Here is a 115,466-nt window from a genome sequence, read left to right as displayed (position 1 = left end):
TTAATTTTCATATTTTCTGAAATTTTGTAATTTTTCTCGTTTTTCATCAAATTTTAAGTATATATTAGATTGATAAGTATATGCGCAACCAAGAGACAACTTTATATTTGGTGAGATTATGTCAATAGTTAAAATGAAGCTTCTGTTATTTTGTCTTTTCTTGGCTGCATACGATGTTTCCACAATGGAAATAAAGATAGAAAACTGCATATATTCTGTATTTTTCATCGTTTTTGTAAAAACATTACTTATTTTGACATAAGTGTGACGTCATCAGATAAAAATCTTTATGTTTTTCAATAATATTTCGTGACCCTATGCATTTCTAAGCATTATGTGGTCAAAACCAGGCCTTAATTACATTCTGAAGCGTAATCTTAAAATGTCTGATGTTAAAAGTTTGACACCAGAATAGGACATATAATGTCATACAGCTGGCATGTGCGAAAGACTAGATCAATCAATCGCAGAATTTGTTATTTAACATAATGAGTTTTGACCATAGGAGAAATTAGTTAAACAACTTGTCAGAATTGGATATCGCGTCTGGCGTCCTAAATTATAATCCTGGTACCTTTGATAACTATTTACAACACTGGGTCGATGCCACTGATGGTGGAGGTTTCGTCCCCGAGGGTATCTGTATCTGTATGTTATCTTCACCTCCTTTATAGGAGATCAGTGATTTCTCACTAAGGTACATATATCCATCAACCACAGTGTTAAAAATAGTCCATCACCAGTTATATTACATCATGTACAATTGGCTAAAACACATTTTCTATATACAGTCAATAAAAGTGTCTCTCTATTTAATAATATTTCGTTGTTATTTTAAAACTCATTTTTGTGAAATTTAATTATAAAAACTGTAATAAAAGCTAAAATTCTAAATTTATTTATATATAGCCTATTTAAAATTATTCAGATCTAGTTCACTTGGATAATATTAAAATAATTTTCAATATTAAAATTTAAAATAGGGTATAGTTAACTCTTAGCTTTATCAAGTATTCAAATAGATGAGTATTAAATTTATATATATGTATATACATATATTTTAATGGGTTATGCATACTTGAGATGTCCCTATTTTTTCCTGTTTTTTATATCAGACAGCATCCTATATCTTGCTCTATGAATGTTAAAAACATATCTGCGACACTGAAATTCCAATGCAGATAACATTTTGATGTTTATATTTTTGTTGCTAAGTCCAACTTTTTCCGTAAGGAGATAAGAGCAGTCCAGTATAATTTTGATTTTATCAGTTTCAGTAAAGTATTCCATTTCTCTATCTGTCAGATTATGATATTCCTTCTGAAGATCTTCTAAAGACGCTTTTCTGGTTGTTTCTAATAATGTACATTTCAATAAAAAGTGTGGTAAACCTTCAGTTTCTTGTCCACACAGAAGGCAGGTGGCTTCAACATTATTCTGATTAAATCTAGATCTATTTTCTTGAAGAATGTATGTACCAGAAACAAGTTTTAACTTAACAGGCAGACGGTTTATGTCTCTTGAAGATGATGTTTTGATATAGATGAGCGGGTGTTGTTTTCCAGGGTGGTATTCATCAACATTTAAATAGCTTATATTTCTGTATAGCTTCGAGATATCTGTATAGTACTCTTTCCAATATTTATTTATATAACTGTACATTAAATTTTTCCATTGAATTTTTGTATACGGAGTGTCTAAAAGAAGGTAAATTTCTGGAAGAGCATATTTCCAAATATTTTTTTTTACTTCAATGAACCAACTGTGACTATCTTGGTCTTTGACTGCTAATTGTCTTCTAGCAATTTGTTTTTCAGTTGATTCCTCTGATAGTAAACATATACTGTAAAAGTAGCTCAGTATTTTTATATGTATTTGTCCTTCAATAGGAATCATTCCAGATATAATGTATGGTACTACATCAGGAGCATTTTGAGGTAGAGACAAAATCTGTTTGAGCATTTTTTTGAAAAACATTTCCAATTTATCAATATTTAATTTAGTTGGTATCAGTATCTCCAGACCATAAAGTAATGTTGGTAAGACATAGGTTTTCATTATATGAATACAGGTGCTTGGATCTAAACCATTGTTTCCATGAAAACCTGCAGCCATGAGACTATATGCTGTTCTCCTTGCTTTTTTAATGTTCTCGTTGATGGTGTTATTTAACGTTTCCTTTCTAGATTTTGATCTTTGTATTCCCAGATGTGTTGCTTTTTCTACTACTGGTAGCTTCTTGTCTTTCAATCTCAGATCTATACAGCTATGTCTTTTTTTCCTTTTGTTCTCCATCTCAATAACAACACTTTTTTGTGGTTGTAATTTGTAGTGTTCATTACAACTGAATTCATAAGCCATGTTTAGTAATATTTGTGCTTCGATTGGATCTGTAGTATTTAAAGTAATGTCATCCGCACAAGCTGTTGCACAACATGGTATATGGCCAATTTTACTTCCTAACTTAGATTGTTGTAAATGGTGCAGTAGTGGGTCTATATATATCTTGTAAAGATCCGCACTGAGAATACCACCCTGACGCACTCCTTGTGAAATGATAAATTCATTTGACGTTTTTCCATTAAGTTTTATTACAGATGAAGCATGTTTATGGAGATTGTTGATGAGATTCCAGTGTCTGTCTTGTATTCCAAGATGATATAAATTACGCATTAGATTTTGATGAACCACAACGTCAAAGGCTGACTTAGCGTCTAATAATACTATTATCAGGAGTTTTCCCAAATCTAATGATTCTCTATTTACCTCTTCTAAAATGAATGACGCATTTAATTGAGCTGAGTTCTGTGTGAAACCTCTTTGCAAAGTGCATTGTCTTGGTAAACTTGTTGGCCGGATTCTTAATTTCAGAATAGATTCGATGATTTTACAGAAAACTGGGAGAACTGTTATTCCACGATAATTCTTTATTTCTAAAATTGATCCCTTGTTTTTAAATACTGGAGAAAGGAGTCCTTTTTTAAGAAGATCTGGAATTAATCCTTTTTTGAAAATATCAACTAGAATTTGATGTATAGAATCTATAAGATCATCTCCTGCGTATATAAAATTTTCAACAGTTAAGTCAAATGAATCAGAAGCTTTCCCTTTCTTCATTGAATTTAGAGCTTTGTATATTTCACATTTTGTTGGTTCTTTAATTTCGAGTTCTTTGTTAATTCGGCTATAATGTCAATTTCATATTTTATTGAATTTTCGTTTTCAAAGTTAAAGTCTTCATCTCTTGAAGGAACTGCAAGGTTTGCAAAATGTTGTCTAAAGCCTTCCATAATATTGTCTTCTCCAGTTAAAATTTCATCATCTACATGCAGATCTTGAATATAACCACGTAATGATTTTCTCTGTTTGTTTATGAGCATGTGGAATATTTTGGTGTCTTTAGTTCTAGTGCTCATTATTTTTTCCTTAAGTTGTGAATTTTTCATTGCTAATTCTGTTCTATATACCCTGCGAAAATTTTGCTTATTCTCTTTTTTTTTAGTTAAAGTATTATGATTGGATGGTGATTTTCCAGCTTCATACCATTGTAAATTTGTGGTTTTCATTTCTTTATATGCCGTGGATATCTCTTGGTTCCAAATTTGTAAATTTCCCATCTTTCTTTTTTTCTGCTTCGTTGGTTGACATTTACGTGCACAATAATCTAGGATGTTACTAATTGTGGTAATTGATGTTTCTAGTTCCTTGTTGTTATTCGGTGAATTTATTGTCTGCATATTCATGTTTACAAGCTTCTGATCAACTAAGTTCTTATATTCTTCTTTGTCTATCTTGTCCCATTTGATTTTTGGTTTAGTTGTACTGATGTTCTGATTTTGTCTTTTTTGTAAATTTGTTTTACACGATACAACTATTGGGTAATGGTCAGAAACATTTGAGTGTAGGGTTTTAATGATGGTCTTATCAGAAAAGTTTCTATCTGTTCCATAACTGTACATAAAATAATCGATTTCACTGCATTCTTGTCCCTTAGGATTTATATATGTGGATCCATTAAAACAGACTTGTAAATTAAAGTCTTTTATAAATTGAAGAAGGTATTCAGTTCTTTGATTTTTGTTGTTTTTAGTTAAGTCTTCATTTAAGTCACCTCCAATCAGAATATCATGACTTCTTGTGTATTTTTGCATAATTTCGAAAAGCTGATCAATACACTCTTTAAATTCATCCAAATCATGGCAACCTTGTGTCGGCATATATATTGAAACAATTAGTAATGGTTTTGACATGTTGTCTAAAAATTCTACACATTGTATACGCTCGCCTCCGTCGTCAGTAGATTTAACGAGATGATCAATTTCTTTTTTCCAAATAACTGCAACTCCCCCATATCCCCTGGGTACTTGGGCTGGATGAATGTTATTATACTTATCAACTGCTTTACCTTCAAAATTCAGATTAGTGCCTATTTCATTAATTAAATGTATTTGAAATTGAAACAACCAATGTTCTTGAATGAGGATTATGTCATTCTTCTCCAATAATTTATTAACAGCAGCAGTACTGGTTTTGATGTTCTTGCAGTTAAATGCTACTACTTTTAGAGTAGTAGCGTTATCTATGTTGGGTTTAGTTGGATGCCTCCCGGGTATAAAAAATGGTCCGAACTATTTTGTTGTTCTATATGTTGTGTTCTACTTGACATATTTCCTTCTATATTACTACTATCATTCCAGTTTGGATTTTGATTAATTGGTGGAGTGAATGTTCTTTCGTAGTTAGAGTTTGTTCTTTGAGATATTGTTGGTGGCATATTTGAGCGATAGTATCCTGCGTTTCTATTGTTTATAGGAATATGCACTATATTTTGACCTGATAAATGGTAGGGCAGAGTCTGTTGTGGAACAGCAATGTATTGTTTCTCAGGTATTGTACAACTGGGTCTTGATGTTTGATCTCTGATGTTTTGAGGAACATTTGGTCTTGTTGAGCTGTTAATATCACAATGAGATTTTGCTCTATCAGTGTTAACATTGGTTTTATTACTGTCATAAGTTACAGTGTTATTATCCTCCATTGCACATGATGAGGTTGTCATTGGGTTGAATTGGTTGGACTGTTCATATTGGTTAAATCTATTTTTGTTGTCATTCGGCTCATGTTGATCATGCTCGATTTTTTGAAACTGTTTGTCAACTTGGCGCAAAATATAATTTGTGACTTTCTTGTGGATGTTGTCAAGCAATTCAGTGTTCTCTTGGTCATTGGTTGATCTGCCTTTGTCTTGCACATTATTATTTCTAATGGGATAAGAGTGTGTTTCATCCATATATGAGATCTTTCTTTTCAGTGTTCTGATTGTGTTTTCATTTTCTTCCTTCTCACTTTCTAATCTTTTTATATATGTTTCTAGTCGAATGTATCTTTCATTACTATCGAGCAAGCTTTTTTCTTTTATTTTTAAATCTTCTTCCCATTTTCTCATCTTAATTTCCTTCTGACGAAGTTCACCCATTTTGATGTTGGTCGTTGGTATAGACTCTGTGGGGGTTGTATGTTGCTTCTTTTCAGTCTGTATTGTAACAGTTTTTGTTACAACATCCTTGTTTGGATTGGATTGCTGTATACTCTGAGTATTAGTATCTGCAATAGTTACTGGAGTAGGAATGATTTCTTTAACTAATCCCCTCTGTGAAGCTTGTCTAATTACAGGTTGTTCTGGTGGTTGTATAACTGTACTTGTAGTACTTGCTACTTTGATTTGTTGACTTTGTTCTTTTTCCTGATCTTCAATACCAATACAGCCAAAACAAGTTGGTACCTCATTTTTATATTCCAAATTTTGCTGTTCAATAACTATATCACACAAACTGCAGGCATCTAGATCCTCTCCACGATTGGTGGTGGCTATCTCTTCGTCTAGTAATGCTCTAGCTAAGTTGGTATTGTCAATTGGTATATAATCTATAATAGTGTCTTGTTTTTTCAAGCAGATTTTGCACTGGTAATCGGTGCTCGTGTCATTTTCAATCCTTTCAATTTCTGCTGCATGGTCTATTGCATTGTATGCAGTCGATATCTTCTATACTTGGCTTCCCACCTTTTGATTCATTTGTATCAGATTCACTTCTCAGTTTTGCTAGTAAGTTTTCTATTTGTACTGATAGCAGTTCATTCAAGGTTTTAATGTTACTATTCTTGTGATTGTCTAATGCTTCATTGATTGATTTATGAATGATAATTAGGTCTTCATTGATGAATTTCTGAATGTCCTTGCCATTTACAAGCATTCTAGATGTTGTATGGTAAAAGTTTATAGTATAAGACTTCTTCCCTGACTGCTCGCAAACACGGATGGTATTTTGTACGATGGATTTGCCAGAGTTATCTGTAACATCAGTTATATGGGCTGTTTCGTTTAATTTTGAATAGCTTTTATAGTATTGAATTGCAGCTATTTTTAGAAGTTCATATGTTGCTGCATCAGCTTCTGCAACAATACCACCACCTGTATATTCATATTTCAGGTTTTTTACTCTTTTTGCAGCGATGAGTTTTTTTTCTAATGATTTCTCAATGTTTAGTTCATAACATCTTTTATCTTTAGTTTGTATTTGCTTGGAGTTATTTGGGTTTGGCTGTTTCCCATCTCGACTTTCTCCATTACGCTGTGATAGTTTGGTATTTTGTTGTACTAATGCCATGTTGTTTGGGATTTGTTGTTTTTCGGAAGTGAACAGGGCTTCCCTTATTCACTGATACAATTTAACAATTTCTTGATGCACAATGTGGTCTCTGTGATGTTAATTATATGGATATATTTATAATATTGGATATTTGCTTAATCCTGCTAAAGGGATTACGTATACAATGTGAGAATTAATATGATATTTGTTTTTCTATACTTCTTGTGAACAGGGCTTCCCTTATTCACCACCTTTCTCTTGATGGATTATGATAACTTCCTTATTCTTTGAAGTGGTATAACGTGTAATTATATGAAATTATAATATTGCTAATGCGTGTATTGATGAAAAATTATTGATGTTGATGATGGTTGTAAACTATTTCTTTAATAGAAATGCTGAAATATTTATGTGAACAGGGCTTCCCTTATTCACCACTATTCTGTTGATAGATTATGATCTATGAGAATTCTGTGATGCGTTATAATGAGTATATATATGATATCTGTTGTTAAGATGATGAAAATAAATTACTGATGATGTTGATGTTGACTGTAGACTCTTTCTTTAAAGAATAAAGATGTTGGTGTATTCAGATCGTATGTGAAATATACGTGTATGTGAACAGGGCTTCCCTTATTCACCACTATCTATTGATTATAGATTATGAATTATTACTTTTCAACTCTTTAATGCAATTTAATGTATATATATATGATATCTATTGCTAAGATGATGTTAATAAATTGACGATGATGATGTTGACTATAATTAATTCCTTTAATGAAGAAGCTGGAGTATATATATGTGCTATATGAAAATTGTTATGTGAATAGGGCTTCCCTTATTCACAGCTATATCAATATATTTTGGTAGAATAGATAATGGATACCTTACTGATGATATTATATGGTGAGTATTAATTCACAGTATCTGTATTATTCCAGTATAGAATTTATAAGTCCAATTGTTGAAATTAAATACTTTGTATCAATATTGCAGAGAACAAATCACACTTGTGCGAACAGGGCTTCCCTTATTCACAATACTTCTGATGATACACTTGACTTGGGTATTCTATCCAACCATACAAAGTTTTTGCTATCCTTTATTCATACAATGTCAATATGTTTATATTGAAGTTATTCTAACTTATTTCTGGACTATAGTTTGCTGATACTGATATTACAGGAAACCAAGGGAAATATTATTGATCTTATTAAAAAGTAATACTTTAAAAAAATATAAAATGACTTATGGAATAATGCAACTTTTATAAAAAAAAAAATTAACAAAAAAAAATATTAAATATAATAAAATGACTTAAAGAATAATGCTACTTTTGTAGTTTATAATATATAATATTCTTTTAAGTTATACTGTGTATTTATAGTGGATGTACAGAAGATTAAAATGTTTATGCACTATTTATAAAACAGATTTGTATTTACTTTTTAATTATTTTTTTAGAAGATAAAATGTTAATTTAAAATTTAAACACACGTGATGAGTAAATGTTCATACAATGCAGCTCACTGGTATGTAGACTGAGACTGAGACAGAAGTGAACAGGGCTTCCCTTATTCACTCACTGATCAACAGTCTTGCGTATTTCATAAGACGATGTAACCATAGACGAGAAATTGGACGTTAAGGATGAATTCCGTCGTACAGTAGATTGAAGTTTGCTTTATATTTGGTATTCTTTTGCCTCTTTTTCTTGGAGGATATAATCTGATCTTGTGATATATGAGGCACTCTATTGTCTCTATTGATATAATGTAGTTGTTGATTAAAGTAATCAACGGATAGCTTTAATTGACTGTCAATCTCTCTGTATCTTGAACTTTCGCATGTAGTATATTGCTTGCCTTGGAACAGATTCCAGCGAAATATAGAAAAATATGGGCACTCAAGAAATACAATGGAGGCGGTATTATTTTCTTGTAATATCTGGTTTTTAATAACCCTGTAATCAGCAAGTATTTGTTCTGTTACTTGGTAAGGATGTTCAATAATATTGGAGAATCTACCAGATTTCTTGGACAGTTCACATGTACCGAACCAAATAAACACTATAGGTTTTTGTACTTGTTTTATATTTCTTATTGCAGACTGTACTATATTTGAATGAATGTTAGCACCCTTTTGATAGAATATATGTACACAGGGTACGAGTCTTCCTGGAATTATAGGCTTTAAATATCTTCCTTTGCTGTCTGTTATGATATATATGTCTGGATTCCGTGAATCAGGTTTCAATTTTGCCTCATCATTCAATAAATTACTAATCTGTGTTTTTATTTTGACTAATGACATGAATGGAGTTAATATGTATAGTTTAGGATAAGTCAGATGAACTTCAACCTATCAACTTAAAGTTTAAATTTTATATATTTAATATAAAAGTATACATGTATATATTTAATCAATTTTATTTATTTATAAATTTATATGTAGATGAACTTATGTAGAAACTGTCACTTTGTAAATAGAATTTAAGTTTAATCAGAAAACATTATTTTTTTTCCAATATGGCGGACTATGGCGCCATGCCGAAGAGTCCAGAAAATGTGAAAAATTGTGTTTTCAGCCAGATGTTGATAACTTGATGAGTTGAAACTTGAGGATAATATCCAGTTATATGTTGGACAAATATGGACACACTAAAATGTATATATGTAACACTTATAACACTAGAATATAAAATTTTCTGTCTCTGTACAAATTCACACTTCCACCACCATTAACCACAACCGGAAGTCACCTGCCCAGTAGTCAACACTTCGGTGTTGACATGAATATCAAGTATGGTCATTTTTATAAATTTCCTGTTTTCAAAACCTTGAATTTTTTAAAAATTTGTAAGGGTTCCGCGGAACCCAGTGTCTCGCCTATTTTTGCTGTAAATCGCAGCCTCAACAACAATGAGGAAAAAAATCAATAAAAATATTCCTCTTGTTACTATTTTATGATTGTAAGAAAATCTAAGTCCATTTTAAAGTAAATTACAGAAAAAAACGAAGTAATCTTTTAACAAACTTTAAATCTGGATACAATCTTATGATCATAAATAAGCTTCTGTCCAAGTTTGGTACAAACCCAGGATAGTTTAAGAAAGTTATTAAAATTTTAAAAACTTCAACCACAGAGTGAATGTAATGGTTCCCCGCAGAAAAACTAAGTCCATTTAAAAGTAAAATATGAAAAAAAGAATTTATTTATTTACAAAATTTACTTCTGGATATTATCTTATGATCATAAACAAGCTTCTGTCCAAGTTTGGTACAAACCCAGGATAGTTGGAGAAAGTTATTAAAATTCTAAAAACTTTAACCACAGAGTGAATGTTTTGTTTCCCCGCAGAAAAAACTAAGTCCATTTATAGTAAAATACAGAAAAAATGGAATTTTATTTTTACAAAATTTACTTCTGGATACTATCTTATGATCATAAACAAGCTTCTGTCAAAGTTTGGTAGAAATCCAGTATGGTTTAAGAAAGTTATTAAAATTTCAAAAACTTTAACCACAGAGTGAATATTTGTTGACGCCGCCGACGACGCCGACGCCGACGGAATGTAGGATCGCTTAGTCTCGCTTTTTGGACTAAAGTCGAAGGCTCGACAAAAAAACTAAGGATTTACTTATCCCAGGCATAGATTACCTTAGCCGTATTTGGCACAACTTTTGGGAATTTCGGATCCTCAATGCTCTTCAACTTTGTACTTGTTTGGCTTTATAAATATTTCGATATGAGCGTCACTGACGAGTCTTTTGTATACTGAACGCGCATCTGGCGTACTAAATTATAATCCTGGTACCTTTGATAACTATTGATATCAACTTGAAGTCTCATTTATTATTATTTTGTAACATACTGTGAAAATGAGAATGGAAATGGGGAATGTGTCAGAGACAACAACCAGACTAAAAGTGCAGAAAACAGCCTGAGGCCACCAATGGATTTTCGTATAATCACTTAATCACATATTAAACAAATGCTTAAAAATGAGGAAAGATCTTACCACAATTAATTTTCCCCCCACTGAAATCATTTATTTATTATAACATTTCCCAACAGTTCAAAACTATAGTCCTAAAATATAAAAGTGTCAATATAGATTTTTTCTTAAAATCATTTTTTTTTTATCCTACCGTCATTTTAGTAGGCTCTGTTGAAACAAGCAACATGTTCAACTGTTATTGTTGATTGGAATGCTCCAGTCTGACATCACTAATAACAGAGCACAATAAGCAATTTTTTGGCACTTTAATAGCAGATATATAACGGTTGGCAAGTCTGCAACTATTGCATATAGGCAATACCCTGTTTTTGTAACAAATATGTTAATCTTTCCTACTCAATGTCATTTTCTTCTTCATTTATTTATAAGTTCAAACCTATTTTTAGGATAAACATATAGCAATTAACCATTATTGCTAGCCATGTTTTGGTTACACCCCTTTGAAGAGTGAACAGGGTTATACCCTTGGCTAGCGTAAAATGTAGGAAAACATAGGGGTAGGTATTTTATATCCACAACTCCATCTAAACAAATAACTAGATTTACATGAATCAGACTCATCATTGAATCAGTCTTGAACAAAAATGCACAAGTTGTTGTGCTAGGCATACACCAACATGTAATTCATAGTATCAGAAAACAGGAACTATGTGTCCGACAGATCTTGCTCACACTTTATAATCATCACTGTTGAGCTTCTGACCAAATATGAAGTCTTTCTCCTAAGCAGTATTGGAGTTATTTCATTTTAAAAATGCCTTCATTAACAAACTCCTCATAGTTGTATTAAATATTGATTGATTGTTGCTTGCTTAACATCCAGTAGCATATATTTCATGCATATGAAGACAAGAATTTTACAATTAAAACAAGAGGCAGGTTTAATGGGATGAAAAAATGGAAATTTATGACTGATGTACACAGAAAATGTAGAAATGTTAGATGGGGGCAAAAATTTTGCATGGAATGGATCCCAAAGAGAGATGTTTTTAAGAGTTTTTTTCATATCCAAAGAGAAATGCTTTCACTGTTCGTGAGGCATCAGATTGAAGGTTTCCTAATTCAATGTGTATTTATAATTTTTCACAGCTTTAAAGATGCTCCACTTATGCAAACGTTTACTGCAGGGAGGTAGAGATTATATTATTTCTATATTCCAATCAACACTTTGGGTCATTAAATAATGTAGGTGAATTGTTTTTGGACTATGGCAAATAACAATCTTAACATTTTTAGCAACAATTTATTATTACAGCATATTTTGCATAAAACTTTATGAAAATATTTTTTTTCAATGTGAAGAACAAATTAACATTTAAAACAAGTAAAGCTATCATTACAAAACTAGCACTGTAACAAATATACAAACTAGAAAGACTGTTCTACAATGTGGTACTGTTTGCCCTATTCTGAAGACAAAAAGGAATGATATACTGTTTTCTGGTACAAAATATTGTTGATAACAAATACAAAACCTATATGTAAAGCCATAAGTCTTAACAAGTCTATGAATCCAAAACATACATAAAATGAAGAGTATCCAAGAAGCTTTCAAGACTTATCTAACTTAAAACAAAAATCCCAATGTATTTTGCAAATGATCAGAAAGAAGTTTGCTGAAAATTTTATTCTATCTGACAACTTGTATGTCCCAAGAATTAAAATAACAAAAGTGGATTCTTTCTCCTCTAGACAACAATCTCTGGTTGACGCTGTTCCTAACATAATCGTTGTGAGAAAAACACATTGTGCTATTTAGTGTTTAAATAAAAATCATCAACTTTGAAAACCGCATTCAACAACAGTTTCATGATAAAAATTGAATACAAAATATATGCTTTAACATATGTTGCTCATATGCCCTAATTTTATAAATAAATAAAACAAAAAACTAAATATATACAAATATGTATCATATATATTTGATATCAACAATAATAAAAATAGTTCATGACAACTGATGACTGACTACATACCAACAAACTCTGAATGATAATGAACTAGTGCAATAACTTTAATGGGGTTTAGCCTTTAAAATGAAATAATAAAATGAATAACCTTTCTACCTATGAACCAAGGCATTACTACCCTTCTCTCATTTAATAATAAGTTACCCTTTGTATTAGTCTACTATAACTCAATGTTTCTTTTTCTTCATCTAATCAAAATAATTCAATACATGACATACAATCTACATGAGTTTACAAATACTCCATGGCTACTAAGCAGGTAATTTGTGAACATACCAACTACTCCTTTCTTTCTCTACTTTACATCTAATCCAAGATAATCAGAGAAATTTGAAACCATGAATATTGAACATTTCTTTTTTAACATTACATTTATTGAATTGAAAAAAGAACACTGATATGACAAATTCATTGGATTAATTAAGTGAAAAGTTTTCCTGTTTGACAATGATCTGTTGAGCACTTAAATTTACAATATATGATAATTTTTCATATTATTAAATGGCATGCTGTTACATCAAAACCAATAAAGCCATGGTAAAATATTCCATGATGACCACCACAAACAATGACCTCACACATTAAAATACTGTGCATTGCAATGTGAAAGCGGATTAATTTTGCATGTAACTAAAAAATTTATGGAAACCTGTTCTTTGATTTTCGTTTCACAACAGAACAGGTCTTTGAGAAGCAATTTCATATCTTAATCTCTTATGCTAAGTTTATGGTAAAATTTGTTTAACACATGTATGAAAAATTTCCATGAAGAATGCATCACACATGGATTATGTTTGTCAAATAAAACCTGATTTAAATACCCTGCTTTTTGCCTCAACCATCTGGATGATTTTCTGATTTATGAAAATTGTTGTATGGGAAAAAAAGCTTGGACTTGTCAAAAAGCACTATTGATGAAAAGAAAATAATGAAATAAAAAATCTTTTCAAAATGTTAAACATTTATTAGGTGAAAAGTTTTTTTTTCTTCAAATAATAAAGAATGAATGGTTTTCAAAACATAGTGAACACACAGTAAGGAAATTAAAAACATAGCAAGAATATGGACGGATGTGAAATAAAATACTGAAATACAAAATACACTTTATCTTTTAAAACCTTTTCTGAAATTGTTTACCTCATCAGTTTTGGAATGAAACGTATATGCTTTAAATAGAAATGGTCTACACACATGATTTTTACATGAAAATGACAAATAAGATATATATATACCTGCATTCATTCTTTGTTCCTCTATTCCCAATATTACTTGATCCCTTGATCCCTTATAACAGAAATCTTATAAACATTTTCACAGCAGTATTGGACATCAAACCAACTATTATACAGTTTTATCACACTTTATTTGCTAGAATTTATTTTTAAATTCATGGTTTTCTTACACCATCACTAAATAATACCAACCAAAGTTTAAAAAAATAATATGGGACACTCAACTGCTGTAAAAATATCATAAGATTTCATTGTTGTGTGGTTCATGGCACAATACACTAAAGACAATTAAAATGGCACTTCTTCTTACATTTTCGATGTCAAGTTTGCATTATGATGTTTTGCTATTATTATTTTTTTTCTTGTGTACAAGTAATAATTTCAAATGGAATTCAATTTAATTTTAATTGTATATGCATTTCAGAAAATGACCGTAGGTCAAGTCATACTATTTATTAAATAAATATTTAAAAACTGTCAGTTGTTTGAAAGGTTATAAACCTTTTTGTTGCGACATAAACAAATATTTGACTAACAGTTTATAAATCCTCCCATCATATTCAGATAACTCTCTTTCTCTTGATCTGAAATCCCATCTCACACATTCAAATTCATTTACAAAAGAAAATAACATCAAAACAAATAAAACAACCTTACAAGTTACAGAGACACAGAATTCTGTTGTCTTCACTAATATTTGTTCCCTTTAGTTGTGCAATGTAAGAAGTGCTTTCATGTCGGTACCCAATTAGAACATTCTCAGTCTGTGCCAAAAACCTCCATATGTACCAGCCTGAGATCTGTTTTCAAGAAATCACTTTTATATTGTAAGTTTTCGAAAAAATTTCTTTCCATTAGCTCAAGCAAATATTCAGAGTCCATAGGCTATGGGCTAGTTTTTTGGCACAAACTGCATCTTTGTTTGGCTATAATACATGAATATTAAAGCTTATATAAACTGTAAACTACAAACTAAAATCTTACTCTTATATGTAGTTGACAGTTGATTAAATACAGATTATACACAGTTCTTAGCTGCCTACAACAAAACAATCACAGCCTTCATGTAACAAATTCATATCACACAGTTATATTTGTGCCCAATCACATTTGTCTTCAAATAACCAATCAAAAACAGCATCTCTTAATCATCATCTTTTTAAATAGTATCAAGGACTTGAAAAAAGGTTTTTTTTTAAGGGAGAACACCCAATCAATTATTATTATTTTTTTTTTTTAAATTTTGAAGTTCATCAGTCAAGAAAATTTGCATCTATAAGGATACAACAATTTTTTTTAGTGGTTGATTATTAATACAGATGAAAGATATTCTCATTAAATAATTTTCCCTGGTTTACTTATTTTTGGCCAAATGGAACAAATAAAAAAATTCCCTACTATGGTCTTAATTCCTAACATATAACCTTATTAAAATAAAATTTTGTAGATGTACTAGGTATGATAAAGTGGGTGTGTGGTACATATTCATCTGTCAGACATAAAGCACCATTACATTTTTCATATTACATAAACACACATTAACAACCTTACATAAAGATTCTTTCAATCTCAGATAAATTCACCAACATTCTTGATTCCATCAAATACAGGCTACATAATTTACTGAAACATTTTTTTCTCAGAGTTTTTATTTAATGTTTGAAATGAAAGTAAAACGACATAGTAAACAATCACTGCAGATATACAGACTTTCGCAAAGTTAAAATAAAACAAAACTCCATAAAAATAGCCACATTTCAAAAATATTTTTGGCATAAAAATACAAGAATCTATTTTCTCCAATTCCTTAATTGTGCTACAAATCTAATGATAAAAATATACCATTTTACATATGAATAAAAATGTTAACATAGATATGGATTCAAAGATTAGATATTGCCTGAACAAATTACTATGCCTACAAGTTTATTTCTTTTAACTATTACAATATCACAGCTCAGTGTAAAACAATTTGCTGACTCATACAAATATCTCGTTAAAATAAACTTCCTCCTCTATCTTTCAAAGCAATGCTGAATATTCTGATGTCTGTCAATATCTTTGATATCAAAATAAGCACTATTCCAAGAGATCTGATATTAATGTGTCACTAGCATTTACAAATGTTTCCAAAGATGATCCGTACTAATATTTCTAGTGTCACTAGCATTTACAAATGTTTCCAACGTTGATCTGATCTAATACTTCTAACACTGAGTTAACAAGACGAGTACACGTTTTACAAACGACTTTGGTCAATGAGAATCTCGTTATCAAAGTTTCCAATATATGATTTGTATCCTTTGTGTTAAATCGTCCATAACAGATTTGTGTCACCTGTACCCGGAACATTAATGCCATTAAGCCTACAACATTGAGTGTTGAAGGTAATGCTATAAATCTGATGAGGGTTGGTATTTTGATATGAGTGCATCCAGCAGTTTTAATTTGGCTTTGATTTGCTGAAGAAAAAAAAATCAAATACACATGTTATTATTTTTATAATGTATCAAGTGAATGATGTAATGTCAATATGAAAATATTCCTAATTTAACCTCCAAAATCTACGTATTACTACAAAAAATGAAAAAAAAGTCTGTTTCTCAGTGAAAACATGGGAAACAGAGTATATATATATATATTTTGCTTTGGCAACTATTTCTTCATCATGATGTAGCCTTTGTCAAAGTATTGAAAAATTCATGAAGGCTCGAGTTATTCATTTATATAAAACCTTTTACCATAGACTGTCCCTAAAAGTTGCTAAAGTCAGTGAATTATGAAGAAATCTGACATGTTTTCTGACAATAATCACAGGCAAACATAAATTTAACTGGACTTAACAAAATATGCATCTTTTGCAAAAATACTTGTCCATCAAGAAGTATTTCTAAATTGTAATGATTCTTATTTAAAAGATATATGTACTTTATCTTAATAACCGATGTAGTTGACAACTTACTTTATATTCATGATATTCTGTTTGTAGAGGTTCTCTATCATCTCTCTGTACTTTTCTACAACAGAAAAGACCTCAGTCAAATCAAAATCTTTTCATGAAATTTCATTAGTGTAATAATATTTTTTTAATGTGTTTGAAGGGACATTCTGGGTTTACTTTAGAGGGGTAATACAAAGAGATAAATATACAAGGAACTATTCAATCAAATTTGATCCATTACATTTTACCAAATAAACCAGCTAAAACTGAATATAAATGTACGTTCTAAATAAACTAGGTAAAAGATGCAATCCTCTTCTAACATTCCACAAGCAGTTATACAGAACAAGTGCTAGTTTCTATTAACTTTGCCCATTGCTTATAATATAATAATTTGAGAGAATCAAAATTTCCTTCAATCTTCTCCTATTTTGTAAGATGAAATTCTATTTAAAAACAAATCATAACAAAAAGATCTAGGACATGTAAAATTGAAAGAAATTCAAAGTATAACATACCTCCCCGTCCTCAGTATAAAATCTTCCTCAAAATTTCTAAGAAGTCTTCTTAATCTCTTCTTTTCTGATTTAGAGTTGAATAATTCATCTTGCAGTTGTGACCTTCAAAACATATGAAATATTAATTATTAAGGAGTTGTAATAAGCATTGTGTATAACTTTCAAAACATTTGGTTGAGACCAACTTAAGTTAGGAACGGAAATGAAAATTTCAGCGATTTTTTTCCATTTGTAAACAGGCATAACTCACTGTGTCTAAACCACACCGGCAGAATTTGATCAGACTCGATGGTATCTAACGTCCGGCACAATGACGGAACATCAATAGACAGAAGAAAGATAGGTTTCTCCTTATATTCTTAATTTTTTAATGATATCGAAGAATATATATACATATACAACTATTTTCTATTGTGAGATGCAATATTTTCTGCAACCGTTCTATATTAACGGAGAAATAAGTCAAAATGCATGTCAAAATGACGAATTGAGTGAGCCTTGCCTCGCAATTGTTTAATTTCTCTTTAAATTGTTCACATTGTACGGAAAGAAAGGTACGGGAAGATAGATACTGACACAGAGATTGCAAAACTAGTCATTATGAGCATCCTAATACTTGTATTTGTGTGTATGGAACGAATGAAATGGGTCATGTCAAATAAAAATACACCAGTTTCGTCATTGTTGTTTACTACACAACACCCGGTTTCGTCTATATATATCACCCGGTTTTTTATATTTTTTTAAAACCAACAATTTATGAAAAGCAACGTTAACACGGATCTGAACATTGTCTTTCGAAAGAATTTAAATATATATGTATTATAAAGTAAACTTGGCGTGTTTACATTTATTTACATAGGTAATTATAGTACTACACATTTTCCTAATGAAAGTCGTATCCGTTATTTCACTGATCTTCAAACTAATTTTAAATGGAATATAAGTACTCAATAGCAAAAACTGATATCTAATTATTTTTTTAACATTAACATTATGATATTTTTTTTATATAGGTTTTGAGATACATCGCAGTATGTGACCCCCCCTTTTTTTTTTTACAAAGAAAACCTAATTAACGCTTAAAAAACAAAATTTAAAACATCACCTTAAAGTATGCAGAAGTTAAGATTTATATTACTAAGAAGTGTGTAAAGTTTGATGCAATAATGATTAATCATTTTGAGATATGGCGCGACATGTTAAAAAAAAACACACTCCTGTTTTACTTACAAAGTTCTGTAACTCAAAAAGATTTAATTTGATTTTCGCTAAAAGGTTTACAAATCGTTTGACCATTTCAAGAAATAACTTTGTTAAGTTTCATGAAAACTAGATAAGCTGTTCTCAAGTTACGGTGCGACATGTTTACGCTGGACAGAAAGATAGACGGATAGCTAGACGGACAGACGGACGGACCGAATGACTGATAGATGGAGGAACGGACGGATGGAAGGACGGACAAACAGACGGGTGTATACAATAATACGTCCTGTCAAAATTGGGATGGGCGTGTAAAAACGCAAAGAAATGAAAAAAAAATCGAATTAAAGGTCAATAAGTTTTATTAGGATATCGGCCAAGTCGATTTATTTGTATATTTGTCTGCCTTATCATTTTCCTATATAACTTTTATATATATTTGAGAAAAATGTATAGAAATCGATAAAAAGAACTTGATATTCGGCATTTATTATAATAAACATAATCCAACTCACATAATCCGATTTCCCGGGTGTCCCTGTTTTCTCATTTCTTACAATATTTTAATTCGGTATACACTTTATAAGATGAGTGGCGAATCTAGATGACGTATAGGTTGTACGCCCCGACCCCACCTTCGGTTGCCAAAACTGTATTGATTCCTGTATTTAACGATTTTGTAAAGCAAAAAATAATCAAAATATTGTTCGACTCGCAACGCTCGGCGGTATGTACAAGTTGTTCGAAATACGCCCACTTTGAAATAAACTGAATCCGTCTATCCGTATATATTGTCAAAATATATTGACCAACGTCAGTGTACGATCATCATAACACAATGGCGACAGTACAGACTCGGTTTTTTTAATAATGTTAACAAAATAATTATTATTGAATTTTATCGATGACCTGAGACTATTATACTAATTTGTACATAGCAGTATAGTTACAATTAGTGATAAATAAATTTTATTTTAATTCATGGTAGTTGTAATCCTACATTCTATGTCGATTATGCATGCATATACATTTGTCTTATCATCAACGTTTATCCTTAAGAAGATTTATTGTTAACGATGGTAGAAAAGATTACATACATGGAATGATTAGATTACTTATAAAGATGTCCATTCTTTTGTGCGAGAAAATCACATATCAATTGTGTGTTTCGATTTTTAAGACCGTAAACTTTAATTTCAAGTTTAAACATGTTCAACATATTTTCCCATATTAAACTCATATAGAAAACGCATATTTAAAGAGCTTTAATCTCAATATGCTGTTAAAAAAGTTCGGAATGCAAAGTAAAATTAAAATATTTCAGTTCTATAAGAGTAGGAATTTGCTTATTATTTATTTGAATCTGAGACTCATATAAATAATAAGCCGCTGTCCGGTGAACGAACTTGTTTTCGAACGACCCACAAAACTCCTTTTGAACGCTGAAGTTAAATAATCAATTATAATGTAATGCATTTTGAAATCTATGACGAAACCGGGTTGTATACATTGACAAAACCGGCCAGTTCCATTTTGACATGACCCATTTCTTTCGTTCCATACACAGAGTTACAATTATCGAGATGCTCATAATAACTAAATTTGCAATCTCCGTGTCAATATCTATCTTCCTGTACCTTTCTTTCCGTACAATGTGAACAATTTAAAGAGAAATTAAACAATTTCGAGGCAAGGTTCACTCAATTCGTCATTTTGACATGCATTTTGACTTATTTCTCCGTTAATATAGAACGGTTGTAGAAAATTTTGCATCTCACATTAGAAAATAGTTGTATATGTATATATATTCTTCGATATCATTAAAAAAAAAAAGAAAATAAGGAGAAACCTATCTTTCTTCTGTCTATTGATGTTCCGTCATTGTGCCGGACGTTAGATACCATCGAGTCCGATCAAATTCTGCCGGTGTGGTTTAGACACAGTGTAACTGTAGAAGGGTTACAGTGATGCCTCCAAAATTCAAACTTGATCTGTGTTTTGTGGTACTGTAGATTCAATTTTTTTCTTGGTTGCCAATTTTTCGTGGATTAAGGTGGTACCCAACACTTTCACTAAAATTAATTTGGCTCGTTTAATTTTCATAAAATTTTGTCAAAGTATTTACTTTGACCCTTTAACAAAAATATAAAAAATTCAAAAATTTTGAACCAACCGTTTTGTCAGAAAAATTACACTGGTTACATAGCAGTTTGACAAACACCAATTTTGATCATTGAGAAGCTTAATATTCCCCTTACAACACAACATAATTAAAACGTTTAGCTGACTTTACAGAGTTATCTCCCTGTAGTGTTAGGTACCACCTTAAGGAAAACTTACATGTTATGTGGATATTTAATTTCATGGTTTTGCTAAATCTGTATACAAGACTATAGAAAATTTCGTGATTAACCTGTTCCCACAAAATCCACGAAAATTGATATCCAACAAATAACAATAAATCCACAGTAATAAGCATTGTGTATAAATTTCATAAGATTTGGTTGATGCAAACAAAGTTAAGAACCGAAACCAATTTTGGGACAAACTGACGTACGTACCTATGGACAATGGTAAAACCCACTCCACTACAGTCATAAAATTCATAAATATGAAGTTCTTTGCCAATAAAAACATTACAAAAAAAAACAAAAACAAATCATAAATCAAGATTTAAAATAAATTTAAAATGGAAACCATTATTCAAGCTTACAAATTCATTTCATGAAGATTAGCCTCTGTTGTTTCCTCTGATTCTTCGTCAATAATCAATTTCCGTTTCACTTTAGGAGAATGTCCATTTTTATGATCTAAAATATTAGTCCTTCCATTATCACGTAACACAGAAAAGTCTCTTGTCACAGCAAAGTCCATTGTTCCTAAAATGTCATCAATTTGTTCCTCTTCCTCCATGTCTACACGAGGCAAGATAATTGGATTTCTTGACTGAAATAGAAAACATTGGGATGATAAAAACAATTTTCTTAATTAAAAGAGAAATGATGGCATTAGGCTATCTTGAGTGCTTTAACCCAGCCAAATTCTGTATGTGCCTGTCCAAAGTCAGCAGCATCCATTTAATGGAGTGGTTGTGGTTTGCTGCTATATTTCATATTTGTTTTTCATTTATTGTTTTGTTCATAAATCAGGCCTTTGGTTTTCTGATTTGAACGATTTTACATTTTGTTATTACCAAGCATTTTTGCCTTTTATAACTTGCTTTATTATACCTTGGGTATCATTTTCTATATGGAATAAGTACACAATATTTTCAAGATTTATCAAATTGCAAGTGTTGAACTATTGGACTGGTCAATAATTTTCAACTTTTGGACCTGGATGAAACTATTTTACCATAAATGTCATTATCTTTCGCGGTATTTCAAATTGCAGCTATGGGATTAGAGGATTTAAAAATCCCCCCAGATTTACAATGTCATGTTTTGCCTATTGTATCTAGGGGTTGTCCATTGTCAGTGCAGGACGTAGCATAAGCATTTCATCTCGGAATATTTATGATGAGGTAAACATTAAACAGTATAGTTGCATTTCTGCTTTTGTATTATGGTAGTTGATCTATCCCTGCCATTTACTGTCTGTTGTCTTTTCGAATTAATAAAACACTTACTGACTTTATATTTGTGGAATAGTAAGTTTATTGTCCCTCGGATTGCCCTCTGCTATGCCTATTGACCTGGGCTATGCCTCAGGGCAATAGTTGCTCCTTGGGGACAATAATGGATTACTTAGTTGTGGAGGTCAAATAGATTGAACAATCTTTTTTCAAATATACTTGAAAATTGGTCTATAATTTTATTTCATGCTTTGGTATACACTCCTAATTAAAGAAAAACACAAAAGACAAACATACTTTATAACAGGATACAAAAAGTACTTTAAACATTTCACACCTAAATACCATGTTCAGATGACTTACAACAAATTTTGAGCCTACAGGATCTATGAGATCAATTGGACCATCTTCTGGTACTGTCTGTAATTCCATCTTCTCTCTAGGCTGGAATATAAGGAAAATATAATTACAAATAATAATAAAATTTCCTTCTTTAGCTTCCCAGGCAAGGCATATGTTACTTGTAAGTAGAGAGTACAGCATAGAAGTAGGTTAATCTGTTGATGTTAGAGCTTTCTAATGACATCTAACTTTTATTACCAAGAGATATGTTAAGGAGCCTCTGGCCTTTGTTAGTCTTGTATTATTTAAATTTTAGTTTCTTGTGTACAATTTGGAAATTATTATGGCGTTCATTATCACTGAACTAGTATATATTTGTTAAGCGGCCAGCTGAAGGACGCCTCCGGGTGCGGGAATTTCTCGCTACATTGAAGACCTGTTGGTGACCTTCTGCTGTAGTTTTTTTATTTGGTTGGGTTGTTGTCTCCTTGACACATTCCCCATTTCCATTCTCAATTTTATTACAAGGAATATTTTTTCCCCTATTTTGAATCACAAGCAAAGATGTCTAATTCTGTTTAATAGTTAGCTACACCAAGATCTAATTTTTATGTAAATAATTCATGTTTGATGTATTTCTGCGTTCTTCTATTATGTGGAGGCAATGTAAAAACATTTTTTAAATGCTGCTTCTGACTCATAATCAATTAGAAACATGAAATATATTGGTGAAGACTTACAGACATTGGTTTGGTAATGAGACGTTTAATCTGTCTATATCTATCATACAGAGGCCTCATCAAATCTTTATCTTCCTTAGATTTCTGAAAAATAATGTAACATATTTATTAACAATAAACATATTTGATTTAAAAAAAACTTTACTGTTTATCTTAATTTTATCAAAGCATTTCCTTAAGTTTTGACAGATGTGTACCCTTTCGACTTCAAGGCTGTGCATGTATTGTTTTACTGAGCTTCTGAACACATGTGTATGGCGTTTTCTTTTTAATAAACATAAGAAATAAATTCTTTTTTTTTTTTAAATAGACATACATTTTATTTTTTCTTTACACACAGTGTTTACTCATTTTCATCATAACTGTAAAATATAAACTACAGTGGAAAATTGTATTATCTGTTCTCTTTATCTATAATTACTCATTAGAACTTACAGGTCTACCATGTATACTCTCAAAATGTAGCAATGCCTTCTGAACCGCCAGCTTCTCTTCCTGGACCTGATCTCTGTTCATTAACTGCAAATGATTATACATACACAAAATAAACTTCTAGGTTAGTTAAAGGAGGAAAAAATTTCTGAAATGATTCATATTCATAAAAATCCATTCTTTACCTGAAAAATGTGAATATTATCAAGGAGTTTGTTTTCTATAAATCTTTTGAAATTATTATTATTTCTCATGGGTTTACCCAGTTGTTTATGTTTTTTATTTCAAGTAAAAGCTAGCACTTATATTTAACTTCAATAACTTAGCTAACCACATATCCTTGTAGTGAAAAGATTTCTTACTTCAATATCCTCTGGTCTCTGATTTTCCCTCCTCTTTTCCTTTAACTTTCTGAGTATTAGTATTAGAGTCTGTTCCATAGATGGGGGTAGGTCAGGAGGATCCATCCTTTCTCCACTGGATGAAGCACCACTACCATGACGACTTCTACTTCCCATCTCGGCTTCCTCTTTCAGTTCTGAAAGTTAATGTCAATTCTTAGTCTCCTTCAATTCTATTTATTACATAGCTTTATTTTTTGTTCACATTTCAAACAAATTAACAAATTATAATATGAACTACCTTTTTCTTCTAAATCTTTGAGGATTAGGGATTGATCCTTTGTAATTAAAAAAAAAAAAATTAACGGTACCATTTTTCTTGCACCAGATGCGCATTACGACAATACATGTCTCTTCAGTGATGCTCATAACCAAAATATTTCAAATCCAAAGCTTATATAAAAGATGAAGAGCTATAATCCAAAAGGTCCAAAAAGTATAGCCAAATCCCTGAAAGGAATTGTAAATAATGCATATATTTTTTGGGCACTATGACTACTGTGGGTTCATTTACTTTCATGAATAAGGATATGTACCCAGTAGCATCATACACATTAATAAAAACCTCACAATAATTTCTGAAGGCCAGAAGTATTGCATAGTGTAATGCAACTTTTGAGTCTTGAAAGAAAACTTCATATCTGAATTATCTATATGACTATGATATCAAAATCCCCTAAATTATACTGTAGATAAAACTTACTTCTGAGATCTTTCTTGGCCTTGGTTAAATCAGCCAACCATTTCTTTACTTCCACTCTACTAATCTTGTCTGCATGAGATGGCTGAAAATATAACAAATGTTTTGCTTTATACCTTTTCCTTTCAAATGATTTAGAAGCCATTTAAGGAGTGTGTGCTAAACTTCTCTCTTATCTAATTGGTTCTGTATTATATTTTAAAAAAAAACACCTTTTTCTGAAATTAAAGATTTGTTGCCTGGTTGCTGTCTCATTGACATATTTTCTGTGTGCATTAAAATAACCTTCATCGGGTTCATTTCAAATCCAAAAGCCATCATTATAATAACAAACCTACCTTAAATCCTTGCTCTTGTTCAAAACTTTCTTCAAAATGTTTTATCTTCTTTTTAATGGCTGAAAATAAAATATGAAAAGTTTGTTTGATAAATACATAGTCATGAATGATTAAACTTTAATTCAAAGAGTTAAAGCTGTTCTTGAATCTTCTAATTAAAATGTACAACCTTTCATGAAAGATCTGTGTTTATGACATTTGTGAAATTATCTGAAAATAGATTATAAAAGGATGACATTTCTGGTGGTAAGTGATTGGTAAATATTCATGATATCAGTATTCATTTTAAAAATTAACATCACTATTATAGCAGCATTATAGTATAGGAGTATGAGGAAAAAATAGTTACCTTGTATTTTCTTGATAATCTGTTTATGTTTGACTGAAAAATCATCATCAATACTTCCTGTACTGTAAAAATAAAAGGTATTACATAAGTAAAATATAAAATTAAACTATCAAAGTATGGAATCCCGTGGATTTAACAGGTTGATACTGATTTAAAACTCCTGTTATCTCAAAAAAATAATTTTCATAAAGAATACATTACAGAGAAGTTCAGTCTTAAAGAAAAGTTTGCAGGTAAATATGCATTCAACCATTTATTTAGTTACATTTTTGGTATCTGTTCATTTGCCTTTTTTGTACAACTTACTTTCCATGTGATGAACTGAACAGGATGTAATTTTAATAGTTGCTGGGTAAATTTTAGATTTGGGCATAGGACAAGCAGCTCTAAATGCAAATCTATTTTTTTCTTCAGTATTCTTTACTAGCAAAACAAACAAAAAAACAATTTTGGTTACGGTAGGTCTTTTCACCACCGAACACCACCGCACACCGCCGAACACCACGGAACACCCCAAAAGTTTATTATTTTGACTTTAATCGTTATAAATGGTACTTAGATATAATATTCAAGTTATTAATTCAACAAATTAGAAGACTAAGAGTCCAAAATCTACAGATAACAGAAAAGAAGAGTCTATAACACCCGACTTTTTGAAATCTGCAGACCCTCATGGACACCTCAAATATATGTTTTTCCATTTTTTTTTTAAATAGTTGTGCCAATAATAAGAAAGAGACAAATATCAAAATATAACCCATGAACAGAGAACGAGGATACTTGAATTGTTTACTAATTATGAAAATACTTGAATTTTATAACACACATGTATGTATAATGTAATCTGGAAAGTGATAAATCCGGAGACGTTTTTCCTTATATTGATTATCGATTTTAACATAAAAATGATGCCCATAAAAATCTAAAAATTGATTAAATTATATGTAATTTAATTTATTTTATCGTTTTATTGTATAATATCACAGTTTTTCTTAGTGGTTGTTGGTTTTTGGGGTGTTCGGTGGTGGTCGGTGGTGTGCGGTAGTGTTCGGTGGTGAAAAGACCCACCCTTTTGGTTATGGCAAATACATTGATAAAACAAACATAATGAAAACTTGTGATCTTCTTCTTTGTTTACATGTTGTATTTTAATGGTACAAATAATTTAGATTAAAATCACCAAATTATCAAGTGAATTTTGAATTTATCAATTCTTCTTGAATAAGGAAGTAGAATAGATAAAACAAACCTGTGTTTTCTATACATGTCTTGGTCAACAGGTGGAGACGGAGGGAAATCTGTATTGTTATGTACACTGAAATCAAAAGAACACATCTAAAGTCCAATAACACATTGTATAATATTCTTAAACTATTTATAAAATATTATTTATTCAAGCAAAACTATCCTATTGCTTACTTTGTTATGTTTAAATTTTTCAACCGCCATGACAGAATACCAGCATGACATTTGAGATCAAAAATACTTTTTGATGTCATATCTATGGATATATAGCTAACATTATCTACAAATCTACGAGCCCTAACACATGGCAAACATATATTTACTTCATGTTAAATGAAACAGTTACACATGAACACCTATACTACAATCAAGTGACATTTTACTACAATCACATGACACATAGTGCAATCACATGATACTTGGATACAGTCACATGACACATTACTACAAACACATGACATTTTAATACAACCACATGACACTTTCATACAATCCCATGACAGAGATTCAGTCTACACAATTAAAAGCCCTTTTCCTGACAGAGAAATAAATGGTACAATTGTACCAACATATGTAATAATAAATAAAATGAATTCATGCAAACCATGCCAAGGTAAAACTATGTATAACATAACATAGGATCAATAATACTAGACAGCTGTACATGTCAAATAAAAATAACAATCTTCGATGTAAATTCATTTCAACCGACTACTTATTTGAATTCTTATATCATAACATAGTTTTTCTTATTTTTCAATCATGCTTGCTATACAATGCATATGAAATAAACATAAAAACAGGCTTCGACAACCTACATCATTCCAATTAAGAGGGGGGATAGGACCTTTATCGGGACACTGGGATCGGGTGTTTTTTAGCTCGGGATTTCGGGATTGACACTTTCGGGATCAGGCAATCCTTTTTTTTGGATTTCGGGACGTCAGGATTTACTGTATTTGAATTCGGGACTTCAGGATTTCGTTTTTTTAAGTCTGGGATTTCGGGATCAGGACCCCTCCTATCCCCCCTCAATTAAAGATAGAATAAACTTCATTTTGTATCAAAATAATAAATTTGATAAAAGACCTAAATGTATGAAAGTTGGCCAAAAAACGATATAAAATTGTTAAAATAATGACTTAATAAGTTTATGTGTATTGGCTTTGCTCATTGTTAAAGGCAGTAAAATGACCAAAAGTTGTAAATTTCTGTGTCATTTGGTCTTTTGTGGAGACTTGTCTCATTTGCAATCATACCAAATCTTCTTATTTCTATAATAAAATGTAATCATGACATTTTTCATTGAATGTAATCAAAGATTCAATCAAAGAAATTTCCCTGTCAAATCAAATTTTAAGAGTGAGAGTTCAGACTGACTGGCTTAGAGTCGGAATAATATGTCAGCGTAGGCTTAATGGCTTAATGTAGATCTTGGTAAATAGCATAAAATACTAACCACTGGCCATTAAATAGCGAGCCATACATGAACAGCCATCATTAGTAGATTTGGACAAGTTTTGGTTTTAATTTTATATAAAGTTTCCAGTTGTCCAAGTATGATATGATTATATATGCAAACTCATGACTCATAATGGTCAGGCAAATAAAAGTTGATCTATACTACTATATTACATATTGTAACTAAGATAGTTATCTGTTAAGCAAAGTGTTTATATATGTTTGTTAAATTAAGTGAATAAAAAGTGTACGGTGATAGTTTAACATAACATTATATTTTACACATATAATATCTTATTATTACACATACAAAGTTGATACACAAAGATTAAACATGAGCAGCGTAGGTTGGAAATCTACCTTATGCAAATGCATGTCAATACTTATGATTACAAATGTATTTACTTCGGGTTCAAAAATGCAAAGAATACAACATCTATGCAGAGTCAGTAGTCTAAATGTTTGAAAATTGATTTGATATACAAAAGTTTCTCAACAGACCACAATTTATCTTTTTAGTAAATGATTGCGGCCCAATGATTGTTCCTAAATCAATCAATGTGATATGCATGTAAATGTATACAAGCACTTGCATAAGGTCGATTGCTATTTGACGCGGCTCACATATATATCACTGCTCTATTAACTTTTTCAAAAAATATTTATTTCAATTCAGAGCAGAAAGCTCTTGATAAACCTATTTTGAAACAGACACATGTTATGATAGTTAGGTGCTATTTATCTACTAACTGGCTTGTATTAAAAGAAAATCAGTGAAACACTCAAATATCACATAAATTAAGTTTAAGGTGTCTTAATATGTCTCCCTTTTTATGTTCCTATTCTATCACATAATCCTTATATGCTGATAATATCTTAAACATGTACTAATATTGCAACATTTGATTTTTTTCCCCCTTTGAAATGTGGATAACGGCAACAATTGCTAAATATTGGAAAAACATTATTAACTTAGCTCCTGTACATGTAGTTATTGAAATATTGGTAAAGAAATGTAGAAAATGAAAAGAAAAAAAAACATTTTTGGAGCATTAACTCTAAAATCGCTGGACAGATTTTCCCTAAATTTTCAGGGTAGATAAAACTTGCTGATCATTTCTACCAAACATAGTTTATGGACAATAAACAACAGTAGGCTAAACATATTTAGTTCTTTCTTAGTTACAAAACATATATTCCTTTTACCCAAACTGATTAAGGTCATTAATTCAAAATAACTTATGAATAAAACATTCATTCTAACTAATAGAGCAATGTTGTGTGATTATAAGCATGAAAATAAATATTGTTCATTTTGTATTACTTTCCATTTTGAGCAAGAATTTCTAGAATTTTATTTTTTTCTAAAATACAGGATTAATCTTTACCTTCAAAAATTGAACTATTGACGGTACGTTTAATCTTTAAAAAAGAATGCACTTCCTTCCATTCTTTTTAATTTGAAAATACTATTGTCATTATCACACCTGAATTTTCCTCTTTCAAGGTACTTTTTTTATAACAAAATATACAAAATATAAATTGTATTGCTTTATAACTTCATGACATTCATAAAATTGTGTTTCTTTTAGTTGCCTCATATAAAGATGAGGAGTAATACAAAATGTACAATACAGGTAGTTCTATAAAACCAGAGGGTGTAAATGTGAAATTCACCTGTTTGGGAGGCAAGCACTTGGTGAAAGTGGTCCCTCCTCATCATATTCAAATTCTGTCCAGCTGAGTAATCAGAAATTTATAAATTTTACAAATTCTGTTGTCAGTGTTGCATATCAAGATAAAAGATTTACCTAATTAATTGTTGGTTCACTAATTCATTATTTTGGCTGTGAAACCTTGATGAAAGCAAATGTTACATATTTTTGCATAATTTGGCAGTGCCAGCCCTTGCAAACAAATAATTTTGCTGAAATATTCTTTAAAGATATATTCTTTACTCCAACCAAAATTTCTATGGTCTTGGGCTGACACTTAATATGAAATCATGAAAAAAGATTGAAAAATAAGACAAATTAAAAATGATACATACACAAAATATTTACCAAAACAATGAAAGGGTTGTTTATAGGGGTTACTGGCTCAAATCCTTTGACATTGACAAATAGTGCACTCAGCCATCACAATATTTGTATACACTTTTTTTTTTAATAGATTAAAAGCTTTTCAAAATGGAAAAAGATAGTACACTTCATAGTTCAGCAATTCAAGGTTCAAAGTTATACATGTTATATTTCATAAGAATTCTATCAACTAATGGATATTTAAATAACTTAAAGCTCTGGCTAATATATAGGTTATTTCTGTAAAATATATCACTACAGGATAAACAATTCTAAACTTATAACATTCTTATATGATTGGCATATCTACAATTACTTTAATATGGTTTGGACGTCTGATTCCCCCTGATTTACACCTCAATAGGGTGCTTTTGTACAGTATAAAAACTCTTTCACTGTGATATATGCATGATACTCATGAATAGAATCCTTGGGTTCTATGAAAGTTAAAATTGAAAAAAAAAGAAATGTTTTGGTTTAGAATTATCATCTTTAAAACATGTTTTCAAGAGGTAATTTATGTTTAAATCTCGGCCACTGACTCACAAACATGACATTAAAAGACCTTTGTATTCATTCAGTCTGTGAGTAAATCCACCCAAATTTAAATATCAATAAAAACTTTTAATAGAAAAAAAAAGTGTTTTATCATTTACTAAATAGTGTGTCTTGAAGATGAAGATGACTTCCATCATGACTGAAATACTATACCTTTAACTAGACTCAATTTATAATATTATATTATATGCATTTTCAACATTTATAAAATTACCAGAACTGCTAATATCTTTGTATTTTTTTTTCTTTTGAAATAAGTCTAGCTTAATGTTTCATACCTAGTTTTGTTTTTCTTTAATTTATGGGTTCTTGGTGATACCATGACATCATCACCATTCACCTGGTTTTTGGCACGAAGATATGAGACAGAATGTCCTTTAGTGGCTAAAATTGGATCTGAAATAACCATAAACATCATGTAATTAGAATTTTCAAATGGAGGTGGAGTCTACTTTCCAAAATGCTCCTTTTGAGCATTCCAGGAACTCTATAAGGTATGTGTTTAAATCATATTTTTTAGGTATTCGATAGATAGCTGTCTCACTGTTAATCATACCAAATCTCATTATCCTTATTCTATATATGACTTCAGTACTTTTAAAAGTATATATATGTCTACCAGTCAACAGTTTTTATTTTCCCACTTTCAGTGTTTTAGAATTTTTAATTCCAATTTTTATGTAAAATTGATGTTTTCATACCTGTACTATCCACATGTTGATGGAGTGTAGACAAATCCAATGGAGGAATGAATGGTTTACGACTGTTACTTGGCGATCTACTAGGAGACATATCAGGAGAACCTCGTTTCTCTATCTCTTCTCTGTTATTGGTTAGTTCTAAGAAAGCAACTCTTGGTTTGGGATGGTTGTGATTCATATCACCATCAGCCTCATTTTCCTGGTTATTATTGGATGGTGTCTCCATGATAAGGTCCAAATCTTCTGACATTTTGTTGTGTTTCACTGGGACTGGAACATCTTCACTTGGCGTTTCTTCTTCTTCATCTCCAGTGCTCCCTCTTGACTTCCTCCTTGATGGGGATCTCCTATTTAAAGGTCCAGAGGTTCTTTTAAACTGAAAATAAATCAACAAAACCTTTCTGTTACTTTGATCTATCTAATTTCTAATTTGGAAATTACCACCCATATAATTTTTTTTAAATACTAAAAGTGATATCAGGTCATGACCCATTTGACCTTAGTATACTATAATTATATCTGTTGACCTTTGATGATTTTCCCATCCTACTCCATTTGTTAATACTAAAACAGGTATTGAACTGTAATCATCAGTATAGCAGTGAGTATGACAGGTAACAAAACCTATTTATAGAAAAGTTCAATACTATTTAACTATACAAAGCAGAAATAACATTGATGAAATTCATTTTGTTTGACAAAATTTGTATTTGATCACTGGCTGATTCATTGATTGTATTCAGGAAAGATGTGCACATTGAGAACAGCTATAAAATTCCACATCTTCTCTCTGTCACGAAAATATAAAATTTACAATTCCTAGACAATAAAATTAGCTGGTTTCAATTTGCTATGCTTACAGATGGCAGAGGTTCAGTGGAATTTCTTCTTACTACTTCAAATGGATCCTGTTCACTATCATCATCATTAATAAATTCTTCAACTCTGAAATAACAAAAATAGTTATCTCAAATCAAGAAAATTATATTTAAATTATTTCTCTTATGGCTGTGGTTCGTCACATGAAGAAATATTGATTGCATTTCACTGCAAAGAGTATGATATGAAAAAGTTGTAACGATAAATGCATTAATTTGATTGGTTTATCCAGCTCACACTGATGACAGAAATTAGACTTTGGAACAGAAGTTGTTAGAACATATGACTAGATCAGCAAATTGCCAACTTGTCTTTTTAACACAAGAGAATATTTACCATACCAGAGGTATAACAACACTCAAGAAATAGTCAATTTACCATACCAGAGGTATAAAAACACTCGAGAAATAGTCAATTGGCTGGTTTATCATTATATTTGAAAAAAATAACAATAGGTGATATATCAAGCAATATCCATTTTGCACTTGTTATGAATGCCATCAATAATGATTTTGCTAATGGTATGCTATAAAGTTGGAGATGAAAGCCCTTTAAGAAAGCTGGCTTATTGAGTTTGAGATTTTTTGTCAGATTTTTCAGAATCCTCTGATCTTATCCATTTTAATACCTTGAAAAAATTTGCCCGGTGACCCCCATTTTTCTTTTTGTAAATCTTTTACATATATAATGATAATCCATTTGTAAAAGTCTTCAAAACAAGAATGTGTCCCCAGTACACGAATGCCCCACTCACACTATCATTTTCTATGTTCAATGGACTGTGAAATTGGGGTGAACACTCTAATTTGGCATTAAAATTTGAAACATGTGTACAAAGTTTGAGGTCGATTTGACTTCAACTTCATCAAAAATTACCATGACCAAAAACTTTAACCTGAAGCGGGACAGACCATGAACGAACAGACGGACGGATGAACAGACGGACGAACGAACAGACAGACAAACAAACGAACAGACGGACGAACAAACAGACGCAGACCAGAAAACATAATGCCCCTCTACTATCGTAGATGGGGCATAAAAATGGCTAATATCTCGAAAAAAAGCTTGGTGACCAATACATTTTGTTTGCTCTATGGATTCTTCTATTAATTCCCTTTCAATATAAAGTAGTGTTTTGAAAAGTTTTAAAATTACTTTGAAACTGAGAGGCAAACTCCCTTAATAAATGGTTGCATGTGACTGTTGACTCTAATTTACCCATACCTATTCAAATGAAGTAGTTATGATACCCTTGCTATATGTTTTGTGTAAACATGAACGATGAATGGTGGATTTAAACATACATAACACAGTATAGATAACAGACACACAAACACATGTTAAACATGTATAGCCCCTCCATTTGCAGTAGGAGTATAAAAATATAATGTTGTATTACATTTTCTGAACAAATATGTACCTTTGTTGTGATGCTTCCTTATCTTCATTGCTGCTACTCTGAATATCAGCAATACTTGTTGGAGCCTGGAAATATACAAGAAATGCAGTTTTAACCAAATTAACTAATGTCTTGATTAACAATCATTTCTTGTAAATCATTTTGGCATAACCTGCCTGAAACAAATTGTCATTTCAAAATGATTGCTTTCTTCTTGACGGATATTTAAAAAAACAGCCAGAAAACAGTTTTTATTGATAATCCAGCTGCAGACAACATGTCATCTATTTATTGTAATACAGCTGCTTGCCAATTTTTACTATAGCATTTTAGATGTGTTGAATGTTATTTCCAATCTATTATGCTTAAGCCACTCACACATAAACAAATAATTATATATTGGGTGTCTTCCATTCAATATAAAGTTTATACCTGTGCTATCATTATTCCTCTGCTTTCAAATAAATCAAAAGCTTTTGACACAGGTCTGGCCTTCAAAGGTTTGACAACTTGATCTACTTCCATTTTTTCTGGGTCTTTCTGAAAAGCTTTGATTCTATCCATGATTGGCACAGGTTCAACAGTCTCAATTAGCCTGAAAATCACAATAGTTAAATATCAAACACCCTTAGCCACAGGTTCAACAGTCTCAGTTAGCCTGAAAATCACAATAGTTAAATTTCAAACACCCCTTGCCACAGGTTGAGTTTTACCTTACAACCTCAGCTTAGACAGGCTAGTGCTGTAGAACTACTTAAACCACTCATCCATTAAAGCCCAATGAGGGTAAAACAAAGTATGCACAAGACATTATTATATTTATTCATTAGTCAAACAGTACAACTTTCACATGTTTAAGGAACTGTTGAAGTAATTTCAAACTACCCTTATATTTTGTTCAATTAGTCACCTAAACAATTGTTGGTGTAACAGTATTGTCATTTTGCTTTGTTTATTCTTTGTTACCTATTTTGATATTGGACTTATTAAGACTTCTTTAGAAATGAGATTTACTGTAAGTAATGATGTGTTTGATTTTTTAACATTGGCTAGAGGTATAGAGGGAGGGTTGAGAATTCACAAAACATGTTTAACCCCTGACGATTTTTCTGCCTGTCCCAAGTCAGTAGCCTCTGGCATTTGAAAGTCTTGTATGATTTTCAATTTTCATTCAATTTTATGTTTTGGAGTCTAGTATGATGTTCATTATCACTGAACTAGTATACATTTTTGTTTAGGGGCCAACTGATAACTGGTTTTGAGTGCCAGATTTTCTCAATGTATTGAAGACCCATTGATGGTCTGGCTGTTTTTTTTCTCTATTTGATTGGGTTGTTGTCTTTTTGACACCTTTTCTAATTCCATTCTCAATTTTAGCTTCCATTACTTTATATATTCTTCATTTGGGGTCAGGCTTTTTGGGATTTTGAAGCAATGCAGACATTATTTGAACTCAATGCATGTGGTTGTTTGGTTTTGGTAAAAGTAAATATAATAACATACCCATCGTCTAAGTGCTCTACTTTAAGTGCTTCTTCATGAGAATTATCTGAAAATAATAAATGATTGTTGTTAGAGCATCATTTTCGGAACTTAGGTGGCTATTTTCTGGTTAAATGTAGTAACAATGAATAATTGATACTTCCATCAGTAAATTTATGTTAAAAGGGTCCATAATTGCTAAACTATTATTAATAAATTATTCTTTTGTTCTGATTCACATCTCGACATCTAAATGCAAAAAGTGTTTATCATTATCTACTGTTGTTACTTATGTACATAATAGATTGATTCATACATTTAACATGTAAGATGTTGACCTTGCCTTTGGTCTTTGACCTTGATGATTAGTGCAAGTCATCCTATTCATTGCATCAACATTTTTGTTTTGCTGTCAAAAATTTATTATTCTTCCACTTACAGATGTAATTTGTAAACCTAAGACTAGAATGAGAAAAACAAATCACTCTACTATAATATTTGACCAAAAAAATCTGCCAAAAAAAGAGTGGTACCTTTATGATGGTCATCTTCAGCCTCTGTATCATCTTCATCTCCAAACAAATTATTAGTTATGGCTTTGGTAATGGCATGCTGTACGACTCTGTAAAAATCAAAATTGTCGCATTAATTGAGAGAAATATCTTTTGAAAATAAACACAGATACAGCATGTTTCAATGTCTGTCAACAGTGTAAAAAAAATTTACAATAAATAAACTAAGTAAAGTACAATCTATTTTGACAGTATTTATTGTAAAAAATTGAAAACACGTTTAATAATTTCTTGAGTCTGAATCACTTTTCTTGATTTACCTCCATCAGGAATGCTCAAAGCCAAACATGTACAAATATACAAGAAATACTCAAGTTTCCAGCAAATTTGGTATTTTTTCCCCAAGGAAATATGACACTGAATTCAACATTAAATTTAAGGTTTTTTTTAAAAAGATATTGAGATGTACTTTTATTCATGTAACATGATTGTATCTGACAAATTGGTTGTATGTAGATTTATAGATTTTACACATAACAAATCAATAGAAATTTTGTAATTCATTTGGTATTATTTTTGTTTTTAGTAAACCACTCTAAAAACAATAACTATATAATAATACTATCACAGTGTAAAGATTCGCAATAAATAAGGATGTTTACAGAAATGTTTACTTTCATTTAAGGTCATACAGTTAATAATAATATTATGACAAACTCAAGGTGCTGGATCCTGTTATAGAGAATTTAATGAAATCATGATTCTAAAATAACACATGATGGCAGTGATGGATCTTTTGACAGACTCCATTAAAGGAGAAGGTAGAATTGGAGAACAAAATGGACCTAAAATCAAACGGTCTATTCAGAATCAAATTTTGAATCTCTGTGTTTTAATAAAATATTTTTGTAGGTGTTTATAACAGTAAATTCAGCAACAAGATGAAAGCAAAAGGAATCTTGACAACTTTGACTAGTACAGATTTAATAAAAAAAAATTAAAGAGAACAACTGTTGCTCAAAAGATATTTAAACAGCAAGTGTATTATGTATTCATTGGCAAACATAACTTTGGGAGTCACTTGTGCTGTGTATATTTAGCTAAAATATTTATCAAATTAGCCCATTCTAACTAAATATCTTAAAAATCTGGCTTATTATGTCACAATTATGACGTCACATTCAAATCATGTCTAAGTAATTTGGCTGATACGTTACATTTTCTGAAATCCTTAAACAAATATAATAAGTAACAGTATTGTGCATCATTTTATTTCCCATGATTTTTCAACCCAAAAAAATCCAAAGTGTACTTATTTATTCACAACTTTTCTAGACTTTGGTATTTTGGACTGGACAAAAGTTTGAATACCTGTCTATTGTTGAAGATGGTATACAGACCAATAGATGTTTTTTCCAGTTTTGCTTGATTATTGGGTTGCTGTTTGAATGAAATATTATCCACAATTTCTTTCACTAAGACTTTATTAAGAATAACTGTTAAGATATAAACTTACTTGGATGTTCTGGCAGATGGGACTGGAGATTCTATAATACTGTATCCTCCATCACTGTAATAAAATGGATATATATATATATATATATATATAAGTGCCTATAAATAGCAGCACATGACATACAAATCTATGGGAGTGTGGATTAATCAGTACAGAGATTAATTCAATTACACAAATAAAATTATAGATTGCCTAACAATGTAATTTTAACACACTATTTAATATGTAAATATAAGAATGTTTAAAATATTTACAAAATGATGAAAATATACGCAATATTTCGCTAGACCAACTAGCTTTATCAAGCGTGCATCTATCCCGGTGAAATCGGATGTAGATGATAAGAAACTTTTGCAGCTCAATGTATATGTTGAACTTAGCTGCCTTGAAAATAAGAATTTTTTTTAAGAAAATTTTGCAGCTCAATGTTTATGTTGAATTTGGATTGAGCTGCCTTAAAAATAAAAAAATAAATAAATTTTTGCAGCTCCATGTATATGTTGCTCTTGGATTTAGCTGCCTTAAAAATACATAATTGGAAGTTGAAATAAGCAACGTCCATTGGCCGATATTACGGGATAAAAAGGACGATGCTTTGTTTTTAAATTATTCTTTATCTTTCCTGTATCTTTTCTCGTCTTTTTCGTTAAGACCATCAGGTTCTAAAGTGTGGAGTTGGTGGATCCAAAAGTTTTCTCTTCTCCTTCTCGCCGTGGTGTCCCACTCGGTGTTGACTTCTATAATTTGGAAAGTGACATTTTCAAAAGGATGTTTCGTAGAACGAAGATGTCTTGTGAGAGGACAGTTTTTGTTGGTTTTGTACGATGAACGATGGTTATTAAGCCGAATATTAAATTTGTCCATTGTTTCTCCCACATACTGAATGCCACAAGTGTCACATGTTAATATATAAATTGAGTTCTCCGTTTTGCAGTTGGAATTTGAGTAGATGGTATAATTTTGTTTAGTACCGGAGCTGATGAAAGAACTGCTTGTATTGGCAGCTTTACAACACAAACAATTCCTTCGACCACATTGTTTGTAGCAACCGGGCGATGGAGTAGGCTGCTTTACTAATACAGAAGTCACTAATTTGTCACGGATGTTTTTAGGTCTTCTGAAGGCCATGACTGGTGGTGATGAAAATACTTTTTTTAGATTTAAATCATTTTCTATAATTTTCCAATGCTTCTGAACAATGGATGACACATTTTTAAAATCAGGATGGTAAGTGAGTACAAGGGGTGTTCTGTTAGCTGCTTTATTCTTATCTTTGTACTCAAGAAGTTCTTGGCGACTAGTTTTGTTTGCTCTTTCGAAAGCGCTATCAATGATGTTGTTATTGTATCCTCGAACAACTAGATGTTTACGAAGTTGTCCAAGTCTAGCATCTTTCGTATTTTCATTAGAGCATATTCTCTTGATTCGTAATGCCTGGCTGAATGGGATACCACGGGAGCAATGTTTAGGATGGCAACTTTTTGGAGAAAGGAATTGATGTTTGTCCGTTTGTTTGGTATGAAGGTCCGTTATAATGGTTCCGTTCTTGATGTAACTCGTAGTATCGAGGAAGTTAATTTTCTCCATAGAGAATTCAGATGTAAATTTTATTGAATGGTGGAAAGAGTTACAGTGTTCTAGAAATTCATTAAGATGTTCTTGTGAATCTGTCCATTTGAAATCAATATCGTCAATGAATCGGAACCATGATAAGGGCTGATATGGAGCACTAGCCAAGAGGCGTTTTTCAAGTTGGCCCATAAATATGTTGGCATATGACGGTGCCACTTTTGTGCCCATACTAGTACCGTCTATCTGGAGATAGTGTTTTTCATTGAAAGAGAAGTTGTTATTCTCCAGTACTAGTTTGAGAAGTGTAACAAGGCACTCGGTAGGAGGATTTTTTTCACTACGAGTGTTCCATGCCTCTTCACACGCTGCTATTCCTTCGTCTTGTGGAATGTTGGTATATACCAACATTCCACAAGACGAAGGAATAGCAGCGTGTGAAGAGGCATGGAACAGAGGCATGGAACACTCGTAGTGAAAAAAATCCTCCTACCGAGTGCCTTGTTACACTTCTCAAACTAGTACTGGAGAATAACAACTTCTCTTTCAATGAAAAACACTATCTCCAGATAGACGGTACTAGTATGGGCACAAAAATGGCACCGTCATATGCCAACATATTTATGGGCCAACTTGGCTAGTGCTCCATATCAGCCCTTATCATGGTTCCGATTCATTGACGATATTGATTTCAAATGGACAGATTCACAAGAACATCTTAATGAATTTCTAGAACACTGTAACTCTTTCCACCATTCAATAAAATTTACATCTGAATTCTCTATGGAGAAAATTAACTTCCTCGATACTACGAGTTACATCAAGAACGGAACCATTATAACGGACCTTCATACCAAACAAACGGACAAACATCAATTCCTTTCTCCAAAAAGTTGCCATCCTAAACATTGCTCCCGTGGTATCCCATTCAGCCAGGCATTACGAATCAAGAGAATATGCTCTAATGAAAATACGAAAGATGCTAGACTTGGACAACTTCGTAAACATCTAGTTGTTCGAGGATACAATAACAACATCATTGATAGCGCTTTCGAAAGAGCAAACAAAACTAGTCGCCAAGAACTTCTTGAGTACAAAGATAAGAATAAAGCAGCTAACAGAACACCCCTTGTACTCACTTACCATCCTGATTTTAAAAATGTGTCATCCATTGTTCAGAAGCATTGGAAAATTATAGAAAATGATTTAAATCTAAAAAAAGTATTTTCATCACCACCAGTCATGGCCTTCAGAAGACCTAAAAACATCCGTGACAAATTAGTGACTTCTGTATTAGTAAAGCAGCCTACTCCATCGCCCGGTTGCTACAAACAATGTGGTCGAAGGAATTGTTTGTGTTGTAAAGCTGCCAATACAAGCAGTTCTTTCATCAGCTCCGGTACTAAACAAAATTATACCATCTACTCAAATTCCAACTGCAAAACGGAGAACTCAATTTATATATTAACATGTGACACTTGTGGCATTCAGTATGTGGGAGAAACAATGGACAAATTTAATATTCGGCTTAATAACCATCGTTCATCGTACAAAACCAACAAAAACTGTCCTCTCACAAGACATCTTCGTTCTACGAAACATCCTTTTGAAAATGTCACTTTCCAAATTATAGAAGTCAACACCGAGTGGGACACCACGGCGAGAAGGAGAAGAGAAAACTTTTGGATCCACCAACTCCACACTTTAGAACCTGATGGTCTTAACGAAAAAGACGAGAAAAGATACAGGAAAGATAAAGAATAATTTAAAAACAAAGCATCGTCCTTTTTATCCCGTAATATCGGCCAATGGACGTTGCTTATTTCAACTTCCAATTATGTATTTTTAAGGCAGCTAAATCCAAGAGCAACATATACATGGAGCTGCAAAAATTTATTTATTTTTTTATTTTTAAGGCAGCTCAATCCAAATTCAACATAAACATTGAGCTGCAAAATTTTCTTAAAAAAAATTCTTATTTTCAAGGCAGCTAAGTTCAACATATACATTGAGCTGCAAAAGTTTCTTATCATCTACATCCGATTTCACCGGGATAGATGCACGCTTGATAAAGCTAGTTGGTCTAGCGAAATATTGCGTATATTTTCATCATTTTGTAAATATTTTAAACATTCTTATATTTACATATTAAATAGTGTGTTAAAATTACATTGTTAGGCAATCTATATATATATATATATATATATTAACACCATATAAAGGCATTAAAACTGGAAGTTGAATGTTCACAATTTTTGGAATTAGGCTTTACAATCTTAGTATCATGATTTTTTCTCTCTTTAAATTTATAATTATTTTTTTTTTTTTACAAATATCATCTATATATAATACTTCATGATAAAGGCTGTACTTTGACCTTTAGTTGTTAACATTTTTTACATTTTGACATGGATGGAGAGTTGTGGCATTGCCACTTATACCATATCTTTTTATCTATATACGAATTAAAATAGGATTATAAGCTATTACATATGAAATAAAATATTTCTTACCTGTCCAATATGAATGGAGAAGCAGCCCTTCCTGTGATTTCATCATCACTAAACATAGGACTATGGATATTTCCTCTTCCTACAGTCAGACTTGATGATGTTTCGCTGTGATCGTTATGTTCAATATCCTCACCATCCTGGTAATGAACACTGTCGTAATTCTCATGACGAATCTGTAAACAAAATTAACCTTCTAATGACAATATTATAAATGGTACATCCTTTTAATTAACATATATATAAGTTTTTAATTACAATATAAATGAAAGATGCCATAAATTATCACCTTTCACAAGGTCCCATCTACAGTACTAAATGACACAGCAAATCTGAAAAAAATTGTTTGTTCCGAAAAACATACATGTCAAATATTTAATCTTTTTTTCTGATACAAAATAACAAAATATTCCAAAACCGTGTTCATTTCAAGATAGAAATCATTACAGGATTTTTTGTTTGTTATTCATTTGAAAATCATAGAAAATGGGAATGAAGTACCCATAATTCTATCTAAAAAGTTCGCTACATTTAGAATCTTCTGTGAAAATAATTATAATTTACTACTTTTTTCCAATAATTTCTATTACAAGACAACTCACAACATTTCCATAAAATCTAATCAGAATGTCTAGTCTGACTGTTGTATAAAGTAGCTGGTATCGATGATCATTCAAGACTACAGATTTATTGTAAAAAAACGGAAGTAAAATAGGTGTAAAATTGTTATCTACCATTAACAAATTGTCTGTAATTCCAGAGGAAGGAAACAGTCCATGACCCAATCACTTTATGAAAACAGTATTGACAATCATGTTATACATTGAATGACAATTCTCAGACACAATGTTTGAGTGCTTAGATCATCATTAAACAAGTCAATACAAAAGATAATACAGTAACAGCGATCTCTACCTTGACACATTTTGTTTTTCTCTAACAGACCCAAAAGAAGGTGATCATCATATATAAGTGGACCTATTTTTGTTTCAATAATAAGTTACCCTTTAGTTTTAGATGTCTTGTTGTTTGTCTTTGCCTCAATAAAAACATCTTAATTTAGGATATTCTATCTTACTAAGAAAAATTCTCTTCATTACTGAGTCTGAAAACCATTACGTTACAGCCAAATACAATTATATTTCTAGAGTTGTAAATGGATCTTTACTCATGCATCATCAAATATGAACAAACAAATAAAAGCATGCTTGCGACCATGTAGATGTCTAAAAGAGGTTTTACCATAATCAATAATACCAGCATTGTTTAAACTGATCATGGTAAATACGTGTGCCTTTATTTAAATCTTACTTTTAATACATGTACTATGTAAATATTTACACATGCATATATATCATCCTGTAAATTCAATTTTTCATATTGTTTACATACTACTCCCATTTTCCACATGCAGACAGTATTTATTTACTTTCCATTATAAATGCTTTTAATATATTAGACTTAAAAGTATATTAATATGACTTTACAATTGAAATGTGACTTTAAAAGTTAAAAGTACAGAACTACTTAAGCTGTCATTTACAACTTTGCATACAGATTTGTAGAATAAGATTTTCTGTATATTTCTCATAATAAGCCAAAACAAATGACTACTAAAGTCTACTCAGTGATCTTTATTATATTCATACAAAACAACTTTTAATAAATGTATAATGTTATCCTTTCTCATTTGATAATAGAAGAAACTTAAGAACTTTGCTTACATGCTTACCTCAATAAATTCAATAAAGATGACAGTATTATACTATAGATGACAAAGTTACACTAAAGATGACAAAGTTACACTAAAGATGATAAAGTTACACTAAAGATGATAAAGTTACACTAAAGATGACAAAGTTACACTAAAGATAACAAAGTTACACTAAAGATGACAAGGTTACACTAAAGATGACAAAGTTACATTAGAGATGACAAAGCTACACAATAGATAACAGTGTTACACTATAGATGAAAAAGTTACACTATGGAAGACACAGTTATACTAAAGATGACAATGTTCCACTAGAGATGATAATCTTTACACTAAGAATAAAATCCTGGGACACCTAAAAAATTATATCACTAGTTTCTAGATAATGGTGACAGATTATGACTTATAATCATTTCAAACTATATTTACTGTGAAAGTTAGGAAGTCACAATCATTCCGTTCCCTATTTCCCTGTATGTATAACTTCATTTCCTAAAGAAAAGGACAGTCTCTTCGTCCACCAATATCAGGAAGATATGTATAACAAACTTGTTTTGAATGAATAAGATGGATTACTAAGTAAATAATAGTTAGGCTATTAACACTACTGGACATAACTATTTACTAATACTCTCGTATAAATTAGTGGTCATTATAAATAATACAGTAAGGTTATTAACCTTATAGGTCATCACTTTCTGGACATAAATATTTACTTATACTTTCTTGTATAAATTGGTAGTTATTAGTAAGAAGGATCTCAGAATGTTTCTCTAATTCTTAAATGAGCCTTAGCTTATTTGAATGTGGGTACATCTTGAAAGAGGAAAAAACCCTAAAAATTGAACTTAGTTTTAAATATAACAAGTGTATTGAAATTAGTCAGAACCTAAACTATTTATGAGTACCTTCCCATTCACCTTAGGAAATATCCCATAAATCTTACACAAAGATCAAAACATACCTCATACATACATGTGGATTTTATTACATAAAGGTACATGTAGTTAGAACCTGAAGTATTAATGAATTCCTTCCCATTCACCTTAGGTCAATTCAGTTGAATCTTAGACAAAGATACAGGTTTTATTTCCATTTTCTTTGAGATATATATTATTTAAGAAGGCAGGACAAGTTATGTTTTCACTTTAACACAGTGTTGGGTCCTTCTACTATAACTGTAAACGCAGCAATGGCACTGGGTGTCTTCAAGAAATTTATAATGTGCACATGATTGTTTATTTAAAGGTACAAGATGTAAGACAATTAATTATATGTAAAAAAGCTTTACAAATAAATCAAAGTCCCATGTTTTGAATGTGGAAATGGAAGATTAATTTCTTTTCAAACCTTTTTAATAATAATGCCATTTATCATGTTTATAGCTTGTTTAAAATCTAAATAAGTATATGCAGAGCATATCATTTTCTTGCTTTCATAGTTCAATTTTTCAAGATTCAACAATCCAAAGCTGAAAAATTAGTAAAATTAACATTCATACATGAAAAACTCTTGAAAGTAAAAGTATTATTTTTTTGGAATGAATCTCAACTTCATTTAGATAAAATCTTAAAACGTACGGGAATTTTGAATTGGAATAAAAAGGTTGAATAATGAAGTTATTAAGATTTAGATATGAGCTTCAATATTCTAGAAAAAAGTAAAATCACAAAAATACTGAACTCTGAGGAAGATTCAAAACAGAAGGTCTCTACCAAATGCTCAAACACATCAAATGAATAGATAGCAACTGTCATATTCCTGACTTGGTACAAGCATTTTCTTATGTATAAAATGATGGATTAAACCTGGTTTCAAAGCTAGCTAAACCTCTCACTTGTATGACAGTCACATCAAATTCCAAGATATAGTCTGAACATCCACCCTGGTACAATCTAGTGATAACAGCTAACCTACATTAGCACAAAGATGGTACTTAGATGGTGACAGACTGTCAAAACATTCTGTTTGAGCATCTGTTCATCCAACAAAAGGGGCAGTTTGTAGTCTAAGCATTAAAAAATGAGCGAGTGAGAGATTTAATTTTAATTAGATTGAAGGTAGAAGAAACCAGCATAACATATTTGGTCATTATGTCAATTCGTCTTTAGGGCAATTGTTCAATACTGAAAATTTTTCTTAAAACTTGACTACAGTTATTGTTGGGAGCATACAATGATGACTTAAACACACAAAAATAATACAATAAATATACTGTAGAAGTTTCTGTTGAAAAAAAGGGGGCATAATAAGTAAGCAAATAAAATACTAAGATTTACTATAAATTGAGAGGTTAATTCTGCTGGTCAATTTTAATAATTTTTGTAAACCACATGCACAGATTCTAAAAGATAATAAATGGTAACATATCCAGATATGGGGTAGAATGTTTGGTAATATATAACTACTGAGAAAAATGTGGCAGAATCTACAAATCCAATTGTCTTGGAGATAAGAACAGGACTTTAATATGACTACTTCTAGAAGCAAAGGAAATAATGCTATACAAAAAACTAATTGATTGTAAGAACATGGCTACAATGTTTTATCCACAAGAAAAGAAATGAACAGAATAATAACATAATGAATATAAATATTCAAAATAAATAGATGATATGTATACTGTAGCTTTAAAAAGCTTAGTAGAAATTGAGTGCTTTTGCAAATGATACAACTATAAAATTATGAATGTCCAATATCACCAACAAATAATACCTTAATAAAAGAATAGTGTAATTGTAATAGAATGGATAAAAAGATTAACCTAGTCTATGATAATAATCATTTCTTATTGATTTTAATGAAGTCCACAACATCATCATAGACCATTGCATAATAGACAAGTTTATCAAGTACCCAGACATAAGATTAAAATCCACATAAATCAAATTTACTAGCCATTCCCATCACTCTTTTAATTAGTTCAAGGTAAAACACTTGTTATTCTTTAGGTGTATAGGGAAAACGGTAGTATTTATTCTGCCATAGGCGACAATACTAACATTTTCTAAATTTACCAGTTTTTATAATAAAAACTTGGATAAAACAGTTATGTGTGGTGTTTGTACTTTATTACTGTATTCTAAAAATTGAAGCCAAATAGTATCATGACCAATTTCCAACGGAGCTGGTTTATGTTATCCATGCCCACTGTCATTTTGCACCAAATTTAGAAAATTTTGGAAGCCTTTTCAAATAATTCTCTAGAAAATATTTCAATAGGTTTTAAAATTTATATTGTAAATATACAAACTGCAGTTATTCATAGATAAATAAAAAATATATTGTACCCTTACATCCAATCACAGCGCTCATAAGTTGACTTCCTTCACCTGTCTTGGGTACACAAAAGGCCAACCTAATGCTGGGAAAATGTAATACTACCGTTTTCCCTATACTGTGACACAAAGCTATAAAGAATTCTTATGACCCCATCAATGCAATACTGGGTTATTGTGGAAACCTTGACTATAACTAATACTTGTATATCCCCATTACTTAAAGAAACATGGATAATTGTATGTCCCCACCCCAACATGCTGATTTACCTCTTTCTCTACTTCTTTCAGATAAGGCTAAAGGAACAACCTGTTTCCAACTATATCTTATCTTATTTAAGAATAATGATAAACATTTCCATTTAAACAAATAAAAATGACAATTCTATTCAATTTGTATACATTTTATCCAAAATTTACAACATAAGCACAAATTCAAGATTTGTCATACTAATCTCCATTCCATGCTTTAGTATATGCCATATTGTGGTTCAAAATTTCAGAGCTGGTTATAAAATCCATTATTCTATCTTGAGATTATAAAAACAAGGATATTAGACACATAAAACATTAAATCTGCAAAATACTCAGCTGTAAAGTTGCCTTTGTTGCCTGTATTAATCTATGAAAAAGCTGAATTATGTCCCTTGGGAGTATTAAATTCCAACAAAAGTCCTTTCAAACAGTACAAAATGACAAATTGTATATGCCTGATGTAATAAAAGATAGAAACTACAAAATGAAGCACTATTGAAATATTTGTTGCATGAATTGCCAACAATGTGAGCAATTCTTTACACAGGAGAGTATAAATTCTATCTAAATTTAGCCTCCAGTGGGCCTCTTTTTTTCTTAGAGGAACAATTCTAACAGTGAAAATGCTTCTAGTATGACCAAATACTGTCTTACTATATAAACAGTACAAACTTAATCAGACAATATCCAATTTTAATAGATTGTGTCAAGGGAAATACCCAATTTATACATTTAGGGAATTACAGAGCAAAAAAGGCAAATATTTCAGTTAAAAATATATGTCGCGACTTAAAATCTGGGTTTTCAAATTGAATTAATCATTGCGAATGGTGAAAACAAATACAAAAGAACAATAATTTGGTGCAGTTTATACAATATAGTTAATATTGACACCCTAGAATAAAGTTTTATAGCAGTACCCATCAATTTGACTTATTATGATGACTCAGCACTTTTCTCAACACTGTACTGTCCTCAGATAAAAATTTCTATTCTTAGTGATAAAAATTAATTGTTCTTATCAAATGCTTCAAAATAGTATAATATGACTGAAGTCTGATTGATTTTGATTTCCCTTGCTATCTTGAGTATAGGGAAAACGGTAGTATTTATTTTGCCATAGGCGACAATACTAACATTTTCTAAATTTACCAGTTTTTATAATAAAAACTTGGATAAAACAGTTATGTGTGGTGTTTGTACTTTATTACTGTATTCTAAAAATTGAAGCCAAATAGTATCATGACCAATTTCCAACGGAGCTGGTTTATGTTATCCATGCCCACCGTCATTTTGCACCAAATTTAGAAAATTTTGGAAGCCTTTTCAAATAATTCTCTAGAAAATATTTCAATAGGTTTTAAAATTTATATTGTAAATATACAAACTGCAGTTATTCATAGATAAATAAAAAATATATTGTACCCTTACATCCAATCACAGCGCTCATAAGTTGACTTCCTTCACCTGTCTTGGGTACACAAAAGGCCAACCTAATGCTGGGAAAATGTAATACTACCGTTTTCCCTATACATTTGTAGTGTTACATTATTAAACAGTGTTTATATTTGTTTCAAGGATTTCATCCTTTGATATCTAGAAATAATGCAAGCTTTAAAAGTCTTACTCAACTCCAGCTTGTAATTCAGTGTAAATATAGGATCTGAAATTACCATTTTTAATATTTTTTAGAAACCTCCGTTCTGAAAATTCTGAAAATGTTCTGAAATTTTTCTATACTTCCACAAGCTTTAAAGAAATGTATGGAGATTTTATAAGTTATAAGTTATAAGACAGTTTTTAAGCAAAAATCCCTTTTACTTTTCATGTAAATTGTGATATGTCACTTGCAATCATATCACTTAAACTTACAAAACTGCATTTAATTCTTATAAGTACCATATATTTCCACTTTCAATATAACACAGCCAGTAGTTTATGTTTAGACATTTGTGTTATACAGTACTAAAAAGATTTAGTGGTATAATGGATACATGAAGACGTGCAAAGCAGAGATAAGAACACACATATATATAGTGATTGACATCGTACCTTCCTTGGTGATGGTACAGGTTTATCCTCAATATAAACTTTAGGTGGGGGAGGACGAGGAGGAGGAGGTGTTTTCTGGTTTTTCCTCAGCTGTAAACAACAATTATATTTAAACCTTACTTTCATTTATATTTGGCATGACATCAAAAGATCGACGTAGGATAAAAAACTTAAATCAAATAGTTTGGAGGTTAACATTGCTGCAAGTTTTGTTAATTCAAAAAAGATTTTACATATACTGTGGATTCATTATTATTCGTTGGATACCAATTTTCGTGGATTTCGTGGGAACAGTTGAACAACGAAATTAAATGTTCAACGAATGACAAATTTTCAATAGGCTTGTATGTAGATTTCGGCAAAACCACGAAATCAAATATCCACGAACATGTAAGTTTTCCTCAATCCACGAAAATTGGTACCCACAAAAATAAATGAATCCACAGTATCCATATAGGTAAATCAATTTTTCCCAAATTAAGTTAAGAGGGGGGTTGGGGGGAGGCAGTGAAAACACTATGTGAATTAAGTTTTTTATCCTTCATTGAACTTTTGATGTCGTCTCTAATAGAACACAATATATCTGTATCGAAACTCACATTTAAATTCTCATCCAAACTCCTTTTGTTAAAACAAGGATCAACAACTTGAAAAACTGATATTACACAGATTTTCTCAAGATTTATTGTATTTACAAATATTTCTAAAAGCACAGCAAATCTATAAAATCTTAGCTAGCATTTACACACACATGAATACACATTTTCATTTCATGAATACTACAATTGTTTTCAAGGGCATATGTACCAGCTTTATAAACTACTAATGCATCATAAACACATACAGAATATTGAAGCATCATTCAGGACAAGACCAGAAAGTCTATATGTGTATCATACTTTTTTCACATTTATAAATTTAAGATTTAATATGAGTAAATAAACCAAAAAAACATACATGCAGGTTACTGTTATTAATACAACTTAGATATAAAACTATTACTGGTTATGTATAAAATTTCTCACTACTAACATGCAGATTATATATAGTGCGAGTAAGTATTCAGATCAGTTTTTCCTTATCCCTTTTGGTGATATTTCATTCCATATCCTTCTTTGCATGTACTAATATTTGACTAGATTGACTACACTTATAAATGTAAATGCACCCATTTAAAAGCATGAATATCTTGTTACTATTTCTTACCCATTGTAACTCTGGTGGATCTTCATTTTCATCCCTAAATAAACTATTGTAATGAGCTATGAACTTATACACTACTTGGTTTATAGCACCTTGGTCCCTCAAACCATCAATTCCCTGTGCACATCTGTAACAAAATAATAAGTTGTATGTTTGATTACAGCTGATTGCATAAAGAGTGTAGGTAAAGGTTAGATCTTTGGTTAGCTTGCTTGCTAGCTGAACCAAGAAGTCATTATTAGGTAAGGTATACTACCCTCATTTATACCAAATATAGTAATAACAGTAAAATTCAATGGGTAACCAGATGCTCCGCAGGGCATAGCTTTATACGACCGCAGAGGTTGAACCCTGAACGGTTGGGGCAAGTATGGACACAACATTCAAGCTGGATTCAGCTCTAAATTTGGATTGTGATTAAATATTTGACACAGCATAGGTTTCTGACACAGAATGAATGTGTTCTAATGAACTTAAAATTTTTGTTTTCTCTTAGAGCAATTCACTATGCTGTTGAACATTAATCCTCTCAAAAAAATGTTTGAAGAAATTTTCAATTTATGAAATTTCATTTCAAATGAGAAAATTGAACCCATTTTTTTAAATCACATCCCCCTTTCCCTTATTCCAAATTATCTCAATTAAATTTCTAATGGAGTTTGCAACAATAACTACTCATTTAAATACATCATAAAATATTAAGATGTAAAAAAACTGCTTGTTATCACTGAATGGTAAAGATTATTTTAATTTATCAGTTGGTAGTAAAAAGTGAATATACATTGTATATAACAAAGATTTGAGTTGATTCTGGACAAAGAAAGATAACTCCAATTAAAAAAATATATTGCTATTTCACAATATTGTGCAATTAGATATTTCTTGCTTACTATTCTGGACAAAGAAAGATAACTCTTATTAAAAAAAAATATTGCTATTTCACAATATTGTGCAATTAGATATTTCTTGCCATTGTGCAATACTGTGCAATTGAAAAGACTTGCTATTGCACAATACTTAATATAATATTTTAGATCCTGATTTGGACCAACTTGAAAACTGGGCCCATAATCAAAAATCTAAGTACATGTTTGGATTCAGCATATCAAAGAACCCCAAGATTTCAATTTTTGTTAAAATCAAACTAAGTTTAATTTTGGACCCTTTGGACTTTAATGTAGACCAATTTGAAAACAGGACCAAAAATGAGGAATCTACATACACAGTTAGATTTGGCATATCAAAGAACCCCATTTATTCAATTTTTAATGAAATCAAACAAAGTTTAATTTTGGACCCCGATTTGGACCAACTTGAAAACTGGGCCAATAATCAAGAATCTAAATACATTTTTAGATTCAGCATATCAAAGAACCCAACCGATTAATTTTTTGTCAAAATCAAACTAAGTTTAATTTTGGACCTTTGGACCTTAATGTAGACCAATTTGAAAATGGACCAAAAATTAAGAATCTACATACACAGTTAGATTCCGCATATCAAAGAACCCCAATTATTCAATTCTTGATGAAATCAAACAAAGTTTAATTTGGGACCCTTTGGGCCCCTTTTTCCTAAACTGTTAGGACCAAAACTCCCAAAATCAATACCAACCTTCCTTTTATGGTTATAAACCTTGTGTTTAAATTTCATAGATTTCTATTTACTTGTACTAAAGTTATGGTGCGAAAACCAAGAAAAATGCTTATTTGGGTCCCTTTTTGGCCCCTAATTCCTAAACTGTTGGGACCTTAACTCCCAAAATCAGTACCAACCTTCCTTTTGTGGTCATAAACATTGTGTATAAATTTCATTGATTTCTATTAACTTAAACTAAAGTTATTGTGCGAAAACCAAGAATAATGCTTATTTGGGCCCTTTTTTGGCCCCTAATTCCTCAACTGTTGAAACCAAAACTCCCAAAATCAATCCCAACCTTTCTTTTGTGGTCATAAACCTTTTGTCAAAATTTCATAAATTTCTATTAATTTAAACTAAAGTTATAGCGCGAAAACCAAGAAAATGCTTATTTGGGCCCTTTTTGGCCCCTTATTCCTAAAATGTTTGGACCAAAACTCCCAAAATCAATACCAACCTTCCTTTTGTGGTCATAAACCTTGTGTTAAAATTTCATAGATTTCTATTCACTTTTACTAAAGTTAGAGTGCGAAAACTAAAAGTATTCGAACGACGACGACGACAACGACGACGCAGACGACAACGCCAACGTGATAGCAATATACGATGAAAATTTTTTCAAAATTTGCGGTCGTATAAAAACCTATACATGTCTCTTAAGCAGATGCTGAACCATTAAAATGAGGCCTAGAATGGAAACTTCTTAACATATGGCATTTGTATAATTGGTATGAAGCATCTATGTCTTCTCCCTTTTAAAATATTAAGCTTATTACAAACATTTTACTTATAAGTGGCCTTCACTACAAGCCAATTGTCATCTTTGGGTTTCTTTGAAAGAGAGAAATCAGATCTCAGCTAGAACATTCAGACTATGGTTTTCATGATTAGTTCTTTGATTTTTGAAGGAGATAGTTTTTTTTAATGTTTAATGACTAAGTAGAAGCCAAGCAATACTGATCAGTATGTTAACTTAATTTCATGTAACTTCAACTCATATTACGGTAATTTTAATAACTACTGTATTATAACCAGATTTAAATAAAAAAATGCTGAAATTTGAATTACAATAAAATCCACAAAGGTATTCTTTTGTCTGTGACATGAAGTACAACAATCAAGCTTCATTCTTACCTAAATATATTTGGTCCAAACACAATGGCAAGAGACATAGCAGTCATTTTGTTCTGTTTCTCATGTTTAGCTACGGTAATCAGAAAACCAGACAAATACTTTAGTAAGTTGTAATGTTCCTTTGGTAGATTATCATGTAAACACTGCTTTAACTGGTACAAACAAGCTTTTATATCATTCTGGTAAGCTAAAAGATAAAAGAGAGGGTTCTTTAAAGTGTAAACATATGTCATAAAAATTTTGTTGTTATTTTCAACGTTGTCAAGCTTGTTTCTCATTACAATATTATTTACCTTATTTGCATAGCAGTTCAATTTGTATGCCAATGCTACTTATCATACATGTAAAGCTTTTAAATCCTAATTATTCCAAAAGGTAAAAAAACTGGCCCTATAATCAAAAGTTACTGTTAAAGATATCCTAGATGGTCCTAAATGTAACAATCTTCAGTGGAAAAATATCATTACAATCTTATGTCATTCAATTCAATGTATCTGAACATGTTTAAAGAAGGCCTCTTTTATTGTTTTGTTTCTTGTTGCTGTTGGCTTTTTTTTTTTCAAGACCAACATGCCACAAAAGACTATCATCAATTCCTTACCATCTTGTATACAGACAAACTGTTGAGTCCTGTTCTCTGGTACAAGCGGTACTGGTAGTTCTCTCAGGAATAGTTTCAGCACGCCAGCCACAGCTGCTATGTCTCCATCTTCTTCTAGATTAGCATCCCCTCGCTGATCAAACTCTCCTCGTAACTTTTCAATAATCTTGGAACTTCCACTGACTCTAAATATACCCTCTTGATCCAAACCTGTAGCAAATAAATACACTTAAGACAATACAATTGTACCAGATGTTAACTCAATAAAATATATAGTTAATAAGTTGTTCAATATGATGATAATGGATTGATGACCATATTAAACGTTTCATACCAATCAGATTGAGACTATAACAAGAATGTGTCCACAGTACACGGATGCCCCACTCGCACTATCATTTTCTATGTTTACTGGACCGTGAAATTGGAATAAATTTTCTAATTTGGCATTAGAATTAGAATGATCTTATCAAACAGAACATGTATACTAAGTTTCAAGTTGGTTGGACTTCAACTTCATCAAAAACTACCTTGACCAAAAACTTTTACCTGAAGTGTAACAGAGGAACGAATGAACAGACAGACAGACGGACGAACGAATGGACAAACAGAGGCACAGACCAGAAAACATAATGCCCCTCTACTATCGTAGGTGGGGCATAAAAATGTTAACATATGATCATGGATCCTGCTTTGTAGTTGACTAATACACTGAACTTGATTTTTTAGACATCGCATCCAAGTGACCCTACTAGGATATAGTTTTCCTTTTCAAAGCTGACCAGGCTTTGGTCTTACTTCTAAACGCTGAGTGCTTTGCAGAAAAACAGAAAATTTCATCAAGTGTTCAAATATATTTTACTATCTCATTCATGTGCAATTTGGGAAAATCACTTTGGCAAAATAACAATTTATAATTGGCAATTCATTTATGATATTTCTTTTGCAAAAATCATAGTATAAAATTACAAAATAATAAAAGTTTTAGCCATTCTTTCATGACTCTAATCATTATCATGAGATTATACTAACTATGTCTAGAGGTCTTCTTACCTTTCTCAGCAATGGTTTCACATATTTTCATTACAGCAAAAGGCACTTTGTATTTATTTCCCTCTCTGGCTAATAAATCATCCAAATGAACACCAAAAGTTCGGTTGACGTTAGAGAAAACTTTCTTTCGGGCCCCAGGACTCAATAATTTTTTCATTTTATCCATAGAACCATTTATTGGAAGACCTTTTGTCTGAAAACAGAAGAAAATAAACACCTATGAAAAAAAAAACTAATTATATTTGATGCATCTGCAAAATCACTCATGGGATTCCATAATTCTTGTCTTGTAAAATATCATTTTTCCTACCTCATCAGATTTTTATCGATTACTTCCACAAAACAAATACCTAGTCTATTTAAAGATTATTTTTTATCATTATTATTGAAATGCCATAGACAGGCAAGACAGCGCTCTGAGACAAAACCATAGAATAAAGAAATAAAATATTAATACATATTACAGGTTATTTTGTTATACATTTTGAACAAACAATATTAACATTGTATATACTGACTTTGAAGAAATCAACAATTTTGTTTAGACCTACACAAAGTAATTTAGAAGTTGAGAGGTATGTTTTATACCTTAGAATTTAAGTGTTAATAAATCCTTTTCTTTAAAAATTTTAATATTTTTAACGAATTTTTAAAGATTAAAGTTTATATTTTACATGCAATTCAATTTTAGAAACTGCAAAAGTAAATGTATAAATGAAATAAAATTTTTAGAAACTGACTTTTTGTTGATTGAGTATCATCTCCTTTTTAAAGTTAAGTAAGTCTAACATCCTGACTTCTTCCTTTTAGTTCCAGTCAGTGCAACAATCTTACAAACAAATACTATAGAATTGTAACCATGTGATATTTATATATCAACTAGTGCTAAATATAAACACAAAAAGTCCAGGACCTAATAACATCTCTACTATATATATATATATACTAATTAGTATCCCCACAGGCAAAATGTATTAACCACAGCATCACACGTGTGGTCATATACTAGAGCATTATCATTAACAATATAACTGCAGTATACACTTCTGACCCTTATAAACATAGACAGAAATGACAGTGACCATAAACATTGACCTTACAAATGTGACTGACCTTTGGTATTGTCAGTACTGACCATAAACATTGACCTAACAAATGATGATTGACCTTTCATAATACTCAGCATAAACTTACTACCTGTAAATATGTTTTATGTTTTTATATCTACAAAATTTGTTCATAATCATTTTTTAATTATTGATAATCAGTATGTATGTAATCAATTCTTGTAGACATAGAAAAGAAATAAGTGAATAATTCCTTAAAATAATGCTTTGCTTTATATTGTTTTGTCTAATGAACCGAGGATTTATATAACTAAGCATATGGGATCAGATTTTGTGGTTTAGTGGTGTTTTATTTGGTTTACCACAATGTTTTAATTTTTGACAGCAGATAATTTTAGTCTTGTGATCTTTGACTCTTCAATACACCCACCTACTACATAATGACAACTTTCAGACAAGCAGCTGTTACTCTACATGATAACTAAATGTCAAGTCCATCATTTTGGTACTGGTTCCAATGTGTACATTATATAATACATTTTGGTAAATTAACAAATGGAAATAAAATCTTGAAGGAATATATATTACATACAGACAAACTGCTTGGAGTTGGGTATATAATAAAGGATTAAACAGATGATATCATAAACACTACAACTAGAGAATTATTCCATATCTTGTGACAAAAGACAGCTAATTTTTCAAATACAAAACTCATATTCAAATCGAAATAAATATTATTACAAATATAACATATAAGAATTTATAAATAATATTTGTTTGATATGCTTTTTACTAATGCAGAACAACTGCCAAGTACTCAAATTTGGCATCTACCGGTAATTTATCATACAAGTAGAAAATCAATACAGATTGGAGATACCAACAGCTGATATATGTACTCTGAGTACTTCTGTGACTATAAATATTGTCATTAAAATTAGGATTGACCTTTACATGACCATAACTATGACCCTTAACATTAACCTTTAGGGTTCATTACTTTGACCATAAACATCACCCTTACAAATTAATGATGGTTGACCTTCAACAATGGACAGCAAAATATTTTTTTCATTCTGATAAAGCATTACTTGTATATATGAAAGAAAAAAACATTTCGTAGTCTGTTTTTGTTTTTGGCTTTATCCTGAAGAAATAAGGATTACACTATCAAAGAGCAAAGGATGTATACTTTGTGGTTTTAAAACTTGATTTTACTAAGTTTACCTCATTGGTAACTCAAAGTCAAAGGTCTTAATTCAAAATATGTTCATATTAAGAAACAAGATTGAACCTAATGACCAATTTAAATGATCATAACATGCAATTATTCACTTATGTTTTGTATCTCTGTCAATTTTCAAACAGTTCTGCTAAAAGTATATTCAATGTGGTTCCCAAAAATGACTGGAAACTGACACAATGTAATTTTTTTTTAACACTGCTTCAGGTATTTAAGAGAAAACTTTATGAAATTAGCTTGTTCATGTATTTACATGATTTAAGACTCACATTTATAGGTTCAAAATGACAATTTCAGTTTGAAATTCATTAGTGTGATTAGTATATAAAGCAGTTTCAGTGTTATGATATGGTCTTACTCCCACAAACATGCTACAATTACTTATATTACATTCCCAAGTTTAGGGTCATATAACTACATTGTAAGTGTAATGGTGTATCTATATTGAAATTAAAATAGCTTTGATCCAAATATAGAATGTTTGGCAGACATTACAAGCTTTATTGACTGCAAGGACTCATCTTTAAGGAGTCATTGAAACCTAAATCAACCTAGTCAGACCAGTGCTCAGTTTCTTTGAGTAAAATATATCTCTTTTCGAAAAAGAGTAGGCTAATGCCGTTACAAGGCAGTACTTGCACCCGCAAAGTGGAAAGGGATTCATATAAGTTGTAAAACTTGTTTCCCAATCCACTATAAATAAATATGTTTAAAAAAAAATAACATTCAAATAACCTATACACTGCCTTGCTCAAATGTTCATGAGACATGACTCTCCACAGGAGACCAAATGACACAGAAATTAACAACTATATAGATCACAGAACGGCCTTCAATAATGAGTTGTTTAGTTTGTAAGTTTCTGATATTGACAGTAAAATTGAGAATGGAAATGGGGAATGTGTCAAAGAGACAACAACCCGACCAAAATATAAAAATACAACAGCAGAAGGTCACCAACAGGTCTTCAATGAAGCGAGAAATTCCCGCACCCGGAGGCGTCCTTCAGCTGGCCACCTACATAGTATAATCTGGTTAATCAAAACTCTGAACATGTATGAAGTATATATAGATATAACAACAATAGCCACTGACGTCACTCTCATTAACATCTATATATATATATGTCAAAAGAAAAACAAATGAAGACAGCAGTCTGTACTCCCTGAAAACATTGTTTTGTCATTTTAGTTTTATACTTAAACTGATGACAATCATGACCATGTTCTGCTGATACAGCAAAGATGATAGACAACATAAACATTATTGTTCAAAGATAAAAATAAACATCAAACATGAACTGACATTGTTATTGTTATTTGGAAAGTTTAACAAGTATTTTTGATTCAAGTTGTTACATCTCTTTGTACTATACAGAAATGTAACACATATACAGAGATATACATGTAACATATAAAAGAACATGCATTATAGGTACTGCTTTTACTAATATCACCCAAAAATAATTATCCCCCTGGAAGAAATATAGAAGATAAGCAAACCCAAAAAGCTAATCATATTAATCTTTTTATAGATAAAACTTGTTCCTCTGCATTTTTTCTCTTATTTTCTTGTTCTCTTGTGTAGTGAAAACCCAAAAACATTACCTAACCTTTTACCCTTATAATTTTTTTTGTCTAAAATATTATCAAAAAACTATTTTGTAATTTTGTCCTGATAAATGAATATTTCCAAAGGGAAGAATATACTCACTAAATGTAAATTGACAAGTTTCAGTAGTTGTTTAAATATAGTGAGATAATTTATCTATACCAGAATATATATATTTATATCAATTCAAGAAACAGATTCTTTAGATTTTTGTTACCTAATATGTTGGTATTACGATTTTTTTAAATTTCATAAGCACTGAAAAATCATACATGAACCTCAATTTACTTTTTCCAAAAGTGTTTATCATCAAATTAAGCAAATTGAAATATAATTGTACAGAAAAAAATGTCATATTAAAAAGTACCAGATAACCTTTTTACAAATCAATTTTCTTAACAAAATAAAACAAGCTTCAACTGTTATTTGTCACTCGAAAACAGAATTACCACATTCTAATAGGAAATAAATTGGGTTATTATATGTTTTTGGTTAATTTGATACAGCTATTAGAAAATAACCAACGTTGGAATTCGGTCAATTTATATACAAATATACGGTGAAGGACACTACAATTACTTTGATACTATTTTTGAAACCTTTCCAATAACACTACATTATATGTCTTTATAGTATTATTTGTGTGAAAGCTATAAATTTAAATGCATCTGATAGTTCATCTTAACAGTTATTGTAAAGTACATAATCTTTGGCAAACTTCCGTCAGCTAGTATTAATGGACAATTTGTCAGTTGTCAAACTGTATATATATTTCCTAAAGCACTCTCTTGTAAAAGTATAAGTTTAAACTTTCAAGAACTCTTCATTTTCCATTATTTGTACTTTTCTTCATGTAATCTGGCTTTTATTATCTGCTGTAATAATTTCAACAAAACCTGTATTTCATCAATTAAATATCCATTTCAATTAACAAATTCAAATTAGATTCCGTGTCAAAACCTGATTTATGATTCACACTTGATAAAGTAGATTTGTTCAAAATTAAGGAAAGAAGATTTTATATAAATTAAATAAATCAGAGGTTGAGTGATATAAAATAACTTACTGTAGATTTAAGACTTTGAAAATGTAGAGAGAGAAAAAAAAAAGGATTTTCCACTCTGCCAAATTGGAAATCCCATCTTATTACAACTGAAATCAAGCTGAATGATAGGGAAAAATCATATTTGGAAACTAAAATTGTTTGCAAGATGTCTAACTACATTCCATTTAAAAGGTTTAATAAAACAGAGTTTAAAAAAAAGCTCATCCTAGTAATTCCTGTAAAATTCAGTTTTTAATTTATTCTTTATAGAGTGTTCCAGCAGCTGTACAGAGGGAATATCAGCTTTGCAACTACTTAGGTGTGGTTTTCTGTGAGGATTTTTTTCCTATGAATTTTAATGATTATGAGGACGATTTAGTATATTTAAAATATCTATCGTAGAATATTAGTTAAAGTTGCAGTGTTTTTAGTGGTGATGCATCTAAAAATCTGTACCTTATTTTTTAATCACACCCTTACACTGGCTTAGCTGGTATGGCAGAGAAAAAAAAATTGTACAATAATACATGATAGCTGAAACAATTATTTTTTTTAATTTTTTTACAGCATTGATCAAGAACACAGATAATATTGTATATGTCTATATGTTGTACTGATTGCCTGTTGCAGTGTGTAGTAACAATAGTTGTATTTTAGATCACATTTTATAGTGAAAAGAAGAAAGATGCATCTATTTTTTTAATTCAGTTGATTTACTAACAAAACCATGTAAGTTTACAGAAAAATAACTTTTTAATCAAATAAAAACAAGTGTTAAAACAAGTTGGAAAAAAGTAAAATTTTCTGTTATTAACAATGATAAATTCAAATGTAGATTAACATAGCACAAATCAATCAAATCAGAATTCATTGAAAATAATTAATTTATACAGACCCTTTTCATATGTTTACGATCCCTAACAGAATTCCATTTCATTTTCATTTGTCCCATGAACATCATGCGGTAAAAACAATGGTAAAATGTGGGTGGGAAAGGTATGCACAAGGTCCCAAGTCATAAAGTAAACAGAACATGGCCATAAACATTTCATTACAAATATATACATGTAAATAAAATCTTAAAAGTGCATGGATTGTAAATTATTTGAAGTACATTTTATTTGTTTACTATGTATGATAAACTGCTTAGGTCGTGTACTGAATATAAATATTACAATAAGGCTTGAAAAATGATACAGATTTGTACTATCTATTTGTTCCTTCCAGCATGTCTGGTTTTTTATATTTATATGTGTAGTTCTTTATTTTGTTCTTTTAGACAAGCACTTTTGTTCGAATTAGGATAACCAGGGAAACCTATATAGTTTCAGTAAGTAACTGCATGCCAAGTCTTTCTCTTGACATTTTTGCAGATAACTAAAACCTGCCACATTTTGTTCAGTGTAAACTATCAATGCCATTATGAATTCTTTTTTGTTTGCTTTAACTTTTTGTCAATTGAAAATAATTCATGTTAGTGTTTACAAAAGCACTATGAAAATTATAACTTGTACAGTACTGGTATCGACTTAGTTCAAAAGTTTTCAGGTATTTCAGAGATTTGGATCTGGATGACTGATGCTTTAGACCTAACAGTAATCATTAGTGAAACATTTCAGTATTGAGCCGATTCCAAGCAAACATCTAAATGGCTATTACTTCCTGTATCTTACTTTTACATCTTTAGTCAGACTTTCACTTTTGCATGTCTGAAATAATATATTTGGATATTCATTTCTTAATTGCAATCAATTGTTTAAATGGCAATCCATTAAATATATCATGTCACAATTATATTCCAGCTACAAACATCAACAGGAAATGAACTTTATTTCTGTCTATCTCATGAAACAGGAATGACTTAGGTTAACTTTTTCAATACTTTACATATCTATGACTCAATAAACAAAAAAATATCGGATTTAAAACAGTACCTAGTGAAAAAACAATTCATTACTATTTTCATTACTATGTTTTTAATGCATCTTTAAATAGACATCTCAGCTAAATTAAACTTGATTTACCTCAAGCAAAGTATTACAAAAGCTATTGTTTTGCACGAAAACATATTTTAGATTAAAAATAATAAATAAAAGGCACATTATGCCATATTCCACTGAAGATCCTGAAAGTTTATCAATAACTGATTTCCCTCATTGCTAAGGAGAAATTCTATAATTAGAAATGGCTCTGTAAAAACTTGAAATGACAACCAACAAGAAAATAAAACAAATAATACACAATTTTAATACAGATTGAAGTCTCTGAAAGTATGCTAGAGTGGGGAAAAGCCAGATTCCTTTGTTTTGTAAATCTTGTCTTATCAGTTACATGTATCTAGATTTATGTTTCTTCAAATTTCCTTATGTAAATTTTTGTTGGTTTGATTTATTTTTAAAGAGAAATAATGTCAGTTTAACCCAATAAATGTCAGATCATGTCACTTCATTAGATATCTATTTATAAAAACTATCCTTTTCATCAACTTTCTCTTATAATTGGACCAAGAAGCCAATGATTTCCTAATTCAGTAGAACATTGATTAATAGTTGATTAATAGTTAATGGTTAATATTGAGAATTGGGTCATCACATCCAATAGAGAATTGTGCTAACTTATTCACAAGAACAAAATAAATCAGCTTATACAACACTAATTTGTGACTTGAAAGGGAAGTTTCTGGTTTAATGGTAAATTTATAAGCATGAGAAATTACTAAAAGTACAAGTCACCTCCAATGAGCAATAAATATTGTGGTTATGATGGGAAATAAATAAGTAATTACACTGTGGTATAAAAGTGTACTATACTCTGTCAACCTTTATATTTAATCCAGTTATAGCACAGATGAAGTACAACAATGGTTACCACAGTCATAATAAGTTTGAACAAAAGTGGATCAAAACATTTTTGTTTAGAAACATTACTATCAGGAATTGCTTCTGCAATCCATCTTTCTGTTACAAATCATGATGTATTGTTTTATATGTACATGTCATGCTGCCCATCAAGGACCCTTGATTGGAATAATAAACATTCTTATTTGATCATTCATAAGAGGCATTGCATACATTATAATGCAATTGGTCATAGATCAAACAAGAGGCTGTCACAACGACAGCAAACTGGATTTATTAACATTTATTTGTGTCCTGGCAATATCACAAGAACCATAATACTGATGAATGGTGAAAGTGAAAATCGTCAATATCAAATTTGACCTCCATTTTGTCATCAGTATCAACATATTAAAATTTGAAAAGCTTAGATTGAATGGTTCATGAGTAAATGCAACAACTTGAATGGAAACACCATTTTTTCAATCTTTTAAGAACCATAACTCCTGAACGATAAAAGTCAAAATCGTCATTATTGAACTTGACCTCCATTTTGTCATCAGTAACAACATAATAAAATTTGGGAAGCTTTGGTAGAACGGTTCATAAGTAAATGCACGGACACAACTGGAAACTCCATTTTTCAATCTTTCAAGAACCATAACTCCTGAACGGTAAAAGTCAAAATCACCATTATTAGACTTGACCTTCATTTAGTTGTCAGTAACAACATATTAAAATTTTAAAAGCTTTGGTTGAACGGTTCATGAGTTAATGCACGGACAACATTTGATTGTCGCCCATCTGCCCGCCCGCCATACATCCCCAAATCAATAACTGACCCTTTTGTCCCAAAAATCCGGTTAATAAGAGTACTCTTTCATCAAACTTTAAATGAAAACTTTTGTTATTTTATCAGTTTCATATACAATTTCATGAAAATCTATCTACAAAAATATTAAGGTATTTATATCAATTAATGTTTTGATGTTATTAAAAGTAAATATTAATTAGTATACAGCTAAATTATTATTTGAATATTGAATACAACATAGGAATTCGTTTGAAGTCTATAGATATACATGTATACTATTACATAATAAGAAGTTGTCAAAATGACAACAAATCAATGTCTCACTACATTTATTGGTGTCATAGTAAAAGCAATTAAGGGAAATAACTCCTGAATGACCTAAGTTTTGTCAAAAGTAACAACATATCTAGAAAACATTGGTTGAAAGGTTAAGTCATTGCACAGAATTCTAATAATTTTTTTCCCCAATATATCAAGGACCAGAACTCCTGAGCAGCTGAAGTGAAAATTGTCAATATAAAACATTGACCTCCATTTTTATCATCAATATGACATGCTAAAATCAGAATAACATTTGTCAGATGGTTCCTAAGTTATTGCACAGAAACAACATAAAGTGTCATTTTCCATCAAATCAGGGGGCATTAACTCCTGAGTGGCAGACATAACAGTGTTTTTTGTTTTTTTTTATCAAACTTGGTTATCATTTTTTCAGCAGTAACATGATAAAGGTACATCATTTTCAAATTTGAAAAGAAATGGTTCACAGATTATGGCAGGAAACAACAGGAGCAGCCTGCTGAATGACAATCCACCCACTTGCCAATTGAATGTACAACCTCAAATCAATACCTGATTCCTGTCAAAAATCCTGGTTGAAAAGGGATAAATGAAAAGACTACATTTCTTTTCATTGTGTAACTATGTAATGAAATCATAGTGCAATGATTGTTAATGTGAATGTCATGTTTGCCAATCAAGGGCCCTTAATTGAAATAATAAAATCTCAATTCTCATACCTTGATTCACACGATTCAAAATAACTATTCTATGCATAATTCACAAAAAAATTTTCAATGATACATGTTAACCAGCTACATAAGAAAGTATATTCATAAATGATATAAAAGATAAACTCCCACCTTAAATTGTGATTGAATTGCTATCAAAATGTCACAGACAATTCTATGAACATAACAATTAAAGAAATCAATAAAAAGCAATTGCATTCCAATAAAAAAACAGTGAAAAACATAAAATCAGAAGAATTTTCTACTTACAGCCCATTTTTCATGGGCTTTTTCAGGCATCTTGCTGTTCGTTTTGGTCAGCACAAGTAACTAGTCATACATAAAACATACTAAGTTCTGAGTCATTCAAAATTATTCATGTGACTTTTTCAAACAGATGTGCTGACCGATTTTCTCACCTACCTTCAAACCATATATAGCATTTGAAATCATATAAAGCTTAGGTCAAATAAGTAATAACTGTACTTCTGTGACATTCTAAAAATATGATTGGAATTTTCAACAAACTGTCAATCATTTTAAACCAGGAACTGTGAACCTGTTACACTGAACTATTAAATACCTAATAAGCATATTTATCAGAACCAATGTCAAAACTTCTGTTTGTTTAACTTATTCAAAACCAAATTTAATCAGAAAGATACCAAAGGGACATTCAAATAGATAAGTCAAAGACAAACTTAGAAACACCAAGGCAAAAAAGGGAAAAAACAACAAAAGACCAACAACTGTCTATAAAACACAGCAAAAACCAAAGTGCTTGTAAGCACAAAGGGGTAACGACTAAACTACAATACTGGACAATGGGAGATAACTTCAATTTTTTAAGATGACGTTAACAATGACGTAAGATTCCTGCACCTTGTAAAAATTTAAAAAAATTCTTAGAACATCTATTACATGGATCAATTTCTGGAAATGTTCATGGATATGATGTATAGAATTTTATGATCAATGTACTATATTTTGTGAATTAAAAAGGTAGTGATAAGCCTTCGAAGATTTAGATATCAAGTCAGTAACATAAGGTTTTGATTGCATTTCATGAAATCTTTATCCAAAAACTAAAGACTGTGCAACAAGCAATAAACCAAAAACCATATTCATAAGTACATGTAATATGAATATTTTACTTAACAAACACTATGGTAACATCAGTAACTATATCAAGGCTTGAACAGACCTAATATAATATAACTTTATTTGCAACTCCTTTCCATATGATTATATAAAAATAAGGAGATGTGGTTTGATTGTCAATGAGACAACTATCCATCAAAGTTCAGAAGATTTATTTGAATTGACAACAATTTCATCATTTTGTTCTTTTTTAATAGATATAATGTATAATTTATCATAATTTGTGATAATTTTTCAGATACAAGATTAGTAAAAAACAAATGTGTTATCTGAATGTGTTATTAGAAATACATTACTTTATCTTGTTACTAGGAGTAGGAGATCTTAAATTCATATTAAAGTTGTGGAATTGCAATTACGGAGACAAGTACAAGGATAACTATTAGAGATATCATCAATACAATTTTACATCAACCTTAAATAAACACAGTGAACACAGTGGTATGGTGGAATATTTAAAATATTATTTTTTAAGACTCAAATATATATCTGCTTCAAAAACAAACTAAGCAATAATTGTTTGATTGAGAAAAAAATAAACTACCACTTAATTTGCAATCAATTAGTGTTTGTTAGTTGGTTCGATCATATCATTATTTTCAAAACAGCAGTATGAAATCAAATAAATGTCTAACTTGAATGCAGCTGTTAACATGGTTAAGTGACTTTTTTATAACAGAAAACTTGTTTTCATCAGGTTCCCAATATTGCAGTCTATTTAACAACCTGTTGCCTATCAGATGGATGTTTATGACATGATTTTTATGTATGTGCACATTCTGTTATACAATTCATCTATTAAGTGCAAGGTTAAATCTCACTTTAGAAAATGAATCTATTTCTAGTATGCTTTTTAAGACTGATGAGAACAATTTGACACCTTTCTATTGTAATTATATTATACAGAAAATAATCTATGTTTGTTTCAACCAGCTAATTCTGGTTCGATTAAGAAATAATGATGTAAGCAAAAAACTAATAATTATTTGAAGTTGTGCCATGGAAAGCAAGCCAGCTTAACAAATCCAAATGAATTCAATCTCCCTTTTTCAAACTAAACAGAATGAGCTTTAATGAGAAAATGCTCTTTCAATCCCTTTTACAAATAAAACAGTTTACTTAAATCCAAGCCATCCCTTTAAAGTTGAAGTCGCTATTCTTGAAAAATTAAACCTTCACTATGAAAACAGAAACAATTCAAACACATCATAAATATTCTAATTTAGGATACCTCGATCAGAATCAGCCCTGCCAAATATAATGAAATTCAGAAAATCAATAAAAAACCCAAATTTTCAGACTGACAGATAATGGTATACCATAATACATGTATGTGCCATTACCTTTATATATATGTACAAAATCAGCAAATTACAGAACTAGGTACTGAAAATTCAGAAATTAATGCGAGGTTTTTATTATTGTGAAAATTAAGACTGAGTTGTAAAGGCAATAATTTAAACCCACATTTTGAAATATTTTATATGAATTTAACAGGATTTTTCTCAAAATCATAAAATTAAAATCGCATTTAAGTCTAAAATGACAAAATCGCAATAATAAATGCATATAATAATTTCTGAATTTACAGTATGTCTGTCAATTTATTATTATTGTTGCACAGTTTGACCCCGAATGTTTATGTAGATATTCAGTGCATCCAAAACTAGGCATATTTCTTAGGGCACCATAAGAAAATTTAAATAGAAAAGCTTGATAAATGATTTTTTTTAATTTTTCATCATGTAAAACTTGGCCCTTTCTCAAGGCGTCACTCCCCATTCAAAAATATGTACCTTCGTTGGAAGTAAAATTGAGAATGGAAACGTGCCTCTTATTGTACATTGTTACATCAGATTCTACAAGAACATACATGTACATGTTGATTATGAGTACTTACAGAACTAGGAGTATCTGTCATGATATTAACATTATTGTACATACATGTACATGGTGATTATCAGTACTTACAGAACTAGGAGCATCTGTCATGGTATTAACATTATTGTATATACATGTACATGGTGATTATCAGTACTTACAGAACTAGGAGTATCTGTCATGGTATTAACATTATTGTACATACATGTACATGTTGATTATCAGTACTTACAGAACTAGGAGTATCTGTCATGGTATTAACATCATTGTACATACATGTACATGTTGATTATCAGTACTTACAGAACTAGGAGTATCTGTCATGGTATTAACATTATTGTACATGGTGATTATCAGTACTTACAGAACTAGGAGTATCTGTCATGGTATTAACATTATTATACATACATGTACATGGTGATTATGAGTACTTACAGAACTAGGAGTATCTGTCATGGTATTAACATTATTGTACATACATGTACATGTTGATTATGAGTACTTACAGAACTAGGAGTATCTGTCATGGTATTAACATTATTGTACATACATGTACATGGTGATTATGAGTACTTACATAACTAGGAGTATCTGTCATGGTATTAACATTATTGTACATACATGTACATGTTGATTATCAGTACTTACAGAACTAGGAGTATCTGTCATGGTATTAACATTATTATACATACATGTATATGGTGATTATGAGTACTTACAGAACTAGGAGTATCTGTCATGGTATTAACATCATTGTACATACATGTACATGTTGATTATCAGTACTTACAGAACTAGGAGTATCTGTCATGGTATTAACATTATTGTACATGGTGATTATCAGTACTTACAGAACTAGGAGTATCTGTCATGGTATTAACATTATTGTACATACATGTACATGTTGATTATGAGTACTTACAGAACTAGGAGTATCTGTCATGGTATTAACATTATTGTACATACATGTACATGGTGATTATGAGTACTTACAGAACTAGGAGTATCTGTCATGGTATTAACATTATTGTACATACATGTACATGTTGATTATCAGTACTTACAGAACTAGGAGTATCTGTCATGGTATTAACATTATTATACATACATGTACATGGTGATTATGAGTACTTACAGAACTAGGAGTATCTGTCATGGTATTAACATTATTGTACATACATGTACATGTTGATTATGAGTACTTACAGAACTAGGAGTATCTGTCATGGTATTAACATTATTGTACATACATGTACATGGTGATTATGAGTACTTACAGAACTAGGAGTATCTGTCATGGTATTAACATTATTGTACATACATGTACATGTTGATTATCAGTACTTACAGAACTAGGAGTATCTGTCATGATATTAACATTATTGTACATACATGTACATGTTGATTATCAGTACTTACAGAACTAGGAGTATCTGTCATGGTATTAACATTATTGTACAGTTTCATTTCCTATACTACCAGTAACATCTGTATTGTCTGTTAACCTGTCAAATAAAATATTAAAATGTTCTTTATAGCATTACTAGTACTAGTTCTACAAATCTTATGATTAATAGATGGATGAATGGACTGTTGGTGGTTAAATTTCAAGTGGAAAATTGAATTCATGTTCAAGTACTAGAATATGTAACTTTTTGTTGATGTGATGTGAATATGGACCCTACTTTGCAGTAGACCAACAAGCTGTGTCAAATTTTAAATGTGCTTGTCCAATAGTTCTGCAGCAAGACATGTCAACCTTCCTGGAAAAACTAAACTGACTCAGGGCCCACCAGTCTTAACTCTTACTCCTTAATACCTTATTAATAGAATTTAGAGGTCTAGTATCTAACACTTGTAGACAGTCATTACTGAAGGTGTTGTAGCCTTTTACCAGTGTCCCCTCTAAAACTTTGCATTTTTTCAATCACAGATAGATTCATAAACAGTGATTGCATTTAGAGAAAAAAAAAACAGTGATCACATTTAGAGAGAAAAAAAAGAGTTGTGCTTCTAGTATAAAACTCTCCATAGTGATTTTATCATTTGTAAAAGGATTTCAAATTTGATTTCGTGATTTAACAATCAAATCTACCAAATCATCCCATGATTACAGAGAGATGCTTCTATGTTTGAGGAATTACTTTTGCTTACTTTTAAAAATATTATTACCAGTAAGTATACATAAAATCCTTAGATTCTAACCCAAAATAAATAAGTTAATTCAATCAGATTTTACACACTAATGTTTAAAAAAACATACCTGACTAAATATCTAAGGCTGTTTCAAGTATCTACCAGACAGAATTCTTAGTCTCAACATTCAGAATACTTGGTATAATCGTTCAACAATATCTTCACCTGTAAAAAATAGAATTTGTACATTCTTAATCCATCTAAATTTTGTAAAATGTATAATAAGCACTCTCCGGAAATGAAATGAGGCAGGTTTCAATAACAAGGCCACCCTGATATAATACAATACGTTGACTTACCACTGCTGTTTCAGGATTGTATATATTGAACATGATGCAATCAATTTTTAGTGACTTTTTACAAAACTTAACCACACCTAACCATTAATACACAAAGATCACTCATTAAAACAATTTGTTTACATTAGCCATACCAGCATACAAGGAAATTATGATAGATTATGCATTCATCTGTCAACATAAAAATGCAAAATAAATATTATTTTTACATCATTTAACTAGTTCAGCTCTGACCGATTTAAGAAAAAAATATCAGACTTGTTTATGTAATTTGGAAATATGTAACCTTTTCAACCATGGAAACAGTGTTAATAACTATTGTAAAATATCAAACGATAACACACATTTCAAATAGAAAGTAATGCCTAAAATAGAAGAGAAATCAACATTAGCCTCACTACAAGTAGATAAAAAAAGCAGATAACAATTCCCACTGCATATGCATTGACATGACATATTAAACACAAGATTGTTCACATAACAATAATGCATTTTTACTGTTCTAGGATAAGACTTTTCATTTATAGAATATATATGTCGGTAATCACAAATAATGCCAGGTTGAGATTTACTGTGATGCAAATACGTAATTTTTCATACAAGAACTATAATGGTCTCAGTACTGATATCAACACTATTAACCCACAATCCTTTGCCTCTAATTACAAATAGGAGCAGTACAAATATCAAAATAAAGAGATGTGGTATGGTTGCCAAGCAGACAACTATCCTAACAAAGACCAAATAGCTATAAAGACCCTATATGCATTGGAATTATTGTTTCATGTTTCTTTAACCACTCTGTGGTTATGTCAGACATGTCAGACAGAGGAATGACAGCTTGTAGAGCAAATATAATTCAATTTCCAATATAATTCCTTAAAAAATATATTATTAGCACTGATTTGCAAACTTGTCTGATACATTGCTGACATAAACCTATGACGTATAAGTTTTATAAAATCTGACAACAATTGTACATGTGAGAGCCCTAACAACAAAGACTGGAAGGGAAGATGAACAGACAGACAAATGAACAGTCAATCGCCCTTTCTACAGTGCATAATTCCTTAAAAAATATATTATTAGCACTGATTTGCAAACTTGTCTGACACATTGCTGACATAAACCTATGACGTATAAGTTTTAAAAATTTGACAACAATTGTACATGTGAGAGCCCTAACAACAAAGACTGGAAGGGAAGATGAACAGACAGACAAATGAACAGTCAATCGCCCAGTATTTATTTGTACTATGCAATCCATTGCACAGGGACCAAAAATATCATACTAACAATCACTTATGAGGTATAACAATATTGTGTCCATAGACGGGACTAAAGTTTGCTATTATTTTAAATATGCTATAGCAAATGCTGCATAGCCAGAGGCTGATTTACGGGGGAAATTTGGTTGCTTATATAGGGAATAACTGAACAATGACTGGAGCGGGCCCTCTCTTAGGCAGTCAGTGGCCCCCACTTCTGAAAATTTATAGATCCGCCAGTGATACCTACTCTGAATTAGCATCATTGGGAGATTTTATTTACCATACAACTGAAACATGAAAAACCAATTACTGATTCTCTTACACAACAAAACTAATAAGTGATCTCAACTTGATGGTCATCATTGCACTGGTAGATTATTAGTATAACTATTGACCACAAAAATCAAACTCAAAGATCTGTCTCAAGTGCAAATGCACTTTATTATATAATAATCTTGTAAATGTCAAGCAAAGGATCAGAATATCAATCAATATACACTTCAGGCTATAGCTATTATTAGTAAAATAACTTAAAATACCTCAATAGGTGATGAAATACTTATATGTCACAGTTTGAAAAAAAATATACATAATAGTCATTGAAATGGTTTTGTTAAAGGATCTTTTAAAATTCTCATTTAATGCTGTTTTCTATTATGAAAGTTTTTACCTTACTATATTTCTTACACTAAGCTGTATTTACTAAAACCATTTAAATATTGATATCCTTAAAAGTGCAAGCATACACATATAAAAGAGATATAAAGAAAGCTTAATCAACTGTAGCTCATTAAAATATGTTTCAATTAATAAAAACTTTAAGAATGTATTAAAAAAAACCACTGAGGGATATTTGCTTCTGAACTTTCCTCATTTGACAGAATAAGGAAAGTCATCTATGAATGAGATTCAATTGGAAGTCTACTCATCATTCTTTCAAAACAAAATTCAGCCATAAATTTAAGTTTTGCACTTACAAAAAGGGAGTTTTGTTCCAATTGCAAGAAATGTTGGATAGTATATTTTTAATCAAAATTTTGCATTCATGTCATTTGGTCTATTGTAGGGAGTTGTCTTTTAGGCAATGAAACCACATTTTCTTATTTTCATTTGGTAGTGTTGGAGAAAACTGTGGCTCAAAACAAATATTACATCATTTCTCAAAATCCACTAGTTTTATTTAAGCTCAAAATGAAAACGAATTGGTTACATTTTTTAAAATTCTGGTTAATCTGGTTTGGAAACATCGTAAAATATTTCCAAAATATATGTCATTCATATTTATAATTTGACTTTAAATCTTGATCACAAAAGAAAGAAAATCAAGCATATGTTATTTGAGAGTTTGGTGTAATATCCTATTAGAAAAATCTATGGAAAAAAATCATCTTATTAAGCGAATGAAAAGAGCTAATTATGCAAAGTCTTCTTAGATTAAGATTGATAATAAACAAGAATGTGTCCATAGTACACGGATGCCAGGGGCGTAGCTAGAAGGAAACGATGTGGAAGCAATTACCGGAGAATGGAGCAAGGCGAAAAAAATTTGGGACCCTATTATGCAAAAATTATTTTTTTCTGTTTTCGGTCATAGGATGGTTAAAAGAGAAGCTATATGTAGAAAAAAATTTATGAATGTAAAACTATTAATAAATCTTTTGAATAGAGTAATACATAAACAACACATATTTTTGATACAGAATTTATTTAAAATTGTTCAAAATCTGCTCTTCGGGTCTGGGCAGAAACAAACTTCTCTATTACGAGATGTAACAAACCAGCGTACGTGTTCGGCATCGAGCGATCTCCCAATTGAATTCGTCAAAATTACATGCCAGGTCAGTTTCGTATGTCTCAGACAATATTGAGATTTGTTCGTTTGGGATATTTCCTACAACACGATGAATTAGATACAGCGCGGCGCAAAGAAGCGATTTTCTGATAAAACTTGACACAACTCCACTCTCCAGTTCCCTTAATATCATATGGTCTATGAACGCCAAAAAAAATGTGAGACTTTCCAATACTGTTTTGGCGTGGTTGCAGGGTGATTGGCTCTGGTATTCTGTCGACCACATCGCCTCGGCATATTTTCAACGATACCGAAGGGATCTGATAATTCTAATGCCGATTGGTACATCTCATTCCAAACTGATGAACTGTACACTGTAAAATGTGCTCCAAAACTACATGTCTTAGACTGAGTATTACAAATTCAAATCTTGTAAAAGATACAAGTTACCTTATTTAATGATATTTCATCAATTAAAACAGTGACAACATAGGTGTTTCCTTTAACATTCAATTTTTAAATTTTGATTTTGCCATTTCTTTTTTGCATGTGGAATCAATGTGCACACAACTGCGTGTTAGCGTATAGGGAGCTACGATCTTTTTCTGCACGAATCAAACAGCTTCATCAACACTTGTAAATGGGTTGTCAAACTTATATCTGGGATAGATGGAAAAGATACCAACAGTCTCCGAACGTTAAACAAATATCATAATTAAATAATAGTATTAGATAATACATGCATCTCGTTGTCCGATTCCACTTGACCAACTCCGGCATCTCTCTCTCTCTTAAGATATTTTTTTTTGTGAAAACGACATGGATGCATGTGCTGTTGTGCCTCCGGGTAGCTACGCCCCTGGATGCCCCAATCGCACTATCATTTTCTATGTTCAGTGGAACGTGAAATTGGGGTCAAAATTATAATTTGGAATTATATTTAGAAAGATCATATCATAGGGAACTTTAACTTCATCAAAAACTACCTTGACCAAAAACTTTAACCTGAACTTCGCACTATCATTTTCTATGTCAGTGGACCATGAAATTGGGGGTCAAAACTATAATTTGGCATTAAAATTAGAAAGATCATATCATGGGGAACATGTGTACTAAGTTTCAAGTTGATTGGACTTCAACTTCTTCAAAAACTACCTTGACCAAAAACTTAAACCTGAAGCGAACGGACGCACAGGCAGACGCACAGACGGACACACAGACGGACGAATGAACGGAGGCACAGACCAGAAAACATAATGCCCCTATACTATCGTAGGTGGGGCATAAAAACACAATATCTTATAGGATTAAAATTGATAACACTGCATATATCAGTCAATGTGTTCTTGTTTTATGACATGTGGTCTACGTGGTGTACAAAGACAAAAAAGAGGGGGGGAGAGTTTATGTGAATTGGACCACCACATTTTCTGCTGACAGGTACCAAGTCAAACTATCTAGACCATGTGTTGTTATATATTTAGTGTTTGTACATCTTTGTTTCAGAGGTATATTCTAGGTAGCTGTTATGGTATGTTGTGCTGTTTAGAATAATGGGTGGTTTGCATTGTCCTTTTTATGTATTATTTACTCTATAAGGATTTTTTGTCATAAATATATATCCAGCTTTACATACTGTATATTCTAGGCAACATAAAACCAATTACACTTTGTAATAGAATTATAAGTGTCCTATCCTACTGTTGTAATTACCACCGTTGTCAACAAAAAACTGATTTGATATTGCCTACTTAAGCAAGTCTTTTCTGAGACGAGGACGTCTCTAAACATTCAGGAATCGAAGGTTATTAACTCTTATTTCCTCATCAGAATAAGGTTATATTTCATACATTGTCTACATTCAACTTCCTTTATAAATCCATAATAATACCAATGAAGTATTTTTAATAGTATTATAAATGTTGGTTTATTTTAAGATCTTGATTAAACCATGTAACACTTCTGCATGATGAAATATGATTGAAGGTTACAAGTCTTTTCACTTTAAGAATGCAAACTGTTTACATGGCACTCGACATGATACATTGTACAGGGCTTGTTATAAAGTTCTACAGACTTAACTTTAAATTCTTCGATCTTTAAATTAAAATATATTTTTATAAGATAATTTTCTCCTTTTTTTTATAAATTAAAGGTTAACCAAACAAATAAACATTAACAACTGTGAACATGGATGTCTCTAAACTCATTACGATTACTCAATTATAATTAGTACATGTATCAATTTGATTTAACATTTAACTTGTTTTGACCGTAACACATTTATAACAGGGAGAGATGATGTACTGTCATAACACTTGCTTTTTAAAATCATTAATTTTATTTCCCTTTTATCATAACAGACCAAAAACCTGAAACTTGTAATGTACGTAGGAGACATATATTTATACTACTAAATTATAATCATTTTAATCATTATAGACCTTCCATAATAGAAAGAGCTCTAAATCTGTTTCAAATCAATCTTTTAACTGGCTGTAACAGGCCAATTTCAGTTCAATTTCATATGTAACAATTAAAAAGAAATCTACTTAATGAATTCTATAAAAAAAGATATTTAAATTTGCTAACTTAACACGTAAATTATATGTTTGTGTGTAATAATTAATCTATATCACTATCAAAAACTGATGTTGGAATCTTTCCCAAATTAATCTTAACCGATTTCTATAAAATATGTTATAATCATCATGTCAGAAATGTATATCGACTTTATTTACATATGGCATTTAGATATACAAACATAATTAGTTACCTTATCTATGAATTAACATAAAACCTGAAAATTCAAATGCCTAGTAGTGAATACTTCAACAATTATGGTCAGATGTGCTTATAAAATGTGGGAAAAAAGCCCACACTTCCAGTCTTTACGCTGAGTGGCAACCCAGGCAGCCCAGGCTTGTAAAATTTCTCTCAGGCCTGTAAAAATCATATCTACAGGCCAACAGAATCGAACTAAAAAATTTCAAAAATTGAGCTCCGAGTCTGTAGATTTAACAGTTGGTCGTGAAGACTGCACTTCAACCTAAATTAAAAGTGAATGGTACACTGGTTTTCTACAAGGCTTATCCCTAAAAATAGGTCATGGTGATCCAACTGTTTCTTACATGTTTCCACATGGGGGACACATTCCCTATTTCCTTTCTCAAGTTAACTATTCAGGCCACTTCTGGGATCCTTTTTATGTTACTTATTCGACTTATTAAAATGCCTTTAGATTTCCAAGGTTTAACTTGTCAAAATTCTTATGTTGTATTATGTCACAGATTTTTCAATGATGTCATTTATACAGATTGACCTAATGGTTATAAGTATATTCTATAATATAAACATACATGGATCTAAATATAAATATGAAAGCTGCTTAGAAATAGAATGAAGGAGAAGGTCAATGGATCTACTTTACACAGATGATACAGGTGTTATAGATATATAGTACTGTGACTGAGTGGTGACATAATTGTTACATGATGATGAGGGTGATTAACTGGAGTGTGTAAAATGAAAGACCCAGAGTATGTGAGGGCCTTTGTCTTTGAAGATTAATTTGGTCAGACAACAGTTTATCTTAAAAGTGTCTTAATTTACAACTGCAATTTTCAAAATTGCAATTTAATTCAAAGCCTACAAAACCTGATTAGAATTCGACTATCATTGGTCCATATCACAATCTACCGGTGTAGAAAGGTAAAGCTTGGATTACCAGTACAAGCATCTCCATTATGTCTACATGTCTGTTACCACAAATAACTATGTAATGATGGGGTACTACTACATGTACATGATGATATCAAAATCAATCTCCAAATTCAATGTTGATCTATCAATTCAAATTATGGTCGCATATATCATGTATATAGAGGCACAGAGCTTGTATGAGGCCCATGCATATTGCACATGAAATAAGTATAGAAAAGACTCCAAAATAAAGATGAATGATGAAACAGTTATAGAAATGATTATACTTTCAAGTTTCAACATATCCTTTTCAAATGGATACTTTTTTCTAAACCAAAAGATAAACTAGTTTACAAAATTCATCAGAACAGAAATACAATCTTTTGTTTCTGAAAAATGGACGTACAATTAAAATGTATGTAACGTAACATGTGCAGGTCTATGTATATGCATCAGACAAATTCATGGAGGGTATAAAAACTAAATTTCAAAAAGTCCAATAAAATAAACTGTTATCACATAGAATGTGTCTCGCTCTTTAGTAATTTTGATAACGCAAATGTTGAAATTAAAAAAGCAATACTTTAACATATTACATAAGTTACATGTAGGCAAAAATACAAAGTCAATGAACCATGACTGAGGTACATTGCTAAACAATCTCCATGTATATGAGATGTGCCAATGCTAAAACAACTGCATACCAAATACCATTGATGTATCATAAGTATCAAAACACAAACATATAAAGTTTCAAAGTCAATGAACCATGAAGATGGGATGAGGCTATATAATCTCCATGGAAATGATACTTGCAAATGCCAATAAATTTGAACACCAAAGATCATTGACATATCATTAGCAGTTCATCTTAAATTGATCTAATCACAAACAAGACAAACTTACATATATATGTAAACTAAGCAAAAGTTTCAAAGCCAATCGACAATCACTGAGGGGGCAGGGATACACATGGAAATGAGATGCGTTAATTGCTAAAACAACTGAATATCAATTAATATTGGCCTACCACTTATGGTTCCCCTTCACCAGACCTAATCACAAACTAATACATGTTAACCTAGCAAAATTTTCTAATTCAATAGACCACGAATAAGGGGAAGGAGCCAAATAATTTCCCTGGAAATGAGATATGCCAATGTTTGTACATTAGACCATGACTAAGGCTAAATAATCTCCATGGAAATGAGATGTGCCTATACTTAGATACTTAGCATACCAAATATGACTGACCTATCACTTGTGGGTCACCATAAAAGAGGGACGAAAGATACCAAAGGGACAGTCAAACCATAAATCTAAAACAAACTGACAACGCCATGGCTAAAAATAAAAAAGACAAACAGACTAACAATGACACAACATAGAAATCTGAAGAATAAACAACACGAACACCACCAAAAACTAAGGGTGATCTCAGGTGCTCCAGAAGGATAAGCAGATATAAAGTAGACCAAATCATAAAAAATACAATGTTGTTAACGCTACCATCACTGCTGTCACCAGAAACAACATACCTATGTCTAGCTTTTAGACTCCACAAAGCAAGACAAAAACTAATGAGCATGTTAGGAACAAGAATTTTAAATTGTGAAAATTAAGTTTTCTTGCCATTGTTATATGTTGTTACAAGGATTTTCATCACATGTACTGGCACCAGTGCTAGCTACATATAGTGTAACCATTCATATAAGGAAGAAAACAAAATAACACAAATAGACCACTTTCGAGTTCATCCGTTACCGTCAAAAACTCGTCAATTATGCACGCCTTTATGACGTCATTTACCAGATGGAGGGGCTCACCTGTATCCCTGCACTATTTACGTTCATCAAGCGTCTTAGTGATCGTCTTTGTGCAGGATAAACTAGAAATATTGGTTGCTCTGTAGGTACTTACTGACAATTCCCTAATGACAGCAGTGTTGGTTGTCAATTTTGAGAATTCTATTTGCCGAATAATTCGTACAATAAAGAATTATAGTTTTCCAACCACTCGCTCAACATTGGAAGGAAGTCACGGCGCCCCTAAACGCACAAATGACGGTGATAAAGGCGCGTATAATTGACGAGTTTTTTCCGGTGAAAATGAACTCGAAAGTGGTCTATTCTATCTTGTGCATATTTTTCTAGTGAACACAATAATACAGATATTAATATGTATATGTGTAATACAGAATGGTTATTCAAGGGCAAGAACTTCTTCAAAAATTGACTGACAATTCAACAAGGTTGCCATATTTTTGCCAGTTGAACCGAAAAGGAAGGTTAAGATTTTATCTAGAAACTCACTTAATTTTTGCTTTTCAAGGTGACTTGATCTTTGAAACATTGACCACAAAAACTGATAGGCTTTCCCTTTTCTATCTGTTTCATTAAAATCAGACAAGGGAAACAATTTTTTAATTTTTTCGTGTTTAAGGTGTAATACCACCAAATCATGGTACGCCACATCCGGTTGCATACGAAAGTAGGCCTAAAAAAATATTCCCTTGAATTTGACAGTTGTAGAAAATTAACCCTGCATTTCAATGCACTTAAATTTTTCTGAGTCGTAAATATGTATGTTGGATGTCTGAATGCATCATTCTTTTTTTATTTGATGGTCTTATAAAATATTTTGGAACGTTAAGGTTACATAGTTACCAGATCAAGTAACCAGTAAATAACAGTGTAAAAATTGGGTTGTTTACTTCCGGTGATGATTATTTTCTTATATGCAATGAAATGTAGTGTGAAATTTTCACTGTGTCACTGGAAAGGATTAAACTTTACACATGCAAAGTATTTCTTTGGTTGAAATTAAGGTAAATACTGTACATTTTTTTTAAAAGTGCCAATTTAACAAAGACTAATAGGGAAAAATCAATGGTGGTATTACACCTATTTAGGGAAACCATATGTGCACTCGTGACCTTATTGTACTTTCATTTTTAAAAGTTATAAATAAACCAATTCATACATTGTAAACATGGACAATTCGGAATGGATTTAGACACAGAAAGCACGTTTGAGGTAAAATTGCCTTGAAATGGGGGTTTACGGGTGTTTTCTAAGCCAAATGGGTGGACAGACAAAGCTGTATTTAGTATACTGTGTTAAATTTTAAATTACCCTTACAGTTTTGTTTATACAACATGTGAATTTTTTATTTCAGTGTTAACCATGTTCTGAAGAGCATTCTGTTGAAAAATCTTATATGTGAATTGGTCTGCAGATGACACTTCAGCATTAAAGTAAGTATCAACTATCATCTTGTTTTTTGTTTTTTTTTTGGCCGCAAAAGTTTACAATTTGCCATTGTACCGTCTACATTTTGCACAGACAATAAATCATCTAAACACTTATTTGCCCTGGATTTATACACATCAGAATCCAGTCTCACATACTTAAACTTTATAATTCTTACCAATTATTTTTTGTACCAGCATTCCAAGGGACATAACCCTTTTTAACCCTTTCGCGGCGAGTGTATCCTTGAGGATACACAATGCGCAGGGCGGATGTATCCTTGAGGATACATGATGCGCAGGGCGAGTGTATCTTTCAGGATACATAAATATTGTCCCAATGAAAACCGCAATTTTACGGTATTTGCCGTTCTTAACAGTTAAAATCAATGCTTCAATCAAAATCTACGATACCTGAGGGTCATATTTTAGTTCTTCAGCAGCATTAATAACATCGTGAAAGGTAAATAAATCAAATCGGAAAATTTTATTTTCTAAAATTAGAACCGGAAACACGTTTTGAGGTCATGTGAGGATTCAAATTGGCTCCTCTCGATAACAAGCAGTGGAAGTACGGCTGTTTTCGCTCTTTTAAAGGAGCCCTTCACATTTCATAGGTATTGTTGGATATATAATAATAATAAATGATTCAATATATATTTATAAATAATGAAAGCGATCATTGGTAGGCCCTTTTCCCCACAAGTAGGCACAAGACAGGTAAGACTTGCATGTAGTTTTAATTTTTTGTCATCGGTTTCGAGGGGAAAAGATAATTGGGTTTGGAATGTACGGGAAAATGCACGAAATTAATTAAGGAAGTACAAGTTCGTCTGCTACTTTTGCAGTCTAAAAATGTCGTCAGACGAATCTGACGGCGACTTTGAAGGGTTTAGTGAAACTGATGTTATAAATGCCGAACAAGAGGTTTTGGCCGCTGAGGAAAGGTTGCGAGTTATTTTGAGTGAACAGGGGATAGGGGATGATAGTGATGGAGATCTCAATGAGTCTGAAAATGAGGATGAAGGGGAGGAGGAGGTGCATATTGATGAGAGAGGAGATGGTGGCGATGGATGGCACTCTAGGTTTGATATTTATGAAAGGGGTCTACCACATTTATTTACCCCTCGTGGCAATACTGGGCCAAGTCGCGTCATGGGTGCTGAAAAGGAAGTCTTAGATTTTTGGCAACTGTACATGGGTGATCAATTTCTTGAGTTTCTTATTAACCAAACAGATAGTTATGCCAACTATAACATTCAGCACAGGCCAAACGATAACAAAATGCCTTGGAGTATCCCAACTTTACCAGAAATTAAAGCATTTCTTGGTCTAACCTACCAAATGGGAATAAATCGCAAACCATCTACTAAATTATATTGGTCAACCGATCCAGTTATGGTCACCCCAATATTTTCATCAACAATGACCAGAGACAGATACACCCAAATATTGCGGTACCTCCATTTCTCTAACGTTGCAAATGAACCTAGACAAGGAGAACCAAATTATGATCCTTTATATAAAATTAAACCTGTAGTTAACCATTTAAATAATAAATTTGGTTTAGAATATATACCAAAAAGAAATGTCACCATTGATGAGTGTATGGTACCTTTCAAAGGGAGAACATTATTGAAACAATACTTACCACTTTGAGTAAACCACATAAATGGGGCGTAAAGGTTTGGATGCTGGCAGAATCTGCCAACAGCTACATACAATATATAGATGTGTATCCAGGTAGAACAGTTAGAACAGAGGGCAGTCTGGGTTCTTCGGTGGTAAAGAATTGTTTAGAAGGTGCAAATATTGCAGGTCAGGGCTATCATGTTTATACCGATAACTTTTTTACATCGCCTAACCTTTATTTAGAGTTGTGGGAGAATTATGACACAGCTGCATGTGGTACAGTCCGTAACACTAGGGCAGGTTTGCCCAAAGATATCATGTGTAAAAAGCCAGTTAATGTTGTAACTCGTGGAGACCATCAATTCAGGCAAAAAGGTGCTTTGTTAGCGGTATCTTGGAAGGACAAAAAAACTGTATCAGTATTGTCAACAATACACAATGAAAGCATTGGTCAAGTTACTCGCTCAGTAAATGTTGACGGCCAATTTGCAAGACAGGAGTTTAATTGCCCATCTGCTATTGTTGACTACACTTGTAATATGGGTGGTGTTGACAAAGCAGATCAATACATTCAGTATTATTGTTATCACCAGAAAACCTTAAAATGGCCAAAAAAAGTATTTTTTAGTCTACTTGAGATGGTTAAATTTAATGCCTACAGATTATTCACATTAAGTCCAAACCATTCTTCAAACCTAACATTCCTTCAGTTTTCTTGTTTGCTGATAAAAGGATTGATCAATGGATATTCTGCGGGGGTACGGAGAGGAAGGCCATTACTTGCCCCTGATCAGAGATTGATTCAAAGACACATGCCTACAACTTTAAATAGTAAAGGCAGGTGTCATGTCTGTTACATGAGACAGAAGAATGGCAAGCAAGACAATATAAGACAAACTAAATATGGGTGTTCAGTATGTGGCAAACACCTCTGTATGCCTCAATGCTTCACAATTTACCATACAGAGAAGAATTACTGCTAGACTGACTTTGTGTTCTTTGTTTAATACCGTTTATTGTTCCAGTTTTATTCATGGATTTGTGTTATAACTTTTAAACTTTTTTCAAATTGACCTTTAATTAACTGAATAATCATGACAATTGGTGTAAAAAATGTGAGGAAAAGCAAGAGAATTACAAAGAAATAATCCTTGAGTGAATGGCACACAATTCATAGGTGAGTCACTGAATGTTGGTTGTTTTTTGTTCTTGTTCGTTTAAATCTTATTGTTGAAAATTTATAAATTATTTTGAAGACTTTAGTTATACATGTACTGATAAAAAAAAATATCTTTCAGTTCCAGTACATTTAAGTTTTGTAACTTGAATGATCAAGAATTGAGAATACCTGTTATGTGTGTACACAATAAATGAATGTAAAATTTCATTTTATAAGTGAAAGAACACAGGTTTGAACATTGTTTTCAATTTAGACTTGTATACTATATAATGAAATTCCAAAACTGAGTGATTTTAAAACTGGAAATACAAATAGTGAATCCACCAATAAAGCTGTAACATATCGGGGAATAACAATTGGTACTAGAGAAAGTTTAAAGTTACCTTTGCCTAAAAAAAAAAAAAAACTACAAATGTTCTTGTACATAATGGTGATTCTGATTATTTATTTCTATATTTAATAGTATAGTAAATAACTGACATTCCTGGCCAGCTATTCTGCTCTATTCTTCTATTCTTCTAAAATAAGTTGCAAGAGCTGATTGAAAAAAGGCATAATATAATTTGTCTTTGTTGAATCTGTCAGAGTATAGAAGATCATAGAAAGGTTTCTTTTTGCAAAACATTTATTTTAGCATTGAAAAGTATTTTTTTTTGCAATTTTTTTTTTTTTTTGCAAAGTTTCTAAAACAAAATAGTGACATTTATTCTTGGAGTATGAATCATAAATTTCATATATAATTTGTTTGATAATCGCTGTTATCAAAATTAAACAGTGTTTTGAATTTTAACAACGTATCTGTGGTTCCATACATTATTGTACATCGAAAAAGAGTAGTCGTTCGTCGATTGACAGAGTTGTCTTTTCATCAGTACAAATGGCGGTCGTAAACGGAAAGTCAAAACGGTCAATAATGAAAGATAAAAAGCTTCGAACTTGCCATAAACGATGTTTGAATGACCAAATCGATTGATAAGATAAATGAGAAGACTCGGTAATAGCGATTTGCCGGATATTATACGTTTTAAATGCATTTTACACGTATTCAGTATCGAAATTTTGGCAACATTGAGCAAACAAGGTAACAAAATCAAACTTTCAAACATCATAAGGACTTTATTATTCGTTTCAATTTGATAAGACATAGAAAATATTAAACATAGTAATCTATTCAACTTCCGTATCAGTTTTTTTTGCAATCTGTGCCGTGGTTTTCCAGTTGCAGCACGTTTTTCAAGTTGCAACTTTTCTTGAAGCACCGATCACGAAATTAATTCAGGCTGGGGAATCTGAGCGTGCAAATTTGCCTCGGCCACAGAAACCCGCGGAAAAAATAAATTCAGTAGTGAAAGTGTTAAAAACATTTTGAGGTATTTTTTTTATTACTCTTTTTCCCCATTTTTTAATGTAAAATACAAGAAAGTTGACTCTTTGTATAAATCTATCAGAAATATACTGTTATGAGTAAATAAAAAGACTTTGATACCAGTAACAATAAATGATTGACTGAAAGGGAACCGTTATTTGTCACACTAGGCGAACAGACCAAAAACTCGAGTTACACACAAGGGCTTATAGAAACCTCCGTGTAGACTGTTAACATTTATAGACACAGTTCTTTCAGCTAAAACACTTTAATTATTGATTTAACATTATATTTATTTAATTTTTGTGGGGAAATAATCACATTTGTTTTAATTTTTAGACAAAAGATATCAAGTTTTGATGAAAAAGGAAGGAAGGAGGAAAAAGGGATCAAAACAGACCAAAACAGACCTTCAAATGAACTCTAAAAGGTGCAATAAAATTGTTTATCATCTTAAAGTTGTCTTTTGTATTCTATTTAATTGTTTGAATGCATAGATCATGAGTTTATGATCAGATAGTAGTCAACACTGCATTTTATAATGATACACTGAAATGAGGATTTTTCGAAGAAATTAGACTGAAATTGCCGTAGGATATGGCCTTACATTATAGTGATATTCTCTGAAACTAAAGCTCTGACTGAGACAAAACTTGACAGTTATGCTTGAAATAACTTGCAATTGGAGGGAAAAAAATTACATTAAGTTTATTTGATATTTAGGTGTTCTTTAGGTGTAATACCACCAAATCATGGTACGCCACATCCGGTTGCATACGAAAGTAGGCCTAAAAAAATATTCCCTTGAATTTGACAGTTGTAGAAAATTAACCCTGCATTTCAATGCACTTAAATTTTTCTGAGTCGTAAATATGTATGTTGGATGTCTGAATGCATCATTCTTTTTTTATTTGATGGTCTTATAAAATATTTTGGAACGTTAAGGTTACATAGTTACCAGATCAAGTAACCAGTAAATAACAGTGTAAAAATTGGGTTGTTTACTTCCGGTGATGATTATTTTCTTATATGCAATGAAATGTAGTGTGAAATTTTCACTGTGTCACTGGAAAGGATTAAACTTTACACATGCAAAGTATTTCTTTGGTTGAAATAAAGGTAAATACTGTACAATTTTTTTAAAAGTGCCAATTTAACAAAGACTAATAGGGAAAAATCAATGGTGGTATTACACCTTAAAAGATGTTTGTACAAATCAGTAATCTTGCACTTTTAACAGACACCCAAAATCCATATGCTTCACCTTCTTTCTTCCATCTGTTTAACTTTTTTTCCTAACAAGCCAGCAATTGCAAGGGATTCCCAAGTTTTCATTCAATGACTCCATTTACAATGTAGGGGTTGAAAACCTGCCAACTTTCATGATTTAGGCGTGTACTACACGATTTTGACCCTTTGTCCAGGGTTTCCCCTGGGTCAATTATTTTTTTCGCCACCTCTTTCGCCAAAACAATATTTTTTTCGCCAAGTAACACAAATATTTTTTTTCCTTCAAATTTTCCTTTTTTTCCAGCCCCCCCCCCTCCTCCTCCCTACATAGGAAGTGTTTTTTTTACAGCAAAACGAAGCTCGTGTAAGGTGTAGTCATTACATTGAAGGGTTACTCTCATGCCAACCTTTTGAATAGATTTCTTCATAACGACAGTTTTCTTTTATAGACCATCGTAAATAAGTAAAACAATATGCTTGAAACACGTGTGTAACTGGAACGACTTTGAAGTTCCCATTCAAATCAATGACCTATATATAAGTTAAATGATAAAGTTTTAAATCAGAGACCTTTCTTGCTTATGAACATTTTTCGTCATAACAACAATTTTTTTTGCACTATCATTAAAAGAAAGAGAAGTGTAAACATTTTGCTTCAAACACCTGCGTCGCAAAGTGGTTAATAATAAATCCCTTTTGTGACATGTGACAGAAGCCATTTAAAAATATGATTTAGTCATATCATACAATCAACACCTTTATTAATTAGTCCTTTGATGTCGATAGCTATGATTGCAATCAGCTGATTATTGATTTTCTGTCAAAATCTTAACGAGTTCAAGGTGAACTCCGAGTATTGTCTGATCGGTAAAGTCAGAAAAACCCGAAAAAAAGTAAATAAACAAAATGGCTGAAAATAAATCGTAATATATTTCTTTCGCCAAATTCTTTCGCCAATGACGAATTTAATCGCCACAATTATAATTTTTTCGCAAATTGCGAAAATGGCGACCGCCAGCGGAAACCCTGCCTTTGTCAATATTGCACGATTGTGATCGTGAAAACCTGTAAAAAACAATATAGTGGAAATCTACATGAACACGGAAAAAAGACTGTTCTTGATTTTGAACTGTTCCCAAGTGAATACAATCCGTGAATCGTAATCAGCAAATTAAATTCTTTGCTTCTCATGATCCAATCAATAAGCCTTTCTCTCAGATTATTCTAACATGCTAGATTTTGAACTTGTTTTGTATTCCTTAGTTAGTCAGAATTGCAATATCTTAAACATGGCAGGGGTATCTGGATGATTCGTTCCAACTCTGATTCGTCCCAACAAATTCGTCCCAAGTTGCTTGGACAATTCGTTCCAACTTTTTCCAAAACTTGTCAGTTCGTTCCAACTTATTCAAGAACAGTATTAAACAATAATAACCATTTGCATAGCCTTATTATTTCAATTTATAATGCTGTACTTATATATATAATGTAAATAAATACTTAGCTTTAAAAAACATCAATGGGAAGAAAGGTATGTTGGGTAGGATATATTGGTAATAATTAATTATTAAGTATTTCATGACAATTTAATATTTTAAAAATGAACAAAGTACTAACTAGTGTTATTTTCAAAGAATTCGTTATCATTATAATTGATTATTGTATTCCAATGATGTGCGCATAATAGTTGTTTATGCAGTCATCATCAAAAGAATTATATCGTACTTAGCTTGGGTCATAGCTTGGGTCTCAAATGCTTGTTAATAATAAGTAAAGCCATACCACTTTCACTATGTTTTTCTTAAATTCTTTTTTTTGTTTTGTCAAAAAACAACATTAGGAACATGTAGGGCGCAATTTCCAGTAGGAAAACCGTCCTTAAAACCCCCACATATAATAATTATAATAATATTATTTTTACATTCCATCATGGAATCTTCGTGTGTTGTTTGTCATCGTAATTTAGATATTCTTGGTGACGAATAAAACTACATTTCTATTTGCTAAGCTTTTTGTACCTTCATATAAAATGTGGTATGGTTGCCAATGAGACAACTGTTCGCAAGGCACCAAATGCCCCAGAAATATAACTTTTGCTATACGGCCTTCAACAGAGAGCAAATCCCTTACCCCATAATGCATTGTGTTCTACACTTTGGTGATGTTTCAAGCGTAAAAAGTATTTTTTTTTAGTTCTACCATGAATCCGTTGTTTAAAATATTTGTAAGAATGACCTATCCAAACATATTATTACCAATTGGTTGTCCTTGAAAGGGGCACTAGCTATATAATTCGTGGTCACCGATTTCACTCAAATTCTCATATTTGACTTATAATAATGTAAAACATTTACTTTCATTGTTGACATTCTTTTTCTTTAAATAACCAGTTCACGTACAATGCATGCGTTGCCAATCTCTAGCAAAAAAAGGAGTTAAATTAAAGTTCACATGAATACGGATTTAATGAGGCCGACTTATTCACTTGCAAGTGAATGAGTAATTATGAATGTTTCTTCAAAGATATTGCTGAAAAACGATCTTTTAATAAGAAAATATCAAAATGATACATAAAAATTGACAAGAAATTGATGATTTTTGCCGTGAACTATAGGTTGATTTACACAAAAACAGTGATATACATATATAAACAGTGAAAGAAAGTTGGAACAAATTGTTTAGACTGATTGAAAAACGATCTATTATATGAAATATACATAAAAGAAATGACAAGGAATTGACAATTTTTGCCATGAACAGTGGGTTGATTTACACAAATTCAGTGATTTACGGACACAAACATTATAATAAAGTTGGAACAAATTGTTAACTCTGTTTAATAATGAACTAAATCAGTTGGAACAAATTGTTAAGTCTGATTAATAATAAAATAAATCAGTTGGTACGAATTGACAATTGACTTGGTACGAATTGTCCAAATCTGGAACGAACTGGTTTGGAACGAATCGGACTTGGAACGAATTGACTAGCATTCCATGGCAGGTGAATTTTCATCTGCAAGGAGGTTCTTATACAGCTTAAGAATAAAAGCATAGCTGATTGACAAAATGCAATGATGCAATACTACCATATATAAAGATAATAAATAGTAGTTTATTCACTATGTTATTGACATTACACATGCTGTAACATTTGTCATTTTTGTATTCAACTAAACCTGTTAACATGGTTAAATTACCAAATCAATTAAGGCACAATTTATCACGAGGACTAAACTAACAGGTTTGGAAAAAAACTCCCCACATACACATGAGGGGTATCTCAGCTAGCTGTCCCTAAGACAAATGGTCATTTTACTTTTGTACTTCTCAACTTCAAAGTCAATGAAAGTGGGAAAATTCATTATATTTGGAACAACTTTTCTAAATGATGGGTCCTATTATTTTTGATAATAAAGAAGATAAATGTCCAGGAACATTAAATAATTCTTGGACATATTTTGACCATATACCAGATAGATTAAAAGATCTTTGGGAATAGTTTCTTAAAAAAATATAAATATATGTGCTCATGTTTTAAAAGTGGTTTTTAATGTCCTAACATTGAGGGGTTGTCCTCATTTGGGGTGTTGTTCCCAACCTGATTAAGGTCCTCCTTTGGGCATAATTTTAAATTGGAAAAGTCAACTATCATTTAATATGCTAACACATGAAAATAAATCCTGGTCTTCTTAAGCTACAAAATGTACATGTTCATCTTTTCTACTGATATAATATAAACTAGAATCATGCAAATAAACTTGAGAAAAAGGCTTGTAAGCTCATATGAATTGTTAAATCATCAGGCCTGGAGCTCAATTTTTGAAATTTTTTAATTAGATTCTGTTGGCCTGTAGATATGATTTTAACAGGCCTGAGAGCAATTTTACAAACCTGGTCTGCAGTTCAGCATGAAGACTGTCTTACAAATATGAAACTTTTTCTAGACCACAAAACAGCTCAACCAAAATACATCGCAAAGAATTGCAACCTTTGAAATTGTTGTTGTGCACTAAAACCCCAATGGGCACTTTCAAAAGTTGGCTGATATAGGTTGTCAAAATATTCAATCATGTCAAACTTACTTGTAGATCTTTACTTGTTGATTATTAAAATAATCAAAGTTTCTAACTAATGTACATGATGTAGCTATTCTTGTTTTTTCAAATATTGGACAAAAACACCAAAACCATGATAAAAATCATCAATCAAGGGTAATAAATGTAAGTTGGACTAGTCATTACATGCAGATTTATGTGTAAATCTTGTCTTGCTGTTAAAATTGTTCTACATGTATGTACATGTACATGTATACAGTTTCTACATGTATCTATTAGAGGCAAAAATTCAAAAAAATATCAATAAAATTGATCAATTACTCAAGCCACAGTTTGTATGCACAGCAACACATACTAGGTACTATAATGATGGCTGTGGTCAAGTTTGGTTTAATTTATCCCACTAGTTTCAGGGATTTTTGTATACCAATCTTATATAATTCAAAGGCCATTAGTTGGTACCAGAAGCGACAAAGCAGCGCATCTTTTTTGGAGTGGCCAAATTTGTGCATTTTGATATGGGATGAGCTCTGACATCCCACGGCCCAAGCTTGTCTTGAAAAACAGCTATTGGAGGTCAGAGAAATATAGAACTAGAGGGACAGAAGGCTTTAAAAATGGTGATATTTTTTTTTTTACTCCCGTCAGAAGATTTACACAAAAACAATGTACATGGATGTGGAGGGGATTCATATTAATCCTTCAGACACTAGCTACATGTTAGGCATTTCAGTTTTATTTGTAAATAACACCATGACAGCTTTTTAAAGATGTTCTACTGCCAGTTCTGGTCATGTGTAACTATCAAATATTCTTTGTTTACAAAATGAAAACGATTTCAGATTTGAACACAAAACATTTCGTGAGATGCATAAAACAAATAATGAACTACCAAGTGGAACTGCAACTTACTGCTTTGAAGAAGCTGTGAAAATGATGACTCAGACTTTTGCAAATTTGATTCTTAGACCAGAAAAAACACGAAACACAGGAAAGAAATCACTTGTCAGTTTCTCATTCTAAAACCAATTTACCGTCAACTGCATTGTCTTATAGCTTGCAGTGCGCACATGATTTATCTTTTTACTTACCTTAATAAATATCAATGTTAATTCTATAGATTCTTTCTGTTGCAAGAAAAACGTTCGGTTTCTAATGTTTGCAAAAATTCACTGTCAAGGTCAGGTGCCAGGCCGTTTTGACCAATCAAATTTCTTTTAAGAAATGTCGGTCAACATGATGTTCACTAGAAAACTAAAAGTTAATCTTTCAAATAAATGTAAATATTCAGTAAAGCCACACATTATAAACTGTGTTAACACTCAATCAAGAAAGTTATAGAAACCTTATCTTATTCAACATATTTTTTCCTGTGCAGACTGTTTATCACGAAACCTACAGGATGTAGTTTAACAGCAGACAGAATTTTTCTGATGACTTTTTTAAATAGGTCTGTTCCTTTTTTTAGTCATAAATTAGCATTGCCATGATGCAGTTGCATGTGGAAACTATCAAGCTATTGATTTTCATTCAACTTTAAAATTCACAATCAAGGTTTTCCCGTCAAATATTATATTGTGATGACTCAACCTCACACTTTTGTTGTAAATATTGATTCACACCTCAGTAGTATCTAATCAGTCTTTAATACTACATTGTATGCTACTGAGATATATTTGGAATTGATGCTTTTGGTTTAAACTGTAAGTTTGTTGAGGGTCAGGTCCTTTACAACTAACCTCAAATCTATAACAGGACCAATACAAAAACAACAAGTTAATAACACTATAAGTATAATACGCCAGGGCAGAGGCACATAACCTCGTAAGAATTATCTGCCTTTTAGCAATGTTTTGAAAAAAAGATATGCATCGATAACTAATGGTTTTTTATTCAAACCTGTTATTACTTTCTTTTCAAATTTTCACTTCTGATAGACGTAAGCTTGTTGTTCGGTGTGAGACAAGGTTCCGTGTTGAAGGGTGTACATTGACCTATAATGGTTTACTTTTTTAAATTGTTATTTGGATGGAGAGTTGTTTCATTGGCACTCTCACCACATCTTCCTATATCTATATAAGATTTTTGAGTGGATTATTTCATGCAAACCAGTGAAAATTCAGGAAATAACTTTAAGAAGAAGTAAGGGACATCACCACTGGCACTTTTTCGTACAGGTATGGATAGAAAACCCCATATTGACTGAAACAAGTGCCTGTGGACATCACAACAATTGAAAAAGGCCTGGAATGGTGTAATGTTTAATCAACACCATTGCCGAATATTTATAGTTATAAAGTAGAATTATTTGATTTGTCGATTAACATCATGCCGGCTAACAAATTGAACCTTATACCTAAGTAGCATAGTACTAGTAGTCTAGTCCAAAAACATGCATAATTGAAATGGAACATTATTAGGCCAGTTTTTTTTTAATTTGATGGTTTACAGATTTTCCCCATGAAAAAGTCAGGTCGGTGACCGGTCGGTCGGGAAAAAAAGAAAAAAATATCTTTCAAGACAGAAAAATATACAAAATAATTATATATTTCCCCTTTCTAACAATATGTTTGTTATACTATTTTGTCATTTTTTCTTAGAACACTATGTAGAATAAATTTTAGTTCAATGAAATTTTATTGATCCGCTGTCATAAACATCGTATGACATTGTCTAATAATTTCCGGTAAAAAGGGGGGTGCACGGACAAAGACAAAACTATGATTAAATCGTCATTTCTCAAACAAGAAAAACAAATTCGAGAAGCTCTTAATCATATTCCAGAAAACTTGGTAAATATGATCTTCAAGCACGAAAACTGATAGAGAAAAAAAAATGTAAAAACGTTGTACGAAAATAAGTTTCAACACACGTGTCAAAAATGTAATAGACTCGTCCACTGATAAAACAAGAATATCGGGGTTAATCTGTTGTCATGCATTCCCGTTTTTGGGATAAGATTGCTGTCAAGCAATCTGTAGACTTTTACTGTTGACTCATGCTACATTCCCTCACGTCATTCGTTTTATTCTAAACATTCAGCAACATCTCAGATTCTTATGATTGTCTTGCTTTAAAATGTAAAAACAAGCAAAAGGATTGAACATAAACAACTTTCCTGTAATGTTCTTCTCATAATCTTCATGTGTGATATTTTCCTTGACTTATATGCGTGTTTTTAACAACACGGAAAATCAGAATTAAACAGTATTTATATTTAGTGTTTTTATAAATTAAGAAACACATCAGAGAGAATTCCCAAATTTTGATAACTTGTGAGAGTTCTCTGAATTCCGATCGATAATTCTATTTCTGTCATAAGAACTGAAGTGGAGTATTTCTATATTTTACCGTTATGAAACTGATATTTGATACTGTACTCTCATAAAGAAATGGAGATTCATTCATCATATCATTTAATAAACTTTCTTGTTCCAAATCGCAAATCGCGGTTTATTTATGTATTACTGCCCATGTGCGGTCTCACTAATTAGCGACAAAAAGAATTTTAGAGACAAAAAGCGTCGAGAAGCAACAAGAGGAATAATATTAGCAACAAGAAACTATTTAGCGACAAGAAAACATTTTTTAAACGACCGCAAAATTTTAAAAAATTTTCGTCGTATATTGCTATCACGTTGGCGTTGTTGTCTGCGTCATCGTCGTCGTCTGAATACTTTTAGTTTTCGCACTCTAACATAAGTAAAAGTGAATAGAAATCTATGAAATTTTAACACAAGGTTTATGGCCACAAAAGGAAGGTTGGGATTGATTTTGGGAGTTTTGGTCCCAATATTTTAGGAATTAGGGGCCAAAAAGGACCCAAATTATGAAATAAGCATTATTCTTGGTTTTTGCATAATAACTTTAGTTTACGTCAATAGAAATCTATGAAATTTTGACACAAGGTTTATGACCACAGAAGAAAGGTTGGAATTTTTTTTGGGAGTTTTGGTTCCAACATTTTAGGAATTGGTGGCCAAAAAGGGGCCCAAATAAGCATTATTCTTGGTTTTCGCACAATAACTTTTAATAGTCTAAGTAAATAGAAATCAATGAAATTTAAACACAATGTTTATGACCACAAAAGGAATTTTGGGAATGATTTTGGGAGTTAAGGTCCCAACAGTATAGGAATTAGGGGCCAAAAAGGGACCCAAATAAGCATTTTTCTTGGTTTTCGCACCATAACTTAAGTATAAATAAATAGAAATCTATGAAATTTAAACACAAGGTTTATGACCATAAAAGGAAGGTTGGTATTGATTTTGGGAGTTTTGGTCCAAACAGTTTAGGAATAAATAAAGGGCCCAAAGGGTGCAAAATTAAACTTTGTTTGATTTCATCAAAAATTGAACAATTGGGGTTATTTGATATGCTGAATCTAAGAATGTACTTAAGATTTTTCATTATTGGCCCAGTTTTATAGTTGGTCCAAATCGGGGTCCAAAATTAAATTTGTTTGATTTCATCAAAAATTGAATAATTGGGGTTCTTTGATATGCCAAATCTAACTGTGTATGTAGATTCTTAATTTTTGGTCCCGTTTTCAAATTGGTCTACATTAAGGTCCAAAGGGTCCAAAATTAAACTTAGTTTGATTTTAACAAAATTTGAATCCTTGGGGTTCTTTGATATGCTGAATCTAAGAATGTACTTAGATTTTTTATTATTGGCCCAGTTTTATAGTTGGTCCAAATCGGGGTCCAAAATTAAATTTGTTTGATTTCATCAAAAATTGAATAATTGGGGTTCTTTGATATGCCAAATCTAACTGTGTATGTAGATTCTTAATTTTTGGTCCCGTTTTCAAATTGATCTACATTAAAGTCCAAAGGGTCCAAAATTAAACTAAGTTAAAACAAGAAATTTTCAATTGCACAGTATTCAGCAATAGCAAGAAATCTTCAATTGCACAGTATTGTGCAATAGCAAGAAATATTCATTGCACAGTATTGTGCAATAGCAAGAATTATTCAATTGCACAGTATTGTGCAATAGCAAATATTTTCAATTGCACAGTATTGCACAATAGCAAGAAATATCTAATTGCACAATATTGTGCAATAGCAAGAAATTCCAATTGGATTTCAATTGGAGTTATCTTTCTTTGTCCAGAATAGTAGTTGAATCAACTTAAATCATTGTTTTATACAATATACAATGTATATTCACTTTTACTACCAACTGATAGATTAAAACAATCTTTACCATTCAGTGATAACAAGCACCTTTTTTACATTTTAATATTTTATGATGTATTTAAATGAGTAAATGTAGTTATTTTTGCAAACTTCATTAGAAATTTGAATTGAGATCAGTTTTGAAATAAGGGAAAGGGGGATGTGAAAAAAAAATTGGGGTGTCAATTTTTTTCATTTCAGATTTCATAAATAAAAAGAAAATTTCTTCAAACATTTTTTTGAGAGGATTAATATTCAACAGCATAGTGAATTGCTCAAAGGCAGTTAAGTTCATTAGACCACATTCATTCTGTGTCAGAAACCTATGCTGTGTCAAGTATTTAATCACAATCCAAATTTAGAGCTGAATCCAGCTTGAATGTTGTGTCCATACTTGCCCCAACTGTTCAGGGTTCAACCTCTGCGGTCGTATAAAGCTGCGCCCTGCGGATCATCTGGTTTTATTTAAATTACTTATTTGAAATAAATATTAAAAGAATATATAATGCGAAAGAAAATAATTTCAACGATAGGAAAGTTAAAGTCATAAGAAACCTCAAATAAAAAAAAATAATGCATATGTTTTTTATAACTCAATGGATAGTTTTCATTATAAAACTTATGTACATGATGTACATATACTTTTTTCTGCAGAAAATTCTTTAATTTATTCATATTAAGAAGAAGTTTACTTTATTTGAATTGCTTCCTTCCAGCAAGCAATTCCCCCGACATATTTTCCGTATGCAAGGTGACTTTCAGTGTGACACATCATGTAAAATTCCGGTGACCACAACATGCATGGATGTCCTTAAAATAAACTATTATCTGAGTTTACATGTTAAACACGTGCTCAATTTCCATGCTTTTTTGTTTATTTTTCGTCAATTGTTGACAAACAGGTGACAATTAATAAACTTCGGCTTCAAAACACGAACTTTAATTACCTGCCATATTTTCACAACAACACTGACCAATTGAAAAAAACACGATGATTATATAAAAATTTACACGATAAAATTATAAATTCGAGCACAGAAGACTACGTTTATGATGTTTGTATGCATTGGTTCAAGAATTGGAAGAACATTATTTTTCACCGGTCACTCGTTTCTGATGACTTTAATATTGATAGAAAAAAAAGAAACTTGTAAATCTAATTCAGTTGCTACATTTATTTACATGATATTTTATTTGGTATCACAGGAAGTATTACATTTACCCTGTCGTTTTATGTTTTTTTTTTTACTTGTGTTTTAGAACAATAATATATTTTGTCTTATAATTTGTTTTTAAAACTATTTTTGTACAATATATAATAAACTTGCAAAATGCATTATTTGTGCATAATTGTCCAGAAAATACATACACAAATTGTGAAAAACAAATTAAGAACTGAAATCAAACAAGGGGAAAACATAATTAAAATGTGAATATTTTTCATCATTTTATTTAGTGTATTGTCTCATTTAACGATATTTATCATGTTTATGCATATTGATTGAAGATTAAAGGAAACTGATGACAATCTTGAGTTTTCAACAGGTGTTCACTATTCAGTACAATAATTGTATATTCTGGGGAGTGTAATTGATGAAGCTGTTAATTGGATATTATTGTAGCAATAAAACAAGGGGCACGCGCCTCGTTAATCTCATTTGATGCTCTTAATTGTGTATTACATTAGAGTGAAGCCACAGCTAATGTTGGTCCTATCAGGAAAAAATAATTGTACAGTTAGAAAGGAAATAATATTTCATGTTTTTGTTTCATTAAATCCTTCAAAGGGAAGGTGACAAATCTTTGTTTTCATTTTCATTTTATAGCGTTTACATTTCCTTTGCTCTCACAAATGTTTAATTTCTTCATCTTTCAATATGATAATAAAAAGTACACAATCCATTCCTCACAAATTTTTTATTTCTTCATCTATCAATATAATACTAAAAAATTACTTTGATGTATTTGATAAAAAAAAAATGTATTCTTGTCGCTAAATAGCTTCTTGTTGCTTTTTGTCACTAAATTTTTTCTTCTTGACGCTTCTTGACGCTTTTTGTCGCTAATTAGTGAGACTCCGCATGCATGTAGTTTTCCTGATTTCAAGGGGTATCAGATTGAGTGATTCCCCACTTCATTGATTAATTTGAAACTCATGGGATTCTTTCCATGTCTGTCTGCTATGGAGGGTTATAGATGTTGCATAATTTTAAATCATACGCATAATTTAAATTAAAATAAATGCTTCATCGTAAAAATTACCTATATCACCCCTTCTGGCTTCAGCAGAAATGGAGTCTTCCATATTATCTTTTCGAGTTGTCTCCCTTCTGGAAGTTCGTCAAGAAAAACTAACTCGTTAATGCCGATAAACGACGTATTATATTAAGAACGATCTCAATTTAAACAGAGGAGTGTGTACGGAAAGGAGTCATGCCCTCTGACCCAAAGGAACTTCAATATTTAAAGAGTAAGAAATGGGGTTTCTCCTAAACTGGTTCGCCGTTCTATATATAGCTTCGCACCGAAGGTTAGTGTAGCGATAAGTGAACACAACAGGGGTCCAGTTTAGGGTTCCTCCTAGAATTACGGTGATAAGATATGGAAGCAAGTTAACTCGTACCACGGCAACTCGTACCAAAAAAAGTTAACTTGTACTACTGGGAAGTCGTACCATTCAGAAAAATATATTAAAAAATATGATGTTTTATGGGTTTTTGTTTGTAAATTTAATAAAAATAAAGTTGAATTACTTGAATTTTACACAGGAGTTTAATGAAAACTTAGACAAAAATAAAGAATGTTTTTAAGCATTAATGTTTTAACTGATCTTTTAAACTAGAACATAGACGGATCCATGGGGTCCGCCCCCCCCCCCCCTTTTTTTGTGGGAAAAATTTGGTTGATTATAAAGGGAATCATTGAAGCATGACTGGAGCGGCCCCTCTTAGGTCAGTCAGCGGGCTCCCCCTTAGGAAAAGTTCTGGATCCGCCACTGTAGAACTTAATCCAGAAGAAAGTTAAAACATTGCTTTAACTGTACCTTAAATTGAATATATATCCAATTTAATTTAATTAAAGCTGTAATCCATGATCACAAATTGAGTGCTATGTTAACAATTGTTGAAAGCCATGTGCTTTTTTGGCGGGAAAATGCGGACCCCTTAACAGGAATCAGTTACATTTCATTGTTATTTATAGACGGTAAAAATAATTTTGGCAATCATTTTGACTAACTGCTAAGATTTAATTATTCATGAAAAAATTTTCTTCGGGTGAAACTGTTAGTACTTTAATTATCTACATCTGCCACAGTATTTTGTATCCAATATACAAGGAATATTAGCTACAAATTGGTCATTGTACTTTCAAATTATATACATTTTACAGACTTAAGAGGTATTGAGTAACGTATATCATGTATATTCATCATTTAATACCATTTAAATGCATTTAAATAAGTTGGTACGAGTAATCAGTGGTACGAGTTTGCTTTGGTACAAGTTTTTTTTAGTGGTACGAGTTTACAATGGTACAGGATAACTATAATTTGATAAAACACAATAAGTACATGGCTCATACACTTGTAACCAGGATTGGCTATTCTTAAAGTTGAGTGACTATTCAGATTGTTACATTTTGCATGTGCAGTTGAATTAGTTTAGAAAATAATACTATCCAGCTGTACCAGGGTTACCGGCCAAAAATGCTTGAGACTCACGCATGTTCATGCTTTTTTGCGGCAGTATCCTTGAATCTATTTTTTTTCCTCTTTGATCTTTTCAATTTTGGCCAAATCTCATGCATTTGCTTAATGAAAATTTGGCAGAACTGCTATACATGTGTCAATGAAAACTATGGCAATCGTATCCCTCAGAACATTCTGCTCTTTGATTTATCCAAATGGACAATACTTTTTTTAATATCTATGAAACAAGAAAATTCCAAATGATAATTTAATATTCAGTACTTTATCTTCCACCTGTCCACATTTGGACAAGTCTAATTCTATCAGATGATGCATCTCATGGGTTGATGACAAATACGGGAAACAAACTTATTGTGTAATTGGTTTTAAAAACAGGTTTCGTTTAACAAAATTATTCACGCAAACGACATTTCAAGGTCAGTTATAATTGATTTGTCTATTTTTAGAATAGTAAACTGGCAGTTTTATTTTTTCACAACAGAAAGTGTTATCAATTTTGTTAGTGATTAATGCATTTCATTTCATAAAAAAATAAATATTTTAATTATTTTTCAGGGATTATGCATTTGTTAGGGTCGGCGGGAATAAAAAAAGCATGAATAGTCAATTTTAATTTTATTCTGGAAATCGCCGAGATTTGGTCGGCATATCCATAAACCAACAAATTAAAAAAATCTGGCCTTAATAATGATAATAATTATTATTCTTATTTAAAGAGGCCTGAGGGTTACACAGTTAGCTATAACACTAATCATCCCTGAGGCCTTCATGAAATACAATGAAATTTAACAAACAATTACAAAATATCAAACGAACACATACACATGAAAAAACTATATATATTAAAAATTGTTATGTATTATACAATTTTCATAATAGGTAAAAATAACAAATTCATATTGAGTAAGTGTTTGAAAATTATTATGAAGCAGCATATAAAATTACACAGCTTCCTAATGTTCCAACAAGTTATTTTTAAATCTTTTTTGAATGAGCTTGTACTTGAGGTTGATTTTTTCAGGGATATTGGTAAGTTATTCAAATTAAATAAAATAGATCCTGAATATATAAAAGATTTCTTATAATATACAGCTCTGTTTTTGCTTTTGGAACTTGTAAATTGTCACATAAATGTATAAATTGTATGTGTATTTCGTCGAATGTTCTGAAGTTATCTCAAATATGATTGTTTTATTGACAATCTAAATGCATGACTACCATGAGTGCAATAAGCTATAGACTCTAGAAAAATGTGTGCCTCTTGTTTAACCTACTATAATAATGTATAGTCAAACTGTATTTTTATTGATAAAGTGTGTATATTTTATATTTGCAGATAGTATGACATGGCTTCTCCAGGAATATTTTCTGAGGTCCGTGACCCTTCAGAAAGGGTAAGACAGCTGTGTAATTATGCCTGTAAAGTTGACATCGATGAAGCCATTCCTCCAAAAAGATATCTTAGATCTGGGCTGGAAATGATGAGGATGGCAAAGGTTTATCAAGAAGAAGGCAACTATGAAAGTGCTTTTATTCTCTACACAAAGTTCATATCGTAAGTTAAATTCTTTAGAAATTGATAATTTATAACAATTTTCAGGTATTAGTTATATGTATTATATTTGGACCCCACATAAAGGATATGGGAGACCTATAGTTTTCTCAAATTTTGAGATACATTGTATATACATGTATGAATAATGACTTACCCAAAAAAAAACAAAAAAATATAGAAAAGACTAATGCTTTTTTATCTTTTTTTAAAAATAATATGTTATACTTTTGTTATTGTGTAAGACAACTAGAAGGGTGCATTAAAAAAGTTTGAATCTCTAGTGGGAAGGAAGATTCATGTTTACTGGTTGGAGTTAAATCAAAATACTTGTATGACTTTCGTCATGGTCAGAAGTTGTGTCACAAATAAAGTTGCATTCAATCCATTTTGTATCTTGATAACTGTTAAAAGATTATACAATGATTAACCAAAACATAGAGATCTGTCCCTGCCTATGTTTACAAACTCAGTAAAATGTTGCAGGCCATGTGCCCATGTTTAAATCATCACGCACAGGGCTTAAATTCATTTAATTATTAATGTGTGAAGTTTTTGTTTATTACACTTCTTTTAAACCAAATAACAGATATCTAAAATCAGACTCTTGTCCAATGAATACACAATAAAGCTAAATAAGATAGAGAACACAATAAGGAGACCCTCCATCTACTTTAAAAACCTTATATATGGTCCCATGTTAAACCTTGTATATGGTCCCAGGTTAAGGTGGTACCTAACACTACAGGGAGATAACTCTGAAAAATCAGCTTAACGTTTTAATTACGTTGTGTTTTAAAGGGAATAATAAGCTTCTCAATGATCAAAATGGGTGTTTGTCAAACTGCTATATAACCAATGTAATTTTTCTGACAAAACGGTTGGTTCAAAATTTTTGAAATTTTTTATATTTTTGTTAAAGGGTCAAAGTACATTTTTTTTTGAAAATTAAACGAGCCAAATTTATTTTAGTGAAAGTGTTGGGTACCACCTTAAACCACCTGTATGCTTAAGAAAATGATACAAGTAGAGCTAATTTGCCAATTATAATCTTGAGTTCATTTGTTTAAAGAATATCTATGTTTTTTAGATTATTTGTTGAAAAGCTCCCTAAGCATCCAGACTTTAAAACAGCTCCACAAGCAGATGTGTCAGCCATTAAAAAGGTACTGTTATTGTGTTACCTCTGTTGAAGAGTTGACGTTTAAAGATCACTAATATAATCCTGCTGTCAGACTTAGAATTTTGATATACAACTCCTGAATACCCCAAATAAAAATCAACTAACTTTAATGATCCAATGTGTACTTCTTATTTTGATTTTTGGTAACATTGGTTTAGTTGGTTTCGTGCATTGTCATATAGGATATGCCAAGTGTATTACATGGAAGTATTTCATCTACATGTAGATAGAGCTACCAAATACATATTAATTACTAAAGATTTCCTACATAATTTGATTACTGTTTAAATGAGAATAGAAAAATTCTGCAAAAACATTTTTTGTATAAAACATCTTACTTTTTAGACAAAAAAAACAATCGCCTTTCTTTAAAATCTTCTGCTGAGCTTTCATTAGTTTATTGTGTTTAGATGTTATAATTCTTATGTATTATGAATTTTAAAGGAATTTTACGTAAAACTATATATATGAAATGATTTATGATTTGTTTTCTGTCTTCAATTTGATATTTGTACTACAAAAATGTAAGTAAAGTAAGTTTAATGAACCAACGGTGAGAAGAGGGTCAAATTTTAATCTGTGTTATTAACAACATGTTTTTTCTGTTTTGGGATAGCTAGTATATTAAAGATTTTGTTGAAAACTGAATACTGTGACATATTTAATTTTTCCTTCAAACCTTTTTAATATGTTTTTTTAACAGAAAGTGGTGGCATCGTTTGCATCAGCAGAAAAAATAAAAGCCAAATTAAAAGAAAGATATTCTGCCATAGAAAAGAAGCGTCAAGAAGAGGAGGTTTGTATTTTTTCTGCTTTATGTATTTTCAGCTGAGTATTGACTTACTGTTTAATATGAAGACCCATTTATATTAAACACACTAGTTCAATAATATAACTATAACCAGGATAGGAATACATCCATTATAATGACATTTTAAATTCTTATTTTTTATGACTGCTAATTTTTGTTAACATGTATACACTGCATTGAAGACCCATTGGTGGCCTACAGATGTTGTCTGCTCTTTGGACATTTTTTTTGTCTTTTTTGACATATTCCTCATTTCCATTCTCAATTTTATTATGTACTGATAATTGTATAAACTAGTACCTTGTCGAATTGAATGATGTAATATTTTTTAGAAAAGAATCCAAGAAGAACTTGCTAGAAAGCAGGCTGAGGAAGAGGCAAGGAGAAAAGAGATAGAAGAACTAGAGGAATGTAAGAGACAAGAAGCTGAGACAAAATGGTTAGAAGAACAAGAAGCAAGGTTACAGGAACTTAAGCGACAGGAAGTAGAGAGACAAAGACAGCAAGATGCGGCAACAGCAGCAGCTGCGGCTGCTGCGGCAGCTGTGATAAATAGTGGTGCTCCACCAAACTTTTTTAACAATCAAATACCTTCTGCCCCACCTGGAAACTTATCTTATATTCCTAATGACTTTGGTGGATCTACTAAACTAGTAGATATAGATTCTCAACCTGCAGGAACAGGCCCTATCATACCTGATAGAGATCTAAAGAAAAACCTTGTGATAAATGATGGACCATCAGCGTAAGATATTATTATGTTATCACTCTTAAAGTAGGGGCTATGTTGCTGTCACTTTGTTTGTTAATCCACCCTTTCAACAATATTAATATATAATTCTCAAATAATAATGAACAGAATAACTTTGGTGAGCAGTTTGATAGTGTGATGTAATTAATGAGCACTTTTCAGGTCTGTCAGACTGACTCCTCAACTTAGAATTTTCATCCCACAGTCAGATATATGCCTCTTATATTTTGAATTTCCACTTGGTGGTATGTTAAGCCTTAGTTTAAACATATTTATTTATAGTGGATTGGAAAATAAGTTTTGCAACTTATATTAATCCCTTTCCACTTTGCGGGTGCAAGTGCTGCCTTTTTTGTGGCATTAGCCTGCTCTTTTTTGAAATCTACAAGGGTATCTCTAACATGCAAGAGATATGGCTCTCTCTTAACATGGGTCAGGCATTTATCCTCCCCTTCTGAGGGACTATCATCATTTCCTCAAGACCATCTGTCCAAATGGTGTCGAGGGAGAGCCTACAATTCAGTCCCTGAAATTTTCATCCCGCAACAGGAATCGAACCTTTGTGTTAGGAGTCCAATGCACTAACCACTACACCATGGCTCTCTAAGCATTGTTGCAACTTGTGCTACATCTTGTTCTATACAGAGTTCATATTACATATAATGGCTGGTTTTTGTTATATGTTGTGAAAAACTTGTGATTATCAGGCAGTTTTGCATGTGTAAAAAAAAGGTGTAACCAAAGTATAGTATAGTATATACTGTTCAAGATGTTTTTACATGTTAAGATTGGTAAGCTTGATTTAACATCTCATTTCTATCCCATCTAATGATTATATATCTTTTCATATTTTATTTAGACATGTAAACCGTAACACATACAAGATAAACCAATGATGTTATAATCTTTTTATAAAGAACTGATTTTGAGCTTTATAACGATTATAATGGTAGCAAAAATAAAAGAACATACTCATACCATTAAGATAGAGTGTAAAGAAAATTTGATATCTGTATGTTAGATAGATAACCTAATGTATTTTTTGCAGATCTCCTTTGCCCTCAATTGACAGAACAACAAAACCTCCAGCATATGATCATTTTATGAGCACTGGTAGCTCTAGTGGAAATAAGTTTGGGTTGAGGGATGTTATTATACCTTCTGATCTTCCTAGGAAATTTTTAGTCAAAGCTGAACATAACACATTAAAAAATATAGAGACATGTGGAATTTTAGCAGGAAAACTTGTAAGTACTGTAAAATTCAGAAATGAATGTGTGCATTTATCATTGTGAATCACCAATAAATGGTAAATTTGTGAGATCTAATTTATTTTATTTCTATAATTTTGTAGAAATTATCACTGGTTTTATATACATAGGTAATTTAAGTTTGGCAATATTATTCAGAATAAATTTATTATGTGAACCTCCATTAAAAAAGAGGAACCATATCAATGAAATTATGATATTTAGACAATGTATAAAAGCATACTTGCAATTCTTATACCAGTTGTTATAATTTATTGTAGAGACGTGATGCATTTGTGATTACCCACCTGATTTTACCAAAACAATCTGGGACTTCAGATACATGTGTAGCTGAAGATGAAGAGGACCTATTCTTGTATCAAGAACCAAGGGACTTAATCACTCTAGGATGGATACATGTAAGGAAATACAATTATCTTGTATCAGTTTAAATCCAACTTACGTTTTATTGTTACTTTTGACACATAGAAAATTTCAATCATTACCATGTAGGGCCATAATATTATGGTATCTGTCCAACTTGTTTCTTTTTGTTTTTTGTTTTTAAATTTCAGATGTTAGATGTTTGAAAGTGATTTCAAAGAAAAGGAAAGTTCCAACAATCTTAAGCAATTTATTCCTAGATTTTTGTAGTTTTAATGAGCAGTTTAAATCCACATTTAAAGATTTAAAATGAATTCATAGAGAAAATGTGAGTGAGGTAATATATTCTGTAAGGTCCACACAAAACAGAGGCCTTGATCACCTTATTTTGGGGAATATAACTTTTAAGTAAGTAAATAAGAATGATATGATTCTGGAACAAGTACTTTTGTTTGCATATCAAAGTACTGCCAAAAATATAAAATGAATAACTTGAAGTTGTCATAGTTAGAGTACATGTTATTTGGTGTTTGTGTTGAAATTTGCAAACTTCTTTGCATGTTAAATGTTAAATCTTTTTACAGACACATCCCAGTCAGACTGCTTTCCTGTCAAGTGTTGATATGCACAATCAGTATGGTTACCAGGCAATGTTACCAGAGGCAATTGCTATTGTGTGCTCTCCAAAATTTAATGAGTGAGTACTCTAATATTGGGTTTTGAAATAGCTTCTATATGCAGGTATGAATATGATAAGAAAATGAAGTAATGTAAAAAAACACACATTTTTTTTTTTAATGTGTAGGTATTGACAAAAAGTATACAATACATGTATTAGTAAAAAGAAATTCAAATCTTTGAAGAATTTTGTATTAATTGTTTATTTTAATCTCACTATATTAATATTAGCTTGGAAAAATACCATGGATGTTCATCTTAAACTCTGTGTGGACTTTGAATATCCATGAATCTGTATTTAAAACACTTTTGTGTAAAGGAATAATTTCTTATTTTAAAAGTATTGTATAGTTCCCTTAACTAGAGAAATGAGAATATGATTTTTTATTTTGTTTCTTAGAACTGGTATATTTTCACTATCAATAGAAAGAGGACTTGTAGAAATAGGATCATGCAGACAAAAAGGATTTCATCAACATAATAAAAATCCACCATTATTTGAGGTTAGTGGGTGTTATATAATGATTTTTTAGAGCAAACTTATTCCCCCTTTTAGAATCTAAAGGCTTATTAAGGAATAACAGTACTGTAGTTGAAGAGTTGCCACCATCAATTGTAGATTTGACGGTCGCAAATGCAGTTTTACTGGCGAAGTTGGGAACTCTTCAACTACAGTACTGTTATTCCGATTCTAACGCATTACAAAAAGAAAAAATACAATAAAACTTTAAAAAATGTATAAATTTGACAAATAGAAAATAATTCTGCTAAATTCATGATGGCTTTTGGCACTAATACGTCATGGCTAATCATGATGTCATAAAAATGAAAACTTACAAACTGGAGGTTATTACATTACCTGTACGCTTCAAATTCGGATAAAATTACATAAAAACGGTAAATTTGAGGTAGATGTTCTTTTATTTTCGATTATATAGTAGTATAATCCAACATTTGTTGATTCAATGAATTCAAAACGACGGGTCCCTCCTTATTTACGCCTGGTCAACTGTGGATTTGACCGCAACTTTTAGCCAATGAAAAAAATTGTTACATCCAAATTGCATTAGAATAGATAATAGCTTTGTCAAATATCCATTGTTTTGTACATTTAACTTATCACAATGTTTTTGTGTGCACTTTTGAAAGAATCAAAATGATCGAGATTCATAAACACTGAATTGAATACTATGTAGATATTTCTTTTATTGGATATTGAAATGAAGTTATATTAAGAATTATAGAAAATTTGTGATGTCTATATGGGAAAAAAACTATTATATTTTTACTGGTATTGATTATTTCACTATTTAAATAATCAAATGAAGTATGACTGATATAACAGGGAAGTAATGTTATAAAGATAACAAATTTGTTTGAATCTAAGATAAAATCATGTTTGTTTGCACAAGTTTGGAAAAAATTAATCAGGTAAAGAAAAGTGAAAACACTAATGTTCAATATGAATCGGCGTTTTGCATTTGCGCCGATCTGCATTTCATTTGCGCCGATTTTTTTTTTCATTTGCCGATTTTTTTACAGGTGAAAAGATATAAGAAGATGCGGTATGAGTGCCAATGAGACAACTCTCTATCCCAGTCATGCTATAGTTGTTTATTCTTTAGTTTTCTATGTTGTGTCATGTGCTCTATTGTTTGTTTGTCCTTTTCATATTTAGCCATGGCGTTGTCAGTTTATTGTCGATTTATTGTCGATTTATGAGTTTGACTGTCCCTCTGAAGTCTATCGTCCCTCTTTCATTTACCATTTATCAACCTCTTCCGTTAGCTATTTGTACAAATGTTATGAATTTTCAATCATAACATGTATATATATATATATAACTGTTGTCCTCTGCTCACCACGGGGAGGTGGAAGTAGGGTTGCAACCAAGATAAATCAATATAAAAGCTATATATTTACATACTTTAAAATCAAGAAGTTAAAACCTAAGATAAAAGCACTCTGTTAATGCTAAAATGAAGGATTCAAATCCATTAAAACGAAATACATTCAAATTATATATCTGTTCTAATCGAGTATGTATAGGCAACACATCTTATATATTCCTATAATTGTCGATAACGAGGTCCATCTTTTCTTTGTCTGGCTTACGTAATGATGCAGGCATTCCTAGAGTTTGCATTTTAACATACGTAACGGCCTGGATTTTCTTGATAAAATCTATAAAAAAACATATAAGTTGGGTTGCAGCTTCTCAGAAATGAGGTGGATAGCGTTACATTGTGCATATATACTTAGTCTGTAGGCTAAGAATGTAAGACATTTGTCATCAGAAGGCGCGTAAGACATATTGTCAAACGTGAAGCAGTCATCGATTTCATTTGGGGGAAGGAAACAATGGTCACCCGAAAAAATGGGATAGCTGTTTTCCAATGTTGCTTAATTTGTCTTTATACTCTGCGCTAAGCCCCTGTAAAAGTATTAACTTACCTGTAACTTACCTGTAAATCCAATTAGGAGAACAAATAAAATCGGCGCAAATGTCATACGCCCATATGAATTTCACTATATATTTTGAGAGAGATAAAGGATGATTACACTGGTATTTCAAACCTCCCACTTGTGTGACAACCATTTGTAATTTCAGTTCATTAATGCATCCAAAGGTCTGGTCATATCCAATAAGACAGGCATGACAGTATATAAGTACTGCTGCAGAAGCAAATGTCTTAATGAAGATATTATATTACACATCTCTTTTCATTATTGCAGGATAGTTCACATGCCAAGACTGTAGATACAGAGAAAATTGAGGTTGCAGATTTAAGATGACCCTGATGTATATCCAGCAATATAATAAAGACAGACAATTATTAGACTCATGCCATCCAGTGTAGAACTTCAGTATTGTTGTGTTTGTGGAGGAAAAGAGTCTTTTTAGTGATTTTTTTTTAAATTATTTTGAGGTGGTAGATCCACTGATCAAAACAATCCATCCATTATTGAAGGAAGATTTACTACATCAGAACTACAATTCTGTATATGGGAATTGAACATATGTGAAGCAAATGCAACAGTTCTATAAATATCTTTTGATATATAACTGTATGTATTGGTCTACTTAATATATATTGTGCTTGAATCAAAAACCAGTCAGATTATCTGGTATATGCTATTAAGGCTTCTCAGTGATAGTTGGCATAATTTAGGATTACTGTATGATTAAAATTGTATGTTCATTGTTGTTTAGAAACATCCACAATGGGAACAATTGTATCAAATTTTCTGGACCCTGATTTGAGTTAAAGTAAAGAGGTGAAAGATTGAAGAAAATATCACTATCCCTATGTCAGAAAAGATTGTTCACTTACATAATTTTTTTCCCTGTTGAAGATGATTATTTATATGCTTAAATTTGCTTTATTTGGTAGTTTTCTCATTGGCAATCATATCCAACCCTTATTCTTCATATTATAATCTTTTGCAGTAGAGTTTATTGGTAACTGAAAAACTAAGTGTATGTTGATAACCAGAGTACTGGTATTAGAGTTGTGATTCAGTTGATAAGCTAAATGCTCTGTCATCTCTTAATCTCTTAACCAGAAAAACAAGAGAGATCTAATGACTTGTCTCTTGCAGTTGAGTCACCACAGTAGTAAATGTATCTGCTATCTTTTATGCATACATGTATTTGTATTTTGGTAATTTCTTTTTTTAAATTATCATTCCTAATTATGTATTTTGCAATAGGCATAAGAAAAGCAGATTTGTACATTGGCCTGATAATTTCTCTATATTACCTTTTACATCATTTTTTGTGGTTGAAAATCTTGCAATTTAGTTAATACAAACTGTATAAATTAGTTATTGAGAAGAATCTGAAAAAGTTTCAGTATATTGTATGCTATTCTCCTTTCTATTCTCTACATATTAGTTTACTAAATTAAGTATCAAATACCATGATGACGTATTATTAGGCATACAATATTTTATTACAATTTGTTAATGATAAACCTGAGGAAGTTTTCCTGCAGATTATGTTATTCTGTGTCTGACAAAAATATGAACCAATGAGATGTCAGTAAATGAAGCAATGATCAAACAACACAAATATCAGAACATCTATGTGGTAAAGTGTATCTAGCCTTTACACAAATGGGTCATTCTCTATTCAGCTTTATTGTTGCTGACAATACTTTAGTTTTAATATTTTTTTGGTATTACATTACATTTTAGATGTACTGTAGGCTTTGCCAGTATTGTTAATTTCTGTTAGGTTTTATTTATTATGTTTTTATTTTCTATGGACTTTTCATTTTCTATGGACATGGGAACTGTTTGGAATATGCCAAGGCGGCAACAATCCAAAAACACAAAATCAATCTATTGTAATCCATGTAACAAATCAACTAAATATATGTCTTACACTGCTCTCATTTCTGTGAAATAATTATGTACTATGAATATAAATGTATTTTGTAATTTATTGATTTGATTTTATAATAAATAATTTATATGAATTTTTAATGTGTTTCTACCTACTTGAAAGTATATACATTTGTATCACAAAAACGGGGCAAGAATGTGGCACAACTGTTAACTGAATACATAGTATGTCAAAGTTACAATATACAAAAGGAGATATATGAACATCTTCTATAAATGAAACATTGCACAACACTTGAAATTATAAATTAAAAAAAATTATATTTACTAGTTCTTATTTGTGTTCAAAAGATTACCATTCCAAATCAAAACTGAAAAATCAATATAAACAAAAATAATTATCATGCTAGAGAATTCACTGAGTAATCCTACTAAAATTCTCCTTAAAACAACAATTATATGAGCCATTCAGTTCTATGTTAAATGAAGAATTCAGGATTTTAATCACATAAATAATTGTGAAATTGCTGTCTATAATTCTGTGAACGATTTTAATGTTGAAATGCACTTTTCTGTTGTTGGTCTAAACCGATTTCCATTCATAAAGGCCTTTATTGCATTCTGGCCACCATGGCTGAGCTTTCATTCTTTGGTACCATGTGGCAAGGTCTGGCCAAGCATCTAAGCGATAACCTTTAATTTCAGTTAATGAAATGTTTGAAGCCATACTAATATCTGCTATGGTTAGATTATCTCCAGTCATATAATGGCCACCACCATCAAACAGACGATTCAGGTAGTCAAATGTTGCTCTCATTGCCATTTCTTTTTCTGCATCAGGGGGTTTGCCTTGGAAGAGCTGAGGATACTGAAAAGTTCAAAATAAAAGTTACTATTTTTGTAGATTTCACTGTGAATAGATTTTTTTTATAAAAATAAGAATTGTATTGCAATAGATTTCATTTTAGTTATACACTATAGACATCTTATAAGTTATCTAACATTGTCATGTCTGTTAGTACCCATGATGCTTGACAATTCAAATATTGAACCAAGTATATACTTGCACAGATTATACTCTTTAATTAAAGGAATATGTATCATCTAAACTCCCTCCAATTGTTTTAACTTTTTTTACCCCCCCAAAAAACAACAACAGAAATTTTAACAAAGAATTTCAAAATTAAATTTTCTGAGAGTCAATATCTACAAAATTGTATATCTGAAAATGCATCTATGATCCTCTTTAACATAAATGTATGATGAGCTGCTATCAAATATGGCCAGCATGGTAAAAAATTGTCAACTCCCCTCTTCAGTAAAATTATTCTTATTTTGATTTTATTTGAAAGTTGTTACTGGTGACCCCTTTGACCTCAAACGTTTTCACCATTGTCTCTAAAGATCTCTTAAGATAGAAAATTTTACCCCCCAAAAAATGATCAACAAAACCTAGAAAATCATGTGATGCACCTAGAGATCACAAACTTTAGATAGATCTGACTTTACTGTAGTCTTTGAACTTTGTTTAATGCATCCAATCAGCTTGATACATTGATGCCTCTGTATCCAGAAAAAAAATGATATAAAGGAGAAAATTTATTGACAATTGGTAAATGGTTTTCATAATTCTTTAGGATCATGGTATTGTTTGTTTTAAATGAATTATGGTTTTTGAAGCTTCTCCCTATTTGTGTTCCTGACATTCTGGTCAATTCTACTTTTTTATAGTCCGACAGAAAGCAAGGCACTCCCATCACAGTCAGAAGTAATTCTTAATTCAGTAGATGGAATAGATACATAAGTGAATATTATTGAATATTTAGACTCAAAATAAAGCTTTTATCCTTTTTTTTTTTTTTTTAAATATTTCTAAAGGGTTAAAAGAGTTCATAATAGGCAAAAATTCAGATCAGCAATACAGACTCTGTATGGAGCATTTAGAAACATAAATTTTCTATTAATTACCATGTATTCTGTGACTGTTTTGTACACTGATCCTAGATCATAGTATAGTAATCTGTCCACTATAGCTCTCTTTTGTAGATCTTTAGGATATAGGTAGGAATGTCTGCCTCCAAACTTGCTCACTAGATACTGCATGACAGGCCGACTGAAAAGGGATCACAATGAATTTTAATCAGATTTCAAAGAATACTCAACTAGTATTTCGATTTTGTTTGATTTGGACATACCAGTAACGATGTGGATGAAAGTGCAATCAAAATTAAATTTCACATTAAACAAAACAGAATTTATTGATTTGTGTCTAGCTGCAAAGTCTAAGAGCGTATAATAATGACATTTTAACAGCACATGTTTGCTATCTGCTTAAAAACCTGCTGAGTACTCTTTACAAAACACTGATTCTCACCGTATCCCAAAATTATTATCTCAATGTTGCATGTTATGTCATATCCTATCCAGTATGTAGTACTAGTACTTTTCTACATGTTATTTTGAATAATAAGAATTGACTGTTGCAAGCTTAGATTGTGCTTGTTCACACATACTTTCCGACAGATACATACCTCTCCCATAAAGAAAAGTTTCCATCTACTAAGGTAGGTAGTGTCATGTCAGGATTTATCTACAAAACAAACATCAAGTAGGATTACATATTTTTCACGCATATTTGAAGCAACTTCACCTGGGACTATCATATTTTGAATTTAGAATTTAGGTGCTCAGATATATATATATATATTATAACAGACGCTTTTTAAATATGTGAAATGAGTATCATGTTCCAGGTTACAATTTTGCATTGACAAGTACTTCTCTGGTATCGCAATTGAAAATATCGTCAGTACATGTTGGTGGGTACAATCGATGTTATCTTCGAGTTTTATAAAGTTTGTCAGAATAAATTCGCTAAAAACGAATCTGAAACAATTGTGCATAGGAAAACTGAACCTAACATCTAATGTTCTTTGCAGCAAAACACCAACAATGTTATCTATTATTCCAGTTCAATTCATCAGTTTGCCTTTTGTAAAGCCTCTTTTATCTGCATAGTCTTAAAACACTTCCTTTCAAAGACTTTACCATCAAGTCATGGTTGTTTGACATCAATTCGCGTTCTTTGGGTTGCTAATCATTGCTATTTGGGTTAAAAATCGTTGTTTGAAAGACTCAATCACCAAACCGGGGAGGAAAGTCTTTCCTATAAGACCTTTTGTGTGTCTATTGTTGCGTTTGCTCTGGAAACTTTCCCCCTTCTTAAAAAAAACCCAATAGACATGTAGAATTTAATTTTGTGCAGAAATTTTAGTCTTTTACATAAGTTTACTATTATAACTTACCTTTGCGAATTCAGGAGTTTTATGTTCGCCTTTAAATGGATCCACGTATTTCAAATGAACCGGTATTTCTGCTGCTTTTGTGGTCATCCATGCTGCCCTCGCTGGAGCACTAAGCCCATGAATATATAAGGTAGGCGTGCCTTTTGCTCCGCCAGACTGTCCGTTTCCCATCTGAAATTATAGGATAGTATTTTGTTTTTATATCATTTTTTGTGAATATAGATTATTCTGTTATTTCGGCTAACTAAAGTTTATTTGCTATTTTTACAGCGAAGAAGGTTTTTGAATAAGCCTTTTCAGTTTGACAAAGCCATGTTGGTTTTGTTGTGATGGTGGTTGCTTGATGTCGTTTTGTGAAGTGTTCATATACTGGTGGTAGCCAATTATAATTTAATTAAATAAGATATGAATAAAAATGACGTGGACAAAGCACGTGGAACCGGACCTACCTCACCACGAAACAATCTTTTTTTTATTAACAAAATGTGTTGGCATCAATATTATGAGATCTTAAAAGATTTAAAAAGCAAAAATCACTAGTTTTGTGGATAAATGTTTAATCAAATTATTTCAGAAACAAGCGAAATACTATTTCTAATGTTGCAAGAATTCATGAAATAGGTTAGATAAAACTAGTAAGTGTTGTCACTGAACGTCATATTGCCGCGGTTTTCAAACATCCTTATACTGATATATTTTATTGACGGAACATATGTATTAATTAAGATTTCGGTTATAAAGAAATAAACAAGTTTGTTTTGAAGAAAAAAGAAGCATAACTGTAGTGCCAGTTGCACTGACTAATTTGATTGCTATGTCCTTCCATAGCAACATGGTTCGTTCTATATTTTGTATTATCTCTATATTTATTGGAATAATTACCTTTGTTCTGACTACAATTTCCTCCGGTTTCTGTCTAAAGCACAAACACACCAACATGAGGAAGAATTATTTCTTTCAACTTCATTCGTCGATCTATGTGATAATGTCCATTTATTTTATCAACCAAAATCGTGACACTAACAGGCTAAAACAATTAAGCTAGCGACGAAGTATATCTATAACAAGAAATACAAATGCATGTTCCGGAACACAAAATCTAGTTGTGATTTCACTAGAGCTTTTTAAATTTCCGCTCGATTGAATATGTGATATCAACGGCGAATACACATCTCTGTCTTTTTGAAACAATAGGATTTTAATTGCAGGACTATTTCAATGGAATTACAGTGGATTTTAATAAAATAATATTTGTTTTCAAACCCTGGTTTCGTGAGTTATTTAGTTTTTGAGTCTAGTAAAAAGAAAAGAGAATCAAACGATCTTTTTCAACACATTTCAATTGAAATCGTATCCCAAATTGCGTCGACACTTAAAATGTAGCTCCTAACAACTGAATGAAAATGCGGAAAGTTTCTTTGGTCTATTGACATATAACTACTATAGTATACTGAATGGACATCTTAATCAGACAGCCAACAATAATCGTTATCTTGATTATTTCTATTTTTTATTAGGATCACATTTTAACCTATTTTCCTTATTGCATTATTCATATTTCTTTGGAAGGACCTGCTTGCCATTCCCTTTGATTGGCATTAATAAGCGTTGTTTTGAGTTGTAGAATTAGAAAAATTTATTTGTGTAAGCATTGTCGTGAGCTTAACAGACGGTTGTTCTATACTTGATTCCATGACCATTGTGAGGGTACCATTAAAATAAGTTCACCTGCGATAAAGACTGTACTTGTACTTTAAATTTGTGTTTGATTATCACTTGATTAATAAATGGGAATGATGTTATTAGTAAGTTGAGTGACAATATATAGGTAATGTCACAAAATAACAATAATACATAAATTAGCAAAGGACTTCTAGCAGTTACTGAAATCTGCAGACCTCAATTAATCTGATTGAAAGATTATGTCTTCATCATATGAAAATCTAACACAATCCTTGCCGTTCGGGGTTTAGTATCATAACATCATAAAATATATGAGAAGAACATAACCCGCACCATGACAACAACTGCATGGTTTTCGAATAAAAGTGTTTATTTCCAATATGCCATCTAAAATAATGACTTGACAACAGTATTGTAACTATTTCCCTTTTAATTAAAGTCTTTTTAAAGGTTTGGTTAGCTTTTGAGGTGAATGCCGACTTTTTTGTGCTTCACCATAAAGTATTGAATGTCAAATACCTGAACGTCTGAATAAGTCTGCATGTTGCTTTATATTTACGATTGATGTCCTTGTACATATGATAAAATTTAGTAAATGCTTTGATTAGAAAAATGAAAATGAAAATGAAAATGAAAACTTACAAACTGGAGGTTATTACATTACCTGTACGCTTCAAATTCGGATAAAATTACATAAAAACGGTAAATTTGAGGTAGATGTTCTTTTATTTTCGATTATATAGTAGTATAATCCAACATTTGTTGATTCAATGAATTCAAAACGACGGGTCCCTCCTTATTTACGCCTGGTCAACTGTGGATTTGACCGCAACTTTTAGCCAATGAAAAAAATTGTTACATCCAAATTGCATTAGAATAGATAATAGCTTTGTCAAATATCCATTGTTTTGTACATTTAACTTATCACAATGTTTTTGTGTGCACTTTTGAAAGAATCAAAATGATCGAGATTCATAAACACTGAATTGAATACTATGTAGATATTTCTTTTATTGGATATTGAAATGAAGTTATATTAAGAATTATAGAAAATTTGTGATGTCTATATGGGAAAAAAACTATTATATTTTTACTGGTATTGATTATTTCACTATTTAAATAATCAAATGAAGTATGACTGATATAACAGGGAAGTAATGTTATAAAGATAACAAATTTGTTTGAATCTAAGATAAAATCATGTTTGTTTGCACAAGTTTGGAAAAAATTAATCAGGTAAAGAAAAGTGAAAACACTAATGTTCAATATGAATCGGCGTTTTGCATTTGCGCCGATCTGCATTTCATTTGCGCCGATTTTTTTTTTCATTTGCCGATTTTTTTACAGGTGAAAAGATATAAGAAGATGCGGTATGAGTGCCAATGAGACAACTCTCTATCCCAGTCATGCTATAGTTGTTTATTCTTTAGTTTTCTATGTTGTGTCATGTGCTCTATTGTTTGTTTGTCCTTTTCATATTTAGCCATGGCGTTGTCAGTTTATTGTCGATTTATTGTCGATTTATGAGTTTGACTGTCCCTCTGAAGTCTATCGTCCCTCTTTCATTTACCATTTATCAACCTCTTCCGTTAGCTATTTGTACAAATGTTATGAATTTTCAATCATAACATGTATATATATATATATAACTGTTGTCCTCTGCTCACCACGGGGAGGTGGAAGTAGGGTTGCAACCAAGATAAATCAATATAAAAGCTATAT

General features: G+C 31.2%; 3 protein-coding genes, 1 long non-coding RNA gene and 1 pseudogene across 10 annotated transcripts; 3 read left to right on the top strand and 2 right to left on the bottom strand.

Annotated features, from left to right (window-relative positions):
• Positions 1-11,897: 11,897 nt before the first annotated feature.
• Positions 11,898-90,116, bottom strand: LOC134725433 (protein FAM13B-like). Of its 6 annotated transcripts, XM_063589240.1 has the most exons (30): positions 89,997-90,116; positions 69,194-69,291; positions 68,350-68,435; positions 54,259-54,451; positions 53,206-53,415; positions 52,605-52,791; positions 49,836-49,959; positions 48,630-48,719; positions 41,334-41,506; positions 37,252-37,305; positions 35,757-35,845; positions 35,245-35,290; positions 34,174-34,336; positions 33,763-33,827; positions 32,321-32,405; positions 31,461-31,836; positions 31,038-31,155; positions 29,798-29,860; positions 26,664-26,729; positions 25,415-25,476; positions 25,066-25,124; positions 24,731-24,812; positions 23,989-24,164; positions 23,630-23,713; positions 23,195-23,278; positions 22,476-22,556; positions 21,252-21,484; positions 17,336-17,437; positions 16,839-16,893; positions 11,898-16,338 (listed from the first exon to the last, which is right to left on the bottom strand). In XM_063589240.1, the coding sequence occupies exons 3-30, from the start codon at positions 68,395-68,397 to the stop codon at positions 16,270-16,272; spliced, it is 3,237 nt and encodes a 1,078-aa protein (XP_063445310.1). In that variant the 5' UTR covers positions 68,398-68,435; positions 69,194-69,291; positions 89,997-90,116; the 3' UTR covers positions 11,898-16,269. The 6 variants fall into 6 exon arrangements, with proteins under 6 accessions (XP_063445310.1, XP_063445312.1, XP_063445311.1 ...); XM_063589242.1 differs by lacking the exons at positions 68,350-68,435; positions 69,194-69,291; positions 89,997-90,116 and adding an exon at positions 67,092-67,126; XM_063589241.1 differs by lacking the exons at positions 68,350-68,435; positions 69,194-69,291; positions 89,997-90,116 and adding an exon at positions 66,950-66,986.
• On the top strand, positions 79,028-79,446 carry LOC134725431 (uncharacterized). The gene is made up of 2 exons (XR_010108556.1): positions 79,028-79,225; positions 79,368-79,446. It is a non-coding gene; the product is annotated as an uncharacterized LOC134725431 (long non-coding RNA).
• LOC134726557 (piggyBac transposable element-derived protein 4-like) lies at positions 80,296-82,344 on the top strand (annotated as a pseudogene).
• A 130-nt stretch (positions 90,117-90,246) lies between the features above and the next one.
• Positions 90,247-107,320, top strand: LOC134725434 (STAM-binding protein-like). 2 transcript variants are annotated; one of them, XM_063589245.1, is made up of 10 exons: positions 90,247-90,355; positions 99,134-99,352; positions 100,440-100,515; positions 101,236-101,328; positions 101,676-102,088; positions 103,143-103,341; positions 103,626-103,763; positions 104,313-104,425; positions 104,807-104,909; positions 107,143-107,320. In XM_063589245.1, the coding sequence occupies exons 2-10, from the start codon at positions 99,144-99,146 to the stop codon at positions 107,200-107,202; spliced, it is 1,404 nt and encodes a 467-aa protein (XP_063445315.1). In that variant the 5' UTR covers positions 90,247-90,355; positions 99,134-99,143; the 3' UTR covers positions 107,203-107,320. The 2 variants fall into 2 exon arrangements, with proteins under 2 accessions (XP_063445315.1, XP_063445317.1); XM_063589247.1 differs by lacking the exon at positions 90,247-90,355 and adding an exon at positions 90,499-90,608.
• A 1,516-nt stretch (positions 107,321-108,836) lies between these two features.
• Positions 108,837-113,132, bottom strand: LOC134725432 (glutathione S-transferase 1-1-like). Its single transcript, XM_063589238.1, has 5 exons — positions 112,944-113,132; positions 112,062-112,232; positions 111,288-111,346; positions 110,725-110,869; positions 108,837-109,624 (listed from the first exon to the last, which is right to left on the bottom strand). Exons 1-5 carry the CDS (start codon positions 112,998-113,000, stop codon positions 109,340-109,342), a joined length of 717 nt encoding a protein of 238 aa, XP_063445308.1. The 5' UTR covers positions 113,001-113,132; the 3' UTR covers positions 108,837-109,339.
• Positions 113,133-115,466: the final 2,334 nt, after the last annotated feature.

The sequence above is a fragment of the Mytilus trossulus genome, chromosome 7 (assembly GCF_036588685.1).
Source record: "Mytilus trossulus isolate FHL-02 chromosome 7, PNRI_Mtr1.1.1.hap1, whole genome shotgun sequence".
Lineage (NCBI taxonomy): Eukaryota > Metazoa > Mollusca > Bivalvia > Mytilida > Mytilidae > Mytilus > Mytilus trossulus.
Note: the sequence above shows the minus strand (reverse complement) of the source record. Positions and strands in the feature narration are given on the sequence as shown.

What these genes read in the sequence shown, in the direction of transcription:
- LOC134725434 (XM_063589245.1), top strand. Translation starts at nt 99,144, where the DNA reads ATGGCTTCTCCAGGAATATTTTCTGAGGTCCGTGACCCTTCAGAAAGG. An exon ending in GAATTTTAGCAGGAAAACTT is followed by an intron (nt 103,342 to 103,625) that starts GTAAGTACTGTA and finishes AATTTATTGTAG; the next exon opens with AGACGTGATGCATTTGTGAT. An exon ending in TCACTCTAGGATGGATACAT is followed by an intron (nt 103,764 to 104,312) that starts GTAAGGAAATAC and finishes ATCTTTTTACAG; the next exon opens with ACACATCCCAGTCAGACTGC.
- LOC134725433 (XM_063589239.1), bottom strand. Translation starts at nt 60,188, where the DNA reads ATGATGTTCATGGGACAAATGAAAATGAAATGGAATTCTGTTAGGGAT. An exon ending in TCTCCATTCATATTGGACAG is followed by an intron (nt 37,306 to 41,333) that starts GTAAGAAATATT and finishes ATTTTATTACAG; the next exon opens with TGATGGAGGATACAGTATTA. An exon ending in TCATTACCAAACCAATGTCT is followed by an intron (nt 22,557 to 23,194) that starts GTAAGTCTTCAC and finishes CTTATATTCCAG; the next exon opens with CCTAGAGAGAAGATGGAATT.
- LOC134725432 (XM_063589238.1), bottom strand. Translation starts at nt 113,000, where the DNA reads ATGTTGGTGTGTTTGTGCTTTAGACAGAAACCGGAGGAAATTGTAGTC. An exon ending in AAATTGTAGTCAGAACAAAG is followed by an intron (nt 112,233 to 112,943) that starts GTAATTATTCCA and finishes CTATAATTTCAG; the next exon opens with ATGGGAAACGGACAGTCTGG. An exon ending in AACTTTTCTTTATGGGAGAG is followed by an intron (nt 110,870 to 111,287) that starts GTATGTATCTGT and finishes ATCCCTTTTCAG; the next exon opens with TCGGCCTGTCATGCAGTATC.